General features: G+C 41.7%; 3 protein-coding genes across 3 annotated transcripts; 2 read left to right on the forward strand and 1 right to left on the reverse strand.

The window, feature by feature from the left end:
• Nucleotides 1-43,307: 43,307 nt before the first annotated feature.
• SPATA18 (spermatogenesis associated 18) lies at nucleotides 43,308-78,057 on the reverse strand. Its single transcript, XM_028100712.2, has 13 exons — nucleotides 77,876-78,057; nucleotides 65,562-65,667; nucleotides 65,346-65,461; nucleotides 63,867-63,979; nucleotides 58,919-59,014; nucleotides 55,766-56,017; nucleotides 54,022-54,292; nucleotides 52,152-52,310; nucleotides 51,149-51,324; nucleotides 48,035-48,158; nucleotides 46,163-46,246; nucleotides 43,614-43,659; nucleotides 43,308-43,315 (listed from the first exon to the last, which is right to left on the reverse strand). Exons 1-13 carry the CDS (start codon nucleotides 77,960-77,962, stop codon nucleotides 43,308-43,310), a joined length of 1,638 nt encoding a protein of 545 aa, XP_027956513.1. The 5' UTR covers nucleotides 77,963-78,057.
• An 11,493-nt stretch (nucleotides 78,058-89,550) lies between these two features.
• Nucleotides 89,551-106,812, forward strand: SGCB (sarcoglycan beta). Its single transcript, XM_028100502.2, has 6 exons — nucleotides 89,551-89,609; nucleotides 94,794-95,003; nucleotides 98,847-99,032; nucleotides 99,684-99,875; nucleotides 100,186-100,317; nucleotides 103,384-106,812. The coding sequence occupies exons 1-6, from the start codon at nucleotides 89,574-89,576 to the stop codon at nucleotides 103,585-103,587; spliced, it is 960 nt and encodes a 319-aa protein (XP_027956303.1). The 5' UTR covers nucleotides 89,551-89,573; the 3' UTR covers nucleotides 103,588-106,812.
• Nucleotides 106,813-109,396: 2,584 nt separating this feature from the next.
• LRRC66 (leucine rich repeat containing 66) lies at nucleotides 109,397-131,062 on the forward strand. The gene is made up of 4 exons (XM_028100510.2): nucleotides 109,397-109,889; nucleotides 121,275-121,444; nucleotides 126,631-126,820; nucleotides 128,871-131,062. Exons 1-4 carry the CDS (start codon nucleotides 109,397-109,399, stop codon nucleotides 131,060-131,062), a joined length of 3,045 nt encoding a protein of 1,014 aa, XP_027956311.2.
• The last annotated feature ends 13,117 nt before the right edge of the window (nucleotides 131,063-144,179 follow it).

Genomic DNA, 144,179 nt, shown 5'->3' on the forward strand with positions numbered 1-144,179 from the left:
TCCCAGAGGCTGAACACACCACTTGCACTTATAATCCATTGGCCGGATATCGATCACATAGCCACACTCCGCTTCCAGGGAGATCTGGAAATGTAGTCACTATACTGGGCCGCTGCACTCACCTAAACACTGAGAGATTCAACTGCATAAAAGAAGGTGAGAATGGGTTTTGAAGGACCACTAGCCATGTTTAACACATCATTTGCCTTCTAGACATTAAAGAGCTACAACTATTCAAGTATATTCATACCTACTGTAGAATAAAGCAACAGAGAAGTGGATCAGAATATAAAGCACAAGAGTAGGTAAGAATCTAGTACATGACAAAAAGGGACGGCTGAAATTATAATCTTGGATTGGAGAAAGACTTTAAAGTACATCAGTATCAGAAACAATGAAATACTGCTAGATTTGACTGTATAAAAGCTAATGCAAGATTTCAGTATGCAAAAAAGGGCCATAAAATAAAACAAAACAAAACAGAGAGGGGGAAAAAAAAAACAACATACGAGCTGGAAAAAAAAGGGTAACTACTTCTAATATTTAAAGAGCCCTTTAAAATTAGTGATGCCAGACCTCCACTTCCAGCTAGGATGAAGTAACAAAAAATAGGTTTATTCACCTACATGAAACAACTAAAGACCTGACAGATCTATGACACAACAGTTTTCCATTGTACATTTGTGCATCACGTAACAAAGGACAGTGATCCTTGGGGGACAAGAAACATACAAGGGAAGCCTGAAGTTTGCCTCAGATCACTCCCTTGGTAGAGTTTCCAGACCGCAGCAGGATCAGGGGAAAACCAAGGGGAGCCCAGCAGGTTCCTGGGTGAAGGAGACAGTGATAAGGGACAGGGAAGACCAAGGAACCTAGAGTTCACAAGGCAGAGGACCTGAGAATAGAGAGGTACACAAAGAAGTCTGGAGATATGTAGAAGATCCCCTCAAGGATTTGACAGAGTACTGACCGGTGGACGGCTTTGAGGAAACTACCTGAGTCTGAGGAACGAACCACCCAAAAGAATTCAAGGGAATAGTATTCAGAGCCCACAGAAGCAGTTATGTCCATTCTTTCCAACTACACTGAGAAACCCTATAATTCATGCAGCAAATGAGCCCTACAACAAATGATGCCCTGATCCCTCCTAACAAATCCCAAAAGCAAGACCGCAAGGTTCAAACTGTTTCCAATTAACTGCATTTCAAAACAAAGCTCAAGAATGTTCATAAGAGTATTAAAGTATTCAGCACCCAGTGAGTTAGAATACAAAATGTCTAGCATCTATAAAAATTACCAGGCAGACAAAGCAGCAGAGAAATATAACCCATGGTGAAGAAAAAAAAAATCAATCAAAACTGACCCAAAACTGATACAGATGAATGAATTAACAGACAAATACACTAAAACAGTTATTGTAACCATACTCCATATGTTCAAATAGCCGGAGGAAAGACAGAATATGTGAAGTGGAGACATGGAAGATAATTTTAGAAAGTCAAAATTTGACAAGGGAAGACTAAAAGGTCTGAGATGGAAAATAGACTAGATGGGATTAATAGCATATTATACATTTTTCCTTCCCTTCCCCTATGTTCATCTGTTTTGTTTCTTAAATTCCACATATGAGTGAGATCATATGATAATTGTCTTTCTCTGACTGACTTAGCATAATACCCTCTAGCTCCATCCACATCATTGCAAATGGCAAGATTTCATTCTTTTTGATGGCTGAGTAATATTCCATTGTGTGGGCGTGTGTGTGTGTGTGTGTGTGTGTACCACAGGACACAAACCATAAGAGACTCTTAACTCTAGGACACAAACTGAGGGTTGCTGGAGAGGAGGTGGGTGGAGGAGGGGGTAGCTGGGGGATGGGCATGAAGGAGGGCACTTGATGGAATGAGCACTGGGTGTTGTATGCAACTGATGAATCACTAAATTCTACCTCAGAAACTAATAATACACTATATGTTAATTAAATTGAATTTATATAAAATAAAAATAAATAAATTACTGACACTTTAAAATAAGACTTGATATCCATTAGTAAGTTCTCCAACTTTCTTCTTCTTCAAAAAATAGCAGATTAGACATTGTAGAAGAAAATACTAATAACCATCAAGGCACTATCCAAAATGAAAACAATAAACCCACCAATCTGAAGCTCAATGAACCTCCTACACAAGAAGGAATACTGCACCAAGACACATCATGATAAAATTACTTAAAGCCGGGGATAAAGAGAAAATCTTAAAAGCAGACCTGACCCAAAGGAGTCTGGCTTGCAGCCTGCCGGGCTCAAAGTGTGATTCTGCTGTGCCCCACATGTGATAGGAACCAGAGAGCATGAATGACATTAGCCAAGCTTCCGGCTAATGTCCTTCAAACAAACTACGTGCTCAGAGCAGAGCATCTTATGCAGTGCACTCGAGTAAGCATTGATGGATACATGCTCAGTAAATACCAAGTCTTTGATGTGGGCCGATCTTGAATTTCCATTTTGTCATAATGTTAGATCCAGGGTTGTACTTCGATAAACGAATGCTTTGATCAGTTTTTGGATAATATTTTTTCATTCGCAGTTTGTGAAAAGCCATTCAGACTTTCCAGTGGCAAGAATAGTCAACACAGACCTGATAGAGTGTAACGCGCTTCCTTGTCCCTTTGTTGTAAGCCCCCTCAAAGCACAAAAGAATTTTCCTCTTTTCTCCTTTAAGAAGGAGGGATATTGGGTTTGGCAATATCTAGAGTGGGAGGGTTTTCTTTTCTTGTGGTGATGCCAAAAGAAATAGATGGCAAATGCCCTCAAAGACTCAGGTATTGCAATTAAAAACCCTTTCCATGCCCAAGGCAGCAGCTGGATTGACTTTGGCCTGGCCTTGGCCTCCGGACTTGGTTCAGGGATCCAGGATAGAAGCCACACCCTCTGTCTGCAAGCAACCCCACGCGGCCCAGAAGAGGCAACACTGCCAACTCTCTCCTATTAGAGGGCGACAGGGTCCTCCTACTGGCTGCCACAGCTCCCATTCCTCAACCTCCCAGCAAGGTGAAGGAAAGGAAAGAGCCACAGAGGAGCTTCCCCAGGAGTAAAAGCCACACCTCCTCCCCTTCACATGAGTTGGAAAGGAAGCTGCTTTCTTCCCTGATTAACTGCAGAGTCCAAAAACAACCTGTAGACACTTTCATGAGTACTTTCCCTTGGCCTCAGTCTCTCACAGGCCACACTGATTTCTGGTTGAGAACAGAGCCCCAAGTCAAAACCCTAGTTGCTTTATCTTGATTTTTCATTCATTTATTCTTTCAACAAATATGTATTGAGCACTTAGTATGAGACAAAAACTCTACTGGGAATTCAATGTGTGCAAAATCAGATACGCTCTCTCCCCTCAGGGGGCTTATAATCCAATGCAAGAGAAACACATGAATTGGAGCGCCTGGGTGGCTCAGTCAGTTAAGCATCTGCCTTCAGCTCAGGTCATGATCCTGGTATCCTGGGATCAAGCTCCGCATCGGGCTCCCTGCTTGGTGGGGAGCCTGCTTCTCCCTCTGCCCCTCACTCTGCTCGTGCTCTCTCTCTCTCTCTCAAATAAATAAATAAAATCCTTTAAAAAAGAGAGACAAATACATGAATCAAACTATTGCACAAAATGATGCAAAATGGCAATCATGATGGGCCCAGGTGAAATGTGCAGGTGGTGTGAGAGGGGTTGAACAAGTGTGAGAGGGAAAAGGACCGATATCGGTGGTAGGCACTTATGGCACGTGACTTACTTTATAATACGTGTTTATTATATTTATGTGGAAATAGGGGCACATGTGGTTCATCTGAAACCTTGCGATTTTTGGTTGTGTGTTAACGGGACAGTATAACAAGAGATTTGTAGTCAGGAGACCTGAGCTTGTGTTCTAGCTCTGCCATTTGTCAGATACGTACTCACAGATAAGCTTTGTGCTCCTCTTCCTTTGTGTGCAAAATACAAATAATGGTACTACCTGTTCTTCTTAAATTACAGATTTGTTGAAGAAATAAAAATGTAAACCCGTCTATAAACTCTGTATGGTTGTAGAAAGATTCTTTTTTATGAACAAACGTATTTTTAATAATATAGGATCGAATGGAACATACCACTTTGCAATTTATGTTTCACTTAATATAGGGTGAACATAATACGTATCTAAAACTCTATCAGTAATATATTTTGGTCAGTCCTTTACACTTTTGTGTCTTGTTGAAAGGTTTATTTTTATATTCATCAGTGATGCTTATATCCACTGGCTTTGTCATTATCTAAGTACACGAAGGACAACATGTTGAGGGGATAAATTAGGGGTTTTTCCCTCCAGAATGAAGGATATCAGTACCAACCCAGTCTCCTTTAAAATGAATTTGCTTTTCCTTTATTTGACCCATAAAATCTGCATCCTTGGGGAAGGCCTGACTTAACCACGTAGAAAGAAACCAAAGGAGGGGGGAAATTGAGCCAAGGAGATTTTGAGACTTGGTGTCTGAGAAAGGCAGCATGGGGACCCACCCCCACACCCACCCAGGGCCCTGGGGATCAGCCTAAGGCTCTGGGAGAGGAGGTGCAGGAGCGGAGAGAACATGAACCCCAAGCAGGCCCTAGATGGGAAATAAAATAGGTCAAACCAAGAGCTCAGCTCACTCACAAATCAAAGGAAACTTCTCAGCAGGGATGTCATCAGGAACAACCTGGATGCCAGCCAAAGGAAAAACAGAGAGGATTATAGACTTCCAATAAAATAAATCCACACAAGTAAGCAGATCTATTTTCCCTAATGAGAACAAGGGGGTAGCAGTGCTGCCTGGGCTCATTCAGGAACATCTCACTCATTCTAGCACACTTTACAGGGCAAGGGGGTCTCATCACATACGCCTTGCAGCACCAAGCATAACTACACACATTTGTTGTGTGAATGTAATCAAATCGAACAACTCAGGTGGACAAAAAGAAATCACAATTGCCTGAGCATATACCACGCACGATGAACTTGGCAAGGGGTGTATAAGGTGTGACTATAAAGCAAAGTGGCCAGCCTTCCTTGTGCAGTCAGTGGGAGCAGACCAGTTTCCTTACAGTTCCATTTCATGCTTAATCCACACCAAGCCCAGTTTTGTTGCAAGAGTTGGGGGACTCATTTGACGGCAAGTTGCCAAAGAACATCAAGAACCCTCCTCAGCCACCTTGGGCTTAAAGATCAGCCTTATTTCCCTTTTCAGGCTAAAGAGCATCCTGTTTGACAAATGAGGAAACTGGGCCATGCAGTCCACATGATGGAACTAGGATTCAAACTCAAGTGTGTTACATCCCAGGGTTATACTGACCACCAGGGAGCCTCCAGCATGGAGCAGAGGACCGAGGAAGGAGGACCACTGAGTCATGTCCTTTGACCTGAGAACACCACCCACATAGATCTGAGCACTCTGGCCATCAGAAAGTGAAACCCAGGGACCTTGGCTCTGACATAGTGATGAAGCTGAGGAACATGCCCATGCATGTTCTGGGTTCCTGGGAGGGTCTTCTAATGACCCACCTCTCATGACCCACTGCTTCCATCCAAAAGTTCCTCCTTCCTGAATATCTCTTTCTTAAATATCTGCAGGTTAGGAATGGCTATAGCTCTTCTCCAGAAGGTATTCTAACATCTGGGAACCAGGAGTATGTGATCTTCTGGTTGCTCAGACTAATGGGTCGCATGCCACTCCTTGGAACCAGGAGTTGGCCAACAACACCCAAACCAACTAGAAGCTGTTGCCAGAAGAGCGGATGTTATGGAACAGAGGAAGAGGAAATGGATGTTGGAAGGATGAAAGCAACAAGTATCTACTACACCAACTGGTGAGTGAGATGCATACAGTCTCACTCCTCAGCCTGTGGGAAGGTAGCACAGGCCCCAAAATAGAAATAAAATGAACAGGAACAACAAACGTCCTCACTGGCTTCTGGTGGAAGATAATGCTAGGCTTCCTTTCTTTTTTGGCTACCTTCAACCCTGAAGGTATTTTTTTATATTTACATTTTTTTATATTTATATTTTTTTTTCTCAAATACTTGTGCAGATTCTAGATGGAGGGCTTGGAGTAGAACATGTTTAAAAGTGGCTCATTCCATCTGGGCGTAGTGGACATTTGCCATTTTGGACCAGCTTCTGTTTTCTCTTGCTCCCTACCTCCACCCCATGACCAGGGGCTATTGGCTGGGTGTATAATCTCTGCTCAGCCATTAATACATTCCTGCTGGGGCACCAGAGCATTGAGAGAGGTGACTCTGTGCTGTTGTTCGTGGGTCACCGTATCCAGTTCACAGAGCAGCAGTAGCTTTGGGCACTACTGTCCTCAGATTCAAGCAAACGGAACTCTCTCCCCTAGGCCTCAGTTTAGGGGACCCCATGCTGGCCCTCTTCTTGCTGTGCCTCACAAGGAACCTACAAGTCCAACAGGACAAACCTACTCAGAGCCTAAACTCCATTCCTGATTCTAGACTGCACTCTAAACACACAGGTCCCCGGAATTCTCTGCCTAAATGACTCCAAGGTTATTTCCAGAACCTGTGTGCTCCTCTTCCCTGTATCCATCCCCCTGAAAGGAGACCACTCACACTTCTAGACCCCGAGAGTGGTCAAGAGAGGACTTTTGCAGCAGATGTGCATGGTGCTTGTATATTCAGGCTGAAGTAGGGAAACAAGGAAGGATGGGCTATGGTGGGGGCACAGGAGTCAAGGGCTGGATTTCAACCCATGGAATTCTAAGGAGTCAGAATTTTAAGTTTGAGCTTGACCTTTCAGTTGACTATGAATGTATTTGTTGAGGAAGGACGATTTAGCGTATTTTATTTAATAGATTGTTCATTTGATTTGTAACTTATTTTTAATTTTTAAATATTTACACATATATGGTACTGGACCTCCATCCATACTTTTGCCACAGGTCCCACAGTTGTTAAAGAAAAGGCTTGGCCTTTGTCACCAGAGGTAGCGTGGCTGGCCAGTCAGAGGCACCAGATTGTTCCTAGGGCATGTTTTTGCTAACATTCTCTACCTACCTTCCTTTGCTGCCTATCTTCTAAGTCTCATTCTCTCACCTTGCCAGCAATTGTCTTTCAGTAATGTTCTTTTATGTCAGTAATTTTTTTTGGGGGGGGGCTTAAATCCGTCAGTCAATTTCTTTTTTTTTTAAGATTTTATTTATTTGTTGGAGAGAGAGAGGGAACACAAGCAGGGCGAGTGGCGGGCAGAGGGAGAAGCAGGCTCCCCACTGAGCAGAGAGCCTGATGTGGGGCTCCATCCCAGGACCCTGGAATCATGACCTGAGCCGAAGGCAGACGCTTAACCAACTGAGTCACCCAAGTGCCCCCAGTCAGTCAATTTCTGTTGAATACAACTAAGAACACCAAATGAAGAAAAGAAAATTTCAGTGGGCTGCAAGTTAGCTGAATGGCATGGAACCATCTAAAGTAGACCCTACTAACAAATAATACAATTTTAAAATGAGCAGAGGACGCAAATAGTCATTTTTCCAAAGGAGACATACAGATGGCCAACAGACAAATGAAAAGAGGCTCAACATCACTCATCAACAGGGGAATACAAATCAAAACCATAATGAGATATCACCTCACACCTGTCAGAGTGGTTAGGACCAAAAAAGACAAGAAATACTAAGCATTGGCAAAGATGTGGAGAAAAAGGAACCCTTGTGCACTGCTGGTGGGAATGTAAATTGGTGCAGCCACTGTGAAAAACAGTGTGGAGTTTCCTCAAAAAAATTAAAAATAGAAATGCCATACAATACGTCCGAAGGAAATGAAAACAGTAATTTGAAAAGATATATGCACCCCTATGTTTATTGCAGTATTATTTGTAATAGCCAAGTAATGGAAGCAACTTAAGTGTCTGTCCATAGATGAACGGATAAAGAAGATATGGGTTTTTTTTAATATTATTCAACCATAAAAAAGAATTAGATCTTGCATTTGTGACAACATGGATGGAGCTAGTCGGTATCACGCCAAGTGAAAAGAAGTCAGAGAAAGACAAATGCCACAAGATTTCACTTATATGTGGAAAACAAAACAAGTGAACAAGTGAACAAACAAGGAGAATCATAAATACAGAGAACAAACTGGTGGTTGCCAAAGGCGCGGTGTCGTAGGAATGCGTGAAATAGGTAAAGGGGATTAAAAGGTACAAACTTCTAATTTTTAAAACAAATAAATGATGGGGATGAAAAGTACCACATAGGGAATACGGTCAATAGTATTGTAGTAACTCTATACGGTGACTACACTTACTGCAGAGAGGATAGCGTAAGATGTAGAATGTCAGATCACTATGTTGCACACCTGAAATTAATATAACATTGTATGTTAACTAGACTTCAGTAAAAAAAAGTGGACCCTCCTCTTCTGTTAGCTGCCTCTCCCTAGGATCCTTACTCTCAAACTATGAAAAATCTGGCCTTCCTAGCGCTCACATGTTCCAGGGAGATCGAACTGTTCTTAGCAATCACAGCCACAGTTAGAGGGCCTCTGGGGATTGTAACCCACACAGCTGTGGGTCTGGGAAATATTGTTCTGACTGTTTCCAGCCCAGGCCTTAAGCCTGAGTCACCTTTGGGACTATTATGCAAAGGATCACTCTCCAATCACAGGTCCAGGCATCTGGTCTCTTAGGGCTGTCGCAAAGGTGAAAAGTTGGAGAGACTTAGGCCCAGAAGAAAAAATCAATTTATAAGAGCATACCACATCTTGGCAGGGCTCCTCCAACCCAGACTCAACAAAGTTATTAGGGTTTCCCCAACTTATGCCATGATGGCAGATAGGAATCTCTTCTTATGGCATTATAAACTATTCTAGAATTATACATCACACACACACACACACCACATCATCCACACACAAACACAAATCACAGCATACACATGCAAATGTACATACATACTTGATTTACATAGGGAGGAGGCAAAGGCCATGAGGATAGTCATCCATATGTTCACTGTGATTATTTTTTTTCATTGTGATTATTGATTGGGTTACTTATACTTCCTACTTTTTCAACAATAAACAGATTTTATTTGTGTAATTAAAACCCAACAAGCATGAAAAAGAAAAAAGAAAACTGCAAGGAAAATGTTCAAATTCTAAAACTGAGAGCTTCAGTTTCATACATAAGTACGAGGTTAAGGCTCATGAGTCTCCACTCCTGAGAAAACTCAGTCAAAATCTTAGGAGTTTCCTTTGATGAGAACGTCAGAATTATAACAGACTCAACATTTCCCTGGAATTGCCCCCTTAATTATGTGTTAATACTGCCCTTAAACAGGTATTTAATAAGTTTGTTTCTATTTTTGTGTCCATTGTGTTGGCTTGAGTGTCTTTCCATTCTGTGGTGTTTTGTTGAGGGTTCCTGGAACAACTACAAACACACATCAGTAGATCTCCCAGTTAGAGAAGCCTTCTTGCCAGCTTTCACATAAAGGCTGGAAGCAGACTTGAAGTTTGGACCTCATTTCTCCTTCCATTCAAACTTTAGAGACATCCTCACATTGTTCTCAAAGAGAGCTAATTTTCTCTTTGTCTTCTTCTTATTTCAAAGAATTTGCCATCATTTGGCCAAAGCTCATATGTTTATGATGGAAATGTATTATTTTATGAATTCTCAACCTAAATTTGCTTCTTTGTATGCAGGGAAAAAGTCAAGATCCCAAATAAACAGCTATTCTGTACAAAAGGAAAATCTGGTCAGTCTCTAATATTATGGAGCCTGGAGAGTTCTCCATGTGGTACTCGTTAGAGGGAGAATGAAAAGTCCAGAAGAGTAAGTATCTGCAGAGAGTGGGCATAAGGCAAAGCAAGTCGGCTTTCAGTTTCCTTCAAGAAGCAAGAGTTAGTTGTAAGAGATCCAGGAAGAGACTGGTTAAGAGCTTGCTTTGGGCAATCAAACAGATCTGGATGCAAATCCCAATCCCACCATGTATATTAGCTTTATGATCTTGAAGAAACTACTTAATGTCTCTGTGTCCTGATTTTCTCATCTGTAAAAAAGGAGTTCTAGTAGTATCTACTTCATAGTTCCTTTTTTCTTTGTGTGCCTTTTACATTTTTGTTTTGTTCTGTTTTGTTTTGGGGGATTAACTAAGATTTAGCCTGTAAAGTACCAAGCACCATATCCGGAACAGGTTCCTAATAAAGACTGGCCTTTCAAAGTCTGTCTGGGGGATACTTCCAGCCAACATGGAGTAACAGAACGAGATTTACCATCCTGCCTGGACAATTTAAAAACCAGACAAAGTATATGAAGAAAATTTTTCGAGATATTGGACATCAGGCAATGAAGGACAATGATCCCCAAGAGATGAGAAACAAATGAACCGAGTTTTTTAATTTCCCCAGCTTCCTAGCTAGAAGGAGCTTCCAAACCGCAGAGCACAGACAGGAGCCCAGGTACAACTTGGCAATCTCTCTGTGTTAAGGAGACAGAGTTGAAAGTCTGAGGAGGACAAGGAATCTAGAGTTTCAGGGCAAAGGACTACAGAGGAGAAAGCTGCACATAGTGAGAAATCTGGAGGTCAGCAGAGGGTCCCCCGGAATCTCCAGGTGAACGCCAATCAGTGCATGCATGTGAGGAAGCTGCCCGTGACCAGGAAAAGAACCATTTGGGAGGATTAAAGTGAACAGACCCCAAAGATCACACCAGGCCAACCATAGCTCTTCTTATCAGCCGGAGGAGCAAAACCTCATAATTCGTGGGCATTAGGTAGAGTACACAGAAGGGCTTTGTCTCAATAATGTGACAAAATTATCCCTACACTAAATGCTGCTTTGATATCACCTAGCAAAGCTTAAAAGCAAGCCCCAGAAGGATCAAACTGTTTATCAGGTAACTTAATTAACATTTTAGTTTCTATTGCTGCCTTAAAAATTACCCTAAAATGTAGTGGCTTAAAACAAAAATGAATATTATTATCTCACACAATTTCTGTGGACCAGAAATCTAGGAAAGACATGAATGATGTAGAGATATGTAAGCCAGGATTACCTTCTGGCAATCAGCAACCAGAAGTGAATACTAATTGAGGTTTTTGATGCTTAAAGAGCCTAAATGTAAAGCCTAAAAATGTAAATTTCTAGGAGAATATAGAGGAGAAACTATTTGTGACCATGGGTTAGACTAGGATCTTAGGTAACATCAAAGGCATAAGCCTTAAAAGAACAAAAATTTATAATTTGATCTGTGTCAAAGTTGGGGACCTCTGTCTTTTGAAAGATATTATGTTTTTAAAGATTTTATTTATTTATTTATTTATTTGATAGAGAGAGAGAGTGAGACAGCACAAACAGGTGGAGTAGCAGGCAGAGGGAGAGGGAGGGGCAGGCTCCATGCTGAGCCAGAAGCCCAATGTGGGTCTTGATCCCAGGACCCTGGGATCATGACCTGAGCTGAAGGCAGTTGCTTAACCAACAGAGCCACCCAGAGAATGAAAAGAAAATTCACAGATTGAGAGAAAATATTTTCAAATTATATATATGATAAGGAACTTGCATCCATAATTTATAAAGAATCCTTGAAACTAAACAATAAGAATGCAAACAAATGGAAACAGCAAAAAATTTGAACAGACACCATCAAAGAAGATATATGGATGACCAAAAAAAAAAAAAAAAGAAGAAGAAGAAGAAGAAAAAAGAAAGAAAAGCATATTCTCGGCTTCATTTGTCATTAGTGAAATGCAAATTAAAATCACAATGTGATACTTCAACTACACAAAAGAGACTGACGATACCAAGTGTTGACAAGAACATGGCACAACTGGAACTCTCCATTGCCCAGGAGAATGTCAGATGGCATTCACTTTGGAAAATAGTTTGCTAGTTTCTTAAAATTTTTACTATTCAGCTACTGTATGACCCAGACGTTCCACTCCTAAGTATTTACCGAAGAGAAATGAAATCATATGTTCATACAAAGACTTGTACACAAATGTTCATAGCAGCTTTATTTGTAACAGCCCCAAACTGGAAACAATCAAAATGTGAGTCAACAAACAAATTATGCTATATGCACACAATGAAATACTGGTCAGCAATAAAAAGGAATGTACTATTGATACACACAATGGATGATCTCAAAATAATTATACTGAGTAAAAGAAGCTTGACCAAAAAAAAAGTACATACTGCATGATTCCATCTATATAAAATTCTGAGAATGCAAATGAATTTATAACAGAAAGCAGATAAGTGTTGTCTGGATGTGTGGGGAGAAGTGTGACAGAGGCGTCATAAGGGGCACAAGGAAACCTTGGGGGTTAATGGATATGTTCATTATCTTGATTGTGCTGATAGTCTCATGGGAGTGTCAAAACTGAGTCAAAACCTCATCGAATTGTACACTGTAAATACCTGCACTTTATTGTTAATTATATCTCCATGAAGATGTCTTTTTTTTAAGTAAAGTGTATTAATGTACAGTGGTATATTAGTTTCAGGTGTACAACACAGTGACTCAACAATTCTATACGTTACTCAGTGCTCGTCAGGTGTCGTCACCAAACATTATTACGGTATTGTTGACTATATTCCCCGTGCTGTCCTTTACAGCCCTGTGACTTATTTATTTCGTAACTGGAAGTTTGTACGTCTTAATCCCCTTTATCTCCTTCAGCCTTCTCCCCACCCACCTCTCCTGTGGCAACCAGCAGTTTGTTTGTCTGTATTGAAGAGCCTGGTTTGTTTTGTCTGTCTCTTTTTTATTTGTTTGTCTGTTTTGTTTTTTAACTTCCACATATGACTGAAATCATATGGTATTTGTCTTTATACGACTCATTTCACTTAGCATGGTATCCTCCAGGTCCGCCCGTGTTGTTGCAAATGGCAGGATCTCATAAAGATAGTCTTGAAAACTCAAGTCTAGGGGCGCCTGGGTGGCTCAGTCAGTTAAGCGTCTGCCTTCGGCTCCGGTCATGATCCCAGGGTCCTGGGGTGGAGTCCATAACTGGGCTCCTTGCTCAGCAGGGGCCTGCTTCTCCCTCTGCCTGCTACTCCCCCCTGCTTGTGCTCTCTCTCTCTGACAAATAAATAAATAAAATCTTAAAAAAAAAAAAAAACCTCAAGTCTAATCTTAAAAAAAGGCTTGTGTGGGAAATAAAACCTATGCAATTTATTCACTGTAGCATTATTTTTATTTATTTTTATTTTTTGTAGCATTATTTTTAATACCAGAAAATTGAAATAAGCCATACCATTAATAAAGATCTGGATAAATATGCATGGTGCATTCATACAATAAAATATATGCCATTGTAAATAAAAAAAGAATGAAGAATATCTCTATGTATTGATACGGAAAGATCTCCAAGAGACTCTGATAAGGAAAAACAGAACAAAACAAAACATGGTGCAGAATACTCTCCTAGAGCCCTCATCTTGAGTAGACAATCTCATTCCCTTCCATAGATGCCCACTGGGGAGGTCTGGAGGTTCTAGAATACTGGGAAACTGTATCCAAGTGTCTGCTTAGAAATGTCACTTGATTTTGGATCCCGACATTTGCCCCCTGCAATTTAAACTAGAATTTCTGCTGATGACTCTGAAAAGGCTTATTTATTCAGGAATCCAGAACCAAGGCTTCACATCTTCTTCAACCAAGAATGAAAAAGTAAGTGAAATAACTAAGCTTTAAAGATACAGACTCTCTTTAAGACCTTTTCCCCTAGTTTCTGAGACCTCTTGCTGAATTTCACAAAGCTTATTTCAGTTCCCAGTTTTCTGATGTATCTTGCTGAATATTTAGTCTTATAATAACTTCATAATAAGGATTAAAACTGTTAATTTCATAATATATATTAGAAATGTTTTGTCAGGGGCGCCTGGGTGGCTCAGTTGGTTAAGCGTCTGCCTTCGGCTCAGGTCATGATCCCGGGGCCCTGGGATCGAGCCCCACCCCACGTCAGGCTCTCTGCTCAGCGCGGAGTCTGCTTCTCTCTCTCCCTGCTGCTCCCCCTGCCTGTGCTCTCTCTGTCTGTCAAATAAATAAATAAAATTTTTATTAAAAAAATGTTTTGTCAGGCATTTTTAACAAATAATAATCAACTACTCAAGACATTTGCAAGACATTTAGCTTTTCTCTTTCTCTCACGGCCCCATCCTCTCTTCTTTTAGGTCAAATATTAAATAGTGAATGTCGAAAGTCACTGGTGGGTAAACAAGGAAACAAGATAATTGTTATTTTTTTCAGACAACAATTATTTAGTGCTTGAATCCACGTGAAGATAAATGGTTAGCTGTGTTTGATCTTATTAAGTGAAAAAAGAAGGGCTATTGAAAGCATTATGCACACAAAAATAAAGGAATTATTAAATCTCATTTGTAATAAAATGAAATCTGCACAACCCAGCTGAGAAATGTTTGCCCACGAATGGCTGCCTCATTGTGAGCAGATTGTTGCCTTCAGAGAATTTTAGACAACAATGGGTGAAGAGCTTTCTAAATATAATTTAAATATATATCTTTACATATATTTTTTACATATATGTCTTTATATTTATAGTTATATGTTACCCAGTGGTACAGTAGCATAGACCCATTTTTTTATCTGTGATTCAATTTCCTCTTGGTTGACTTGATCTGTCTAATAAGTTTGAAGTAATTGTGATCTTCACCATATCCCGAAACTGAACGAATTTGGCAAGAAATAAATAGAACTTTGATTTTCTCTTCATCCATTCATCAAGATTATTATTTGCTATTTGTTTGCTTCTTTATTCCTCTAGCTCAAAATCTGTTTTATTGGAAAGACATGTATGATGTAGAGAAATTTAAGCCAGGATTATCTTCTGGCAATCAGCAACTAAAAGTGAACACTAGTTAGTTAGGTTTTTGATGCTTAAAGAGCATTTGAGGAAAAGAATATTGCTTTGCCTTATTTCATTTGTAGAAAATTAAAAAGTCGAGCCTGGAAGATCATCTCCTGTGACACTTACCTTTTTCTTTCTCCGTGAATCTGGTGGAGGTGGCAACGTTTCAGCTGAGATGGCCCATACACAGTTTTGTAAAGGGACAATTCTGAGTTTCTTAAATGGATTTCTTCTTCATAAATAGCCCCTCTTTTTCTTTTAAGGAAACAAATTTCACTGGCTCTTCCAGATGTAAGAAACTATTTGTTTTGTACATGTATTCTTCCTAAAATCTTGTTGCTTCTATAATTTGGTTCCAGAGCCTGCTTCATGGGTGTGAGATCGGGGCCACGGCACAACCCTGCCCCCAACTCAGAGGGGCCCAATGCTTGCTTTAATACTCTACTGTCACCATATTGAAATTTTTAATAATTATTGAACAAGAGAACCCATGTTTTCATTTTGTACAAGGCCCCCAAATTATGTAGCAGGTCCTGCTCAGTTCAAGTAATCAATCATCAAAATTCAACTGGAAGAGGATCGTGGGCCTTATAGAGTATAATAATAATAGAGAATATTTGTTGAGCATTACGTGCTGTTCTAAGAACTTTATGGGTACTAACTCATTTGAGCCTTGAGAAAACCACTGCAAGGTAAATGTTATCATTTGCCTCGTTTTGCAGATGGGGAAATTGAAACACAGAGGTTAATGAAATTAATCACTCACTCCATTAATGGAGGGACTAGAATTAGATCCTAGACAGCCTGACTCCTGGGTCTGCTATATTAAAGTAGTGAGAGCAGTTAAATAAAACTTCAGAATCACCTGGCTTCCATAACACAGCCCCTACCCCCAGAAACTTGTAAAGCCAGTCTTATTTTGTGTTTCTACTTCCCCTGCTCCCCCACCAGTTTCAGACTTTATCTGGGTAACCATTGTACTGTGGATGTTTTATTTAGCAGAATTTATAGGATGCCCCCATTTCTTTGATCCATGAAGTATCCCATCTGCAGTATACCCATGTACCAAAGAATCACATTTTAATTCTTCTGGGGGGATCCATGTGACCTTCAATGCATCTGGGAGGTTTAAGGTTGTTTTCTGAACTCATATATTTGCTAACACAGGAGATACTCTTACTTTTTTTTACTTAAGATGGGCTCAGTTCCTTGGCTGAACTAAAACTGCATTTTGCCCCATAAAACTTGCTCCAACAGACTTCTAATTAGTTTGCCTTCTGTCAGCAATGAGGAAACCAGCTTCTGGACACTAATATTTTTCAGGCAGGGAAGGTCATAAAATCTGGCAGTTAGCATCTATGAATAAAAACAAAGAAAGCAGAAAGGAATTCCCGTTTTGTGAGACATGTCCATAACTCACAGCCAAAACATCGATGCAATAAGTGATTTATTTAAAAATATTTTTAAACAAAGAAAAAAAGTGTAGCATAAAGACCTCATTGGAAGGAACATGACTGAAGATGATTGCCAACATACACCCGGGAAAGACACTGAGAAGAGTTAAGCCTGGTGGCTATGAGCTCTGTAGCCTGAAGACCTGGCTTTAAATCCTGGCTCTACCACAGAGTGATCTGCCCTGGGATGTCCATCTGGTTTCTGAGACCTTACTCCCAATGACAGATAGAGCTCACTTTTCACTTAGGCAATTCTCAGGAAGGGAGTCTTTGTTTCTTGCTAGTATGTCCTGTAAGATATTTACTGTGGGTTTATGATACTGGAATTGGTTGTGCCTCTAACCTGAGCGTTACTGTGTCTGGGCTCCCTGTGCAGGGAGCAATTCGGGCCACCTGCAGAAACGGGAAGTTATAGTTAATTCCTTTGTTGACAAGAGTCACTTTCCACTGAGAGTCTAAGCCGAAAACAATGCTGCATTGTGAAATCATGCATCACTTCTGGTCAATGTTAGGAAATATCCCCCCATATATACACACTGCCCCTTAGCAGCCATATATTTGATATCCACTACCAGGTAGACTCATATTTCCAAGGAATTTAAGGTGTACCATGAACACATGAAGCCTCAGGAAGCCATCCCCCTGACGCATCAATTCACTCAAAGACCTAGGAAGGAAACATACATTTGGCATTTTTATATTCTCATACATAGGAATCTGAATGATCAAAATCTGACATCGATAGAGTAAAGAAACCACCAAATGTGCAGGGTTGGTTCTCTTCCATTCAATCCGATTCCCCAAATTTATAGACTTAATATATCTCATCCCTTGACCAGCAGAACAATTAGGAATTGTTTAGGGGTTCTGAAGATAAAGTTGCAGCTCTCAAAGTTTCACACTTGTAAAAGATACTTTTGGCTACCTTTTCAGACCAGGCAGGCATGATATGATAGGATTGCATGTTAATTCTTTCTTATGTTATTAGACATTTCCATGAAAAATGTGAGAAAAACACGGATCTGGTTTATCCTATGTACTGTGGGTACTCTTGAGTCTCACAACACCAAAGAAGGTAAACACTAGAATTTTCAATCTATAGGAAACCTTAGAAACTATCTCAGCTATGGGTTCTTCCAGCTGTACCTAGGGGCCACAATAGAGGATGAGGTGAGGCCAAGAGGGAACAGCTCACCCTCCCCCGAATCAATCTCTCTGCCATTGCCCCTTGCCCCCATCAATCACATCGAGAGGCTCCACTTTGATCTGATTTTTATTTGTCTAAGATTTCCAAGTAAGATATGATTTAAGAGAGCTTCTCAGGAAAAAAAAAAAGAGAGAGAGAGAGTTGAAAGTAGCCAATGTGACCCTAATTTTTTATTTATTTTTTAATATTACTAAAGTCACATTATGCCCAGCTCAGTCCTGCCCATCCCAACCTGAAGCCAGTAAGCATTCTGCTTTAAGGCTAGGCAAGAATCTTCGGTTTCATTTATGTTGTTATCACCAGGATTCTTTGACAAAGCATTATGGTCAATTAGCAAGTTGAGTGAATTTAAGAAAGTATTGCTTCCTGCTCATTTATTTCAGTTGGTGTATGATTGTCCATCATTAGGAAAATGTAGGTGTGGCCCTTCCTTCCTTTGAGAAACAGCCATCACCCTTCTGCCCTCCCCCAGGCTCTGCCCCACTTCAGAGCCTAGACTCGGACAGCATGTGATCAATGGAGTGTTTCCCTAAACTCCAGTCAGACATATGCCATTTTTATGCTTTTCATTATAGCTACATGTCCATTGCTGTTTCATTTATTTAACATTTTCTTTAAATCAGTGCACATCTTAATGTTGCCCATGCCCTAAACAATAATATCCATTAAATCATGGGGGAAAAATGTGTCTTTTTACTGACACCTTAAAATAAATACAGAATCATGAAAATAAAAAAAACTCTGCCAATTTTCTGGGCCAGATCATCTTGTGGAGCATGTTTTGGGAAACACTGATTGAATTCAGTCAGTCAGCAGAGTCACCGAATCCCTGTTCTCCACCAGACAGTGTACCAGGCGTTAGACACACAAAACTTAGTGAGGGGCCATGGCGAGTGTGTTTTTTCTGCTTAGGTGATTCAAATAGTACTGGGGTCCCAGGTGCCTAAAAGAGTTTCTTTGTCCCCATTTTTTTGCCCAATGAAAACACGTGCCTTTAAGAGAATCAATTTCAGTGTTGTGGCTGTGTTGCTTTGCGGGTTTTTCATTTGTTTGTTTTTGACCCAGGCATGTTACCATTATTCACAGCAAAGAGACACTGGCATTGGAGACTCCTGTCTGAAATGAGAAGGGGTTGCATGCTCTGAAAGCACTTTTGGGAAGAAAGAGAATGCCCAAACCGCCATGAGCGAGGAGCGTAAGTGGTTGTTACGGATTGAATGCGTGTGTCCCCCAAAATTCATATATTGAAATCGTAACCCTGAATGTGATGGCATTAGGAGGTGGGGCCTCTGGGAGGTGAATAGGTCATCTGAATGGAATTAGTGTCCTTATAAAAAAAGACCCCAGAGAGCTCCCTCACCCCTCCTCCTTGTGAGGTTATAGCAAGATGGCCGTCTATGAACCGGGACGAAGGCCCCCACCAAACATGGAATCTTGTGGCATCTTGATCTTGGACTTCTGTGAGAAATAAACGTTTGTTGTTCAAGTGATCTGGTCTATGATATTTCTGTTATAGTCGCCAAATGGACTAGGACAGTAGCCCAAACCGCCCCCCCACACTAGCTCCAATTTGATGCACGACAGCATTTGCCAAACTGTTCAAAGTATTAAGCAAAATGATAATAACTATTATATCATTATAATTATTCTTAAAACGATTCCCTGGGTAAACAAGTGGGAAACACTGGATTAGTAAAAAATTAAATGCATTTCTTTACTGGGAAACTGCTCAGAGCTTTTATTTGCTAATCGCATTCAGCTTTCCAAGAGAGGAATATGGTTTGCATTGTTTCTCACTAATTATCTGGCCGTGGAGCACGTTCTTGAGCATCATTTGATGGGAACTGTGTTACATGGAATACACTTTGGACAGTATTATTCTGGAAACATCCGAAGCAGTATTGGAGAAATGGAACTTCATTGAGAGTTCACACCTCCTGGCTGAATTTAAGAAGTGGGATAAGGAGAGAAATGCTGGATTATGCAGCACACCCAGAGGCCCTCGGGAGATAGAAAGAGCTTCGCCTCACTCAGCGGACTCTCCCACACCTGGGGTCAAGAGAAGATAGACAAGGGACGTCAGCTACACAACACTTAGCTTCAACAGCTGATGGTGTTTGGGCTTCTTCCCTTGGAATATTTGAAGTACTGTGTCAATGAAAATGATTCTAAATATTTTCTTAGGGCTAAGACTGTAAACTCAGCTACAAAACTGGAAAATTTTCAAACCTATTTCTCCGTAACGTGGGTGTTTGGGATTTTTAAAAATACTTTTCTAGTAAATTGTGCACTGCTTGTCCACAGAAGTAAACAGCAGCGTAAGACCCTTGGTGCGTGCGATGTAAGACCGTTTCCCTTCAAACGTCACTGAACGTCTGCAGCCAAGTACAGCACAGCATGTGTGCCCTGTTTATTCCCAGGGCAGCCGCTATCCTTATTATCGCCAGCAAAGATTATGAGTCATGTTTGGGTGTCTTGGGGCTTTGTAAATGGTGGTAAATTGAGTCCAATTTTCTTTTTCCAGTAGAATTGAGCAACAAAAATCATTGCTCTTGAAAACAAGAAGTTAGAGCTTTTCAACGTGCTCACGGGGCATGTGACAAGTTTATAGGTTCCTTTCACAAGATCTTCCATATTTTAAGGTCCATGTTTTCCCAGTGCAGACTTGGCTGCCAACTTGAGTGATTCCTGTATTCTTTTAGTCTCTCTGGATTAAAATCATGGGCTCTGGTCAAGTTCAACTTTCCAATTCAAATCTCCAACTAAATGAAAGAAAATGTGCCAGTGATATGGTCAGCTAAACCTGGGAAAAGGGCCAAAAGGTCATGGATGAGGAGTGACCTCATAGGGGTAGGTAAGAAGCCAACTCCCATTATCATCAGTTTGGTAGATCGTCTGGGAAGAGGGGCTGAAATGGTTCCAATGATTCCTCTCTCTATATCCATGCCTTTTGCAATGTGATGGCAGTGCAGTATTGCAGCTCCTATCATCAAAAGATGCAGCCTGTTTCCCCAGTCCTTGGATCTGGGCTGGCCTTGTAACCGGCTTTGGCCAATGGGATGTGGAAGAAGTGTCAGTGTATGAGTCCTTGCATATTTCCCTTCACTTTGACCCTGACTTCACCGTGTGAACAAGCCTGAGTTAGCCTGATGGAGAATGAGAGGACACATGGCCTGTGGTCAGTCAGCCCAGTCGGACCAGTTGTGACCCCAGCTGGCATCTGTCATACTTGGTTCAAGAGCCCCCATGTGACAAAGTCTAGCCCAGATGAGCTTGTTGATCTGCAGCTGACTGTAGATGCATGAACGAGCCAGCCAGGTCAGCCAGCCCTGGCCCAAATCATCAGAACCTCCCAGCTACCCCATCAACATGTGAGCAACAGTATATAGTTAATGAATTAAACCACTAAGGTTTTGGGATGCGGGGCTTGGTATGCAGCAGTAACTAACTGATACAAACATAATCACCATAATCTCTTCATCATCAATAATCATCATTCATTTTAACATTTTTTTCCATATAGTCTTTCACCCTACCCCCAGTTTCTGCTATTATTAACATTCTGCATTAGTATGGTACCTTGTTACAATTGAGGAGCTAATATCACTACATTATTATCATCTAAACTCTGTTGTTATATTAGAGTTCACTGTGTTGCACATTCGACCTGTTTGACAAAGGTATGATGACTTGTATCTGCCATTACAGTAGCATACAGAATAGTTTGGTTGCCCTAAAAATCCCCTATGTTCTACCTATTCGTCCCTCCTCCCGCCCCCACCCAGCCTGAACCCCTGGAAACCAATGTTTCGGTTTTGATGACCTTTTTACCATCTCCATGGTTTCATCTTTTCCAGAATGTCCTGTAGTTGGAATCATAAAATGCATATCCTTTTCTGATTGGCTTATTTTAACATTTTCTATGTCTAGCACGGTGCTGTTTTTCCTAAATTAACTCACTTAACACTGCAGGGTGCTGTTTCTTGCTCAGTTTACAGCTAAAAGAACCAAACTCATAGATGCTAAATTAGCTGGCCCACAGACACACAGCTAATGAGCGCTAGAGTTTGAAAAACTCAGGTCTTCCTTACTGTAGAGCCAGAATCCTTTCTTACCCCAGGAAAAGTGGTGAAGTGGTGACGTGAGGCCACAGTCTGCCTACAGCTTTGTCTCATTTGACTCACCTACTGTTTTAAATACCAGAAAAATTTTAACTTTTCTTTTAAAAATGGTAGGGTATGGCAGTTGTAGGCCTGGCTTCTCAGTCAGTCAGTCGTCTTAGTCAGTTTGGGCTGCTATAACAAAATACCATCGACTGGATAGTTTAAACAAGACTATTATTTCTCGCATTCTGGAGGCTGGAAGTCCAAGATCATTGGGGCATGAGATCATACTTCTCTAGAGTCTTCACCTCTCCCTATTGTATTGGATCTAGTCCTATTCACTTATTTACATGATCTCTCTTTTCACTGTTCTCTCCACAAGCAATGCTATTGACCCCCGCTAGGAGTCTTGCAGGGTCTCAGGTCTTAGGTCTTAGAATAAAATGGTAAGTTAGATATCTTGCTGCCTCTGGACAGTGCTGAACACATGGGAAGTCCTGATGTTGAGTAGGAAGAACTTTAAATATTTGATAGGCTGGACTTCCTTAAAAACTTCTGCTCTGAAGAAGACAGTATCAAGAGAATGAGAAGACAGCCACAGACTGGGAGAAAACATTTGCAAAAGACACACCTGATAAAGGACTACTATCCAAAATACACAATAAATGCTTAACACTCAACAACAAGAAAACAAACAACCTGATTTCAAAAATGGGGCGAAGACCTTAACAGAAACCTTCCCAAAGAAAATATACAGATGGCAAATAAGCCCATGAAAAGATGGTCCTCATCACATGTCATCAGGGAAATGAAAACTAAAACAACAATGAGATATCACCAGACACTTATTAGTCAAAATCCAGAACACTGACAAAAGCAAATCCTGGTGAGGATATGAAGCTACAGGAGCTGTCATTCACTGCTGGGGGGAATGCAAAATGCTACAGACACTTGGGCAGTGTCTTATAACACTAAACACACTCTTACCATAAAACCCATCAATCACACTCCTTGGTTGGTATTTACCCAAACAAGTTGAAAACTTATGTCTACACAAAAACCTGCACACAGATGTTTATAGCAGCTTTATTCATAACTGCTAAACCTTGGGAGCAACCAAGATGTCCTTCAAGGTGAGTGGATAAACTGAGGTACCTCCAGGCATGGAGTATTATTCAGTGCTAAAAGGGAAAGAGCTAGGGCCCGACAGGCTCCCTGCTCAGAGGGGAGTCTGCTTCTCCCTCTCCTTCTGCCCCTCCCCCCGCTTGTGCGTGCTCTCTCTCTCTTTCAAATAAATAAATCAAATCTTTAAAAAATAAAAATAAAAAAATAACAGGAAATGAGCTATCAAACCATGAAAAGGCATGGAAAAACCTTAAATGCATATTACTAAGTGAAAGAAGCTAATATGAAAAGGATGTACCTACTGTATGTTTCCAAATATCTGACATTCTGGAAAAGACAAAACTATGGAGACGGTAAAAAGACCAGTAGTTGCCAAGGGTAGGGGATAGGGAGATGAATAGACAGAGCACAGAAGATTTTTAGGACAGTGAACATACTCTGGATGATATTATTGTGATGAATACATGTCATTATACATTTGTCCAAATCTATAGAATGTACAACTCCAAGAGTGAACCCTAAGGAAAACTATGGACTTTAGGTGATTGTGCTATTTCATTATAGTTTCATCCTTGGTTAAAAAAAAAAAAAATGTACTGATATTGATAACGGGCAAGGACACAGGAAATCAGAGCCGGAGATGATGGTGAATTGCAGAACCTTGGAAGGATATTGAACTTTATTTGAGGTCTTTTGGGGGGAGTCTAGGCCACTCTCATCCAGATCATAAGGGTCCAGGAGACCCCAGATAATATCCAAGCCTTTGTGTTTAGTCAAGAATTTCCCACTGAAATCTCCCATCTGGTTCCATTTGCCTGTCCCAGGCAAATGCAAACCACAGGTATTTGACCCTAATTGAGGGACAGGGTGTCCAGACAAAATGAATGTGTAAGTCATGGTATGTATATTTTCCCAGGAGTCTCTGCAATTAGAGAGCTTTGTAATTCAAAATTGGCATAAGTAGTTGTATGAGAGAAAAAGGAATTTGTTTGAGGTTTCTAGATGAGGTATGAATAACATAAATCCTTAACTTGCACTGAGCTTTTACTGAGTTTTACTTTTAAAAATAATGTCTTCAGAATGCAAGACATTTTGTCATTTTGACCCGGTGGAAATTTTTATCTCAAGCTCTTGACACCGAGGACTCTTTCTACAGATGTTTTAATTAGAATGAAATCAATATTGATGAATTTTCATAAACCATTTTTCAGAGCGAATACAATTAAGCCATTATATTAGTTAGGAATTATATTCAGCTGTGAGTAAACTGAAACCTGAAAAAAATAGTATATTGGTCACACAAGAGTTTATGCTGTCGTGGAAAAGAAGTCTGGAGATAGGTTCTCCAAGGATGAGACTGTGATTCCATGAAGTCATCAGGACACCCACCTCTCCCATTGTCCTCCTCCTCCATCCTCAGCCTGTGGTTCTCATCTTTAAGGACACATTCTAGCGAAGGCTGCTGGGAATCCAGCTATGACAGCAGGATAAAGGAAGAGGAAGGGCTAGTTACCTCTTCTTAATGAACCTCTTCAGAAATCCCATCTCCCGGCTCTACTTAATACATCATTGGGCGGATCACAGACACAGGGCTACGCTAGCAGCAAGGTAAACTGGGAGATGTAGTTTCTCAGCAGGGTACCTCACCCAGCATTCCCCTGAGAAAGTGGGGAAAACAGATATGGAAGGCCACCTTTAATCTAACCACACCAGTTTCATTTTTGATTAATTTTCTATTCGGCACCATTCAAAAGTTCCATTTTTTTCCGTATTTCATTTTACTAAAATTATTTAGTCAGCATTAATTCCTTTTTATTTGAAATTTACAATGGAAATTTCATTCACTCCTGTGTTTTAGTCCATAACTAATTTTACCAGATACAATTTATGCCATTGTGAGATTTCTTCTGTGTATATTATTTCTACCAAAGTAAAACTTTCCAATATCAAATACTGCACTTTTAAATTATCGCAAGAAAATTTTATTCTACTCCTAGTGATATTGGGGAGAGTACAAATAATATTCCCCATGACTTTTTAAATCTCAGAATGTTTAAAATTACAATTCCTACCCCCGTCATTTTCCTCAAAGGTAACCACTATTAAACACTTCTTGTGTATCCTTCCACAAAAAGCTAAATGTATATTATATTTATTTCTTAGCGAATCTGGGAGAAAATAGAGACTATTTTGGTAAGAGAGAACATTAGAAAAGTAAAGAGGAGAAGGCTAGAGGAGAGACCCACAGAAGGAGTTTGACACAAAGAAGCCCAAGCAGACAGCAAGGGCAAATAAAGGAAAAGCCTGCTCCATCAGTCCAGAGGGTTGCAAGGTGAGGACGGTGAGGCAGGGCTTGGGGAGACAGAAGGTCAGAAATGTGCCCATCTCCCTGCCCCTGTTTAGGGAGAAAGTATAGTAGGGAAGTCCGGAGGACCTCTTGCTTTACAGGCCATTTGGACCTAGCTAGAGACTGCGAGCAAGGTAACCCTGTATGTACTTTTGGTGGCCTCCAAGACAACACACAGAATGCTCAGGCAGAGAGGGGATTCACTTTGCCCTCCTGAGCCCCCCTTGTTTTCTGTTTCATGAATGCTAGATTGACCAGCTGGTCTGCCATGTGCCTACCTTCTTGGGACAAACAGATACACCCACTGCCCCTACTACAGGCTAGACAACTGGACCAAGAACTGGATGGGCCCATGGCAGGGACTCCCAAAGGAGGACGGGGAAGAGGGAAGACAGGGATGCTCTAGATCCTCTAGATCCTGAACTGTCTGAGCAAGACTAGGGACGACATACGTAAAACTCGCAAACATCAACAGAGATGCCAGCAGAACATTCAAGGACAGGACCAGGCCATCCATACCTCAGGGAACACAAGCTGTACATGCCAAAAGTCTAGCACAAGGTCACAAGACCCCTTTCCTATAAGACCATGAGGTTGTGGAAGCCTGTCTTCCACACACTCGGGTGCCATCCTGGAGAAGAGTAGAGGGAAGAAGGAAGAGATCTGAAATACTAGGAAGTTATTCCCTGAGACACTGGATTGACCGTGAATAATTTTAAATCATGGAATCAGGCCAAGTTTTAAATTGGACTAAATCAGTTCCCATTCCCCAAAGGAGCTAGAGATGAGAGGAGTTCTAGAGGCAGAACTTACCAGTTGTATTTAACTCCATAAACTTTCTTTGTGTGTAGGATTAAGGAGAGACCATTTGTGACTTCACCAGAACTGGTAAATTCTTTAATAATCTGTTGGCCAAAATGTTCTGTTTCCTTCCGTAACTGTTGTCTCATGTGAGTCTCACTTGAGGTAGGCCTGGGGACATTGCTACCTCCGTTGACAAATAAAGACTAAGTGGCTCATAAAATAGGAAGTAGCGGAACTGGAGGAAAGAGCCCAACTTCTCCAGCTAGTTCTCTTTTCACTGGGCAAGTGAACGTGAGGCTCCAGATTCTCCACCAAAGACCAAAAAAAGACAGTTTTTCAGGGATAACAGACACATTCTGGGCACTGCTCTCTAGATAGGCTGAAGTTTCTCTACTCCAGCCAAAGAGTAAGTTTTTGGACAGAGAGGGCCCCAGACACCAAGGCCTGGGAGAAACAAACAAGCTGCCCCCTATCTCGGTGTTCTGTTCTTCCCAGGCATCCACAAATTCTGTTAAAGCTCCAGACCGTGTTCCTCATTTCATTTTGTGCCAAGGACAATTTATTTGCGGCTTCCCCAACTCCCATGAGACCTCACTGTACCTCCGCTGATCTGATTTAATTAAAATCAAATCTTGAAAAAGCTCACACACAGTCCTTGCCTTACAACAATGTTCACTGTTCTTCCTTGCTAATTTACTGGAAAACCATACTGAAGCCCCGTTGAACCCACTGACTGAAGACGCAACCATATGATCATCCAAACACTCATTTCTCACTTCCTACACTAGTTAAATAGCCAGGTTCAGGTTCACAGGAAGCTCCAAGATCTCATGAAACTTTTCCAGGGTCCAAAGATGTGAGCTGAGTTTCCTTTAAGATGCACTGGAAACCTAGCATTGAAATGATGTGTCTAAATCACACTCTCTCACTCTGCAGGCTCCAGCTGCTCCAGTTTCATGAGGATGACTTCTCAGGGCCTTCAGATCTTATTTCACATGAAGCGAAGTCTGGTCTTGATTAAAGTTGCAGCGAGGGAAGCATATGGCAGTCAGAGAGGCAGAGGCTGGGTAATGAGCCCCTGCAGGTCCACACTGAGGAAAGTAAGAGCCCATATACTGTCTGCCGTTCATTGAAGTTGGGCTCCAAATGAAACACGAGCTTGCACATTCCCTGTGTTTATATATTTGAGTTAATTGAGTTCTTAATTATTAAAAGTGATCCCAGCCAGGCAAGGGATTTAGTGAACTAAGTATTAAAATAACACATCATTGAGACAAATTTTCTCCGAAGTTCCCCTGATACAATAAGTCTGGAGAGTCGTTGCTGTCATATATTTTTATAGGAAGGGAGGGCTAGAGCTGAGCGCATTCTAATTTCACTAAGCTTTTGCATCTGCGGAGTGGAAGGGATAATGCCTTTAGCTTTTGAATTCTGTTAGGACCAGACAAAACATTTCTTTTCAGAAACACTTCCATTTGCTGCGAGAACCAGCCATACAAAGAGGAAATGGAGCCTCTCTTCCTGTCATCAAAGCTCCAGGCCAGACCAGACCAGAGATTGCACCGGTCACTTCTATAGACATAGCATGGGGAGAGTCTTTGCACAGGGATCTCGTGACAGAAGGGAGAGGGACAGGGGTTTTGTCCTAAATGCTGAGGAGCTCTTTATGCTGTGGGAGAAAAGACCTAGAGGTAAAGTTCCCCTGTTTCATAAATGTTTTGCTTTTTTTGGTATAATAGTGTAGAATATTCTAAAATAGAAGGATAGTACCGCAGCAGGGCACTCCTGTTTTTTAAGATGTCTGCTTCCTTTCCTGTTAAAACAATGTGCTATTCAGTCATTTTTCCTCTGCACAATTTTGAACCGCTGCTTTTCAAAAATGCTCCTTCTAGAGAAAGAGCAGTGATGTGTTTTCACCGCAGCCCATAGGAGAAACAGGTTTGGCCTGGTACCCTGGACAATCTACAGTGGGTTTTCCTTGGCTAACCGTGCCCTGCCTTCATGGCAGCTTTTCCCAAGTAAAACCCCAGGATTCCTAGAAGTGCCCACAGTGACAAATGCCGGGGAACTGAAGGCCAGGAAACTGAAAGCCTGGGAACCAGAGAAAGGAGCCCCATCACTATGGGAGGAAGGAACAGGGCTGGAGGGGCGCATGCAGGGAAGTGAGGTGCTCAGCATCTTCAGCGAGAGAGACAGCTGCAACTTTGATGTTCTAAGGCGATTTGGGTCCTCAACACATTAATTTAGCACCTGCTCTACATGATTTCAAACTTAGTTCTCATGTAAACATCCCATTTTATTCCATCAAGAAAGTGAGTCTCTGGGAACTTAACAGACTTGCCCAAGTTCACAAAGGAACCACAGGGACAGTCGGGATTCCCATCCCTTTGTCCAGAAGCCCAAGACCTGGACACTCGTTCTACAGACCAAACAGCCTGATAATGCTGCCCAGAGCGTCAAGAGTTGGCTCTCCTTGAGCGATGGAGTTACTCAGGCTCTGCAAGTCTGGGTGCTGGGCTGGGGGAAAGAGACAAGGGGAGCTGGACAGTTTGGTTGCCACCTCAGAGGTACCGGTTATTTGATAGTTATTACCCACCCCTCTTATCTACCTATTTTCACTCCTACCAAGGCTTCCCCTTCCCTCTCTCTCCATCACCGTCCCCCCATTCAAATACATCACTCTCACTCACCCAATCACCTCTCTCCTTCCTCCCAGTCCCCAAAGGGAGCTCCCACCTGCTGGCAAGATAGCCTAGTTTGCAACAAGGGATTCTTCCTGGTTAGGGTCAAATCCCAAAAGAGAGAGAGAGGAAGGGAGAAGAAAGAGAAGATAAGGAACCCAAACTGACGCCATAGTGTCTTCAAGATGATGCCTCAATAGGAGTCAGCAGGGGCCAGGCGGTCACTTTAGGTCCTCCTTCTGTACCTTCTTGTTCTTGACACATCTCCCTACAAGGCCCTGTGTGTCTCTGCAGAAACCAGGCTGTGCAGAGCCCTGGCTAGTGGCATTCCTCTACCCCCAACGCAGATGGAGGAATAGCCCTGCAGATGAGGCTGTTCCTCTAACGTGAAGAACACTCCCTGTGGGGCAATGGTGGGAGCTCTCACCACCTTAAAGTCTTTGGGGTGGGGATTCAGGAGATTGGGTGAAGTCTCCCGCCCCCTGAGACGTGGGGCCGCCCTGAGACCTGTCCGAAACCTCCCAAGCTCTGTACCAGACTGCCTGAGCACAAAACGGCCCCTGAGCAAGTTTGTGCTGACACGGGTGTGAGGGCCAGTCTCTCTTCTGTCTGTCTGGCAGGAAGGGAGCCCTCAAATCACCTCTCAGAAAGCCAGGACCACCCCCTCCCAACACTTGGTCTGACATCAAGGGGGTGAACCTCTGGGGAGATTTTTTTCTCTCACAGGAATCACTGCATCCTCCTTCTAAAGTTTCTGGCCTGAGGGTTATTTTTAAACTGACATCAACTCAACAAGAAGGCTACTTTTCTAAGGAGCAAATGTTTCACTTCATGAGGCATGAGTGATTTCTGTCAAAGACTCATGGCCTGGGTAGAGTCTCTCTGGACCCTCCTTCTCTGAAGCAGGTTTCCAGCTTCAAGGCAAACTTCAAATGTTCAAAGTCAAATTGCCCACAGCCCAGTCTCCAGCCTTTATCAACACACCCTTGTATGTGGTAGACATGCGTTCACGTGCTTAACGTGGCATGGACAGAATCTCTCCCTCGGGCTGCTTCTGGAAGGTCTGTCTGCTGATCAGAAGGCAGAAGAGGAAGGAGCCCAGTGGAAAAAGCCGTGTTCTCGTGTCTGTCAGCTCTGCTTCCCTCCTTTACTGTAGCCCCTCCACTTTGCTCAGAGCCTCAGCAGTCCACTGCTCTCAAAGCTTAGCCAGAGGAAAAGTGATGAAGTAAGTAACCCAGCTCTCTTCTCTCAATAAAACCTCAGGAGATATTCTATTTATGGAGGCAGCACCATACTGTCCCCCGTTCCATTTCCACATTCTTTGGCATGGCTCGCTGGTAGCTCTGAGACATGGCACACAAAGCTGCCTTCGTGGCTAGAATTCCCCCAACAGACAAATGTGGTAGAGTTGGGGCTGGCACCGAACTTAGGACCGTCTGCCTGGGATGCTGGGAGCGGAACTGTGGAGAGCACTTCCTTCGTCAGTCGAGATTATCGCTGAACATGGGCAAGAAGAACAGGAGGCTGTGGGGCCCATGCAGGCTGACCACGCCCTCTAAAGGTCTTGGTTGATAGACAAGCTTCATATTTTCCTTCCCTACATGTGATTTTGCTCAAAGACTTGAGCCGCACCCACACTTATTTATAACTCAATTTTTTTCACTGTCTAAAAGCCTAAGGGAGTCTAACAAAATGCTGATTTTTCCTAAAGCTACTTACAGTACTTTTTAAAAATAGCAGACATTAAATTGTCTTATTTTGGGGGTGACCTTGCTTTGCTGATACCCTAGTTCGTGTGAAGTCTGACCAGTGGCAGCCCAGGATTGATCCTGGTCTTCTTTCCAATTGCAAAACTCAAAAGAGAACGTCGCTGCTCTGGGTTACAAGCATACACAGATCTGCAGGTTCATGGGAAGAAGGAAAAAATAAGCCTTCTTTTGTTTTCAGTAACTCTATTACCATGATTAAGAATATTTAGAAATAAACAACCTCACTTAAATGTATTTACTGCTCTTGGGAAAGCAGTGTTCCAACAGAGGAGGCTCACTGGGACCTTGGGATTATCTCCAAGTGGAATGTCTTTTTGAAGTTTCTTCATAAAATTCTCATTGTTTTTCAAAGCAGAGAGCGCTCAAGTGCTAGTGTATGTTGCACCATCCTGCAATTGCTAGAATATTAACTCCTAAGGCAACTCTCCAGTGTATAAAGTCTAAAGCCAAACAAGACACATATTTCAGAAAGCTCCATCCAAGAAGGCACAATGGAATCGCGTCCAGTAATTAACAAACCTCTATTATCTTAGACTTTCCCAAGGAAGTATCTATCTTAAGATGTTCTCTTTCAGTGTGAGTGTGATTCTGTTTTGCTGAAATAAAACGGTTGCTTTGTTGAATCTCTTTAAATTATTATCCACTGTCCACTTGATTAGAAATGCCTTTTAGGTCCACCAGCATGATTGGCATATACCGGACTGGCAGTTCCATCCCTCAGCCTATATTGGTCTGAAGCACGTCTGGGAGTAAAAAGGAAGTAATATTGATTAGATCCATGTAACACAATTCATGTGAATAGAAACTGAAATTGGGCAAGTCCTCATTATTTCTTTTTTTCTTAAGATTTTATTTATTTATCTGAGAGAGAGAAAGCGCACAAGCAGGGGGAGTGGCAGAGAGAGAGGGAGAAGCAGGCCCCCTGCTGAGCAGGGAGCCCTACGCAGGGCTCAACCCCAGGACCCAGGGATCATGTCCAGAGCCAAAGGCAGACGCTTAACCAACTGAGCCACACAGGCACCCCCTCATTATTTCTTAGATCCCACATTTTTCACTTTTGTGGCTTACAGAGAAAAGGTGCTGATGAGTGCAACTTCATCTGATACAGAATACTTTCTACCTTGGGTTTGGTTTTGTTTCTAATCTGATTTACTGAAAAAGTATTGATCACAATGAGACTCTTTCATCGAAGCCCAGTGATACTAGCCATACTGAGCTTGTTTGCAGACAATACATAGCATGCATTCAGAACCCAGGAGACTGTACTATCAGCATCATCCTGTCTTTACTTAAAATGCTGACAGTTTGTTCATCATAGATTTTTTTTCATTAACTTTGATTTTTTTAAATATTGCGTTAAAATATTTTATTGCTGAGGTTTTTTGGTACCCAATGCAACCGCATTACTCACATCACCCTAGTCCAGATCCTGGTGCATACTTCTCTTCCTAAGGAATCTCAGAAGAAATGCAGAAGTCCCATTTAGAGAATACAGTTTATATTCCCTCAGCAGGGGAAAGCAAAAATGGTTCTGACAATCTCTTCTTATATGAGGCTTTCCAAGAACTTTGAAGATGCCATTGAACCAATGCTAAAGCCTCCCCCTTTCACCCAGCTCCACTGTGTACTCTTGGACAATGCACAATTCTAGGGGACACTGCTCTCATCAGAGTCTAATCAGTGCTCCCCAGTGTTACTGTCAGTCCACAAGCTGTTGGTCATAGGTCCACCATTAAATAAAGAGCTTGCATCAGAATCTAAATCAACTGTGTCCCTAAGCACACTGGTTAATCCAATTAATTTAAATAGCAAGACTTTGTCAATGAAGGAGTCGGTACACTGATTTACAAGTTCTTTGGAGTTCTTTGAAGACAGGCACTTTGAGTAGCGGCAATCCCAATGGGAGGGCCTCCCTCAGATTATGGAAAGCATAGCCGAACGTGGACATTCTGTTTTCCTCTCCTACCTTCTTGATAGATGCATCTCCAATAGCAAAACCAACAGAAAGATCTATTCAACCTCTCCTTTAATCCTCACCCCCTTTTCCTTACATCTTCAACATTTGCAACTTTCCCTTTCCTGGATTGGCTGTGAGGTAAAGGTTCTATGACACGGTTCTGGTTAAGAGAGAAAGGTACCTTACCCAGGAGGACTTCTGCAATCCTGATACCCATACACAATATTGATTTGTTAAAATTAAATACAAATAATGTGGATGCTCTACCACACCAAGGAAGAGTTTCCTTTCCTTCAGCCACCCAGTCACAATATCTTAAAACGGTTATATCTCTGAGGATGCCAGAAAAATAGGGGATTGAGGCCCTTTTCCAAAAGTCTGGCCCAGATGGTGTAGAGCCTAAAGAGCTGGGTGAAAGCCTCCGTGAGAAAGGCGGAAATAGGAAGTCCTTTGTAAATTTTGGTCTGGAGACTAGTATTTTAACTTAAACTTAGGTGCATGGCCATTGGCAGAAGGGATATTTAACTTACCAATTCACTGACTATAAGGATAGAAAGATCAACATTCTCTGAAAAATCTTCTTGTTAAAAAAGAAAAAAGAAAAAAAAAGTAATCAAAGCAGGCTTAGAGAAGTCAAAATGGCAATCTTCATTTTTGACAGGAAACAACTCTGCTTCTCAGAGGTGATTTTAAAGGAAAGAAAATAGCTATTAATGTTATAAATTTTTCTTCCTCTCATGTGGAATTGTGGCTTTTTGAAACACTCTAGCAATATTATTCCGATGAGTCCCTGCAATTTTTTAAGAGAGTTTCTTAGCAATATTATTCCATCTCCCAGGTGAAAATTAAAATAGTTGCTTGGAATAACCCTAAGGATTTCTCATGAGCCATGAGAAATGCCAATTATTTGAAAAATCTTGGACATCTTAGAAGATCATTAAAGAAACCATCAAGTTCTCCTCTTCCATGTTTAAGAGCAAAGAGCTTTGTCTAAAATGCTTATTAACAAACTGAATTATGTCTCACTAAGAACTCTTAAGTTGACCAAGATGATGGTGTTAGGTTGCATAAGAGAATTTTAAAATTAACCCACAAAAAGAAAATTTTTCTCTCAGAGGAATTGCTTTCCGAGCCTTGGGTATTAAATGCCATCCCCTTTATTAGGTATAATGTTATAGTTATTTAACACTCACATTTTCTATCATAGTCTTTGCATTTTATGCCTGGCAATTCTCCGTTAATTTAAGTTATTCTCCAAATTTATGGAGAGCAGTAAAACCAGTAAAGCTATAGATTCTATCAAAGGAATTGCTGTTTCTTTCCCAGCTTGTCTTAGTACTACTGGCATCCTCTCACTTCTTAAGCAACATTGCCATCTCGTGGCTAAATCCATAACATTTCCCAGGAAAAAAACACCAACCCTAAATGGACTGAAGAGATGCAGAAAGCACCAAAGATTAGAACTGAATTATGTCCCTAGAATTTCCTCCAATTGTAGATCAACTTGGTTAGGAAGGGAGAAATCATCTCAAAAAACTTTACAACTTTAGTTTTCCAATAATCAATGTGGTTTTGTCTTATGTTACCACCTCTGGCTAATCAATGAAGAAACGCTGAATTCAGGCAAGGAAAACATTAAGGAAAAAAAATCTATTGTTTCGGGCACCTGGGTGGCTCAGTCGGTTAAGCGTCTGCCTTCGGCTCAGGTCATGATCCCGGAGTCCCGGGATCGAGTCCCACATCAGGCTCCTTGCTGAGCAGGGAGCCTGCTTCTCCCTCTGACCCTCCCCCCTCTCATGTACTCTCTCTCTCTCATTCTCGCTCTCTCAAGTAAATAAATAAATCTTTAAAAAAAAATCTATTGTTTCCACCAAAGCACCTCTATTAGACCTATTAGCCCACACATTTCAAATCGTGACACATTCAAATTGGGGTTACGTTTGGCCCATCTAAATCAGTATTTCTTTTCTGGAGCTAGTTTAAAACCTGCTTTTCAACTTAGGCACTGCCTCGATGAGAGATTCCATCAGGCTCTAAAAAGAAAAGAAGAAGAAGTGCTTCAGTTTTCATGAATGGAAGTTGAAACAGGTTCACTTCCAATCTTCTCTTTGGGTCATTTGGGACTTTGCAAAGTAAACAGAAAGAGCCACATTTCTCTCCTCTATTCAATGTTTGGGAAAATCCCAGTGGAGGTAGGCCATCTGTGAGGTCTAATATTTGGATATCAGTTGCACTCTGTTTTAGATTTTTCTCTGAAGACTCATATGAATAATCATAAAGATGTTCCTAAGTCTGAATCATCCAGGTGACTAGCTCCATTTGGCAGACAACCATGACTAGGCAAACTATGGCCGATGGGGACTCATTACTCTAACTCTGACTCTCTCAGTTACACACAGTGAACATATCTACAGGGTTGAAGGGGATCACTTAGGAGTTTAGTAAGAAATATGTATTCTCACAACTCAACAAAGATACTTTCCAAACATGAAACACAAAAGAGGACAATTTTAACCTCTAGGAAAGAAAAATTGGTATCCTTTTTCATTCTTTTCTTTTATTGAAAATCTAACTGTATAGCCCATAATTGGCCATATTTTTATGTGTGCAGAAAAAAGAATGAATATGCTAAATTTCCATAGCTTACCTATTACTAGAGTGTAGCAAATAATTTAAAATTTTCAGAGGCTTTTAAATTAATACATTATTTTCCATTTAGAAAGCTAAGGATGACATAATATATGCAATAAATTATTTCTGCAAAATTTCACTTATGGATCATTAAAGCCAGATACAGGCCAGTGTTTTTCAAACTTGTCTGCTGATATTAAAAATACAGAGGCCCCTGGAGATTCTGATTCAGATACTTGGAGTGGAGCTCAAGAATCTGTCTTTGATAAACATGCCAAGTGACTTTCATCATCAAACAAATTTGGGAAATACTAGTCAACATTTTTTATTGAAGTGACTTAAGACATAAATATGATGACAGCTCCAACTTATTGAAAGTTTAAGTATAATTTAAAGAATTGTCATTTTTGGTGATCCAAATATTTAAAATTTTAGAAATAATTATTTGAAATTTTCATAGAGTTAATGCATTATATGAATCAGGATATGTGCATCTTTATATGGAATGCCATTCAGTGTTTTAATTTTGAATAATATCCATTTGTCTCTTTCATTGATTCATAATGACACTAAAATTTAGGTGCCTGTTTTTAAGAAGTATACCTGAATATGCATTAGGGATATTAACTAGGAAACTGAAACTCTGAAAAAGAGAGAAAGTAGAAGGGAATGAGAGAGAAAGTAGAAACAGCAGGAAAGGTGTGACATGGTCAGAGATTTAAGGAAAAACACAAATGCTAGAAAAATCACCCTGACATAGATATGGGGCTCGAGGGAATTCTATTTCATGATACAATTAATAGAAGTGTGAAGAAAATAAGACAAAAGGAAAAGATAAGCAGAGGTATAAAGAATAAAGATGGGGCACCTGGGTGGCTCAGTCGGTTAAGCGTCTGATTCTTGATTTCAGCTCAGGTCATGATCTCAGGGCCGTGAGATTGAGCCCCGCGTTGGGCTCCATGCTTGGTGTGGGGCCTGGTTGAAATTCTCTCTCTCTCTCTCTCTCTCTCTCTCTGCCCCTCCCCACCCCTCTTGAGCTTTCTCTCTCTCTCTCTCTCTCAAAAAAAAAAGTAGAGAGAGATAAAAAGAGATTTTCCATTTTAGGCTTCTTATTTAGGAACTTATTTGTTGGGGCAAAGTCTTTTTTTTTTTTAAAGATTTTATTTATTTATTTATTTGAGAGAGAAAGAATGAGAGAGAGAGAAAGCACATGAGATGGGAGGAGGGTCAGAGGGAGAAACAGACTTCCTGCCGAGCAGGGAGCCCGAGGCAGACTCGATCCAGGGACTCCAGGATCATGACCTGAGCTGAAGGCAGGTCATGCTTAACCAACTGAGCCACCCAGGCGCCCTGTTGGGGCAAAATCTTAACAGATGATAAAATCAAGATTCTTCCTCCACATGTAAAAGTTGAGAGAGCTTAACTCCCAGTGGTCAGCAGTATCTGTAATTCTAAAACCCAATACATAGGTCCTAAAGAGGCATTTCCTGAAATGGGTCTTCTAGAACAATGCCTTTACAAGAATGCCATGAGACAAGGGTTCCATAGTGAAATAAATTTGCAGAGTGCTGCATATGACATTCTCCCTGAAGTTTCCCATGAACGGCAGATGATGAATGACTCTTCAGGGTCTGGCAGAAAAGATGGGTTCAACTCACCTTTTAACTTCTTTTTTCAAATGGATAGGGCCACAAGATACTTTTTTCACCCCACATCTTAACATCCTACAGACTCAGTGAAAAGATGATGGGCTCAACATGAAAAAACATGGGTTTGAACTTTTGCTCCAACGTTTACTAACTTCATGACTTGGGATTAGGTTACTTAGTAATAACCTAGAGCCTTCACTTCTCTTTCTGTACAATAGGTTTAATGACACGGAGAGCTTGGCACAATGGCATGTAGGAAATGCCAGATTAAATACTTGTTACTAGTATTCCACAGAGGATTTTCTGGGAAATGTTAGGTCTTCTTAAGTTTTCCGTCAAATTATCAATATAAAGTATAAATATTGAATGACACTATCACTCTTAAAAATTCCAGGAGAAATTTGTTTTTCTAATCAAAGAAAACCCGAAACTTTTCTTTTATTTTTCCACCCCACCCACCCCCGTCCCTTTTATTTTCAGCTGGGCAATTTCAAATAAAACTAAGAAAGGTCAAAAGTCATTGATAGCACATCAAGGCCAGTGATTTGTAGCAACAGGCTAGAGTATGCATACAAATGGGTCTTCGAACAAAAGTAACCACTGTCTATGTCTGTTCAGGATGCTATAACAAAAATACCATAGAGTGGGTACCTTAGACAACAAACATTTATTTCTTGCAGTTCTGGAGGCTGGGAAGTCCAAGATTAAGGTGCCAGCAGATCTGGTGCCTGGTGAGGACCCACTTTGTCCTTCATGGACAGCCGTCTTCTTGCTGACATGGCGGGAGGGATGAGGGAGCTCTCCAGGATCTCTTTTATAAGAGCACCAGTCCTACTCATGAAGGCTCCACCCAAATGACCTCATCACGTCCCAAAGGCCCCACCTCCAAATGCCATCATTTTGGGGATTAGGTTTCAACATATGAATTTGGGGGGAGACACAAATGTCCAGGCTATAGCAACCATTTCCGAGATGAAACTGCCTTCAGCTTCAAAGAGAGAACTCTGGCTGGCCAGTAAGACTGCTCACACCAAACACAGCAGTAGAAGAGGAGAAAGCTGGTTTTCCTGCCTTCGACTACCCCATTCAAAGGGGAAAAAACTTTCCCATTACATAACCCAATAACGCTAGTCGCCTACTCAGGGCCCCCATGGTCCCTCTGTCCCTTGTCTCTCCCTCTATCCCTATCACTTTCAGGAAAGAATCCAAAACCCCACTTGTACTCTGGGATTACTGCTCCAAGTTATTTGCATTTGCATTCTAACATCCTCAGAGTCTTCAGTCTGAGTAAATCTCTAAAACTGAAATGCCAAGAATCTGCCAGTAAAGTGCAAGTGAGTAGAGAGGCCTTCCTGTCAGGGTTCCTAAAATTGCTTCTGTGGAAAGTAGATTCTTCAACCTTGACAACGTATCTTCTCTGGTTCTGCTTCATGCCTCCTTTCTAAGGGTGAATACAATGTCCTTTATGCCCTCTGTGCCACTTCCAGCGTGTTATTTTAAGCTACACATGTATCTCCTCAGATCATTCTCACCATAGGTTACATTAAGCTGGGACACTTCCCTCAATAATTTATTACTGGGTGATAAGTCTAGGCTTCTTGATGGCAGTGCCATGGAAGACTGATTCAACCCACTACCAACATAAAGGACTTAAGATGATCTCCCAAAGAAGAGGTCATCCCCAGTCCCTGCACCATTGTTCAGAGAGATCACAGACCCATCCCATAGGTACACACTGCCAAGGACTACTGAGCACGTTCTCTTCACAGCTGAAAGTCTTGTTCACCATTGTATCCCCAGGGCCTGACACAGTGCCAGGCACACCTTTTACAAGCATCAGCAAGTGCTTTTTAAGTGAAGGATTGATGAAGGAACAACTAACGTTTCCATTCTTGCTTCCACTTATGACTCTTGCTGAGCCAATCCTAAATTATCTTATTCTGAAGACATGGCTCTGAAACTTGTTCCCTGGTCTAAGATGATAGAACTGAGTAGAAGAGAAATATAATGCCCCACCCCAGCATCCCAAGAATCAATTGCTAAAAAGTCTGATTCATTAAATGGTACTCAAGATCTTCTGACAACTGTCCAATTACTAAAGACCTTTTCTAAAATATATTTCACATCACATTTCAATACATTATTTTGGTTGTATCACTAAAATCCTGGCTTAAACTCCATTGAATAAAACAATAACATACCCATTTGTCATATTCTTTTGTTGCTCACCCAATAGAAACTAGAGTTAGCTGCCCAATTTTGATATACTAATTGCCAGTGATACTATGGAAAGTATATTTATGCTGGCACCCAGTGGGCAATTTTTTAAGCATAAAATTGTCCCATTACATTTCATTTTAAAATAAGAAAATTAGTTCCTGCTTTATTTTCAAGGCCCTTGTTCACTCACTGTATTAAAGCCAAAACACTTCACTGCTTGGGTATTTAAATGGCATACACCGAATGTCACTTACCCATATGGCGCCTGGGCTCACATTTCAATGACCTAATGCAGTTTGTAATACTAGTTTCTTAAAAGCTCCATAACACTTTGCCTTTAATTATAGGTGTGATATTATCCAAAGTTATACTACTAAGAAATCTCTCACTCAACCCAAACTTTATAGAACACTGTTGGCAGCAGTCCGCCTCATGAAGGATGTGGGGTGCCTAGAAATGAATTAGAATGGTCTGCAAATCGCCCTGGAGCTTAGGAATGTAGCAGGTAGAGCACACAGCTGTGGTAATGGGAAGTGTTAGAACTGATCTTAGGAGTTCCTCCTTCCCACACTCATTTTATTATTAATGATCCTGGGATCATGGGTTTAGTAGGTATTTTTAAAAGATTGTGTAATTCACCTGTGAATGACAACTGAGTTACACTGAGTTACATTCTCTTATGAAGTTCACCACATTTCTCCTATTGCCTTGCATAACTTTCTTCTATATGGGTATTTGCCCTCCCAATTAATGTATTTAAATTCAATTGATATGCAGTCCTGATCCCATTTTCTTTTCTGTCTTCCGTCATTATCTGCTCCCGATGACAGGAAAATCATCAAAGAATGCAACTGGACATGACATTAAGCTCCCTGAGGGCCAGAACCCTGTCCACCACTCCATCCCTAGGAGTAGGTACTGAATCTAGCACACCAGAGCTACGCACTGAATAAGTATTCATAAGTGCATGAATGAATGAACAGGAAACAAAAGAACCGATGCTATGGGCCATGACAGAAAAAGAAAAAATAGGCTAGAATGTGATTCTGAAAGAAAAGACCTTGGAAGAAGATTGCATGATGTTTTGGAGGAACAGCTTCCTTACCTATAAGTCGAAGACATGCCTGAATTTGCTGTAGGAGCAACTAAAATAATGTAAGTGCAAGCTCCATAAAAATGGTAAAGCACCACTCAGAGACAGTATCTTGAATATGATGACAATGGATTGTGAAGAAAATTAACTAAAGCTGGCAGTTAAGCTACAGCATAAAATTGTAACAGTCACAGGGTCAACCCCAGAGAAGGGGTGCGGTCCAGACTTACGGAATGAATTCGTGGCCCTGGTTCAGACCTTACAGAATGGAGATGGGCAAAGGCTATTGCTGAAGTTGGGGATCTGGAAAGAAAGCATCTCATTGCAAAGAACCTGCAGATATAGAAGCACTCTTTTTCTTGATTTTATTATTAGATGTTGAGCCAATAATATAGAATTGACATTTACCAGTTTACAAAGTAGGAGCTTTTCATACTTCAAAGTTACTAAGGTTAAGGTGCATGCCCAGATGAGATGAGTCTAGGTCAGCCTCCTTTGCTTTTGCGGATGCTTTCCAAAAATTATTCGAGACACTTCGCCATTATTCCCTATGTGGTTACAGTTCAAATCAGAGACTTGAGAGATGACAACTGACCAGACAGGGTACAGAGAAAATAAACTGAGCAACTGAGCTATGTGTGAACATTTTCCAAATCAGGGCATGTGTTCCCCCATCCAACTCCTAAAAATGAATTATCATTGCTTAGATTTTAGAAAATGTTTTTTAACATAGAACACAAAGTAATAGTTGCATGGGTTCAACGCACACCAACTTTTCCAGAGATGCGCTTACTATGTAAATCAAGGCATGACTAAGATTTTGTTCAAAACTTTATCAGGAATTGTCCATCATTTCAGAATATCATATCCAACACTGTTTGTGATATTGCCAATACAATGCACATTGGCCTGCATTTGTAGCTCATGACTACCTACAGGTGTAAGCATCTGACGACTTGATCTTATCACCTAGGATGGCAACACCGAAGCCTTCTTACTGAAATACATGTTATTAAAAACTGTTTTTCCTTTTTTCTGCTTTGTATTAAAGTTAGGATACTATACTCATTGTTTAAAAGTATGTATGCATTTGGGTCTTATAACATTGAATTTTATGTCACAATAATCAGAATATTTGTCATAAAGGGGCACTGAATCTGGGAGGGTTGAGAGAACAACTAATCTCCTCCAACCTATGCACTCTAAAATAAAACTGAGACTCAGAGCGGTGGAGTAACTTTTGCTCTAGGCCGCAAAGCAAACTGATGACCAAGTCAGAACTGGAACTACCTAAACACTGAGTCCTCCTTCCAGCAGCTGCGTTGCCTCAATGTGATGACTATGTAAAAATACACAGGGGTAGAAAAATCAACCTCACACTTCAGAATAAAGTTGGTGACCATTAGACCCAAGGGACAGGGATGGAGGAGGTCTCTCCTCGTGTCTAGCTACCAGCACAAGGGATAAGATGGTTTATTTTTTTTTATTTTATTTTATTATGTTATGTTAGTCACCATACAATACATTATTAGTTTTTGATGTAGTGATCCACGATTCATTGTTTGCATATAACACCCAGTGCTCCATGCAGTACGTGCCCTCCTTAATACCCATCACCGGGCTAACCCATCCCCCCACCCCCTCCCCTCTAGAACCCTCAGTTTGTTTCTCAGAGTCCACAGTCTCTCATGGTTCGTCTCTCACTCCGATTCTCCCCCTTCATTTTTCCCTTCCTTCTCCTAATGTCCTCCCTGCTATTCCTTATGTTCCACAAATAAGTGAAACCATACGATAATTGACTTTCTCTGCTTGACTTATTTCACTTAGCATAATCTCCTCCAGTCCCATCCATGTTGATGTAAAAGTTGGGTATTCATCCTTTCTGATGGCTGAGTCATATTCCATTGTAGATATGGACCACATCTTCTTTATCCATTCATCTGCTGAAGAGCATCTCGGCAAATTCTTTCCACAGTTTGGCTATTACGGACATTGCTGCTATGAACATTGGGGTGCATATGGCCCTTCTTTTCACTACATCTGTGTCTTTGGGGTAAATACCCTGTAGTGCAATTGCGAGTTGGTACAACCACTTTGGAAAACACTGTGGAGGTGTCTCAAAAAAAAAAAAAATAGAGCTACCCAATGACCCAGCAATTGCACTACTGGGATAAGATGGTTTAGAGAAGTTTTTGCTTTGGGTTTGTTTGGTTGGTTGGTTTTTTGTTTTTTGTTTTTTGTTTTTTCACCTACAAGGCACTAGGTGCTAGTTTGGGCACTGAGTGCAGACAAAGCTGTGGCCAATTCAGAGTTTCTCTCCAAAAGGCACACAGAGAGAGCAGTCATTTGTAAGGCTTGTGTTTAAGACCATATTAAAGTGGTGAGGGGGAGGGGGGGAACAGACAAAACATTACATATCTTGGGAAAGATACATTCCATTATTACGTTGAACTTGAACTTTTTCAACAGTCCTTCACAGTCAAGAAATCAAGGTATTTTCGCTCAATTTAAAATCAATAAATGGTACCCCTAATTTTAAGCCCCACACTTAGGTATTTTTAGTCAGATGCAGTTCTTAGGAGGTCTGAGTTTGCAAACAACTAGGTGGAATAGATAAAGCACATGTCCAGGTTGCTTCTATATGTAACATGTACATTAAAACTGTATGAAACATCCCCACAAGATAAACACAAGGTAATTACCATTTCTCTCAAAGCTGGCTTCTAGCCAAATCACTTCTGTGCATTTATGAAGCAAGAACATTCTGTCAGGTAAGTAGCTTTGGCATTGGTACCCAACTAAACCGAACAGGGCATTCTCAAAGCAGGAAAAGAGAAGCAAGCCAGGGAACTCTATTCTCTGAAATCAACACCAACTACGTGTAGCCTGAAGTACTGCTACCAGGACAAGTTCCCCCGCCTGGGATTAGGGCTGTCTTCCAAACAAGAAAATTATAACACTCAATATTGTATTCAAGCTTTAAGCTAATACCAGCAATTATAATATTTATGATCCATCTGTAAGCTAAACTGACTCTGTCTTTTGAACTCCACGTGGTAAAGATTTTCCACTTAAGTTTCTACAGTTGCCATAAAAGAGCCTAGTATTTGAGGATGAAAACCCTGAGGGACTTTGCTTCAAATGAATATGATCCTAAACACCTATGCAGTTGTTTTTAACAAAGTAATGGAATTTGTATCTATAAAATAAAATGCAATATATCTGAGGTTACAAACACGCTAAGCCGAAACATTTAACTCTCCAGGTGGAGTGATACACAGAATTGCGTTTTCACATTATCTTAAGTGAGTTCTGAGGCAAGCACAGGAGACAGGCACTGGGGAAGTTAGCTGGTGCAGATGTACTGTAGCAAAAGGACATGTCTGCTGGCTTTAAAACCCTAGGGAGAAAAACAAACAGTTCATGATTATGGTCACTTTCTTAGACTTTCTTTTCGAAGGACGTAAATGAAACTGGGGTGGTCAATCTGGGTTTACATCGAAAAAAAACCTCTCAATCAGAGAGGCTCCTCCCATGTCACCCATGGGACCCGCTTGGGCACCATCAACAGGAGGGCCCAGAAATGAAGGTGTGAGGTGGAGGTCAGAGATGTTCCCTGGGAGGTGAAACATTCATTTTGCTGCACAGGGCTGAGTGTTAAAAGAGCATTAAAAAGCCATCTAAACCATCCCACTTACTCGGCAATCCACATCTTATTGGAGAAGGGCTCCGGCTTCGAGATATCTGGAAAATACAAAGGAGTAATGCGAATGACACAGTAGATGGACCTCAAAGAATGACTCCCTTTGACGTTTGATTCCTAAAACCAGCTAAATGGTAGTTGTTCTGAGGCACTTTACAGCTATGATGCCAACCCTGAGGTTGAGCAATGCGGTTCCTCCTATACGTCCTGAAGTAAATGGGCGATCAATTTGGTTTAAATCATGTCATTCATTAAAATCTGGGCTCAGTGGCTTAAGTTTGTTTGCTTGTTTGTTTTGATAGTTGCTGAAGACTTTGAGATTGGATGTTCAGTGGCCATACTGAATTCAATGCTTTCCAGAAAATAATTAGTAGTAGTAGTACAATTAACCAATTAAAGCTAAAATGATCAAATACTCTCTATCAGATTCTTATATGAATGATGTCATGTGTCCAAAACGCTGTCCTACGAAGGAGTGTCCCTGGGGAGCCAGAAAAGAATCATTTTCCAAATCTCACCTTTGCTTTCACTAAGCAAAAGCCACCACCCTATACCTACAAACCTGTTATGTTTCAGAAATAACTGACTACAAGCAACATTCTTGCTCTGAGCTTTCAAAAACTTTAGATAAATAGACACTAACAAAGATGAAAGCTGTTCTGGATGCATCAAGACCTCAAATAAGCCAAAAAAAAACCAGACTAAAAATATTTGTATTTTATTTTGCAGGTGTACCCAATCACTGTAAGGAGAGCACGGTGGAAAGGGACAGAGAGTGGGCAGCGGTTTCACCGTCAATAATATATTTTAGGGGCGCCTGGCTGGCTCAGTCAGTAGAGCATGCAACCCTCGATCTCAGGTTCATGAGTTCAAGCTCCACACTGGGCGTGGAGCCTACTTAAAAAAAAAAAAAGAAAAAGAAAAAAAGAATGTATTTTATTCCCTCTAATGTTTGAATTTTTTGGTTCTCCTTGGGCACAAAGCAGGAAAGAGAAAGAAGGGGTGTGAAACATGCATAAGGGCTTTATTAGAGGGACACTGCCCACCAATAAGCCTTCCAGTGAGAGTTCAGAGGAAAAATTTGCCATGTCTGTGAGCACTATAGGTGTCTAATATTGCTCTTTGATAAGCCATGTCCTCTTAGAATAAGGAGATTGTGACTTTTCCAGGATAAAATTCTCAAGATTTCTTTTTTATTTTTCAGTCCACTAAATGCACTATCCTTTTACTTTTACCCACTGTAAATGCTTATTCATGAACACGGATAAGTAAGTTATATTAAAATCTCTAAGAGCAAAAGATCTGTGTCAGATTTATGTTTTCCATTCTAGGGCTATTTCCTTTTTCTGGATATTCCTCCTTAATTTCCCAGCTCATTGAAATTCCATCCATTCTAAAAAGCCAAATCAAGTACCAACTCGCCCATGAACCCCTTCCTCACTACCAAGTCCAGAAAAAGTGCCTACCTCCTTTCATGGCTCTAGTCCTTCATGCCTCTTGTATGGACGGTGGCATATACCATACTCAGTTACTTTGTTTAAATCATATTGATCTTCCTGTATTGAAACCCATTCAGGGAAGAAACCGTGTTTTCATCATACTTGTGTCCCCCCCCTCCTCTGCAAATTGAGCATCCATTAGCAAAGGAAGGAATATTTGATAAAGAGCACGCTGAAGTAATAGATGCTCACTAAACTCAGAAAAGTAGACCTTATTAGCGGGGGGCGGGGGGGCAGTTGTTTTTTATTTTGTTTTACAGAGGGAGTTTTAGAAGTTTATAGCTAGAGTTGCATTACTGGAGATAATTTCAGAGAAGTGGAGCCCTAGCTGTTGTTCTCCTCCACTACTCTCCCTAAAACAAGACTGAGCAAATATTTCAAGAATTTTTATTCAAAGGAACAGCAAATTGTTATCCTATCTGGTGTCCAGATGTCTTGGACCAGTCCTGTATTCAAAAGGCATGGACTAAATATTATTTGTTGAATAAATCAACAGTGGTGACTCTTAATAATGTTTTTGGTTTTCAGAAATGTTTTTGCTGTTATTTTCTTTTTTTTTTTGACAGAGGTACTAGTCCTCCCAAGAACTAATACACAAGGAGACCAGTGTTATTCTTCCTACTTTGAAGCATGGAGGAAAAATTAATGCCTGCAATGCCCTTTATACAGTATTGAAATCCAGACCATTTGAGCAATTTCTCTAAACTCATGCAATACGTTGAAGAGTAACCAAGGACCTGTGTTTAGGTCACTCCCATCCTCTGTTCGGAAGACTATATCTGTTGCCCATTTTCATTCTAAAACAAAAATAAAACTATGAAATATGTCAAGTCTATTGTTCTTCAAAGTAATTAAGAAAAACACAACCTCTACTTCTTTCTAGAACAACAAGTTCCTTAGCAAGGGAGCATAAAAATCAGTTTAGGGTTATTGCAACAGGTTCTCTTTCTACCTACAGGCTTATAATCACCTCTTGCATAGGTGACTATTGGAGATAAGAGTGTCAACTAGAAGATGCTTTGTGTAAAAATTATTAGATATATACCGTGCTTAAACCAATACGGCTACGGGGGCAGATGGGACTTAAACTCCTGCTTCGACATCGACTTACAGATCGCACTGAATTCCACTAAAAGAAGAGAGAGAAATAGCAGTTTGTGAAAGTTCACATGACTTAAAACAATATGCATATCCTAAAGAATGAGAGGTTTTGCTGATACGATTACACTTGGCCCATTACTGGGCATTAATCAGCGTGAGACACACTTTTCACATCTTACAGCTGCCCAATATTTGACAATAACTTTAGGGTATTTCTCAGATAAAATCCCATGACAGTGAACATTGGAATATTCAAAATCTTGGTGCTAGAATTTTGTTTTGATGTGTAAATTGTTAGAAATTAAATTCCAGCTTGCAAGTGTCAGAAAATGTAAGCCCCATGTGGGCAGGGATTTGGGTCTCTTTTGTTCATTGCTGAATCCCCAGCACCTAAACACAGTGCTTGGGTCATAAAAATATTGTTGAATGAAATGAATTAATGAATGAGGGAGGGAGGGAGGGGGTCACCATTGTTGCCCATCTATTAACTAAATTAATGACTAAGAAAACGATATTCACTATAATGAGATTTTACCAGCAAAATCCTTCTTACAAATTTCCCTTCATTCAACTTTTTCCTTTATTCCAAGTACTTCCTTTTAGGATTTTCACATTTTGTTTTAGGAGTTTAAGCTGGGGTAAATGTTGGTGATATGCTTGAGGAGAGGAAGAAGGAAGTTTAAATGCCTTATTTGATGTAGAATATACGAATAGTGGCCATTTCCTCTCCCTCCCTTCCGAATTGCACTACAGAGAGTCTACAATTAGAGTTTCTTAGCAAAAAGTGAGAGTTGCAGGAGCAAGAAGCATGTTTTATGAGCTCATTCATCATAGAACATGTGTGGCTGTCAGATCAACCCAATCCAATTTCTGTAGGTTCAACTTTCATAGCACAAAATATTTTATTGAGATACTATTCACTCTAGTGGAATGTTTCAGCTGCAAAAACCCTTAAGTTCTTTTAAAATACTCTACTCCTGTTCTTCCTTATATTATGAAAAACTGCCATTGAAGCACTTTCCTATTCTCTTGTTCAAAGAGAACAGGAACTGAGCCCACCCAGATGGTGGCTTTGCGCTGGACTGAATAGCCTCCATTTAGAATTCACTTAATTCTTCCTAGGAGGGGCAGGATAAAAACTCCATTGTGTGAACTACACAGAATATCCAAGCCCCCGTGGCCACCCAACCCCCCCCACCACACACATTAATAAACTTTCATAGTTACGACGCCATTTTGAAGGCTGCCCAATTATTTACCATGTCCAAAACATTCTACAACCAATGCATATAGGAAGCAGCCCTCCAAAACTGATAAGCTACTCTCTCCCCACCTCTTCTGCCTTCTTTTTTTTCATCCCTCCCCCCTCCCTACGCATCATACCAAGGAGAGAAAAACAGTACATTCATCATTTCCAACATGGATAATGGTCAGTAAAAATTTGGCCAACTGTTTCCCGAAAGTTAATTGATCCCTTCCCAATGCTTAGAATTATAGAGGGCCTTCAATAAGATGAGCTCAAAGAGCTTTGCCCATATGATAGCATATTTCTAAGATGGAGGAACCAAATATGGCTATTCCATCTTATAAATAAAGCAACAGACAAAGAAGTTACTGCCAGGAAATTATGAAGAATTGTGGAGGAATCAAAGAAAAGAATCTCTTGTTTCCCAGCCAGTCTGTTTCCCCTCCTTTGTATGAAGCCTTATCAAGCAACTCTTTAGACTTCCTCTATAGAACCTCTGGGTTTAGAAATGTTCTCGAACTTGTGAATCAAACACTTGGGATGAATTGTCACTATGCAAGGCCACCGTACAAAAGCCCCTCTCTTGGTGACAGCTTCTCCCTTCATAATGACACAGTCATTCTCCATGAGAGCAGGCCACACGTGATAGAGGACCAAAGGAGCAGTGAAATCAGAGTCATAGCTGCGACGGTACCTATTTTAAACACACAAAAGAACAAAAAAGAGAAGTTAAGCAAGGATGTAGTGTGACTGGAGGACATCACTGTAAATTCTCGTTTTCTATTATGCTCAGTCTAGATGAATATGGATCCTGATTCTGGTACTAAAGAGATGGTTGTGAGCTCTTAGAACGGGAATCAGTGATAACAAGGACCCAACATGGACTCACACAGAACAAGTTTTGTCAGACTAAACTCATTCCTTCCCTTCTCAGAATTACAAGTTACAGGTCAGGGAAACACTAGAGATGGAGACCATCTGAAATCCTGGAGGCACCCTGAAAGATTTCTCATGCTATCTTTGTGGGCAAAATAAGAGAAATAGAGGTGGATGATTGACCTAAGTAGATGGATTAGAAACTGGTTCAATGATCATACCCAAAGTGAAATAATTAATGAGTCAATTAGACCTTGAATTCAGCTTTCTCTCAATCGTTCGATAAGTAACATGTTCATCAATGACCTGCATGAACTATAGATAAACCACTCAAAGGCTAGGGATGGGTAGGAAAAGAGAAATAAAGGACAGTATCAAAAAATAGCTCAACAAACAGGAACAATAAGCTGAATCTAATAAGACACAATGTAGTGCGGGTATGTATGAGGTTCTATAATTGAGTCCAAAAAGCATATAATTGCACAGATAGAGGCAATAAAAGGCTTAATCACAGTACAAGTAAGAATAATAGGTTTCAGTTGAACTCAGAATGATCAACAACAGTGTTATATAACCAAAAAACAAAAACAGAAAACACTAGTACAGATTAGCGGGATTAATAGAGAATAAGAACGGAAAGGGTATTAGTCTCTCTAAGCTGCTCCGTTCAAAGCAGGGGACTACTTCTACTGTGGACACTTAAAAAGGAATACTCAGAAGAGCATGGAACACAGACCAAAGAAACTGATCTATCAGGAAGTCTCAAATCCCCTTTATGTGGAAAAACCCAAAGCCATGAGGCCAGAAGTAGGAAGATTTGAATAATTGCTTCAAATATGTGAAAGGCTGTCGGGTTTTTTTGGTTTGGGTTTTTTGTGGGTTTGTTTGTTTGTTTGTTTGTTTTTTAAGGATTAAACTTGTTCTATGGGGCACCTGGGTGGCTCAGTCGTTAAGCATCTGCCTTTGGCTCAGGTCATGATCCCAGGGTCCTGGGATCAAGCCCCGCATCAGGCTCCCTGCTCCGCAGGAAGCCTGCTTCTCCCTCTCCCACTCCCCATGTTTGTGTTCCTGCTCTTGCTATCTCTCTCTGTCAAATAAATATATAAAGTCTTAAAAAAAAAACTTGTTCTATGAAGTCCTCGAAGTAGAACCAAATAGTCATTATTAGGAGCTCTAGTTTCGGCTCTACAGCCTTTCAGAGATACAGGCTACAGAGTGCACCAAGAGGCAACAACTTCCGTCTGATGGAAGGCATGGAAGCAGGAGGACCCCAGAGGTCTGTGAAGTGTGCAGATTCCATAAAGTAAATTAAGTGAACATTTCTGAGTGGTTCTATGCATTCTCCAAAGGAGAAAGGAATAAAGGAAGGGGGATGAAGAGACTATGTTCTGTAAGGAAATCAAAAAGCTCGACTGCAGTGTAATGTTCTAACTGCAGCTCTTCCATGAGTGGACGCATGTTAGGAGCGATGATCTGAAAGAAACTAGAAACAGGACAACGGCAGGAAAATACGGCAAGCTAGAAGGCAATTGGAAACACCATCATTGTGATTTGGATAAGCAAAAGAAATGTATGTAGCTTCTGTCATCAATAGCTTGTAGGGATATTGGGCCACCACCACCCCACAACTCTATAGACTGAACAGAGACCAAGAGCTAACATTTCCTGAGTGTGCAATGCATGCCAAGCAGTGTCCTTTAAAAAAAAAAAGATTTTATTTATTTATTTGAGAGAGAGAGAGAGAGAAAGTGCACGAGCAGGGGGGAGGAGTAGAGGGAGAGGAAGAAGCAGACTCCCCGATGAGCAGGGAGCCTGATGTTGCGGCCCAATCCCAGGACCCCAAGATCTTGACCTGAGCCGAAGGCAGCCACTTAACCAACTGAGCCACCCAGGCGCCCCCATGCCAAGCAGTGTCCTAAGTACTTTATCTGAATGAGTTCGACTACCTTCTCCAGCCCTAGGAAATAGGTATTATTATTTCCCCCATATGACAGAGAGGGAACTAAGGAACAGAAAAATTAAGTAGCATACCCCAGATTATAGAGCTAATTGGTGGTAGAGCTGGGATTTGAACCTGAGCAGCTTGATGCCAGATCCTCAAGCCTCAGAATGTTCTTAACCACTAGCTTGGCCTCCTCCCAATAATTTCCAGCTGTACCATAAGAGCCCATAAAATTTCAGTAAAATGTTTTAAATTAATTTAATTCCTGCTAATTTATATAGGAAACATTTACCATGTAAAAGTTGATAGAAATCTAATGGTCCTAGACAGTCTCAAATGCTAGTGTGCACAAGGAACACTTAAGTGTTTGTTAAATGGCAGATTCTTGAGCCCCACTCCGAACCTACTGCATAAAATATCAGGGGGTGTGATCCAGGAACCTGCCTCTTTAACAAGACTTGAGTAATTCTGACACAAGTGATGTCTCTATGCCATACTTTGAGAAACCCGGCCTAAATACTGCAGTAGAAACCAGTAAAAAGTAATACACATTTGTATGTATGTAGCACGTTTTTTTAGTGTTCCAGACAGGCTCCAGGTACTCATTATTTTTCCCCAAGACCAATGCATTCAATGGAAATGATTACATCACCTCTGAATCACGTTTGACTGAGAAAGAAAACTACCCCAGGAGAGGGGTCGGCCCTGTGGCACAGAAAAGTATATGGCAGGGCCTGGAGGTCAGGTCATGTCTGTTGATTTCCCCACCCAGAGTTCTTTTCCATAAATTGTTTCCAGGAAATAGAGAAAAGGTTATTTATTATTTAAAAAAAAAATCCCTTAGCTTCTGCTCTAATGTCTCTTACTTGCAATCATTAAAAATTTCTCCATCCGCCCCAAATGCAATATCTAGGGGTGGGTCTAAAGCCTGCATGGCAAAGGCAATGCAACATATCTCCTGGATGAAGTCACTGAGGAGGCAAAAGTCAACTTCAGGAGGAAATGAAATCTTGGGATTGACATTCATGGCTCGCATCACATCCTGAAAAACAAAAAGATGGCATCACCTTGTTACCAAACTGTGACAAGAAGCTCTGACATCCAAAGGGGGTTATGTCAGGTGGGGGGCGGAGAAAGAGTACATGGGTAAAGATGTTGTAAACCAGGAAAACTGCACATGTGCTGGAGGAGAAAGACTCACTAATGGGGAAGGAGGAAAGATGATGCAGAGGACAGACGGCATGCCAAAGGCCAAGAGAATCCCCCCCAAAAACCAAAGCAAATATCCTTAGTGGGTTTTATTTATTATTTCCTCAATTCTCTATTCTGGGCAATTATAGGAAGTGCCAACTCATTCATAGTGTAGAATAATAGCAATTATAACAGCTTGCCCTTATTGGGTGTTTGTTACACGTGCCAAGTCTTGTGCTAAGCAAATTACTTGCTTGTTTTTCCTCTCAAGAACTCTGCAGGGGTCATGGCCATTGTTGCTCCCATTTTAAGGCTGGAAAACTAAAGCACAAACAGGTGAAGTAAATGTGCAAGGTCTAGTAAGTGGCACAGCCAGGATGCAAATCTATACCTACCTTCCCCAAAGCCGTTGCTCTTAAGCACTATGGTATTCTATCTCCAATCTTAAGAACCCATCGAAAGAATAGAACTATAAAGGTCAGACTATTTTTTCCCCATAAAAATGTCTAAGAAACAGCCAATAATGACTGGTTCTACAAAGTCAACTGGATGCTGCTCTTTTCTGCTATTCCGTTACATAAAAGCAACCCTGAGCACTGGGTGGATTTCTGAGGTGTTAGTATTCCATGTAAAGTGCAGCAGTAGCACACCAGTCCCACTAAGAGACCCAACACTTACGTTAACACTGCTTTGGGAATCATATAGATCGAGATGACAAATGATATAATCCAAGACGGCATCCTCAAAGTTATTCGACCCCGCGAGAGATGGTGTCAACGATTTCCTCACGCGGATCTTGAAATGTCTGAATGCCATTTTAGCTACATGGAACGCCTCCTGCATGTAAAAATGCAGCAAATTTATTAGGTGGAGGAAGGGGAGTAAAGAAATCCAAAGCAAGGAATGAAGAAAGAATACCCACCAAAAATTCAACATCGTATGTGTCTTCTGATCACTAAACACAGTTGTTCGAAACTAATTTTAATCTGGGAGAAAATACATACCTCAATTTTGAAAAAATACATAAACACATCTATGACTATGTACGTTCACTAATTTCAAGACAGTTGATCATTGTTCTGGGAATCCTGACTGCAAGAGGCAGCACAATGCAGAGGTTCAAGGAAACAGATCATCTGTGGTTACATAAACACTTAAAAAGTGCTGGTTAGGGGTGCCTGGGTGGCTCAGTTGGTTAAGCGTCAGACTCTTGATTTCGGCTCAGATCATGGTCTCAGGGTCATGGGATTGAGCCCCGTGTAGGGCTCTGTGCTTAGCAGAGTCTGCTTCTCTCCCTGGGCTCTTTCTCTTTCTCTCTCGGATAAATAAATAAATCTTTTTTTTAAAAGTGCTGGTTGATGCTATGATCCCACCACAATGTCATATTACTGGTCCAGAAATGAAATTATCAATCTGTGTTTATGTTATACAAAGACACATATCAAGTATCTGGCATGTTTCCTGGCATATATTAATTCAACAAATATTTATTAAATGCCTGTTATGTGGCAGGCACCGAGGAAACTCAGTTATGCATGAAAGGCATGGCTTCAGAACCTTAACCAACTTCTTAATGAAATGAATCATGGCTGGTAAACTTTTTTCTGCAAAAAGTCAGAGAGTAAATGTTTTAGGCTTGCCTAAAATACAGACAGTCTCTTGTCATATTTTTTTTTTACAATCATTTAAAAATGTAAAACCATTCTTATATTCTTAGCTCTCAGGTGGTATTTTCCTTAGAAATAAGGAAATAACAGACCAGGACAAGATACATCCTATAGGTCATAGTTTGCTGAGTCCTGAAATAAATTAGTAATTCAGGATAATGTTCAGTAGACTCTGATAATTCTGGTCTCATACCAGTGTTTCCTTTTCTTTTTAAATATTAACTGTTCTCATTTCTCAAAATGGACCCTTAGTATCTCAGTATGGTATCCACAGAACAAATACCTTTGCTTTGAGAATTAAGGATTATATATGAGCACTTTTAATCTGCCATCCTCAAGTAGCTCACATACTAGCAGTTTTAGTAACTACTCTTAGCTCAATAAACAGAAGAGTTAACACAAAACAGCCTTCTGATTTATTTTGAGAAGGAAAGGAAATCAACTGGAAGACTGAGTGAAAATCAACATAGTATATATTCATTTGAGATAATCCTCTATTTATGGGTACTTCTTCAACAAATGCCTGATCAATATAAATATTGATATATAGGAATAGTTCTTGACTGCAAAAAATTAGCCATACCAAATATTTGTGAAGGAAAGAAGGAAGGAAGGAAGGAAGGAAATAAGGGAGAAAGGAAAGAAGGAAGGAGGGAAAGAAGGAAGGAAGGAAAGAAGGAAGGAAGGGAGGGATGGAGGAAGGAAGGGAGGAAGGAAGGAAAGAAGGAAGGAAGGAGGGAGGGAGGGAAGGAAGGAAGGAAGAAAGGGGAAATCCCACCCTCCCTCTGTGACCTCAGGACCAACCAGTCCCCTAGGCTGTCCTGTTCGGCTGACGCACGTGCTGTCCCCCCGCGGGGCTCAGCCGCACGAGTGTCACCCACCACTGTGGCGATGTAGATGATGCGCTGCACGGTCTCAGCTTTGTCGATGCAGCGCCGCAACAGGCACTGCGCATCCAGCCGGGCCTGGGAGTAGGCGTCGCTGAACCGGGACAGAAGGGCAGCCTTGCGCGCCACGTTGGACATTTTGGCACGATTCGGGGACGGGCTCCTGATCTTCACGACCGTGGTGGAGGGGCTGGTGGAGCGGCTGCGGCTGCGGCTGTGGCTGTGGCTGCGAGGGCCAGGGCTGGGAGTCCGGCTCCGGGCGGACCTGTTGGTAAGCAAGAACCAGCCAGAGAAGCGCTCTGATTCACTTCTCTCTCATTCCCGGCCCCATGACCCGCAAGTGATTGCCAGGAGCCGTGCGCCCTGCACCTCGTTTTATCCTTTAAGCAGCCCTTCGAGCTCAACATCGATTGTTGGCCATTTTAAGGCCAAGGAACTAGAGGCTCAGAAAAGGAAAGTAACACTGCTGGCAAAAGCCAGAGGGAAAGAGATCAGCTTCTCAGTATTTCTTACCCCAGCCTTGGGGTACTCAGGTATCACAGAGGCTTTATGGTATAATATGGGATGAACACTCAACCGTGAGAAAGAAGATCTGCGTTCTCGTTCTATAGCAGTGGGACCGTTCGCGCTCATTTCTCCCCTCCAGAGTCTGAGTTCTTACCTACAACATGCTCGCCCTATTTCTGGGTGGGAGGGAGGGTCTGAAAGATCCAGTGGGCTAATAGAGGTGGAAGTGCTTGGTGAATTGTAAAGCAGAGCATCAATGAACGGTATTGCCATCAAGTACAAAGTAAATTATCAAAGGAAATGGGCCCCCAAGGAGGGAAGTGTAGAAGATACTAGGAAGCAAACGGTTCTCCTACAAAGCCCACTCTGAAGGTGGAGCGGAGCAAAAGCCCTCAACAGTAGTCTGACAATTTCCATGGTGCGAGAAACACTGCCACCACAACCCAGTTCGAGCTATGAATGTGACATCACACTGAACTTGAAATGAGGCAGATGTGCACAGAATCAGTTCTAGGGAGCCAGTACAAGCTGGTACCAGCACAACATGGCAGAGTGACTCCCTGGAATGAAAGGCTAAGGTGGCATTTGGGGGAATGGGGACCAGGGGTGGGAGTGGCTTTGATAGCTTGGATCCGGGCATGCTGTGGGGCTGAGGGAGGTGGTGGGTGTTAAAAAGAACAAGGAAGATGCTCCAAGAGAAACATCCCGCTCTGTCCTCACGTAACTCCGAATGTCCCGCCTTAACATTCTGTCCATCAGTAGAGAGGGATGTCACAAGAACACTCACCTACACACTTCATCAAACAAAATGAGCTACAGAAAGTAAAATGACAGGTAGTCATCCCAGAGAGGACACTGGCAGGCCTCAGAGAACAGGATCCTCCTATTATGGGACACTCTTCCCGCATGGGTACCATGCATGTATGACAGGCCCACCCAAATCGGCTTTCAAGCCAAAGAACTATCCTCTCATCTCACATATCTCTCAGTTTCATTCCTTGGGCTTCCATGTCAGCCCCAAATTAATTAGTGCCCAAGCACTGACAATCCAGGAGGTATTTTCTCTCCCTGGAAGGGGGCAGTTAGAGAAAACAATCCCTCTACAATTCAAAGCTTCCCATATTGTGGGGGCTTGGGTGCAAGATAGTCATTGCATTTTTTTTTTCCAAGCCACATTTTTACCACTACCGAAAGGAACTTAAATGAAAAGATCTGTGAGAATGTGTCAGACCTTCCTTGAAGCACAGATTTTTCAGCAGACAAAACAGCTATCTCGTCCTTCAGCGTTCGGAGCTGTTTCTCATAATCAGAAACCACTTCGGTCCGCTGCTCTGCGCCCCGCTTGTCAATGCCCCACTGGTCCAACCGCCTCTGCTCAGAGGTCCTCGGCTCTGAGGTTCTAGGCTCCGCACACCGATGCTCCACGCTTCTGTGTTCTACGTTTCGGTGGCGGGATTCCTCCTGGACTTGAAGAGATTTAAGCCTGAACAGAAAACAAAAATTAAGGAGGAAAGAAAAGAGAAGGAGGGAAGGATGGAGGAAAGGTAATAGTAACATCCACAATACTAGGTGGAAGGGTGAATTTATACAAATAATGTATTCTAGAGACAAAGCTTCTGAAATAAACTTGGCATCCTTATAAAGATGCAGAGAGGCGTGACTACCTAAAACAGGAGCAAACCCACACAAAGAGAACGTGCTGTGATGAAAAGGACAATGATATAAGATGAAAAGGTAAGGGCTAAGATTAAGAAGGACACAGAGAAGCTAAAAATGCAATAGCAGAATTAAAAGCTGCACTGGAAACGGTAAAGAACAGAATCGCTGCTACAGGAAATCACTCAATTATAGGGTCAAAGAATCTGAGAAGGTCTATCAAGTAGGAAATAAGAGATGAAAATGATGGTGAGAATTCTTCCTTCCCCTAAGCGGCCTGAGGTGACCTCTGAAAATGGCCCGCTATTCGCTTGACCCAGAAAACCCTACAAAATCATGCAAATCAGGAGGTTCAAATCTTCGTGTTCACTTTAAGAACACACGTGAAACTGCCCAGGCCATCAAGGGTATGCAGATCCCAAAAGCCACCAAGTATCTGAAGGACATCACTTTGCAGAAGCCATGTGTGCTATTCGGTCGCTACACTGGTGGAGCTGGTAGGTGTGCCCGGGCCAAACAGGAGGGCTACACACAGGGTCGGTGGCCTAGGAAGAGTGCTGAGTTTTTACTGCATGTGCTTAAAAATGCAGAGAGTCATGCTGAACTTAAGGGTTTTGATGTCGATTCTCTGGTCATTGAGCACATCCAGGTGGACAAAGCCCTCGAGATGCAGCAAAGAATTTACAAGGCTCGTAGTTGGATTAACCCCTACATGAGCTCTCCCTGCCACATGGAGATGGTCCTTACTGAAAAAGAGCAGACTGTCCCTAAACCAGAAAAGGAGGTTGCACAGAAGAAAAAGATACCCCAGAAGAAACTGAAGAAATAAAAACTTATGACCCAGAAGTAAATTCTGCATAGAATAAATGCAAATAAAAATAAAAAGAGAGAGAGAGAGAAAAGAAAATGATGGTGAGGGAGAGATAGAAGTGGAAAACAGAGCAGTGCTCCCAGCTACAATGGTGAGGGTGTTCCCAAAGAAATCAGAACAATGGAACATGGGTGAAGGCAGCAAAAAGGTATTTGTGTGTGTGTGCGTGTGTGTCTGTGTGCGTGCATGCATGTGTTTTAATACAACCCCCACTTGCTTTTTGGGGGAAAAATCAAAATTAAGATCAATGAAGGTATACCCCCTTACCCCTGTCAGAATAGCTGGAACGAAAAAGACAAGAAGTTGTTAATAACAAGTGTTGGTGAGGATGTGGAAAAGGGAGCCCTCGTGCACTGTTGGTGGGAAGGCAAGCTGGTGCAGCCACTCTGGAAAACAGTATGGAGTTTCCTCAAAAAGTTAAATATTGAAATCTAATAATTCCACTACTGGATATTTACCCAAAGAAAACAAGAATACAATTTGAAAAGACATATGTGCCTCTATATTTATTGCAACATTATTTACAGTAGCCAAGATATGGAAGCAACCCATGTCCACTGAGAGAAGAATGGATAAGGAAAGGATGTGATATATGTATATGTGATATGATGTGATATGATATATATATTTATATATGTATACACACACTATATATATATATACATATACATACAATGGAATATTACTCAGCCATAAAAAAGAACTAGATCTTGCCATCTGTGACAACATGGATGGACCTAGGGTGTATTATTCTAAGTGAAATAAGTCAGAAAGAGATAAACAAATACCACAAGATTTCACTTATATGTGAAATTTAAAAAAAAATGAATCAACAAACAAAAAGTAGAAACAGACCCATAAATACAGAGTAAAAACTGGTGGTTGTCAGAAGGGAGAATATTGGGGGATGAGCAAAGGGGGTGAAGGGGAGTGGCAGGTATAGGCTTCCGCATATGGAAGAAATAAGTCACAGGAATAAAAGGCACAGCATAGGGAATATAGTCACTGATACCGTAATGGCATTGTAAGGTGACAGATGGGAGCTGCACTTGTGAACGTAGCATAAGGTACAGAGTTGCTGAATCACTATGTTGTACATCTGAAACTAATAGAACACTGTGTGTCAACTACACTTTGATTTTAACAATTCAAGAAAGATATAACCTTAAAGTATGCGTTTATGCTCTCCTTCTAGAAATTGATATTTAGAGAATAATCTGAAATTTAAACTAACATTTGCTGCAATCATTATCACAATGTTGTTTCCAATGTTTAAAATCAGTATCAAAGTAAATGTTCAATATTAGGGAAATATCTAAATAATGGAACATGATGCCTCTATTTAAAACTAAGTCTTGCAGTATTTTTTCTTAGTAATAGAGAAAAACAATGTTAAGTGAAAAGATGGGGTCCAAAATTGTATACTTATGCTGATTTTGTAGTAACAACTCTATTTTTTTAATGTATCAATTGGAAGACATCGCAAAATGGTAACAATAACTGGCTCTGGAATTTTTTTTTATTTTATTATGTTATGTTAGTCACCATACAATATATCATCAGTTTTTGATGTGGTGATCCACGATCCATTGTTTTTGGCTCTGGAATTTTGAGAGGGTTTTTCGGTTCCTCATACTCTGTTGTACTTTGAAATTTTTCCATAGTAGGTAGTTAGAGTTTTTGTAGTAAGAAAAAAATTATACAAAACATTAATAAAAATATTGCTGCCTTTCCTCTTTGTGAACAGCTTCTTTCATATTGTAATGGAGTACCAAAAAGCTAAATTCAAAGATCAATCAGCAGACTGCAATAATCCTGTCTTTTTTTTTTTTTTTTTTTTTTTTTTTTTTTGCTTACTGCTTTCTTAGCTGATTTATTTCCTCCTCTGCAGCCAAAAGGGATATGGCTGATCTGTTCTTGGTTTCTTCAAGAGTCTTTTCAGTTTCAGCCAGACTGTAAGAGAAATCAGTAACTAAAGACAGATTTTCCAAAATTGGCAGAATTTCCAAATCAAGGCATAGGTTCTCCCAGGAACTTTTGGCATATATAGAAGTTCAACAAAAACAAGATCAAATTATGAGACATCTGCATCCAATCAGATGCTATTGCAAATATTATGGTGTGCTTGTATGCAAAAGCATGCTAGCATTCTTTCTCAATGTCAAACGTGAAGACATTATAGAGTGGCTACCACTAAAGAGCTATGTAATAATTATTAACATTAGAATGTAAAGGGCAAAGAAACTTGTTCACGTCCTCCTTCTCACCCTCCTAATTCATCTGCTCAGCACACCAAATCTTCAGGCTGCCTCTCCCTATAAAATCTCCATTTTCTGCAATATCCCAATACCCTTTTCTGCAGTATTCTCATTACTTTGCACCGTAGAGTTGCATTTGACCTAATTTTCCCAGACTTCCTAAATATAAAGAAAAAATTATTTGCCCACCTACAAAGAAAGTCTTCCACAATCACATCTGACTACCAAGTATTTCATGCCTATGACTTCCACCACTTATTGAGCATGATTTTCCTGAGTTTTCAACATAGCTAGGTCATTGTGAGTTTCAAGGACTCTCTTCATTATAGGCAAATCATAACAAATCATATTATTTCTTTAGGTCTATCTAAAATTTAAAAAGAAATGAATGTGGATGGATGACATTGGATGGAGACCCGTGGTTCTCAAATAAGTCGCCCTAGTCCAGCAAGAGATCATAGGTTGGCAAAGGTTTCTTGACTTCTTGGACCCTACCTCCTGGTACTATCCAGGCTCTCATCTGAGGCTGAGAGGGTGCAGTTGCTATCTAAACTCACACCTGTCTTCTTCCTTCCTTTTAGATGGAAGAATGGAAGGTCAAACACTGGGGTCCTCCCCTAGACAGTGAAGCAGATAGAGAAATGATAGGCTAGCAGGATTCCTACTAAGTCCCCACAGATCCCAGCCAATCAGGCAATGCAAGAGGTGGTGTGATTACCCAGTGTTCCTTCCCATCTCCTTCTCCTCCTCCTCCCCTAACAAGTGCCCACGCAACCTGTGAGTGCTCATGCAAATGTCACCCCTGACTCTCTCAAGCCAAGTGTGTCTCCCCTTCTCCGGAGCACCTCCAACACTTGGTTCACACTAACAGTCTCATTACAAATACCCTGTGAGCTACTTAAGGGCAAGAATTATTTCTTTATCTTTTTATCCCCAACACCTAAAATAGTGCCTGTAACACAGTGGAGATTTTTTTAGCTGAAAAATGAATGGACACAATGTCTAAAGTCTTTTAAGAAATGCCAAAGTAGCAATAACTTCATAATAGGGCTACTGGCAATTAAGAGGAAGTTGCTGTGATTTAATTCAGAGGTGACTATGTTACAGGATTTTTAAAGTGTACGTGGAGAAAAAAATGAACATTTTTGTCAGGAGAAAACCGTAGAAAATTAAAAGAAGGAAATAGGCCAAGAAAGGAAGGAGAGTATGAACAGGAATAAAGTAGTTATGTTTTTCTCTTAAGACATGGCACACCTGTGTGAACACATGTACATATAACCAAACGTACATGCTAATTTGGCACCCTTGAATGATAGAGAGAAGAAAGGGAGGTACATTCATGTGCCAAGCATTATTTTAAGCAAGTTAATGTATTTTACTTATTTTTTATTAGGGATTTATTCATTCATTGAGGATATACCATGTGGCAGGCATGATGTTGGGTGCTGGGGATACAACAGTGTCAGAATGACAGATACAAGACAGTAACCCTTTGGGGCTTCTAGTCCAGTGGATCAGAAACTTGTGAACCAATATTTTAAAGTTCCAAATTGTGGTAAGGGCTATTCTCAGATCACTGTGAAAGAGAACTACAGAGTGGGGGAAGGAAAGACCTTTCGATGTACATGGTCACAGAAAGACTCTGAGAAAGTCACCTTTCAGCTGAGACCTGAAAGATAATAAAGAACCAGCCATGCAAAGACCCAGAGAGAGACTGCCATGTTTCTGAGAGAGCACAGGCAAAGGCTGCAAGGTGAGGAAGGGGACCACAGACGAGTTGAGGAGAGCCTGGCATGAGGTGGGGGTGGAGAGAGAGGCAGGGCCAGATCACACAGGGCTACGAGAGTCCTGGTAAGGAGTTTAGAATTTTTTCCTAAGTGTAAAAGGAGGCTACTAACAGCTTTTAAGCCAGGGTCTGACTTTATAAATTTCTATGTGTGAAATGGATTATAGTAGAGCAAGAATGAAAGCAGGGTAGCCGGTTGGAAGGCAACTGGTTGAGGCAACAAGAATCAGGGCCTTGAACTGGGCGATGGTGGTAGAATAGTAAGAAAGGGACAAGAGTGGGAGATGTTTAGAAGGTAGATTCAACCAGATTTGCCAATAGATTGGAGATAGGAAATGAAGACACAGAGACTCATAACCAGATCCCGAGTATAAAATCTAGACATCCTCCTTTTCGAGGATTCATCAAACTTGGGCAGACCTGTCCCCGTTCAGCACTGTATTAGAATTTGCCCATTTGTAACTGAGTCAAAACCAATCTGGTCCCCACAAGGTTAGACATGGGGAATCTCCTTGGTGGGCCACTCATTCCATAGCAGGTAGCAGGTAGAGTAAGAGAGAAAGGAGAGACCTAGCTACCATAGAATGCGAGGGACAGACAGCATCATTTCTGACGCCTTAAAAGAATAACCACAGGTGGGTTAAACACCAAACAAAACTAGGAAATCCAAGGTAAAGGAGCAAACACCTTCATTCTGTGCCACTGTCAAATGAGATGCACAGGGTTTGGTGGGGGGAGGGGAGGAGATATATAGATATATAGACATATATAGTATACACACAAATGATAAAGCAAATAGTGTGAAAGGTACATGACAGTGTATGTGGGTGTTCTTAGCACTATTCTTACAGATTTTCTGCATTGGAAATTATCTCCAAATAATTTTCTTTACAAAAATATGCAGTCATAGTTCCTTGACCCCTGATGCTCCTGATGGGTATTTACAGAGCCATAATGATGAGAGAGGGAGGTAGGAAGGAATTCCTGGCTCCTCTTGGTGCTGACAGAAGTCAAGAACCAGCAAAGTCTTGAAGCCCTGCCTCACAGTTAGTGGCAAATGGAAGGGCCTGGCTAGCCACAGTTGCCAGCAAATGCTCCAGAAGATTTAACCAGACAAGCCACAGATCAGCACCCCTTGGCACAAGACTCTACTGCCCAACTGGAAACGAGGCAGCAAGAACCCATACAGCAGCACAAGACCCAAAGTCTCTCCTCTCCAGCTTGAGTCACCCCTCATAAGCACGCAAGCATCCCTCTACTTCTAGATGGCCAGTCTAAGGAAGGGGGAGGACCGAGGAGACTCCTGGAGAGGGGGGAAAAAGCCCCTAGCAGAAGTTTGAACTTGAAACTAACTGAATCTCTACAGGAAAAGGACTATATAGTAAACCAGAAAAGAAGTGGTAAGTTTAATCATCCTCACCTCACTCCAAATCAGCTGATATTAGTTGAAATAAGTAGCAAAAATTCAGAGGAATTGTGCTTTTTTGCTCATTACATTTGTAAATGTTGACTGTTGCAGCCACAAAACTGTTCATTGACAATGATTCCAATTGGAAATGAATGGGGGGTGTGGAGGTAACTCTGTGTGTGTGTGTGTGTGTGTGTGTGCGCGCACACACACACACACATACACACACATGCAAACACACACAAAGAAAAATGTCTGGAGCAAAATAAACCAAAATGTTAACAGGGATGAGATAAACAGGTGATTTTCACCTTTACACTTGTATTTGTTGTATGCATTTTGAATTAGCAATAATCGTGCCTCTGATAAATCTTCTTGGCTATGATACTGCCACTTTCGTATGTTGTATGCGTTTTGAGAAGGAAATTTTTATTACTTTTATAATCAAGCAAAACTAAATCAGTAGAGATGCTTTCCTTAAAAGGAAATCTCATCAGAGAACAAGGCAGCATGCCACAGCTTATTCCATCACAAGCCCTAACTAAAGAGTTCCTTGCTGCCCCATACATGTCCGCAGTGGAGCAAGGCTCCAATTGAGAAACATCCGATTGATGGGTTTTGGCTAGGTGGGCTGAATGCAGTTTTGTACACATTTGTCTGTCTTCCTCAAGTGCAAATCCAAGGCTTGCAATTTTCTTTGCTGTGATTCCTTGAGCTCGCTACCTTGGCTTTGCTTCTGACACTTGTTGCTGCCTGGCATTGCTTAACTTCTTTAAAATACTTTTTATATCTACTAATTATTCCAAAATCTTGAAATGCTCGTTCTTTGAAGAGTCTGACTTCTCAGCCAGGCATTATACCTTCTAAATGAGCACATCTGACAGACGGATGCAGCCTCTTCATCTTACTTTTGCTCTCTTTCCTTAATTTTACTCTTTGTCTGACTTCTTTAACCCTCCCCTTTTTGCATCTTATTTTTCTTTCAAAAGATAGATTATCATATAACAATCTTCCCCTGTTTACATATATAGGCTCATAACAGGCCTCTGGAGAAGAAGGAGCTCCAGGGATGGAGCCAAGGGGAACAGGGTCTTAGGTAGCCTATTATAATATAGAAATCTTACCCCCAGATTCAAAGACACTGGCTCCTTACTCTCTGGACTCTCTCTCTCTCAGTCTCTCTCTCTCTCTCTCTCTCTCTCTCTCATACACACACACACACACACACACACACACACACACACAGTTATTTGCAGATGTCTGTATTTTACATGAGCCATTGTTCTCCTTTCAAACTTAAAAATTAAGAACAAACAATTCTTTTTGGAAAAAGATAACTTGCATTCCTCTTACTCGTCTTGAACCTGGTTGAGTTGATTACGAGTCAAAGGCAACTCGGAGTCTAATTGTTGCATGTCCCGATCCCGAACAGCAGCCTCTTTATGTCTCTCTTTATCAAATGTGTCCTGGAATGATACACAAATCAAAAATAGTCTTGAATACATGAAACAAGATGATGGGTTGCAACACATTATGCTGAGAAAAAGAAATCAGGCACAAAAGGACACAAATGCATAGTTCCATATATATGCAGTTCTAGGGCAAGCAAAATTAATCAGAATGATAAAAATCAGAAGAGTGGTTGCCTGGTTGGGGGGTGGGGGTAGGTGACTGGGAAATGGCACAAGGTAATGCTCTGGAGAGATGGAAATGTTTTATAACTTAATAGGGTGTGAGTTACACGGATATATGCATTTATTGACCTATGGATCTCACTGCAGGTAAATTATAGCTCAATTTTTTATTATACATCAATTTTTTAAAAAGCCATTGAAATATCATCCCATATCTTTACACTCAGAAGAACACCCACGGGGTAAAAATCTCAGCAGCATGTGAAAAATCCCCAGGGGAGAAAAATTTGCTTAAAACCAACTGATGTCTACGGAATACTTAGCCTATGTTAGTTGTTTCTGCATGTTTATCACATTTAATTCTCAAAATGGCCCAAGTGGGTCAGCAAAAGCATTGTTTCCTTTCCAGCAAGTGACACATGAAAGGTTAGTCAACAGACCTAGGACCATAGAAAAGAGACCAGAATTCTGCCCAGTGACCCCCAAGCAGGAACCCTTCCACACCTGCACCCCTAAGGCCACTAAGAAAAGACCACTCTACGTGCTTTAATTTTAGAAAAGAATTTATGGAAATCCATATAAACGTCCAAAACCAAGGTTACTAATGCTTAATGATGTTAATGCCTTAAGCAAGGTGTAGGTCCTCTTTCCAGTCTGGGCTTCAACTGTCTAAAACCTGACCCTAACCCACAGAAATCACCCCATAGCAACAGCAAATGACAATACTCTTTGTCAGTCTCTGAGAACTAAGTTTTCAACTCATTTCATTTCACTCTTTCAGATTATGGTGCTTTCCCCCATCTAATGGTCTCTTCTGAGGCTCCATGTACCCTGTCTGTGTGACTAATCTGTCATTCCAAAGTTCCCATTTACTGCCGAGTGTGGGCAATGTCCCAGATGTAGAACATCACCAGTCCTTTCTTACAGCTGAGGAAGCAGAGGCTTGTTGATTTGTCTGAGGTCACACCACTGGGAAGTAGGCAAAGCTGAGAGTTGCACACAGGTCTGTTTGAAGAGAAAGCTCAACGCATTACGCCACTTACTACTGTAAACAGAAACTCACCTTTTGGACCTGTGTCCCCATTCCTTAAGTAGCGCTGAGTCCCTCACTAGGTAAAAGCCATCTCTTATATATGTCTGAGTTCCCAGAGCCTGATCGGGGTGTTGAAAGTCAAGGGGGATCCTTTAGCATCCCTACCTGTAGAGAGGGGACCTTGCTGTCAACAGGTTTTCCCAGGGAAGCAGCAGTAAAGGAGGCCTCCAGCCAAGGCAGAAGGCGCGATTTGATTATTTCCACACCATCATAATGTCCACCTAAAAGAACCCACAAATCAGGTCAGGGAAAGAAATTCAGCGACACAGTGAGAGAGTACCAAGGACCGAAGCCAGATGGGGAAACACGGGCCATTCTCACCTTCTTGGGCTGCCGTAGTGAGGATCTTAAAGAGCTGTCCTTGAACTTTGGAAATTTGTTCGATGAGCTCAAGGCAATGATTAAGATTTTGATCACATGTGTTTGTCTACAAAACCAAAACAGAAAGTCAGTGCAATTCCTTTCCTCAGGGACCCATTGCAGGTTGACAGGACCTGACTTTACCCAGGGGCCGCGGGGCTCTGGTATGCTCCCAGGCGCAGAGAATGCCCTGTGTTCACCAAAACATCGTTCCCGTTCCTCCTGGATGCACAGCGAGACCGCTTTTCCCAGCTTCCCTAGCAGTCAGGCAGCCGTGTAACGGAGTTCCAGTGAATGGGACAGGAAGTGCTATGTGCCACTTGCAGGTATGACCCAGAAGAAAACCCCTTGAGTGATTCTCTTCTCTCCTTCCCCATCGGGCAGCCAGATGCAGAGGACCCAGCAGAGGGCCCAGCAGAGGCATAAAGGATGGTGGAGCTACAAGATTTGAAATTTGAAAGGCTATTCATTGGACACTTGCAATGACTATCACATCATCAAGAAAGTGTGTGTGTGTGTGTGTGTGTGTGTGTGTGTGTGTGGCACGCGTGTGTGTGTGTGTGTGAAGCCACTGAGATCTGGGGGTTATTTTAATAGCAATACCCCTGACTTGCTACTCAATGGAACCCTGCAAAAACTCCTTTTATAAAGTGAATAGACCTTTTGTAATCCAATACAAACCACAGCTTCCTAATTTACCTGCTTTATTGGTTCGTGTCCTCCAAGTTCATTATGTACGTAAAGAACACTATTTGTTAACGGTAGGATGGTACTGGGGGGTTGAGGATCCCATGGTGAATAAGACAAAAGACATGGCCCCAGCCTTATAGCACATGCAGACTGGTAAGGGAGAGAGGGGTGGAGACAGTCCCATGCGGTGAAATCTGTGCGCACGAGGTCTACTCCAGAGCCCGTGGCCTTGGGAAGACTTCCGAGAGGAAGTGAAGTCTAGGCAAGGAGAAAGCAGGCAGATTTGGGGGGATGGGAAGTTCCAGGGGTTGCAAAACATCCACAGAACACGAAGAAAGCCAAGAGGTGGGCCTTTAGCTATTATTCTGCTTTTTTGCACCTCCTTGATGAGATTTTACCATTTCCACACCAGTCAAACCTCTAATGAAGTCTGCCACTAAAGGAAGGAACACAACCACAAGCAACAAACAAATCACGTGGTTGCACAGACCGATGTGTCCTCTCAAGTGGTGAATCCCAGGCAGGAAGCAGGGGGTGAGGAGGATAGAAAGGAGAACAAAGAGGAAGAGTGAGTTCCAGGCGAAAGGCTACAGGGCAAATGCATGTTGAGGGGGGGCGGGGGGATTCAGGCAGGAAGCAAGCTCCCTGTGGACGGAGGCTATGCCAGCCTGGTCGCTGTCGCACTCCCAGACTGTGTTCTGTAGTCTCTGTAGTCAGATCCAGTAAGTACTGGACAGACATCGATGAGAAGATTCACACACTTTATGTTTATCACATACCTTCTATGCGCCAGGCACTACTGATGCTGTACATATATAAGCTTAGTGAAGCCCCACAGCAGTGCCCTGGGAGGTGGGGGCGTCATTGTTAACACCCCCATTTTCAGAGGACAAAACTGAGAGGCCAAGAGGTTAAATAACTTGTCCAAGCTTACCTAGCCGGTAATATGACAGAACTGAGATTGGAACCCATGCTCTTAAGATCGTGGTTAGAGCTGGGAGCAGAGGGAGGACGGGATGATGGGAGAGGAGTGAATGGGGAGGGCCATGTGGAAAGGCACCCCCCGAAGGGGAGACACTGAGCAAAGGGGATAGTACACTGAGACACTGAGCAAAGTATTCGAGAGAGACCGTGATGCACAGTGGGAACAGTAGGGGCAAAGGCCCTGTGGCAGGGGAAGCGAGTTTAGTCACCTTGAGAACCATAAGTAAGCGTATGTGGCAGAAGCACAGAAGGTGAGAGAGGTTGGCAGAACAGATCCTGGAGGGCCTTGCAGGCCCGGGGAGGAGTTTGGATGGGGTGGATTCGTGGTGCCCTTGGTGGAGCTTCTGGCTTACATCCACACCTGGTGGACAACACCTGGCGACAAGCTCTGTTATGGCACCTATGTCTCATACAGCCATTTGTTTCTGGGTCTCATCCTTCTAGCCCCTTCCCCTAAAAAGACCAGGACCTCTTTTTAAAAGTTCCTTTATCTTTCCTATGTTTATATCAGTTGCCACTGGTATACATAACAAATTGAAGGGCCCACAAATATTTGACAAATGAATGAATGAATGAATAACTTAACAGTGTAATATTGACATCATCAGAACATTTGGAATCCCCATCTGAGCAGGTGTGCCCATCCCTCCTCTGTTGAAGCAGCAGCTCCTGGGCCTTGCTCTCCCCCCGGCACTTACCATGGTGAACCTGTTCCTCAAGAACAGCTTTGCCCTCTGGCTAGACCATGCCATAGGCTAAGTGGACAGGGAATGGGGCCTGAGGGTCTAGCAGACCTGAGTGATTATCTCTGCTCTACCACTTGCCACCCTTCTCTGCAATCCTACGCAGATTGCTTAACCTTTCTGAGCCCATTTCCTCTCCAGGAAAATGGGGATCATGCCTTGCAGAGTGTTAGAGGAGAATTAAATCCAAGAATGCATATCTAGCACCTCAGAGACAGAAGGCATTCAACAATTGGTACCTATGAGGTATTGTGTGTTATTGAAAGGAGCAATGGGTATAGGAATAAAGGCAGATCTTGGTTCAAATATGGTTTCCTACTTGGTTGCTATATTCTCTTAGAAAAGATATTTTAAATATGAGCCTCTGTTTACTCATATTCAGGAGGTGGCTGATCTCATGAGCCAACTTAGGTACAGAATAGAGGAGGGACAGAATAATTAGAAGCATTATTGTAGTATTATTACCATTTGCTTCTATGCCTTGCCCAGGGTCTGGTACAAAGGAGGTACCGAAAGGAATGTTTGCTAAGTGGGTTTGTACACACAACTTAAACAACAGAAGACAATACACAGTGTAAGACAGTTCCTGTTCCCAAGACCTGTTACAACATGCTGCAACTTCTAACACAAAGCATCACACAAGATGCTCAAGTTGCAATAGAGTCATGTTCTTCTACCAAACAGTCACTCACACAAAATAAATAGAGCAAAGATATGACCTAATTATACTGTCTCCTAATTCCACAGTTCCTTCATTCATAAATCATTGAGTTCCTACTATTCGTAAGGCCTTGGGCTGGTAGCTCAGGAAATAAAACTACATTGAAAAAATTAGTGGTGCCTGGATGGCTCAGTTGGTTAAGTGGCTGCCTTTGGCTCACATCATGATCTTAGGTCCTGGGATCCAGCACCGCATCACATCGGGCTCCCTGCTCAGCAGGGAGTCTACTTCTCCCTCTCCCTCTGTATACTCTCTCTCTCTCTCTCTCTCTCTCTTCCTCTCAAGTAAATAAATAAAGTCTTTTTAAAAAAAGAAAGAAAGAAAAAATTAAAAGTCGCCTACTGTCAATGAGCTCATCAGCTGGGGAAGTGGGTTGGAAAATGGGAGACACACAGAGGATTAATAGTTACCTTAGAGTTTATTAAGTGCTCTCAGTGGGTAGTGAGCTGGGGAAGGAGCAAAGCAGTGAGCAGGGAGGGGTAAGAAATAAGGTATTTCAAGAGAAGGAACAGCAGGTACCAAGGCAAGGAGCAGCAAGGCGTACCATAGGGGCAAGTGGAATACAGGGTCCAGGGACCAAATAATGATAAACTTTATTTGCCACACAAAGGGTTCTGAGCCTTATCCCATCACTGAAAGGTTTAAGGGGGCGGGTAGATGAGAGTGGTGATGTGATCCGATTTACTTTGTGTTTTATGAAAATCACTCTGGCAGAAGCCAACCACATAGGGTTCAGATAAGAGAGGGAGCCTGGTGGGAAGAGGGGTGGTTGTAACCATCTGGCTGAGAGATGCTGAAGGCTGTGGAGATGCCAAGGGTCCCCTGAAGGCCCTTTGCAGCCCTAAATCACATCTGTGTCAGCCACTGCTTCTAGCATTACCTGAGGAGGATGCCCGAAGGTTTGGAAACAGAAAAGAGGTGTCAGAGGGATGGTGCTGTTTTCAGACAATGTAGGGGATCCACAGGACCTTCAGATAGAACTGTCTAGTAATAGTACCTAACAATTACCGAGCACTTAACTTTGTACCAGCCAAACCCTGTGCTGAGAGCTTTAAATACAGTTTCATTTAATCCTCAGAATAACCCTACCAACTGGATTACCATCCGTCATCCCTAATTCACCAATGAGGAAAACCAAGACCTTAAGCAATTTGGGGAAAAGGGAAACTAAGCCTGTTCCTGCAGCCTTTGACATGAGCCAGGCTCTCAACCATGGCCCTATCCCAAGAGCAGAAGAAGACTCTGGATCTCAGCAGAGAGGTGGGGGCTGGGGGCGTGGCTCTGCAAGCCTTCAGCTGATGGAGAGTGCCCCAGCCATATGCATAGACAAGACCCCCAAGGGTGGGAGAAGTCAAAGGGCAGGGCAGAGGGCAGTTTTGCTATTTCAGAAGTGGGCAGAGGAAGAAGGGCCAGTAGATGAAAACAAAACAAGAGCAGTGAGAAATAAGAACACAGCCAGGAAGGAAGGTAAATGGAAGGAAGGCTTCCAGCAGGAAGCCAGAGAAGGAGATGGTTTATGCTCTGCTTCATTTATGCCTTTAGGCTGTCAACACATTTTTATGGAGGAGGCTACTGTGTGCTGCATGCTAGGGGTACCATGATGGGTAAGATATAGCCTCTTGCCCTCAAGGAATTTATAGTCTAAGATAAACATGCACATAAATGCAAAACCAGAACTACTTGCTATAAGAAAAGTAGGTCTAGATCTCCCAGGGGAGGCTCAAAGGAGGAAGCGGTGAGGAGCCAAGATTTAGGAAGGCTTTCACCTGAGGAGCTCTGTGGGCTCCCATTCCTATTTTCTAATTGCTCTAGTGTGGGGCCTGAGCACTGAAAATTTTTTTTAAGTTTTCTAAATGATTCTTATGTGCAACCAAAACTGAGAACCACAGCATTCGTGGGAAGTGAGATCGATTTAATGAATCTCAACCGGTACCCCCCCCTTAAAAAATTTAATGAAAGAGAAAAGGAGTATATCACAATTACTAAAGATAAGAATTACTCAAGAAACCTTTGCTTCAGTAATACGTATAGAAGAATGTAGGTGTGCTATGTTGTGAAGTAAAATGCATAGATTTCTGTGGTAAGTTTTTAAAGCACTATCCTAGAGAACAGTGCTTTGTCCATGTTGAGAATCTCTGCTATGGGCAATGAGAAGCCACAAAAATGATCTTGCAAATGGCTAAGTAAATATTGGCTTAGAGGTGGGCATGGAGGAAGGCAGGAAAATCAATAGGAATATGCCATGTTATAATTGTGGAACTTAAGTAAACTTCAAACTTATTCTTATCCTTCATGCAGATAGGAAAGTGAGAGGTAACAGAAAGGAGTAGAATATTCAGGAATAGAACTACTGGCATTGTTAACAAAATGTGTCCTTTTATAGCCACCAATCCCTGTGCAACAGAGACGGGCTACTAGCCTCCTTTTGTAACCATGATGGTTATAAAAATACTGTGAGTTCGGTCCAGGGCAGAGTTCTCTGGACAGAATGAAGCTCCTATGCCTGTGAGTCTTGCAAGTATTTCTGCAACAACGTTTGCTTGGGATCCGCCCTAATTCACCCTAGATTTTCCCACACATGTAAGAAATGATAGGAGCTTGAATAAGAGCAATGGTAGCTAGAGGGGGAAAGTGGGAGATATTTGACAGATATTTAAAGGTAGAATCCTGACGCGATGAACCCATTTGTAAGGCATGATGGAGACAGGGGGCAGCCCTTCACATGGCTCAGTTTCCAAAATCAACCCTCTGTTCTACAGCATGGCTGACTTTGCCACAACACCGTCACCTCCACAACAATGTTTTTAAAACCAAAATACTGAATTTTAGATTTAAGAAAAGTAGGCTTATATACATGCCAACATCTTAGCAAAAGCTTCTATTTAGATCTCTCCACTGGATTTTAGCATCTTGACCTGAGGTTAATATTTCTATCAGGTTTCTTTCATTAATGACTTTTCCTTAAATATTAAACAACGATGATGTTTCCATTAGCAAGTTTGTCTAAGATGAAACTAAGAAGGAAAATTTAAAAGTTGATAGCCCCTCTGTTAAAAATAGAATAATCTGCCTTAATCACTTGTCAACTTCTTTCCTAGCCATGAATCCATCATTAGTAGTTGTGGCAGAAACAGTAGCACTAATTAAATATTCCACGTGCTTTCCATGTCTCAGGCTCCTTTACAAGTAGATGGGAGCCACGTAACAATCCCTAGGGAAGATGAGTGAAAGTGATGTGTATAATTTTAGTGCTCTCCCTCTCTTCCCCAGTGGACCTCTGAGGTCGATGATGAGATGACTGTGCCACCAGGCGGGGTCCACCTGAACCTGAAGCCAATGATGGAGGAGAGTTGCCATCACTTTGCATTAATGAGAAATCTCTTTCGTGTAAGTTTAGACAGTAAGATTTGGAGGTGTATTCATTACTGCAGCTTAGCATACTATAAGGAGATAAAGGGAAGAAAAAATGTTTTTTATGAATTAACTAGACTGAACCCCCAGGAATGTGGAAGTGTATTGACTATGGGGGAGGGCAAAGGCAGCCGGAGAGTCTGTCTAAAGACACCACAGCAACTACAACCCTTTTGTACTGAGAATCAGGGACATTTTGTCATAGAGGCAACGTCTATTTCAACACAAAGATTATCCTAAAACAAAGGGATACCTCTTTGAGAGCTCCTTTTTATGTACCGATATTGAATATGCTGTTTTCACTTGTTAAGGGCAGATTTCTATAACATAAGAGGGGAGTAATGCAAGAGAAAGTATTATGAGCTCTCCCTAGCATCCCCACTCACATATCAGCTAATCAAAAGTTTCCAGATCGTCATGTCCTGGGGTCTATTATGATACTTCAAGAAATGGAATCCTATCCTATCTTAGGGATGGGGTTATCAAGGGTATGGTAAGTTCTTACCATTTGCTCCTGTAATTACATACAGTACATTTTTAAAAAAGTAATAAATCGCAGAGCATCTGACCAAAGGTAGCTCCCTAGTCCACAAGATTCTGGGTGGAAACAAAAGCATCTCAGGAGGAAGAGAGTTTCAGCCCAGAGCTGACCTTCTCCAGGTACTGCTAACATTGGAAGGAGGTTAATTTCCCATCTTAACATCTCTATGAAGTAATTAGGTCATGAGACTTAATTCTGTTCTGCATAGTTGGTTATTTGACCCTTTTGCAGAGTTGACCGAGAGGACCATACAGATGGTGCATGATCAATTGGAGGCATTTGGGGCAGCATACTCTTACCTGAAGGACCATTCTCAGAGTCTGACCTTGTTTACATGTCTCCTCACTGCATGATGCTTTTAGTCCAACCCCCCATTGCCCCCTGGGGATAATACCCAAACTCCTTAACACACCACCTAAGGCCTCTACCCTCTGGCCCCAACCACCCCACCTCCTCAGCCCCATCTCACTTCCTCTCCTTGCCGAGAACCATTCATAGACCCCCCAAATAGGCCAGCTTCTTCCTGCCTCCCTCCTTTTGACACATGCTCTTTCCTCTACCCTTCATCTGCGTCTCCGACTGGAAGTTTATCACTAAGATGAAGCTGGCATTTCTATTCCCAGCATCTAGCACAGACAGTCATATCATAAACTCTGAAAAAATCTTCTGTTGAATGAATAAGTTCATCAATAAAGGCACACTGCCCAAAGTGTAAATATAGAATGTCTAGGTCAAACCTTCACACACAGCAGAAGCTAAATAACCGTTTATTGAGTGAATAATTAAGCTCTTAATAATTGGCTCCGTTCTTGGTTGAACAAGGAGAGATTTTCTATGGTTCTTTCACCAACAGTCTCAGTAACCACTGAGGAGGAAAAACAATTCTGAAAGTTACAAGTTTGTACCAAGCTGTCCTTGAACAGCCAATGGAATCCAAGTTTTAAAGACCAAGTAATACAATAATTCAGCTTCTCTTTAATAACTGAAAGAAAGTGAACTGGCAATGTTTGCTGTTGTTTTTATTGTGTTTCTCTAGTGAGGTTTTGAAAAATATCCCTTCTTGGAATTGTTTTAAATAAATAAATCTTTAAAAAATTAAGCAAGTAGTGGTTTTGCATAGGGCCCATAAGATTGCTAGATGTTGTAAGATTAAAAGCGAGCCAACAAATAAAAACCAAAGGCTTTGGGGCAGAAAATTACATTTTTAAAAAATGTACTGTGTCTGACCACATACATAGGACCCAATGAAAAGAGTGGTGGTGGACAGATTAAGGCAGAGGAAATGGGAATCCATATGAAGGAAATTATATGAAAGAAGAAAAATTAACTATGATCTAACTGTTCATCCCAATAATGGCTAGTTTGAAGGAAAATGAAATGTTTGCATTGTGTTTTAGAACTAATCTGTTCAAGTCATTGATCTTTTTCACTGAAAATAACTGTTTCCCAAGGGGATAACTTTAATCCCATTCTTAATTCTAGAGTGGTATTTATGGCCTTTTATTTTGCTTGAGTTAATTAGAACTAAATCAATGTGGTCACAGTCAGCAAAATCAATTTTCCATAGCAAACATAATTTAAAGCTTTTAATGAATAAACCTCTACAACCAACATTTTAATAAATGTAGTTTGCTACAATGACTATTCTTCATCTTAAAGCTTCAAGGAAAAAGTCCTCGGAACTAGTAAAACAAACGCTGTATTAAAGGGAAGCTCTTAGCCATTGACCAAAACCCACACTCTAGGTGACAAGATACTGAATAAGTCTAGAGGTAACCTTAATTTTGGTTGGTGGTATATACATATTTTCTTATCCTCTCTCTTTAGCTACACACACACACACACACACACACACACACACATACACACACACACAAAACTATTAAAAACATTTGCATCCTCTCAATTGTGCCCCTCCCTGGAAATCATGGCTTTTTTATTCAATTTTAACAAAGGCTGAATTAAAGATATTTGGGGATCATCTTTAATTCTACACTGGATATGAGGTTTTAAGAAGACAAAGGAGTCCAAGAACCCGGGCGTCTGGGAGAATGATGGTAGCATTCAATCAGTCGGTATTTATTGAGCAACTAGTAGGAGGCAAGCATTATTCTAAGTGCTGGGAATACAGAGATGAGCAGAAAAAGGGAGAAATCTCTGCCCTCTGGAGCTTACATTTTAGTGGGAAGGAGGGAGGAAAGATTGACAATGAAAGAATAAGTAAAAATTAGAAGATGTAGCTATTACAGAAGAAACAAAGCAGAGAAGGGACACAGTGAGTGCCAGGGGCAGGGGTAGGAGATGGCAATTGTAAACAGAATGGTCTTTCCTGGGAAGGTGACATTTAAGCAAAGACTTGAAGGAGGAGAGAAAGCAAAGATGTTGATATCTTACTGAAATATCCACAGGCGAAAGTTTTCCAGGCAGAGAGGAACAGTGAGTGCAAAATGCCCTTAAAGCAGGAGACCAGCTGGTGTGCTCTAGACTCTTCTGCCCAATAGAGTAGCCACTAGCCATATGTGACGATTTAGATTTAAATTAATTAAACTTTAATTAAATTTAATTTTTTTAATTTAAATGAAATTTAAAATTCAGTTTCTCAGTTTGTACTTGCCACAATTCACGTACCAAATAGCCACCATATTGGACAGTGCCTGTAGAGAACATGTCCATCATAGAAAGTTCTATTGAAAGCTTTGCTCTAGAAAGAACCAGACCAGTATTGCTGGAGTAGAGTGAAGAGGGGAGTAACAGATGAGGTCAGAGTTTAAAGGAGCACAGTTGTGTAGGACTTTGATGGCCATTGCAGGAACTTTGGCTTTCATTCTGAATGGGACAGAAAGTCGGAGTATTTTATTAGAGAAGTAACTTGATCTGACTTGACATTTAGAAGAATCACTCTGAGATATTTTTACAATAATCTAGATGAACGATGATGGAAGGCAGACAAGGGTGATTACAGCAGAGGAGGTGAAAGGGTTCTGTGTGAATTTCGAAGTAGGTGCCAACAGATCAAGCTGGCAAAAATGTTGTGGGGTGTGTCATGATGAAGACAGTGAAGTCAAGAAAGAGGCCAGTGTTAGTGGCACCGGAGAAGCTAAGACAGGTTTTAGACTGATTTGACTTTGAGATGATGATAGCACAACTGAAAATGTCTAATAGGCAATCAGAGAAGTGAGCTCAGATGAGAAGAGGCCCTGAATATGGATGTGAGATTCATGGGCATATGTGTAAGAGAGAAGCAAGAATGGAGGCCCAAGAGAAGACTCCTAAAGGCTTAAAGAACTGCCATAGGAGGAAAGTGGGTAAGGAAAGGAGACCAATTTTTAGAGCCTTAGAAGAATGGAGGTGTCAAATGTAACAGAAACACTAGATAGTCCAAAAAAATGATCGCGCGGGGAAATGGCCACAGATTTTTTGGAAGGGCATTGGTCTCCAAGAGTGCAGTCTCTATGAAGGTGGGGGAAGGAGCCTGGCATGGGGGAGAGAATCTAGATTGAAATGATGTCCACGACAATAGAGGAGGGGGGGTACTACTGTTACTGAGAAAGGAGAGTGTAATAAACTTTGGCATTTCTCAGGACTTATGAAAAGTTTCTAAAACAATCATTAAATTTGATCCAGTCAAATGCTAATGTCATTTGTGTTAAAACATTGTCTTGTAGCAAACTGAATATACTTTCTGTAAAAAAACAAAACAAAACAAAACAAAAAAAAACATTTATTTTTTTAAGTAATCTCTACAGCTAATGTGGGGCTCAAACTTACAACCCAGAGATCAAGAGTCCCACGCTCTACCAACTAAGCCAGCCGGGCACCCCCAAACTAAATATACCTTTTAACATTCAGAGTTTATTTAGGCCAAGGGGTAATAATGAAAGAAAGGGGGGGAGGAAGGAAGGAAGGAAGTGGGGAAGGGAAAAAGGAAGAAATAACACGCTGTAAGAGGTAAATTTTAATTTTCCTGCAATCCGGATGGGGAAGGAATAGTCACAGTGCTCATTCTTTAAAAGTGGGCAAAGATGGTAAACACTGAACACTAGAAAGGGGGCAAGGAGAAAGCTGTAGGTGTCCTTTGAGCTCCCCTCCACCACAGGAGCCCTGGTCAAAGGGTGAATGGGAAAGCCCAGAGACTCAGACAGCATCCAGTTGCATTTTTCCTGGTAGGATTTCAGAAACAAGCCGATTTAAATTCAAAAAAAATTGAGATCTGGTTGAGTGAGTCTGTCCTATTTAACAGATGAGGTACTGAGACCCAGAGAGGTGAAATAAATTGCCCCAGATAATTGCTAGTACTATCTAGAGCCAGACCCAGAACTTGGTGTGGGGGAAGGGGGGCTCATTCTGGGTCCACAGATGCCCAGCTCTGTCTGCCTCACTGTTCCACTATACGAGTGGGACCCTCCTATTTAAGACGGACAGATCAAACCCAGCAAATGCAACACTGAGTTGTACTTAATGTGCGGGGGAGGTTAACGCGAGCCGGAGTGGGGGTGGGGATTAATGAGACTTGAAGAGCTCTATGGATTTGATGACAGAATACTGGCTTTCTAAAACTGCCTTGGTAACAGGCCTCCTGAAGTCTGCCTTGGTGTAAAATTGTGCCTTACTTGCCATGCTGACCAGCGCACAAATGAAATCCGCAACGTTGACAAGTGTCCATCTCACGGACATCTGGGTAATAACTCCTGGGAGTATTTTTATAAAAATTCATTGTGATACAACCCCTGAGTATCCTGAGACGTGATGAGAGGCAGGACCAGGGGTGTAGTTAAAAAAAAAAAAAAAAAATAGAGTTAGGCATAGGGAGGTGGATTGCTAACAAGGGGATGGAACGGAAAGCAGCAGGCTGGACCCCTGGCGGACCTCTGGGCCTTCCCGTTTCTAGGGCCGCCAGCGTCCTTGGTTACCGCCGGACGAAGGCGCTCTCTCTGCGCGGACTCCGAGTCTGCGCTCCGCGGGCCGCGCCACCCCAGCGCCCCCTGGCGCCGGGGGGGGGCGGGCGGAAGGGCACAGGCCGACCCGTGCCCTTCCTCCCCCCCCGCCCCCCCCCAAGATCCGGGTCGGAGCCTGGGTCGTGCGGCGAGGAATAACGCCGGCCGGGGCTTTGCTAAGCGACCACCCCGAGCCAGCCCTAAGGGGGCTCTGCCAGGAACTAAAGCGAGGGCGAGCCACCCGGACTCACGTTGTACTCCCTCAGCCAGCACTCTAGCTTGTCGTGCATCAGTCGTAAAGTTTCGCTCGAGACCAGTTTCCTCACGTTTTCTGCCATCGCTCACTTTTCCACTCGGCCCCGCTCTGGGAGATGGAGACGTGGAGGTGACGAGGCGGTGGCCTCCGCAGGACCCCGGGCTGATGTGGCGGGAAGGGTGTTCTTTTCCTGAGGGGCTCAGAGCGCGGCTGGCCCTTCCATCCTCCCCCTCGGGTCAGACGGGGCAGGTTTCGGGAAGCCGGGGGGAGGTGCCCTGGGCCACAGCCGCCGCGCCTCAGCCGCCTCCCCCGCGGCCGCCGGGAGCCCCAGCCAGAAATACCCCGGCGATTATTAAACAAACCTTGACGTGGGCGGGCGGCTGCTAGGGACGCGCACCGCGCGCGCCTTGGCAACGCCTGCCTCTGCGGCCAGCCCCGACCGCTACTCCCACCCAGCGCCCACCCCGCCGCCCTCCCCGCCGCCCCCCGGGCCGGGCACGCGCCCCAGCGCGCCCTGGAGCCGCTCCTGCTCCTGCTCCCGCTGCTCCTGCTCCCGCTGCTCCTGCTGCTCCTGCTAGCCGAAGGCGAGGCCGCCCAAGGCCCCTCACTCCGGATGGGGCCGGGGGTCGGAGGGGCTAAGCCTACAGACGGCCGCTAGCTACTCCGTCCCTTGCTTGATGGAGCGAGACTCGCCCGCCGTGCGGGATGGGGGGCATCCCGAGGCCTCTAGCCTGAAAAAGCCAAGGTTGTTTCTCCACTGACAGTTTGGTTAGGCAGGAGGTAAGCCCTTCTTTGGCGCCCTCCTTTATTCTCTTCACTTCTCCGACCTTCAGTGCTTCGTTTGTAACACCTAGGATTTGGTGGGTGCCCAAGTCAGGAGATCTGAAGCTCCAGGACGTTCACAAACCAAAGTTAATCCTCGGGCTTAGACAAGATTTGGTATAGTTTTAGAATCATTGAGCACTCTAAAGTTTCATTTAATTCTCATTCTCCAACTGAAACTTTGTGGAAGTTCAGACCCGGTTTGGCACTCTTTCAAAAGGGTGCATTAAGCCACAACGGTAGTTTAAACTGCTTAAGAAATGAAACAATTTCAACCATCATTAAGCACTTTAGAAGCCCTTATTTTATATGCATCAAATGATGAGCTGATTGCAAATCATTCTTATCTAGTCATTAAAACAGCAGGAATGGAGCCCGGCCTCAGCGAGCTAGCTAGCTAGTTTAATTCAGTTCCATTTCTTTAGGTACTTGAAAATATATGAACATTGCATGTGTCCAAATATGGTAATATTCAAAATTATACCACCTCTTTTTTTTGTTCTTGTTTCTCTTAATTACAGTGGTTTTCTGTCCTCCAGTAAAAATGAGAGGCTCCTTTCTGGAGCCTGGGTTGCTACTATCTTCTGTAGACTACAAAATAAGAACTATAGAAGTTCTCATCACAAGGAAAAAAATTTGTGACTATGTGTAGTGATGGATGCTAACTAGATTTATTGTGTTGGTCATTTCACAATATATGCAAATACTGAATCATTTCATTGTACACCTGAAACTAATATAATGTTATATGTCACTTATATCTCAATAAAAACAAAAGGAACAACAAGGACCATAAAGGTACATAACACATTTTATCATAGTACAGTAATAATTACTAAAGTAAAAGAAAAAACAAAAAACCCACTAAATATTCATTAGACGCTTTCTTCCTTTAAAAAATATGTAAAGAGGGAGTAAGGGAATGGAGAAAAATCCCACAGATTTCTTAATTTGGAGCCAATTAACTGCATATTTCAATAGGCAGTTGGAATCTTTGAGCAGTCCTATTTACTTATTCATAAAAAACAAGTTGGAATATTTGCTTATGTTAGATTAGGGGTTAAATCCTCTTCCTTGCTGTGGGCTCTTTAACTGCTACTCCTTGTTTACACTATCTATAAACAAGGAACAACAGTTCTTCACAGGATTATTATGAGACTAAATAAAAAAATTTGTGTGATGTGTTTAACACAGTGCTTGGCACAGGGCTTCACAAATGCATGATCATTATTACTACAATGTAGATCACAATACTACATTTAATAGAGATAACTAGGTTGGAAACAATCTAAATCTCCAACAATAAGGTGATGGTTGAGCAAATCCTTCAATGAAAAGTTGCACAATAGAAATCTTGTTACTGAAGAATATCTATTGTCTAGGAATTCTTACTATATTAAGTGAAAAAGCAGGGACACTAAATTATCTATATTGTGTTATACAATATAAACTCAAAGTGTGATTATATGTTATTTTAATTTGCTCCTTTATACTTTTTTGATTTTCCGAATTTCTACCATGAATACTGATTGCTTTTATGAAAACTTATTCAGAAGCAGAGTTACCCAAAGAATTATACCACCTTCAGAAAAATGTTAGCCAAAATAACAATATTAAGCTGATTCAAAACAGAATGTGCTTTGACCAAATGTCCAAATTACTAATTTAATAGTCTTCTAGTCTTAAGAGAGAATGGATCTTTGAAATCACTTTAGAATTTGCCACCTGATATTGTTTATGTCTACATATGCTCTAGCCCCACGGCTGGATTCAAGACCCTTACGGCCTGCAGTGTTTTGGGTACCTCTTAGTTTCCCCAGAACTCCGGAGCATGCGCTGTGTGTAGCAGGAAACTCACGTTTACCACTAGCAAAGCAGCATAGTCATCAATGACTCAAAACAAAGCAAGTGTTTTATGTATTTATTCATTATTTACTCCCCACTACTTCCAAAAGAGGATCTGAGATAACTTACAGTAAGAGACTTGTAGAAAATATCATTGTTAGATTAGAAATACTTTTTTAGTGGAAAAAGCAAATATGCCCCCGTTTTAAGCCTATGTACAAAGATTGAGCTTCATTTAACATTTAATCTGTACCTTGTGGAAGCCAACGCAGAAAGGAAAATGACTTTCATGATTATTATTATTATTTGAGTTTAGAAGTATACATTCCACTTCTTTGAATGGAACACATTTTCCTGGTACCAATCACAAAATATGCTTATGCTTTTCCAAAGAGCCTAGAACAACGCAGATGATGGTGTCTTTAATACGTCCCCCACTTTTTTTAGAAAATATAGAAACAATCTTGACATGATTGTTTCTTGCGGTCACCTTTGATCAATGCCAAAGGGGTAACACTAGAACTCATGTCATCAGAGAGGGCCAAGCAACTGACTCGGCATTTCTTAGCTCTCTGGTGATGCTACCTGATACAAGCTTAGAACTTCCATACCTGTAGGAAGAAGCGGACATCCTTGTAAGTGCCCTTCATAATGATCCCCTCCACAGGGCTTTTGATGAGTGCTGGATAGCAATTAATTTAAGAGAGAGCTGGAGCCTGGAGTGCAAATAGTTTGTGTTGCTGATGAAAGAAGAATCCATATGCTTCATATTACAAGTGTGCAGCCAACAAGGTTGAGATTCAATTTTTAAAGACTACTTTTTTATACATACGGACAAAAACAGATTAGTAAAGGCTCTATTCGGACAGTATTTTAATTTTGTCTCAATTTAATTATTTTAGGATATTATCACTAGGCAATTATTTGGAAAGAAAAGATAAAATCAAATTTTTCTTGCATGGTACACTATCAGGCATGTTGAAGAAGTTGAAAGAACAATAAACTTGGATCATGATGGACACGCGCCCTTTATCTCACCCTCTGCCAATCAGTGGCTTCTTGTGACTTTACATAAGTCTTTAATCACCCTGAGCTTCAATTTTTTCCACCTACATAATGAAAAACATAGACTAGATCAGCTCTAAGATCTCTTGCAGTTCTGACATTCTTTAATGCTATTGTTTCATTTGTTTCTTTTTAACATACTGGTTGTGGTTCAGATTGAGCAAATCTTGCCCTTTATTTCAATTTATTTCTCAACCATCACCTTATTTTCAATTTTTGGTTCACAGTTCAGCTTGTGTCAAGTCTTGATTCTGAGACCATTAGTCAATCACCAAAAGTAGAGCATTTTTCTTGAGTACAATTTATTCTGCAGGCTTGCTGGAATAACTAATACACCTAACCTCCAGGACATAAGCAAGGGGTTTCTCTATAGTTGCACTTTTAATAAATTTAAGCCCAACTGAAACTGACAAAATCTTCCTAACTCCCTCCACCCACCCTGGCTCTCAGAACCCAAACCTGTTCTTCTTTATGCTTTCTCTCTTTCACTTTTGGACACGATCGTATTGTTGCAGTTATCACACTATATTAAACTTATTTGTCTGCCTCCTGTATGAGCTTGTGAGCTTCTTGAAGAAAGGGACAGAGGTTTATTTATCTTTCCTCAGCATAGCAACTGACTCACTCTAGGCCCTCTATAAAAGCTTGTTGAAGGAGCCTGGGTGGCTCAGTTGGTTAAGCGACTGCCTTTGGCTCAGGTCATGATCCTGGAGTCCCGGGATCGAGTCCCGCATTGGGCTCCCTGTTCAGCAGGGAGTCTGCTTCTCCCTCTGACTCCCCCCTCTCATGGTCTCTCTATCTCATTCTCTCTCTCAAATAAATAAATAAAATCTTTAAAAAAAAAAAAGCTTGTTGAACTTGGGGTGCCTGGGAGGCTCAGTCGGTTAAGCATCTGGCTTTGGCTCAGGTCATGATCCCAGGGTCCTGGGAATCGAGTCCTGCATCAGGCTCCCTGCTCTGGCAAATAAAAAAAAAATCTTTAAAAAAAAAGTTTGCTGAGCCAAATTGTTAATAAAAAGTGAAAGAAAAAAGGAAAGATGGGCGCCTGGGTGGCTCAGTTGGTTAAGCAACTGCCCTCGGCTCGGGTCATGATCCTGGGGTCCCAGGATCGAGTCCCACATCGGGCTCCCTGCTCAGCGAGGAGTCTGCTTCTCCCTCTGACCCTCCCCGCTCTCATGTACTCTCTCTCTCTCTCTCATTCTCACTCTCTCAAAAAAATAAATAAATCTTAAAAAAAAAAAAGGAAGGAAGGAAGGGAGGAGATGATTGGCTGCTTTATATCTGATGTCATAATCCTGTTGAGACAAAAGAAAGCAAAAGTTTTAATAGCCAGTTGGTGGTTCTTATGGCATCATAATTCTACCACCCAGCCAGGAGCCACTTGTTCTAGAGAAGTGTCATGTGACAAACATCTGGATGGAATAGGAAAAGTCTTTAATTTTAGAGTCCTTAACTCTAAATTTTACCTGCATTGGTCAACTGGGGAGATTTTAAGAAGCCAACAAAAGATTCACTGAAACCCACTCACTGTAGTGAGAGGTGTGTTTGTATGGAATTCCACGCTGCACTAAATTAAACATAAATACATACAACAAACTGCAAGGATATACAGTGGAATCCTCATCATCATTTTCAGTTCTTCCTCACTAAGGACAGTTGCCCACCCTAAGCCAGCATGGCTGAAAGAATATTCTGTCCAGCTGTGGCTTGGATGTTTTCACAGGCACCCCTGATCCTCTTCTGTGAGCTGTGCTATTCTCGTCCAACAGCTGCCTGTGTTAGGACCTTCTTTAGGGTAGGGCCTAGTGCCATCTGAAGAAAATCTCTTAACCTTTTCTCACCCACTTGCATGAAGCTTCCTTTAAATCCAGTTTTCATTGGTGGTCTTGCTGAGGTGCTTTGTCTCCATTCACAGGTAGCAAAACACTCATTTGTCCACGTACTTCGTGTTCTCTAGTCTGAGGGCTCCCTGTACTCATTTTATCAGCCTCATTAGGTCCTTTTTATTCTCAGCTACATTGCAGGAAAGGAAAAGATTTTAAGAGACAAAAAAAAAAAAAAAAAAAAAACCCACTGCCCATTGGAGAAAGAACCAATTGGTTGGGATCTGAGCTGAAGGCAGGCTCCCCCATCGCACAGAAAGCAGGGATGCTGTTTCCTGTGTCGTGCCAATAAGCCTTTCCTGCTCACAGCAACAGTTCAGAATGTTGCTATAAAATTATTTCATGCCTCTTCTTGGTTACGTGACACAAACAAGAGGAAGATTTTAATCTATCACAACTGTATCACCTTAGCACCTAAATAAACTATGGAGCTTTTGTAGCAAACACAGATTAGAATGGGGGAGCCAATTTATTGTGATTTTTGAGAGCCACAGATACTCCTCCTATCACAACACAGGTTTTCATTACCATTGTGATGGAATATTGAGGCATACTTGCCCTCAATGTTTTCAGCTCTGGAGCTAAATGCAATGGCAAATACTTGGCTCTGAAAATGGCCATTGAAGGGGTGCTCTTAGGATACATTAAGGTGTTGCAAATGTACATTGGGTGTGATCTACACTGTAAGATGTCCTTAAAGATCCCAGGAGAGGACTTGGGACACATGAGGGCAGTCCCTAAAATAAAGGACGTTGAAATAGGTTTTTTCATCACATTTGATAAACATTGACTGAATTTCTAGGTGACAGAAACATCTGCCTTAATCATAAGGCAGGATTAGACTTGGTCTCTGCTCCCTAGCATCTCATAATCTATTCAGAAGAGAGATATGTAACCATAGATCAATGTGACAAGTTACAATAGTAAATATAAAATTCTATGAAATACTGACTGATCCTTCCCTTACTTCCTCATCCAGCTCTCTGAAGAACGGATCAAAGGAAGTTGTAGAAGAGAGTGACATTTAGAGCCAGATCTGGAAGGATGGAGAAGAGTTTCACCAGGAAGAGAAGAGATGATGGAACAAAATGGACAGTAGCAAAGACACATGAAATTGCATGGACAGGCAGAGAATGATGAATGCTAGTCCAGGGTGACTGTAGGGTATTCAGGGAATCAGAGACAAGACTGTGAAGATAGTCCTGGGTTCAACTGTGATAAGTCTTGTATATCAGGGTAAAGAAGTTGATCATGATTTTGTAGGCAGTGGGGAAGCAGCAAAGAGCTGTAAACAGAAAAATGATATGTTTGAGTCTCTTTTTTATATCATATTGGTGCTCCAAGAGGTGAAATTTGGAGCAGTGTTAGACCCAGAAAGAGCTCGTACGAGACACAGATTTGAGAGTTAATGAGGTTCTTCTCTGGAGTAATGCATGGTGAGCATTAGAGTGGACATATGTCAGAGACACTTAGATGTCGGTAATATTTTTTACCCAATAGAAGAAAATTAATCCAATATTCATTCATCAGTTATTAAGTACCTATTATTTACTTGGTTCCCAGTACTTTCAGGAGCACAGAAGTTGTAACACATTCCCCCTGCTTTGTAATGAACTTACAGTCTACTCTGGAGCAAACTATACATGCATGAAAAGTAAAATAACACAAGATAGTGTATTATTAAGTATCAAAGCGTCATCATAGCAAATCAGTGCAATCGCAATTACTGGGGGGCTGCAGAAATCAGAAATTTGTGATAAGGAAAAAAATTAGGAAGGGCTTCCCAGCTAGTATCCAAAATCTATAAAGAACTTATCAAACTCAACACCCAAAGAACAAATAATCCAATCAAAAAATGGGCAGACGACATGAACAGACATTTTTCCAAAGAAGACATCCAAATGGCCAACAGACACATGAAAAAGTGCTCAGCATCGCTCGGCATCAGGGAAATCCAAATCAAAACCTCAATGAGATACCACCTCACACCAGTCAGAATGGCTAGAATTAACAAGTCAGGAAATGACAGATGTTGGCGGGGATGGGGAGAAAGGGGAACCCTCCTACACTGTTGGTGGGAATGCAAGCTGGTGCAACCACTCTGGAAAACAGTATGGAGGTTCCTCAAACAGTTGAAAATAGAGCTACCATATGATCCAGCAATTGCACTACTGGGTATTTACCACAAAGATACAAATGTAGGGATCCAAAGGGGTACATGCACCCCAATGTTTATAGCAGCAATGTCCACAATAGCCAAACTGTGGAAAGAGCCAAGATATCCATCGACAGATGAATGGATAAAGAAGAAGTGGTATATATACACAATGGAATATTACGCAGCCATCAAAAGGAATGAGATCTTGCCATTTGCAACGACATGGATGGAACTGGAGGGTGTTATGCTGAGTGAAATAAGTCAATCAGGGAAAGACATGTATCATATGGCCTCACTGATATGAGGAATTTTTAACCTCAGGAAACAAACTGAGTGTTGCTGGAGTGGTGGGGGGTGGGAGGGATGGGGTGGCTGGGTGATAGACATTGGGGAGGGTATGTGCTATGGTGAGCGCTGTGAATTGTGCAAGACTGTTGAATCACAGATCTGTACTTCTGAAACAAATAATGCAATATATGTTAAGAAAAAAAAAGAAGAAGATAGCAGGAGGGGAAGAATGAAGGGCAGTAAGTCGGAGGGGGAGACGAACCATGAGAGACGATGGACTCTGAAAAACAAACTGAGGTTTCTAGAGGGGAGGGGGATGGGGGCTGGGTTAGCCTGGTGATGGGTGTTAAAGAGGGCACGTTCTGCGTGGAGCACTGGGTGTTATGCACAAACAATGAATCATGGAACACTACATCAAAAACTAATGATGTAATGTATGGTGATTAACATAACAATAAAAAAATAAAAAAATAAAAAGAAGGGCTTCCCAGAAGAGATATCCCTTGAGCTGAGTTTTGGCGGACAAGGAGGAGAATAGCTAGATAAAATAGAGAAATAGCCACATCTGCAAAAGCACAGAGACATTAAGAACTTGATGCATTCAGGCAAACAGATGGGAACTGCAAATACCACACATGGCTGGAGTGTAGGATGAGTTTGTAGAAGGGGCAGGGAATGAGGCTAAAAAAGAGGTAGACAGGGACCAGAAAGTACAGAACTTTATGTGCTAATATAAAGAATTTTCATTGTGAAAGTTATTGGAGGATTTTCAAGTTCAGGATGAAGAGTGTCATGATTGCGTTTGTATTTTTAGAAAGATCACACTACAAAGAGTATAGAATGACTTTGAAGGTTTCGGACTGGATGGTGGTGTCATTCACTAAGGGAACACCCAAAGAGCAGATTGGGGAGGAAAGATTTTAAGTCCAATTTTTTGACGTGTTGGGCTTGAAGTGTGTGTTGGTTTCCTAAGGGCTACTGTAACAAATTTGATGGCTTCAAACAACAGAAATTTATTTTCTCACAGTTCTGGAGGTTAGAATTCAGAAAATCAGCGGGGTTAGTTCCTTCTGGAAGCTCTTAGGGAGAATCTGATCCATGCCTCTCTCCTAGCTTCTGGTGACAAGTTGTAGCATTTCTTGCCTTGTAGAAACATTACTCCAACCTCTGCCTCTGCCTTCACATTGTCTTCTCTTCTGTGTGTGTCTTTGTCCTCTCCTCCTCTTTTAAGGACACCAGTCATGAGATTTAGAGCCCAACCCAAATCCAGGGTGAGCTCTCGTGAGATATTTAACTTATTTATATCTGCAAAGACCCTATTTCCAAATAACATCACATTTGCAGGTACTGGTGATTGGGACTTGGATATATTTTTGCTGGGGGGGACACTATTCAATGCATTTATAAGGTGAATGAAGGGATAACTGTCTTCATAATCTGACTAGTACTCTAGGCTTGGTTTGCACTTCCAAAGGCACAAGGAAATGCAGAATTAAAGACTATGTTATGTTGTAGAAAGAGCAAAAACTAGTCAGAAGGATCTAGGTTCAATCCAGACTCTATATTAGTTGAAAACTTGGTTAGTCTTTTAACCTCTATGAGTCTTGATTTCTTTATTTGTAAAATGGGAATAATATGACCTATTATAAAACTGGCAGGGAAGTTAAAGTCTCATTCCCAGGTATATGGTAGATGCTATTATTTCAAAAAAAAAATAAGCTTGAAGATAACACATTTGGGAATGACCCACATTAAAGATGGGGTTATGTGAGTATACTGAGTGTTTAGACTATAGCAATTGACAACAAGAAGAACTGGGAGGTGTCCTGTCAGAGAGATGGAGATCAGCAATGAGGACTCCAAACCAACACACACTTCAAGCCCAACATGTCAAAAAATTGGACTCTAAGGGGCATTTGGCATCAAGAAAATCAATTATCAGGTATCTCACCACCTAAGTCAAAGAGAAGTTAGCAAAATGAAGGCAGGGCTTCTAGTCTTAAAAACTGGGATATCAGGCAGATTTCTAAGATGTTTATGAAGTTTCTATGCTCTGCCAGGCACTCCCGGTAAAAGGACAAGTAAGACATGAACCTTCCTGACAGAGCTCACCATCTTTCAGGTGACATCAGACAAGTAAACAAGATAAAATATAACACAACATGATGTACTACAAAAAACAGCAGAGTTAAGGGACAGACCAGCTAAAAACTGGCTGTGGGAGCCTGGGAAGGCTTTAGAGAGAATGTGACATTTGGATGGATTCTAGGAGGATGAATAGAGTGTGCTTGCCAGAGAGAAAAAGAGAAGCTCTTTCTAAGCAGAGGAAAAAGAGGCAAAGCATAGGAAGTAAGGACCAGAACTGGAGACAGGAACTGAGGATCAGTCAAAAGCCCAGTTATCTGAGTTAATAAATGAAACCAGAGCCAGAGTATTAACAGACTTACTGCTGACTCCCAACAGTTTGGGCTACAATTTGCAGTTGTCCTGGTTAAGATGCAGATTTGTCCTAGAGATCCTAGCAGCACTGAGCATAGAGATGTGAGTCAGTGGTTCTAGCATTTGGGAAAGAAGATATATAGAGATTGATGACCAGTGAGCTACTGACATTAGCCAAAATCCAGAGAGAAGGGGAAAGTTTATGAGGGATTTCTCATGCAACAGATGATCTAATTTCAACTTCACAGCAATGTTCTGATGGAAAGCAAGCAGAGCCATGAAATAACAGCCCCAGTCATCAAAAAAGCAAAACTGACCTGGTTCCTAGAGAAAGAAAGCTTTTGCCAGCTGGTCTCTTTGCAGTTTCCTGCTGACTTAGGCAGCGCTGGGGCCCAAAGGTGCTTTCTAGAAATAGTTTCAGCTACCTGTGGAACAGTTCTTACACCTCAGTTTCACTGCACTGAAAACAAAAACCAAAAAACTACGAAGAGCGTTGGATTCTATTGACAACAAGGAACAAGGAATGTGTATTCAAGTTACCTGTACATTTGGGCGGCACATTCCCGGTGTGCAGTGGGTATCCGTTAGGTTGGGTTCCCCACGATGTATATCGACAACACTGTCTCCAATACTAAATGGAAAATACACCCCCAATACCACAGAAAAAAGCATCAGACTTCACAGGCCCTCCAAAGTTAAGAAGCCTCCCTAAAGTGCTTTTCTGTCCTCCTTGAGGCCTCTCAGTTTCCAAGATTTTAGCAGGCTAATTGGCAACGTGTTAACTTCCATGCACACTGTCACCACCCCTGTCCCTATATGCTCTCCAGAACGCCCCCTTGCCACCCTGGCCAGGGAGGCCCCGGGCCATGATGCAAGGAGGACGTCCCAGCTCGGGACCGCACTAGCCCTGCGTGATGGGAATGGAGGGCGAAGGGAGAGGCGTCCTCCTTTCGGGAGAATCCAGAAGCGGCCCGAGCTCGCATGAACACCGCTGGACGGGAAGGCACGCCCCGAGGCCACAGCGCTGGATGCAGGAGCGGCTGACCCCCCACCTCACACAGAACCTCCCTTCCCTGGGGCGGGGCTGCGGGGGGGGGGGCGGTGCGGCGAGCGGCGCCCCCCCCACCGGGCCAGGGCGCAGGCGCAGGCGCGCTGGGTGCGGCGGGGAGGGCGGCGGCGCCGGGCGCGGGAAGATGGCGGCAGCGGCGGCGGCGGCGGCGGCTGAGCAGGTCTGGGAGCCCCGCCGCGGCCAGGGACAGGAGGGCCCGGGGAGGCCGGGGTCCCGCCGGTGGGGTACGGCGTGAGGCCGGCCGGCGGAGGCCGGGCCGCGGGGGCCGCGGGCCGGGCTCCGGGGGGGGGGGGGGGCGGAGCGGGCGGGAGGAGCTGTCCGCAGCCCGGGATGCTGGCGAGGGCCGGGCGGCACTGCGGGCAGGGGCTCCGGGTCGATGAGAGGAAGCAGGCGGCGGCTCTCGGCCTGGCCGACTGCCCCTTGATCGGGCTGAGAAGGGGTCGCCGCCTGAGGGGCGGGGAGGCGGCCGTGGCAGCCGGGAGCCTGCGCCAGGACGTGCCAGGGACGTGCCCGCTTCGGTGGCCAGCAAAGATGCTGGTAAAAATAGCCTCAGCCCCTGGGGGAGGCTCCTCTGACACCAGCCAAGAACCAGTCCGCTGTTGCCTGCATGTCAGCTTGGGGCCACTGCTTGTGCCTGCCATCCCCGATATGCAGGCATCAGGTTCTCCTCCCGCTTTGGTTTTGGAAATTTGGTCACCAGTTTAAAACTGCCTCCTGTGCAGTTGGTTTAAAATTATTTTTTTAATGCTTTATCAAGTATTTCCTGATCTGCATTGTAAACTTGTACCTTAGAGTAGTTTAAAAGACCATTTTCCCCCAAAAGCAAGCTATGAATATGCATACACAGGCATGCATGTGTTACATATACATATCTATAGTTGCTAGGGTATTTTGTTGTAATAAAAATAATTTTCATAGTCACTTTTTCCCTTAACTGTTATTTCCCTTTAGAAAACTATGATAGGATAGTTTCCTTTGAGAAAGTCTCATTCTGCAACGTTGTTGAAAAAATAAATGTAAGTCAAGTTGCCAGCATGCTGTTCTCAGAAAAGACTTTCTTAACGCCGTATTTGCTTTATATATCACTGGAACAGTCCTTCTAAAGGACATAAAAAAGACTTGAAATCCACCTTCAAGGAACTTAAAGTCAGACTGCCAAATAATTGCAGAGAAATCAGCGAAGGTGGCAAGCTACAGATCATAACAATAAAATAAAATCTAAAGGAATGAGTGAAAGTAAAAGGAGACAAAACTTGTTGGAGTTGTTGAGATTAAAATTGTTTTTTGGTTTTCCTGATTTTCTACCAGCTCTTGTTTTAGATGGTTCTTTTTTTCATCCGCATCACCTATTGATGCTCTGGAGGCTCCACCAAGGTTCTATTCTTGCTTTACACATAAACTGGGCAATCTGGTCCATTCCTTAGTTTCCACTTCAGAGTTAAACATTTGTGTCTCCAGCCTGAACTGAATTTTCCACAGGTACCCCAAACTCAAAAATGTACAAAACTGGATTGCATCATATTTACCGTTAAAAGGGTTACAACCATCCATTCACTTGGTTAACCTAGCTAGAAACTTGAGAGCCGGACCAGCTTAAGGGAGCTCAGAAGGGACCCACACTTGGTTTCATTTCTGCTGTCCCAGGTGTGATATTTGCAAAGGGCTTCACATTTTCTTTTTCGTCCAGACTCCACACATTTTGTTAGCAGGTCTCTAGCTGGGAGTCATCTTAGATCTCCTCTGGGTCACACTCACAGCCAATCAATCACCAGGTTCTGTAGTTCTTCCTCTTAATGCCTCTCCCCATCTTCTCTTCATCTAAAGCTCAGTCAAGCCCTCCTTCGGACTGTTAGATAAACCTGCTGTTGATATCTTCATCTCTAAACTCTTCTGTTCCAGTTCATCTCATTTTGGTACATGACTTAGATTTTGCTGTAATGCAAATCTGATTGTATCACTAACCCATTTTAAATTATCGGTAGTTCCCCCATCACCTTCGGGATAAAGTCCATTGTTCTTGACAATTCGAGTACTTATGTCTGTTCATTTACTGGCCCCTAACCATATTTCTGACCTTATTTTTTGCCCCATTTCAATATTCATCCTTTTCACCATCCACAGAAACTACCAAAATTGATTTCACACTGAGATGACTTGTACTCAAAGTTTCCATGCTCTTCCCTCTGCCTGGAATGCCTTTCTCTGTGCTTTTGCCTGGCTAACTCCTATTTATCCTCCCAAGATTCAAATGAAATCTCAGCCTTTCTTAAAAACCTTCCCCTGATGCACCTGCTTGCTAGGTAGAGCTACATTCCTCTTCTGTACCCTTTCAGTATTCTGTGCATTTGCTACCACTGCATTTACCATGTTAAACTGCCATTGTTAGTGACCCGGCCTGTCTACTCTCCTGGCCTGTAAGGAAGTTCACTGAGGGTAGGTGCTATGTCTGGCTTGTCTTGGTGATCTGAGGCATTTGGCATATAGTAACTCTTCAATAAGTTATAAATGTATCAAACTGAATAATAATGTACACGAATTGGCAGAGAAAAGAATGTATCCCAGGAGGGATCAATTTTGTCCTGTCTCTCTTTTATGTAGACCTTTATTCAAGCCCTGATTTTTAAATTGCCCATACTGCGTCTGTGAAAATTAGAGGAAAGCGTACCTCCCTTAAGGTATTCTATACCTTCAGCCAAAAAGTATCAAAATGCATATTCCACTCTAGGAACTCAGCAGTATCACTGTACCCTCACAGATGTACCTCATGCAGACACACAACCTACATAACACTCAACAACCTGTTTTGTGAAAAATCTGGTGAGTAGATTGAATTATCTTCTATAGAGCCTTCTTTACTGCTTTGTGGAATTACAAAAATTGTATCTGCTGCATTACTCACAATGATTATTCACGTCTCTTTCTATTTTCCATAAGCCCTTAACCAGCCTGCTACCTCCGCCACCATGATAAGATTCCAGTAGCCTTCTGCACTCTTTCTTGGCAGATGGCCTTGCCTTCCACATCCCAAAGAAAAAGAATGTTTTCTCTCCTGGGTGTGAACTGTTTCATTGAAGTGGGAGCCTTTCCTTAAAGCTTATTCTTTTCTCATTTATTCTGTATCACTTTCTTTCCTGCCTCCTAGAGGGTCTCATTTCGTACATTATCCTGCCCTATTGTGAGATCTTTGGTCTTTGCCCCTCTTGGCATCTTTCCCTCTGCCATCAAACATACAAGTCTTTCCCCAAATTGGGGGGTGGTGATGGTTACTAACAGCAACAACAAAGGCACAGTTTTCCTCTGACAGTACATAATTCTTTAGCTACATTTTTCCTCTTTTCTCTTTCTGGACTGGAAAATAGATGTATACATGTGGCATCTTTTCGGACTGTGTCCGGCTTACCAATTTGCTACTCAGAGTTCATCTTTGAAGGTTATAGAACACTTCTCGGCAAAGCAAGTTCAGCAACACTGCACATTCTTGGTTTTCTTACTATTCTTTGTATTTCTCATTTTCTACTGTAGCTGCACATTTAAATTTTCCCAAGACTGTGTCCTTGGCCCTTTGTTCTCTTTCCTGTATGCTGTTTTTCACAGTAAACTGATGCATTATCATGGATTTAATTTACCTAGAGGCTAGGGACTCTCAAATCTGTATCTCTAGTCCTGACTGATCTAATACCCATTCCATCCTTCCCCTTGCCTTTGAGTCATGTGGTTATTTCTCATTTAGTTTAAGTTCAACATATGTAGAATCTTCTCCCTCCTCCATTCCCCATATTTAGCTAGTCACCATTCAGTAAACATGAGATTCTTTGAAGCTGGCTGCAAATTCAGTCAGCTCCTCTCACGAAGTATGTTTTTAACCTATCCTTTCTCGTCCCCCCTGAGTTGAAGCCCTCGTTACCTCGTTACCTCAAACCTCCATTACAACAACATCCCCAACAGCCTACTCACTGGTAGTCCTGTTTCCTCTCTCTCCTACAAACACCTACACATTTAGCATCCTGAAATGTATGTCATTCCAGGGACTCCCGGTTAAACAGACAGAAAGACTAGAATTTGTACCCGGCAGTCCAAGAATTTTCTCAACCTGCCTTACTTCTCCCTGCGTTGCCGGCTCTGACCCACCTACTTCCTGTTTCCTTGAAAACAAGTGCAAAGCCATCCTGTGTCTCCTCCCGTTGAACTCCACAGCATATGTTGGCCATACTACTGATTCTGGCACCTGAACACACAGAATCCATTATTGCATTGCTAACTATTTTATACCCAAATCACATTTGTAATAGCTAGAGAATAAGGATCCTGTCTTATATTTCTTTAGTATTCCTATTTGTGGTATTAGTGTTTAAGCATAAAATATTTAACAAATGCCTACTCAATAAATAAGTTTTCTCAGAGCTCTAAAATATATGTAAGTTGGGCAGTATCCACTTCTACCCATTTTGTGTTCATGAGGTATTACCAAAAGTGTTTTTCACCCATAGTCTAAGTTAGAGGTTCTCAAACGTTTTGGTCTCAGGTTATTTTTATGCCCTTAAAAGTTAACTGAGGATCCCAAAGAACTTTTATTTATGTGGGTTATATTCATTGATATTTACCATATTAAAAATTAAACCTGAGAAAATTTGAAACACAGGAATACACAAGCACACATTCCGTTAGCTTTAGAACATTGATATCATCACATACAGTCATTTAGCCTCTGGAAAACTCCACTGAACATTCATGAGAGAAGGAGAGTAAGAAAGGTAAATAACATCTTGGTATTAGTTTGAACATAGTTTTTACTCTCTAGGCTCCTGTAAGGGTTCAGGGGGCTTCTCCCGGTCTCCCCTGCCCATACTTTGAAAACTGCTGATCTAGGATAATGTTAGCTTTAGCCAATTGGGGTGATAAATAGCAAAGTGTGTCAGCCTTTCCAAATTCTTTTCTTATAAATGAAAAATATATATACATGATATCTATCTATCTATCTATCTATCTATATATGAAATGAAACAAATCACTGTAAATCATTAGTTAAAAAGATGACCCACTGTGGAATGTATATGTCAACTCTTCCCCCAGAGGAGCTAACTGTACACTTTAAGGACACTGGGACTGTTCAAAGCAAAGGGTGGAAGTGTGTTATCAAAGAGTCACACTAAAAGGTTCTTCTCCACTCCCCCTCTAAGCATACGAATGTCCTGACTTGGAGCCTACAACTCAGCATGACTTAAAGTTTATTCATGGAAAATATGTCACTAATCAGTTCAGCTTTCTTTCATTAGGAATTTGCACTTCATAAATGCATTGAAAAGAGTGGGTATGGCTGTTCCAATGTGTTGTATTTTGTTTTTAGCAAAGTTCCAATGGTCCTGTAAAGAAGTCCATGCGTGAGAAGGCTGTCGAGAGAAGGAACGTCAATAAGGAGCACAACAGTAATTTCAAAGCCGGATACATTCCAATTGATGAAGATCGCCTCCATAAAACAGGATTGAGAGGGAGAAAGGGCAGTCTAGCCATCTGTGTCATTATCCTCTTGTTTATCCTGGCTGTCATCAATTTAATTGTAAGTATGTGGTACAGAATTTTCTTGTTTTTAATTACCATGGGAAATTTTTTAGTGAAATCATGGACTTTGTTTCTGTACTTTCTTTTGAAACCCTCTTACTTTCTGCTTTTCTGTACATGTTTTATCCCTTATTAAGTTTTTTTAGATGCAGTTACCCTTCACAGTGTGTACAAAGAGCCCCTGACTTGCTTACTGTCCAAAATATTGTCTAACAGAATCCTGCTTTCCAAATTTCACACTCAAGAGCGCATTTTATCAGATGTTTCTTCTTCTGATATATACTTTGAAAACAACAAGAGATTCCATCTTTTACACACTTATAGAAAAGACCGCTGGCCTTTTTTTTTTTTACTTATTATTAAGGTGTGGTTAACATACAGTGTTATTATTAGTATCAGGTGTACAACACAAGGGATTTGACGGTTCTGTACATTACTCAGTGCTCACTGTAAGTGTAGTCACCATCTGTCACCATATAGTGTTGTTACAACGTTATTGACTATATTCCCTGTGCCGTACTTTGCATCTCTGTGACTTATTTTATAAGTCTGTGCCTCTTCTTATTGAGTTGTCATAAATGTGTTATATATTTTAAAAACCTAGTATGCTAGTATTACCACATATTAATTTTATTTAGAAGAAAATGTGCATGGAATATTCCCTTTAACTTTTGAAAGGGTAAAGTCAGCTCGGTAGAAGAGACCTTTGCCATCATGACTTTTGAAAGGGTAAAATCAGCTCGGTAGAAGAGACCTTTGCCATCATGACTTTATTGCCTTCACCTCTCCTAGAAAATATAATCCTTTCTGTTTTCAGTCAGCTTTGCCTAAATTTAGTCTCACCTCCTCAACCAGATTTTAAAATTGTAAATCCTTGTTTGACAGCAGAGGGTAATGTTTTGTAGTCTTAAGTCTCTGTTGTCAAAGAAGGAAAGGATCTGGTAGGCCAGTTTACACTAAAGTGCTGAAGACCCGGTATGTTGCCTTTTCCAAAGATACTTGCTTTTCTAAAGAAGAAGACTTACTCCAAGGTTGTAACTATCTGAGGATTAAACTTGCACCCCTGTGGCATGTGTGTAGATGACATATTCAGAGGGTGGCTATTGGTATACTAATGACTGATGAACATGGGCTACAGTGGTTCTGAAGTGATTCCATTTATTTTTATTTTTGACTTCTAATACTTTTAAGCCAGTCCTTTATATTTTATGTACATCCAAAACATTTGTGTCTAATTCTTCCCTTAAGTTGGAAAGAGCTGGTAACTGTAAATAGTTTACTAGGAGCATATGTTCTGAATTTATTTTATTTTATACATTTATTTGTTGTTGTTGGAAACTTCTGATTAAGATGGCAAAATGAAGACATTTTTATACCCTTCCTCTTTAAAAAGCTCATCCAAAGGTGACAGTGTCAGGAAACAGAAATATCTTGAAAGAACGTGAGAGGCAACCAAATCCTAAACCATTATATAAGAAGACAAAAAAGCAGGAAGCGAAATGGCAGCTAACTTACCAGAGAAGAAACTGCTTCTCTGTGTTGGGGATGGGGCTACAGGGTGTGTTGGTGAAAGTGCCATGCAGAATCATCAGGAATTGGAAATACAAGTACCATGAAAAGCAGGAGTGAGGCAGGAACTGAAAACAGCTTTTTGAGAACCCTGTAGAAGGAGCCATGAGATCCCGAGCCTTCCTGTCCCTTCCAGCCAGCAGTTAGGCAACCTCGCCCCCTAACCCCACACGGTACGTTATAGAAGGGAGAGGATTCTTCCTGTCTGAGGATGCTACGCAGAAGAGGGTAGGGATGGGTTTCCATGCTGGAAGTGGGGAAGTCTGAATCCTGAGTGCTGAGACTCCATTTCCCAGATCTCTAGCTCTTTTCTCAGCCTCTGTCTCCAGCTGCCTGGCGCCAGGCTTATGTCCCCCAGGCGAGAGAGAAAATAGCCTGCTCTGGAGAAACGGAAGCATCTGGAGAAAAAACCTGTAGATACTGACACTTGGCAGGTCCCAGTGAAAAAGCCACCTAATCTCTTACTGTTTAGCCTGTCACAAGTCCCACCCCACACATAGAACTTTCTGTGCACTTCTTTAAACCTCACTGATAAATATGAACACTGAGTCACCAGGGATCAATGGATTTTTTGGGAAGCTCCCAGAATTGAAAAATGATGGAGACCAAAAACACACCAACCATGGGGAAAATAGGAATTCAGGGAGATAGAGAAAAAACAATGAATGACAGAAAACTTAAAAAGCTAAAACCAGTATTTTCAGAGAAATGAGAGACTATGACATCCACGAAACAAGAATAACATGCCATTAAAAAGGAGCAATTAAAGAATAAGGAAGAACTTGTAGAAATACATAAGAATGGATGGATAGATGGAGAGAGAAAGAGATTAGAAGATAAAGAAAAAGAACCCTTCCAGAAAGCTCAACAAAATTAAAGAATCAATCCAGGAAGTGTAACATTCTGTTAATAGGAGTTTCAGAAAGAGATAAGAAAGAATACTGGGGAGAAAGTTATCAAATAAATGAACCAAGAAAATTTCCTAGAACAGATTGAAGACTACCGTTCTGGGTCCAGTGGCATGCATAAAAAAAGAATCACACCAAGGCCGTTCCTGTGAAATTTAAGAAAACCGGAGATAAAGAGAAGATCCTAAAATCTCCCAGAGGAAAAATAGAAACAGGTTATGTATGAAGAATACAAAATCAGAGGCGTCGGACCTCTCAAATGCAGCCCTACAAACCAGACAGCAAGACAGCAAGGGCCTTCAAAATTCAGAAAATAACACCAAACCTAGAAATGTCTATCAAGCTAGACTATTAATCAAATGTGAGGGCTTATGTGGACATTTTTTAACCATGCACACTCAAAATTTCCTTCATATAGATTCCTTCTAAGGAGGCCACTGGAGGAGGTGCTCACCGCAAGAAGGCACTAACTCCCAGAAAGCTGAAGGTAGGGATGCAGGAAATTGGGTATCCAACGCAAGAGAAGGACGGAAGGAAGTTCCAGCATGAAAGCGAAGGAAAAGTTCACAGTTAACAGCTGTGTTGCAGACCCAGGAGGAATAGTCCGGATTGGAGCAAGAAGATCAGAGTTCCAACAACCTTTCCTGAGAGAGAAAAACAGAACTCATAGAATAAACTATCTGAGAGGTTTGGATTCGGAGAACCTTTTACTGAGTGTCATTTTATAGAAACATTGGAGGTTTTGAAAAGATTTAGTCGGGTTTTCAAAGAAACTAAGCAAATGTGGTCCAGTGCTGAAGAAGGACAAATATGAAACTCCAAGAGACGCAGAGTACAAGAAAGGAAGTGCTCTCTTAGTTACAGTATTTGGCTTAGCAGTGAACGGTACTTACACGATTGCAATACTAAAAATACTGAACCTGGGTCTTGCCAGCACTTGAGATGGGACCCGGGGGAGAAGAAATATAAATGAGATAAATTCTCATCTGCTAAAGGAGGAAATTAATAGATAAAACCTCCAATTGATGAGTGAAGAAATAATGTATCACTTAAAAATCTGGAATAAATTCTAAATGAAATACCTAAAATTGTTGCAAGTGGCTGTCACCAGATAAGATGTGGAGAGAGCAGAAGAAATAAGAAACTGCTCTTTCAGCACTTTTTGACTTTTAGCTATTTGCCTGTAATACCTTGATAAAAATAAACTGGGTTTTATTTATAAGTGGAAAACCAACTGATGTGTTCGTATCACTGATGAGACATCTTAAGGAAGTTTAATCCTTTGGCAATTACCTTTTCTGTTTGTTTTCTAATTATGTTAAATGTATGCTACCTATTAGCAGGGGTCTTGTTTTCTCTTTTAGATAACACTTGTTATCTGGGCTGTGATTCGCATCGGACCAAATGGCTGTGACAGCATGGAGTTTCATGAAAGTGGCCTGCTTCGGTTTAAGCAAGTGTCTGACATGGGAGTTATACATCCCCTTTATAAGAGCACCGTAGGAGGAAGGCGAAATGAAAACTTGGTTATCACTGGCAACAACCAGCCTGTAAGTTATCGTATCAGTTGAGGGACATTAGAGAAAAATTCTTTGTAAAAACCTAGAGTTGATTATTGGAAATGGGTATTTTCCTTGAGAGAATATTCACAAGCATATTTAATAATGCTGGTCTTATAATCTGTTAATATTACATGCTTTCTTAATATCTTAATATGGTAGTAGCATTTTCTGTAATAGATTAATTATTCTAAGAATAGAGTGTTCTCTTTCTCCTCCATGCAAGGTAACCAGCAAACAAAGCACCTTCCCAGGTTGGAATACCCTGTACTTTCTGGGAGTCTAGAAGGGAATATGCCAATCGGGTCAGTGGCAGCCCATGCCAGGTGGCTGCCGTAACATAGGTTTTCAATGGACTAGAACCTCAAGGAGGTAATCTTACCACCCCCTGTCCATCTTAGGTCCAGGTCTGTCTATGTGTCCTGTTGTGACCCATGGATTTGTGCAGAGCAGTATAAGCAAACAAGCATATAAACCCTCATTTGAAAGAACTCTTTTCCCAAGTAGAGAGGGGACAGACAGATGCAGTTAAAATTATTTGAAGTTAGTCTATTATTACAAAGTGTTTTTGATAATGTTCTTGATGAATTTTGGATGCTGTCTCCTTTGAAAACATATTCATGATAAAGTGTTTTCCTGAAGATTGTTTTTCAGCAAGGAACAACAAAGCTCAGTGTAGAAAAGAACAAAACTTCTATTACAAGTGACATTGGTATGCAATTTTTTGACCCGAGGACTCAGAATATCTTATTCAGCACAGACTATGAAACTCATGAGTTTCATTTGCCAAGTGGAGTGAAAAGTTTGAATGTTCAAAAAGCATCTACTGAAAGGGTATGATTTATTTTGTTTACTTTATTAATGGAAGAGAATTGCAGTCTAAAGTTACAAAGCGGGTGGGGAGTTTTGCTGTTTTATAGTGATGTGAAAGAATAAATTCTGGAATAGTGGGGAGGATTGATTAATTCTAGATTTGTCATCTGATCATTATCAAATCACATCTCTCTATCTCAACACCTATAAAACGTGACTGAAAACACTTGCCTTTCATATTCCATGGCTGAAACTCCTGTTCCTCTGTGTCTGATAATAATTCTCACTTTAATTTAGAAATGCTTTTTATTCCTTTTTTTTTAATTTTCAGATTACCAGCAATGCTACTAGTGACTTAAATATAAAAGTTGACGGGCGTGCCATCGTGCGTGGAAATGAAGGTGTATTCATTATGGGCAAAACCATTGAATTTCACATGGGTGGTAATATGGAGTTAAAGGCAGTGAGTATTTCTTAAGAGTTTTAGAGAATTATTAGATTCTTGGACACATAAATCTATATGTGGAATAGTATACACTTATTAAAAATGGTAATGTAGTTGTATATTTTTTGACATGGAAAGATGTTCAAAATGCACTTTAAAGTGAAAGAAAGTTACAGTTTGTGAAATATCTCATTTTCATTTTTCAATACATATGTACATTTTTAGAAACCTGGAAGGGTATGCCAAAATGTCAACAGTGGTTGGCTATGGGTAGCAGGATAACAGATAATTTTATTTTTCTTTCTGCTTGCCTCTTGTTTTCTAAAACAATTTTTTATAACATGATACCTATATTATTTTAAAAGGCAAAAATAAATAAATTTCCAAAATTCTGGAAGAATTCTCAAAGTAAGAATTATCATAGGAAGTATCCATTCCCTGAAGTTGTTGGAGTTTTTTTTAATTAAAGATTTTTCATGCCTTTTCCTGAGTTTTATATCTAGCTATGTGAAAATCAATTAGCAAATGTACAAAATGTTTTTATTTACCCATCTATTATTAACTGCAAAGGAAAATGATTTTGCCTTTATTATAGCTATTGAAAAGTGAAGCTTTGTCCTTCACAGATTATATCTGAACTTCAGTAGGTAACATATCTCATATAAGGGAGCCAGAAATCCAAAAACGGTTTACCTGCTCACAGTTTTGATCAAAGCATATTTATTCAAAATGTCTTTGGCCACCTGCTATATGCCACTTAACTAAAGCTAATTAAATTTATTTTACCAAGCATCATATATGACAAAAATAAACTTAAACCTAAGGACTTGTAAAATAATTATTTCTTTTATTTAAATTTAATTTAATTTAGAAAAAAGCTTTAAAAAATTAAGCTTTCCATTTTCATAAATAGCTTTCTCCTCTAAAACACGTATTACAATTTCTAAATAATAAAGATAAACATAAATGTGTTTCTTGCCAGAAACTCAATAGCAATACTGAGTATTTTTTGCATGTATTGTAGTAAGAAGCCATTCCTCTGAGAGAATAGTGTTGAAGAACGGTCATAGTGGGGCTGTTCTTCTCAGCACTGGAAACTCAAAGAAGCAAGAGGTGTGATAGATTTGCATATAGCCATTAGCAAGTTACCTAAATCTTTTCTTTCTTTCTACCTGAAAATTCTGTCTGTTGTTGATATGGGAAACATTAAGATACTTTGAAATACACATACATACATATCAGTTTCTCCACATGTTAAAGAAAAACAAGCCCCCAGTACTGAAAAGATAATTAGCTTTATAATCCAGTTAATATCAGTGGCTAGTTTTTAAGTGTATAGCTAATTATTAAAAAAATTTGTTTTAATTTTATCAATTAAACGCATTTAAAGAATAACTGCTCTAGCAATTTAAAGAAAGTTAAATGACCACAAGATGGCAATATTGGAACAAAATTTCAGATTTCATCACTTAAGGATTCTCTTTATTCCATATGCATACTAACACTACATAGTCAATTAGCTATTTCCATTTCTTCAAACCCAACTTTGTCTTATTGCTTTGAATGCCTTCTATAACCTGATGACTCTCAAATTTGGAACTCCTGCTTTAATCTCTCCTCTGAACTAAGACTCACATACCCAGCTGACTTTGTACCTTCTCCACTCCAGTGCATAATAGGCATCTCAAATTCAACAAGTCTAAAATCTTCATACCCTTCCTCTCTCCCCAGATATGCCTTTCTTTCAGTGTTCCCATCTTGTTAAATGGTGCCCATCAGTCCATCAGAAAAGCCTTCTGGCTCTAACTTCTGGCTGCTTCTCATTGCCTCCACCACCACCACCGACGGTATAAACCACCAACCACATCCTGCTGCACTGTTGGAACAGCTTCCTAAATGGTGAATGCTTCCTCATTCGCCCCTGTAGTCAGTCCTCTATACAGCAGCCGGAGTGATCCTTTCTCAGAGATCACATCACTTCCACATTCAGATCCCTCCAAACGGCTTCTCATCTAATTGGGGATAAAACTCAAAGTCCATTCCCTTCCCTAACATGTCTGGCCCTGAGTTATTTCTTTGACTCATCTACCAGTCGACTCCCTTGTGCTCTCTGCTCTAGCCGCACTGGCTTCTATGGGTTCCTCGAACACATAGCACATCTTCACACGGGGGCCTTTGCATGTATTGGGTCCTCTGCCTAAAGGGCCCTTCCCCAGTTGCCCACATGGCTTACTCATAGCAGCCAGTTTCCACTGCACTGTGACCTTATCAGAGAGGCCTTCCCTGACCACCCTCTGTAAATAGAGCCCCTGCCTGGTCACTCTCTCTCCACTTACCTTTTTTCCTCCAGTGATGTTTTATTTATTTTACCTGTTCACGTGTTTATTGTCTGCCCCTCCCCATGATAATGTCAACTGTATGAGAACTCAGACTTAGCTCTCTGTTGATTGCTATATCCTCAGCACCTAAAATAGTATCTAGCACATAGTAGACATTGAATAATTATTTGTTGAATGAGTGAAAAGAAAAGGAAAGAGGGGAGAAAGAAGGGAGAGACAGACTTAGGAGTTCCCCCAAAAAAAGGGCCTACAGTTCAAGAATGTTCCTGAAACAGTGGGCTTGAAGAAGAGAACCTCAAGGTGGTTTTCTTTGAGTGCCTGGTCTTCAGAATTCTCTGGTTTGAATCTTTATTTGTGGTGGTGTAAAAACATTAGAAATTAAAATTAATTTTCTGTTGGAGAAAAACAGTCTTTTTCTTCTTATCATCAGAAACCTACCAGCCACTAACTTTGTAAAAACTCTCTTAGGAAGTAACAAATGAAAATTATCTGTATCAGTCTTATGTACTTAGGAATTTTGATAAATTTTAATAAAATGTGTTATAACTATTGATACACTTTATGAACTAAAGAGGTCACTAGTTGAATCTTGACATTGGTTTTGTTTTCTTTGTTGTGGTTTTGGTCATGACTTTACGGTTTTTTACTACTTATTTTTCTTGTTAATATTCTAAGTTTTGTTTATTAATTTTGTTCTGTCACCACTTGTGGAGGTAAATAAATCATACCATTATTCTCCTAATAGGAAAACAGCATCATCCTAAATGGAACTGTGATGGTTAGCACAAGTCGCCTACCTAGTTCCTCCAGTGGAGACCAGTTTGGGACTGGCGACTGGGTGCGCTACAAGCTCTGTATGTGTGCGGATGGAACGCTCTTCAAAGTACAAGTAACAGGCCAGAACATGGGCTGCCAGATCTCAGACAACCCCTGTGGAAACACTCACTAGAAGAACCCGGGAATTCACCCATGTGTTCATATCTTGACTTGACTTTTTTTAAGAGTGTGCATGCAAGTCATGTTTTTAGAGAGTTTGCAATAATTCTTATTTTATCTACAGAGCACTACTGTATCTATTATATAATCTCCATATTTAAAAGAGCTCTCAGAGAGCCTAAATTTTAATACATTTCATTAAGTTGCACTGATCTTCAAATTACAGTTCTAAAGTAATTATCAGAAGTGAATACAAGCAAAATTAATCTTTAAAGAAGTATTTTTAAAATCCCGCTGTTCCTTGTCTAAAGGATAAAGGGGTGAAGCAACTGTTTAGACTCGATATAAGTAAATTTTGGTGACTAATGGAGAGATACACCCACTTAAGATGTTTGAAAGGTACACCATTAATAAATGTTACATGCTCCATCTTTGGGCTTCTAAGAGAAAAGACAGATTTTTAGTGCATTAATTTTCAGCTGTATTCTCAATGCAAGTGAAGTCATTAAAGAACTTCACATATGTAAGCTGGTAAGAAACTATGGTTTCTTAGTTTTGCGTTAGGATGAAAATACTCTAATAGAATGGAATTTACTCTAAAAGAACAGAATTTGTTAAATATTGATGAGTACGAAGTGTTCACAATGTGGTAGAAATTGAAACACCATCCCAGCTTAAACTGTTAAATCCTGATGACAGCTGAGCATCTGACACACCCTAGGCCCTGTCCCAGGCACTGCATCTGTAATGTCACTGATTCTCACCACAGCTCTGGATGTAGGTGTTATTATCCCAGTTTTTCCCCTTAGGAAACTGAGGATCAGAGAAGTTAAGAAACTTACCGAATGTCACATAGGAAATAGCCGGCCGGATTGGGATTAGAACTTGCTTGTGATTCAAACCTAAATGTACCTGCTTCCAAATACCGTGTTCTTTTTACTATCTGCACTGAAGTCTTAATATTTAAAACTCTAGAAAAATGAACAGAGACTAATTCAAACTTACCTAAGCAGATAAGAATCCAATAAAACAACCATGCTTACTCTAGTTAAAAAAAAACCAGTCAATCTCATGTCAAAAAAAAAAAAAATGGCCAACTGCTGTCAGGTTTTAAACTAGCTTAAGCCAATTCCAAAATATTATACTACAGAGAAGTCAAACTAGCCTAGTTGGAGGTTACTGCAGTGTCATAACTGAAGGGCCTTGGCACCTGGGAATGCCTGAATTGGGTAAAAGGGTCACTAAGTTATTTATACCCTCAGGCTTCAGGGCAACACAGTGAGAAGTGGGAGGCCATGGCCCCAGGCAAGTCCCTGGGCTGGGAATGGCTGGTAGTTCACCCCAGTGAGCCATTCAAATAGCACCCATTGCAGTGTGCACCAGGCCTTGAACAAAGTCGGGCCGCACTGGTGTAACGGATGCTGATACAGAAAATTAATCTTTAAGTAACTTTTGAGTAAGTATGAGAACTGATCTCTGCTCCTCATATCACAATCCCATTGTAGTGATTTACAACCCTCAAGCCAGTTGATTTTTAATGCATTTTATATTTGACTTAAAAGGAACTCTGGTATTATTAATTACACACAGAGCATCAGGGGCTGAGTTTTCAAAATAGTTTGCTGTAAAATAAACAGTAGAGATAAATCATAAGCCCCACTCTGCATTCAAGTAGAACAGCATTCTCTCGTGGTCACTTTGAACTGTGTAGATAAGAAAATCAAGACAAAAAACAATTTGCATTCAATCTAGTCACAGTTCTCTCTGATAGAAGAACCACATGCCTTAGAGATTATGAAGTCATTAAAGTATACTAAAAGATATCGACTTACTATATAATATGGAGTGCAGTTTTTAAATGAAGGAAAAAAGTGAACTTTATTTTTTTATTTAAATTCATTTAGCCAACTTATAGTACATCATTAGTTTCAGTTGTATTGTTTAATAATTTATCAGTTGCATATAACACCCATTGCTCATCACATCACGTGCCCTCCTTAATGCCCATCAGCCAAAAAGTGTACTTTATGACCTCTGAGTGTTATTGTTGTGATATTCAGATCTTATTTGAATATATTCAGTGTCATTTCATATTTGAATGATGTTCAGAAAAATCCATTGGAATTTTCATTCAGATGCTTAGTATATTTTAATTTTACATTCTTTACTTGTCTGCTCTATTTAGATTTGTTTTGAAAGTCTCTTTAAATATTTTTGCAAAAATCACAAAACACTACATTACGAAGTATTATTTATTGAATATAATTCACAAAGCAATCTATTTTTACTCGTCCTTGAAAAATACTTGTGTTTTTGATACATCTCCATTAAGTGCTTTTAACATGAGAGGATATTTTAATGTTTTTATAGAACTGATTGTAAAGGTAACAGGTATGGTATTTTAGGACACTTTGCAGGTAGCCGGTAGCCCTTGCCTTTTCACTGAGATGTAGACCTGGAAAACTCACTGGAAATGAGATCAAGAACAAACCGTCCATTTCACTTGTGATCTGTTTTGCATAATGGTAAAGCTTCAGCTCCTCATTCTCACCACCAGATGGTAATTTTCAAAAACCGAAATGTTAACTTTGCCTCTTTCTTCTGGTGGTTCATCCCCTGCATTGAGCACTGATGGAAAAAGCAGCCGACTCAGGAAAGTAGATAAAGTAAAGACAGGCTCTCAGGAGAGGGGGGTAGATATGCTTGTTTAAATAACCGCAGTACTTCAGAGATAGGTTGCAATGGCAAGGGAGACAAATGAAATAAAAGCAAAGTATTTCAGAAACCGTCCAATGGGCAGCTAGGGAAATGCAAACAACACAAGGTGGGGTCTGCCTATATATAATCTGCAAGATTTAAAAATATCCTTATTTGTATTCTTTTTGCATTATGAAAAAAATAAATTTTGTGTGATACTTCTGTTGATGAAATGTGGAAATTCTACCTAGCTTTGAATGAATTGTTTTCTTAAGAACGTTATGGTGCTAAACTTAACAAAAAAGAGACCGTTGAAATGCTGATAATTTTGGTAGTCTTTTAAAAAGTGTTGAGGACACGAGGCCATATAGCTCGGGGGTTAGAACACTGGTCTTGTAAAAAGTGTTGAGGAGGCAAAGACTACAAATTATGCCCTACAAAAACCTATAACTCTGTTTCGGATTGCTACCCTGAGTTTCAGTTAACTCAGTTTGTAATAACTATTAATGATCTCTGTTTACAATAAAGATTCTGTAAATTGTGTGCTGTTGAATTTTTAATGGTTAAAATTCTAGCAGATTTCTACATAATCATACAAACATGATGAATTTAACTATAGCTTGAGAATACCTAAATGCATTGGTGTTTATGTAATCTGTCTGGAATCCTGGAAGTCCTAGCTCGAAGCTGTACAGTTCCTGTTTGGATAGTCCTACCTTCTGTGCATTGCAGACTCTCTCTAGTGGCTCCTCCCTCCGTGTCCCAGGGGAATGTGCACACTGTCACTGTGGCAAGAGGCCAGAGCCTGGAAGATGAAAATGTGAAGGTTTGCCAAGGGCAGGCAGGCTCCAAGGGTGGATGGGTGGAGCCTCAAAGGCTCAGGTCTAAATCCCCACCTGGCTAGATCCAGAAAGAGACCCATTTGAAAACTGCCTAAGGACCTAAGGTATGCCTTAGAAACTGTTAACTGTTGTGGTGTTCTTCCTACATCTTATCTAACATACCTTCTGCTTTCTTCCTATTGTTTTAACTTCTCTTTTATAGAAGAATGGCCCTTGGTTTCTGCTGTACTTTGTTTTTTCTCCAGCCTTCTCCCTCTCTCTCTCACTCTGACACACACACCTCCGATATCTCTAACTGCTTCCTCATACTTAGGCTTGAATGTGTCCATTTAAAGACTGACATTTTACCTAATTGTTTCCAATTTCCTTAGAAAGTTTTCTGGAGTTCTTAGGGGTTCTTTACCTAGTACATAAAAGTCTGTAGTATACATAATTTTTCTTTACAAATCAATGTATTTCATTTTAAGACAAAATTATCCTTATCTAGCTTTTTTGAACTCATTTATTAATGTATAAATCTCTTAACTTAAAAAGAAGCAGGTCAATGAAAATCTTTAACTTATGCCCCCATAAGTATTTTTCAATCATACGTTTCTCTTCAATACTGCAAAGTAACGTGCCTGTGAATGATGACTATATTTTTTGGTTGTTCATATTGTTACATTAACTTGGTATATACGATTGTATTTACAATGATTGCAGCTTTGCATATAGAAACATATCTTTCTGGCTGTACAAATTAATTCAACTTCCGGTATTTTGTAAGAGGCACACTATAAAAATAAATCACTCCTCCATGCTGCAGGGCACCTCTACAGTTCATGGCCATGTGTACCTGGATTTAGGTGCCCTTCAAAATGTAGGAGAATTGACCTTGTATAAAACCAAAGTTTAAAAGTTACATGTTAAATTTCATTCACTCCATGCATTTATTCATCCAAACAGCATAGACAGACTGCAGACTATTGAAAATATAAAACATGAGGAGAAGGGGGAAGCATTATATATATATATAATAACATATATAATATATATATGATATATAATATATAATATATAGTTCTAGTCATCATTTAAAAAAAGCAAGAGTCTTGTGAATGAACTCTTTATAAATTTTCCATATATATATCTGGAAATATATGAAATATATATATTTGGAAAACATAGCCCTTCTGGGAGCTGACAGTCTTCTGGGGAGTTTACTATCCATTTTCTTTTAAAATTTTCTGTGTATACATTTAGCCATTGTAGATTCTTATTTTAAAATTTTCAACTTCTCAATCTTTGATGAAAAGGATAGTTGATGTTTATATATCTTATTACATCTTCATGGTGCTGATGCAGAACATCCTTTTTATAACCCATTTTGTTTATGTTGTATTTCAACTTAAAGTCACAAAAAATGTAAATTTAATTTTAAAAAATCAAGAGTCTCCTTTTGTGAGTTGAACTTTCCCTTCATATCGTTCACAGTTTAGTGTAACTGGATGGCTGGTCACTCACATAATAAACCACATAGCTGATAACAGGTTGTAGATAAGCATAATAGACTTTGCTCAGTACTAAGGACCAGCAAGAAAACAGAGAAGTCTTTAACCTTGGTAGGTTTCCATCCAAAGCAGATTGCACAGTGAGTGTTCCTGGAATAACAGACACAGAGGTGAGGCCCAAGTGAGTATGTATTCTCTGAAAAATCAGGGGAGTTGTTTCTTTAAAATGTGACATAAATGTAATTGTATACTATAGCTTTACCATTTTTTTTTAAAGACTTTATTTGAGAGAGAGAGAGAAAGCGAGCATGTGGGGCGGGGGTGGAGCAGAGGAAGAGGGAGAAGCAGACTCCCGGCTAGGATGGGGACCTAAGCGTAAGGCAGACACTTAACCAATTGAGCCACTCAGGCGCCCCATAGCTTTACATTTTTTAGCTACATTTTAATGCCCCAAGTTCTAAGAAATCAAACAAGCACTTAAATTGGCAATCAAGGCAAAATAATTTTCCTAAATCTTAAATTGAAAACTGTGGGGCGCCTGGGTGCCTCAGTAGGTTAAGCGTCTGCCTTCAGCTCAGGTCATGATCCCAGGGTTCTGGGACTGAGCCCCATTTCAGGTTCCCTGTTCGTGGGAAGACTGCTTCTCCCTCTCCTCCCCCCACCACCATGCTCTCTCTTGCTCTCTCTCTCTCTCAAATAAAATATTTTTTTAAAAATTGAATTTTCTGCTAATTTGCTGTTAATTTTCATATACGTTATTTTGAATAAGTCCATTTTCCTTTCTCTAGGCATTATGAAAAACCTACATTTCAGAGTCCTAACAATGCTAATAGGCCTTTATTTTACCGGAACAATGACAAACCCACCCAGAAAAAGCAGTCTTTTATTCAGTTCGGAGTGCCAATGGAATGGGTATCTTCTGACAAATTGTTCTTTTACTGGAAAGGATGATATCCATGTGGACAGACCCCAGTCAGCAGCCACAGTGGACACAAGGGCCAGTTTCCTTAGGGCTCTCTTACAGTCACACGTGAGAAAAGACTGGAATACAAAACATCTGGACCTCAGTAACAATCGCATTCCGAACATCACCTTAAGCCCTCTTGCACACTTCCATGCTTTGGAAGTACTAAACCTCAGCAACAGTTCCCTCCGCTCCATCACATTGGATCTACACAGTGCTAAGTCCTCGTGGGGGAAACACTGCAGAAGCAGCTGGAGGCATGGGCTTCCGTTTCTAAAGTTGTTAATTCTTCAAAGAAACAAACTCGCCGACATTCCCAAGGGTAAGTACAATTTTAAAAGACGGACTAGACCAAGAAACAAGGAGATGTTTTATGCCCGTAAGAATTCCATGTTTTCAGTTTTGAGGAAACCACTGAAAGTAAAGCAATTTTATCAGGACAAATGAGTTTCTTAGTGAAATTTCAAGTTATAATATGTGGAATTCATAGCCAATGCAATTTAATCTTCCATTACTATAATCTACATTAATGTAATATAGATTTGTCAGAGACACAAGGAGGTATTTAAGTGCTAAATAATAATGCATGATTTCCAATTACCTACTTTGATTATCAGATATTTGCTACTATATATAGAAAGCACTAAGAAATAACTAGTTCATGTACTTTCAGTGTGTAGCACAATTCAAATTATATTGCCATATTTATAATACTTGTTTTCTTAGAATACATTTTGCATCTGCTTGTCTAGTTGTCCTCCAAATGTAGACTAGAAATATGCTAATGTATGATCAGTATGTAAACTTTCTTATCAAATCAAAATCAGAATTCTTTTTTTTCTTTTTTTTTTTAAGATTTTATTTATTTATTTGACAGAGAGACACAACGGGAGAGGGAACACAAGCAGGGGGAGTGGGAGAGGGAGAAGCAGGCTTCCCGCTGAGCAGGGAGCCCGATGGGGGCTCGATCCCAGGACCCTGGGATCATGACCTGAGCCGAAGGCAGACGCTTAACGACTGAGCCACCCAGGTGCCCCAAAATCAGAATTCTTTATCCTGGTTTCTAATAGGATACTTCACATATTCCTGTTGTTTAATTCTCATCTCTTCCCGCATTCAGTAATCTACATGTTGGAGCTCCTTAACTAATCACCAATACTTTATTAAGAAAATAGATTCATAATCCACAGCTCCCTTCACCTTTTTTAGTATTCAGGAGTGCTAGACAATTTCCTTTCCTTGTTTGTTTTTAATCTTGGCCGCTATTTGCTAAGTACTTACTTTATATAAGACATTCTGCTAAAAAACAAAATGTAAGGATATTGTCTTTTTTTCTCCATCCTAAGTTATACATATTTAGTTTTTCTTATTTTCCATTCTTTCCTTTCATATTTTTATTGTTTTGCTTTTTCTCCAGCTTTTGGTCTTGTGTTAAGCATCATTTTGATAGCCTGCCAGGTGAAGGAATGACTATCCCAGTCATCAAATCAACAGAATTGTGTGAGAAGGGAAGGAGTCTTCTCTCCCTAAGCTTTTCCATAAAAGCAATGTGCAGGATTTTCAGTGTAAAGTATAAACTAATTGCATCATATTTTGTAATTTTTACTGTATTATTCTTATTTTTAAAAACCTGTTATTTGTAGAACATTAGTAATTAAAGAAAAATCTAAAGGAAAAAACATAAGTCCTTCGTGTAATACAGTTGACCATGGTGCAGGTCTACTTATATATGGATTTCTTTTTATAAATATCATAGAGCACTGTAAATATATTTTCTCTTCCTTACGATTTTCTTTTTTTTTTAAGATTTTATTTATTTATTTGAGAGAGAGAGAGAGCACATGAGAGGGGGGAGGGTCAGAGGGAGAAGCAGACTCCCCGCTGAGCAGGGAGCCCGATGTGGGACTCGATCCCGGGACTACAGGATCATGACCTGAGCCGAAGGCGGTTGCTTAACCAACTGACCCACCCAGGCGCCCTTCCTTACGATTTTCTTAATAACATCTTCTTTTCTCTAGTTTACTTTGTTGTAGCAATACAGTATATAATACATATAACATACAACATATTTGTTAATTGACTTTCTGTTACAGGTAAGGCTTCCAGTCAGCAGTAGGCTTTTAGTAGTTAAGTTTTGGGGGAGCTAAAGTTACACATAAATTTTTTACTATGTGGGTGATCAGCACCCCGCAACCCTGTGTTGTTCAAGGATCAACTATATATATTCTTTAAGTCTATTCCTCATGCCTATGTACATATTTTTCTTTCAAATTGGATACTTTCCATAATATTTCCTAATTTATATTTTCATATCACAGTATATTTTGAACATCTTTATATAATTAAGCAGTCTCATAAATAATATTTTAAATAGTTGAATAGCTTTTATATATACATATGTTATAACCAGGTTAATCAAACAACATTTAGACTATTGCCATTTTGTTTGCTATAACTCTTTGATGATCATCATCATAGCTACACATATCCATATGATATAACATATTTCTTAACTAGTATGGTAGATGTGAATTTCAACCCCTAAATTCAGGTGTACTAGAGATATAACCTTCTGTTGTCTATAATTCAACATAACTTCTGATTCTGAGCCCCCGTTCTAGTAGGGTCAGCTGGGGATGGGGTGTAGAGATACTTGTACTTAACATTAGTCTTCCATGAGCTTTCCTCTGCTTTTCCCCAAATTGTATGCCCTAACAAGTGTGTGTGTGTGTGTGTGTGTGTGTGTGTGTCCCTTACCCCTGCCAGCCGCAGAACATTTCTTTTCAGTTTTTTCAGTTTGGAGAAAATTCTTCCCATTTTTTTGTTTCTTCAAAACCCTCTGTCTAGATCCAGAAATTCCTTTCCTCTAAAGTTTTAGGCCTTTGGAAAACAAAAGCCAGAAAGACTTGTAGACTCCTCTGTTTTCTGCCTTGCACTGTGCCTCCCCTGGGGTAATTAACACAGAGCCTACTTTCCGGTTGAATGGGGAGAAATGGAAAGAGAGACATAGAGATAAAAGATTAATATATCAAAATATTATCCCGCCACTTAACATATCTCCTTAAGGCAGATGAATTAATTCCCCAGAGCTAATTGGAGGTCAGAGGGAATACAATTCCATTTAAGGACCAAACACCCCTATAAAATGCACATACAACCCCATCTTTCTTTTCGGAGTTGAACTTCTGCCTCCCGAAAACATCAGGAAAAATGTTACACTTACAAAGGAGAATAAAAAGTGAAATGAGCGAATCATGTATCTGAAATTCTATTAGAACTCTAGCAGATGAAACCATAGAGAGATGAATGAAACCAATTGATGATGGAAGGCCAATGGAAGCCCTGAACCTAATTGGATATAATTCAGAGTTCTTTTATCCATAGAATTTTGTGATTTGAATTATTTTCCTCTAATCATCACATATTTCAGTTGAGCCCCCTGTAACGTCCCTTTGCCATTCTATGATTCTGGGACTGTGGCTCAGTCACTCTGACTTTGAAATCCCATTTTGGAGGGAAAAAGCTGGTAAAGGGGAGGTGCTGCCTGGAGTACCATTCTATTTCTGACCTTCCCTTTGTTCTTTGATTCCTTTGTTCTAAGCCTGTTTAAAGGTAGCATCTGGGGGCGCCTGCCTGGCTCAGTGGGTAGAGCTTGCCGCTCTTGATCTTGGGGTTGTGAGTTTGAGCTCCACATTGGGGGTAGAGTTTACTTAAAAACATTTTTTTAAAAAGGTAACATCTTGGTAATGTAATATTTACTCATAGAATTATGAGGATTAAAGGAAAAATGTATTTCAAGAACCTACTGTAACATGGCATTTGGCATAATAAATGGTAGCTATTAAAATATGTGAAAAGTACTTTGTATACTTGTAAAGTACTTTGCAAATATTAGTTATTTTTACTCTCTTGGCACAAATTCAGGATAGCATTCTATTTAGAAACAAATTATAAATTCGGTTTTGTCTAAATCTCAAGTTATCTTTTAAAATGTTAAATAACTATTGCAGTAGATGGAACTCCTAGCCCACTATAATTCATGAGCAGAGAATCATTTGTGTCTACCTATTTATATAAGTGCTTGCACTCATTTAAAATAATAATAAATCAGAGATTCTCACAAAGTAGCAATCAAGCAACTGGCCTTGTAACACATGTGTACTTTTATAAATCATGTCTCACGTCTTCAAATGCTGACAGCTTATAGAAGCAACTAAAAGTTGCTTTCACTCAGGAAAGCCCACCTTTGTAAGAGTGAAAGCTCACACTAACTAATCCAGAGTCAACTGATCCCATACCTTCAGAGTCAGCTCTGATGTCACCAATAAGCTTCATGTTGGGAAAAACACCCAGAGGAGGTGTCAGCCAATGCAATTTACAAAACAGTTAGCTAGCTATGAATTTAAGCTTACTGATGAGTCCACCTTTCTCCCAGATCTCTGGAGTACAGTGTTAATAACAGAAAAATCAGTTTTAAAACATTTAAAACAATGGGATCAATCTCCAGTTAAACCCAAGAGATAAATGTGTTACAAATGAGATGAAATAATACCCGACTTTTGAAACTGGTGGAGGAAAAAAAAAAAAAGACGAAAAAAACAGTGTATGGTAAAAACAAAAATATGTTATATTCTTACTTATTTTTAGGGAATTAAATATTTCCTCCTGATTGCTATTGGATTATGGAAATACCAATAACCTATGTTCTCAAAACCAGGTCAGGTTCTAAAATAGCAACATGAATGTATGTCAGTAAGCTAAGAGGGCAAAGTCTTTGGCTCACCTATATAAAACTGACCACGTTGAGGGCTGACCTTATGAATAAAATATCTAGGACCATTCCAGACTCTTCCAATTCTTAATACTCTTTGAACTTGAAACCGTAACCCCCTGAATATCATTTTTTTGTGTTATCAGGTTATCGCTTTCGGAGAGTATTTAGGAAGTTCATAGTCCAAAGGAACATTCGTAGGCAATTTAGTGTCTGGGCGTACCCTCTATGGCCTTTCTTCTAATAGACACTGAGACAATTTCTTGGAAATAATAAAATGCCTCTGGCTACCTAAATGCAAAAGCTGATCAGATTCCTGCTTCCCGTGGCTTATGTGATCATCAGAAAGCAGTTCAATAAATAATTCCTTCTCCATAAAAGTGCCTCCATATTTTCCTCCCAGTGTTCAACTCCCCTCTCTTGAAACATGGAACCTACCCTCTGATGTCCATGCCTCGGCCATGAATGCCCCTCCCAACTTCTTTTGTTCACCTGAGTACCCCCCTAAACATTGATTCACCATGCAAAATTTTTAAAAGAACACATTTCCCCCATTGAGAAATGCAGCCAAGTACTGTGGAAGAGTTTACTCAAATCTCCCAACTCTCTCCTGGGAGACCCTAAACAAACAATGTCATTTATAGGACCCCACCAGTTCTCTTAATACAATTAAACCTTAACTCTCTAAAATTGGAAGTAGATGGAAATTTTTCATGTAGGAGTTGTAACTGCACTTAACAGTCTTAATTCCCATCTGCAGAAGTTTACCTTCTTCTTGGGGAATCTTAGCTTGATATTATGAAGGGAGTCGAATAAGGGGTTATCCTTATAACTCTCTGCCTTCAAAGTCCCCACCCCTCCCGCCTCATGCTTAGGGTGTTCTGGTCCCATCCTTCTTATTAACTCTTATACTCTTCTTCTATACTCTTATATTTCTTGTATTACTCTACCTGTTAATTGACCTTAAACAAGACACTTAACCTATAAAAACCTGCCTGGTTCTTATTTTTAACTGAGGATGATGGTGTATACAGGGAGGATATGAGGGTTAGAGATGGTATTTGTAAAAACTTTTTTTTTTTTAATTTTATTTATTTGACAGAGAGAGCACAAGCAGAGGGAGAGAAAGGGAGAAGCAGGCTCCCTGCTGAGCAAGGAGCCCAATGTGGGACTCGATCCCAGAACCCTGGGATCATGACCTGGGCCGCAGGCAGCCGCTTAACCGACTGGGCCACCCAGGCGTCCCGGTATTTGTAAAAACTTTTAACACAGAGAGTGATGATACATGTGAAACATTTCTCACAGCATATGGTACGTAACTGGTGCTCAAAAATGTCAGTTCCCCTCTAGTGCCTTTCACCATCCTGAGTCTCTAATTGTGTTCCCCACCATCCCAGTCTTTGCTGTGATGGTCACGTCTGTGATTTGAGGTACAGTGGGTACCTGTAGGTGATTTCCATTCTCTTTCTTAAGTTCAAAGTGCCCATCAACAATTCTGTTGTTACTGCTCAGACTTCCGTAAGTCTGTACATTGTTGGAGGCCCCTTCTCCTCTGTCTTCTGAGCACTCTTTGATCTGTCCTTTGACTCACTGAACCACACTGACCCATGAGACCATCACTACTATCAAGATAATGAACTATCTGCACCCCCAAAAGTTCCTCATGCCCCTTACAATTTATCTTTCCCACCCATCCTCTCCCTTCTGTCCGAGTAACCACTGATGTCCTTTCTGACACTATAGATTTGTTTGTATTTTCCATAATTTTATATTCATGCAATCATATGATATGTACTTTCATTTTTGGTATAGCTCCTTGCATTCAGCGTAATTATTTTGAGATTCATCCATGGTGTTGTATGTATTAAAAGTTCATTCCTTTTCATTGCCAGAATTCATTGTATGGATATGTGTTTTCCTGTTAGTGGAGGACACTTAGGCTGTCTTTTTTGGCTGTTGTTAAAAAAGCTGCTAGCTAAAGGGATGGAGAAAGATAAACCATTAAGGGCGCCTGGGTGGTTCAGTAAGGGTCTGCCTTCGGCTCAGGTCATGATCCCAGGATCCTGGGATCAAGCCCCGCATCGGGCTCCCTGCTTGGTGAAGAGCCTGCTTCTCCCTCTTCCTCTGCTGCTCTCCCTGCTTGTGTTCTCGCTCTCCCTCTCTATCAAATAAATAAACGAAATCTTAAAAAAAAAGAAAGATAAACCATTTAGATAAACACTAGTCAAAAGAAAAGTGGAGTGACTATATTAATTTCAGACAAAGGAGACTTTAGAACAAGGAAACTATCAGGGATAAATAAAGCACTATATAAAGAGGATAAAGGGACCAATTCTTGAAGAAAACCTAATAATTTTAAATGTGAATGCACCTGACAGTAGAGTGTCAAAACGTGAGGAAAAACTGACAACTGAAAAGAGAATTAGAAAAATCCACTATCATTGGAAACTTCCACCACTCCCCTGTCAATTGATAGATTAAGCAGGCAGGTAATCAACAAAGATGTAGTTGACTTGAATATTACTATCAATCAACTTGATATAATTGGCATGTATGGGATACTCCCTCCAACAACAGTAGAATACACATTTTTTTCAAGCTTACATGAAACATTTACCAAGACAGACCACATTCTGGGCCATAGAACACACCTTAACAAACTTGAGTAACAAACAAATCATGCAAAGTATGTTCTCAGATTACAATGGAATTAAACTGGAAATCAGCAACAGAAAGCAGCAAACCCCTCAAATCTCTGGAAATTAAACAACACATTTCTAGATAACACATGTGTCACAGAAGAAGTCTCAAGAGGGATTTGAAAATATTTTAAGCTAAGTGAAAATGAAAATACAATTTATCAAAATTTGTGGGATGTGGCAAAAGCAGCAGTTCGAGGGAAATGTATAGCATTAAAAGCATCCACTGGAAGAGAAGTCTAAAATCAATAATATAAGTTTCCACCTTGGGAAATTAAAGAAGTAAGAGCAATGTATGCCTAAAGCAAGCAGAAGAAAAGAAATAATAGAAATTGCAGCAGTAATAATTGAAATTTAAAACAGCGAAAACAGTAGATAAAATCAACAAAACCAAAAGGTGTTTCTTTGAAAAAAAAAATAAAACTGATAATCCTCTAGCCAAACCAAGAAAAAAAATAAGAAGACACAAATTGTCAGTATCAGAGATGAAAGAGGGATCATTGCTACTGTTCCTGTCAACATTAAAAGAAGAATGAAACAAAGTCTTTGTGGTGATATATGCTTTCATTTCTCTTGGGTAAAAAACCTAGGCGGAGAATGGCTGAGTTGTATGTCAAGTAGATGTTTAACTTTTGAAGAAATCACCAGTGTTGTGTGCAGTGGTTGTACCATTTTAAATTCCCACCAGCATTGTGTAAGAATTTCAGTTGTCCTACATCCTTACGCATACCAGATATGGGCCATCTTTTTAATTTTAGCCATACCAATAGATGTATAGTGGTATATCATTGTGGTTTTAGTTTGGATTTCCCTAATGACTAATATTGAATTATCTTTCTGTGTGTTTATTTGCCATCTGTATGTCTCTGATGATGTATATAAATCTTTGGCCAATTTCTAATTTTTTTTAATTATTGAGTTTTGAGTGTTCTTTATATCTTCTGGATACAAAACTTTTCACAGATATATGACTTGTAAATATTTTCTCCCAGTCTGTGGCTTGAGTATTTTTTTTTTATTTTAACAATATCTTTCAAAGAGCAGAATTTTAAATTTTTGTTAAGTACAGTTCATCACTTTGTTAGTTTATAAATTGTGTTTTGGTGTCATATCTAAGAAATCTTTGCCTAATCCAAAGTCACAAAGATTTTTCTCCTATGTTTTCTTCTAGAAGTTTTATAACTTTACTTTTTTACATTTTATATTACAGGTTTATGATTTATTTATATTTAGGTTTAAATTTAGGTTTTACATTTAGGTTTATGATAGTTTTAAAATAGTTTGAGTTAATTTTTTGTACATGGTATGCATAACTTATAAAAGTTTTAAAGATATGCAATTATTCCAACACCATTTGTAGAAAAGACTATTTTTTCTATCCTTTTACATGTATCCTACTCATGTTTCTATATTTAAAGTAGGTTTCTTGTAGGAATTATATCGTTGACTCGAATTTTTATCCAAACTTGGAATCTTTGCCTTTTATTCGGTGTTTTTAAACTATTATTTCTACCTATCATCTTGATATTTTTTCTATTTGTTCCTTCTGTTCTTTGTTCCCCCTTTTATCTTTTTCTGCCTTTTTTTGCATTAACTGTGTATCTTTAAAATTAATCCTCTTTATCTCCTTTGTAGGCTTACTAGCCATAATTCTTTGCTGTTGTTGTGTTGTTTTAGTGGTTACTTTGGGATTTCCAGTATACATCCTAACATCTTTATTTGGTGTTATACTACTTGCCCATAATACCTGAAACTTAACAACAATATTCTTCCACCTCTCTTCTCCTGGTGTTTGTGCAAGTTTTGTCATACACTTGACCTCTACATATATATTGTGAGTCCTACAATACATGTTACTATTTTTGCCCTTTTTGTTTGTTTTGTATGAAATGTTCATGGTTAAACAAAATGGTTGAGAGATCCCCAAGTTTCAATCCCAGCTCCACAGCTCCACCTACTCTGACATGGGGCAAGTTCCTAACTTCACTGCGCCTAGGTTTTGTCAATTACAAGATGGTAACAACACCCAGGGCTTTGTGAGGATTAAGAGGAGATGTTTGTGAAGTGCTTAGAGCATAAAGAGAGTATACAATTAAACAGGAGTTTTAAAATGATTTCTTCCCGGGCGCCTGGGTGGCTCCCTTGGTTAAGCGACTGCCTTCGGCTCAGGTCATGATCCTGGAGTCCCGGGATCGGGTCCCGCATCGGGCTCCCCGCACAGCGGGGAGTCTGCTTCTCCCTCTGACCCTCTTCCCTCTTGTGCTCTCTATCTCTCATTCTCTCTCTCTCAAATAAATAAAATCTTAAAAAAAAAATGATTTCTTCCCTCCACTGAACTCCTAGGGTCCGTGTTCCATTCAATTAAGCAGCAAGATATTACAGGAACTATGAGCTCACAGCCATATGTAGGCCAGGCAAGTGCCATGACGATGTTAAGGAAACTATAGCTTCTTCTATATTGTTGTCTTCTGCTGCAGTTTTTTCTCACAGACCCATATGTTTGCATATTAAAATTTATAGGAATAGTCTTCACTCCATGAAGAAACATGTTTTCTCTAGGGGTTATATTCAAAATATTTAACAACTGGCCTATAACCTGGGCTTTCCCACTGGGTTTCTAGGGCCGTGGGGCAGCCCACAAGGGCCCAGCAATGGTTATTTACAAACCAATATGGAAATATTTCTTACTAGCCTATGCCAGCTGAGTATCAGCCTTGGTTCTCTCCCATTTTTTTTTTTTAAACATGCAGCTTCTTGGTCTGTCCCTTGTTTTCCTGTTTTTGATAGAGGCATGAGTACAGAGAAACCATCTTCCTCTGTAAGTGCCTGCCCCAGCTAAAGCACACAGCCCTCATTCAGCTCTCACAAAGCATTATCTTGTGCCACTGGAACTTTAATTTTTCAAGAGAAGCTAGAAATGCGAATTTTTGTGCTGAATCTTTATTGTTAGCTCAATAATTTTTAAATCTCTGTGCGGGTCAAACACTGTGACCTCTGGCTTATTGGATACATATTATATTCCAGGCATTGTAAGAGTTAACAAAAATATGAATTCCTCCCTGAAGGGACTAATCATCTGATGGAGAGGCTGACAGGCAAACAACAGTTAATTTTATAGTAGGATGGTGGGGGTGTAACGTCTTGTATAACTAGTAACTTTTTCTTGTGTGTATGTCTTATCACTCACTCAGACACAAGGATGCTATGCTCTGTCCTCAGCACGAAGTGCCTGGCTCATAATGTTTTGATTGAGTTGTCCTAATGATCTCTTACTTAATCTGTACAGCTGATGGGCACATAAGATAACATTGAGGTACAGCTATTTACATTAAGTCATCATCTCTGCATAATCAGTCTGATAATGAGCATCTTGCAGACAGTAGACAAGGAATAAACCCTTCTGGAATTGAACCAACCTGATCTGCTAAGTAGTAGTTGGTTAAAGACACAAACTACATGTAGGGGGAGCCTGGGTGGCTCAGTCGGTTAAGCATCTGCCTTCAGCTCAAGTCATGATCTCAGGGTCCTGGGATCAAGCCCCACTTCAGGCTCCCTGCTCAGCGGGAGTCTTCCTCTCCCTCTGACCCTCCCCCCTGCTCGTGCTCTCTCTTGCTCTCTTTCAAATAAATAAAATCTTAAAAGAGAGAGAGAGAGACACAAGCTATATGTGAGAACAGAGCAGAAGGGAAATATGAAAATGCAGGGCATCCTTATGAGACTCATATGGGAAATCAGATTTGGAAGTCTGCTATGACTGGCACCTCCTTCCCAGCCTTTATGTTCTGTGCCAAATGGGCCTCCTGGTTACTCTCTGGAATCAAGTGAAATACAAAGCTGGAGACCAAGACCCAATTAGATTCTTTTTGTCAGAAAACAAAACCTCGCTACAACTTATTACCTCTGAAAAATAAGCGAGTGCCTAGAAATGTTACAGGATCAACAAGAACTCTGGAGTGTTACTACTACTGATCGCTCTGTTCAGCTCCCTCCCGGCCTTTTTCCTCCGCTGGCTCAGAACATAGTTATCTGTTTGCATGTGGCTCTTTTTTTTCCCAAGAACGTCTGCAACAGAACCTTTTCCTTCCTGCGCGGTGGGTCGTGCGCAGATCCCCGTAGCCTCCGCCGTTCAGCCTGTCCTGCACGGACAGCCCCGGCAGGGTGCCTCCACTGTTTGACCTTGATAACCAACAGTAAATATCACCCGTGTGTATTTTAACGTGCTTTTTCATTTTAACAGGACTGTGGAAACTGAAGTCATTACAGAGTCTGGATCTGTCCTTCAACAGGATAGCGCAGATCGGTTTGTCTGACCTTAGACACTGCCTGCGGCTGGAAAACCTCTACTTAAAGAGCAACAAGATATTCAGGATTCATCCAGAAGCCTTCAAGGACCTCAAGAAGTTACAGGTTATAAAGTGACTTTTAGAGTATTTAAAATATGCAGACATCCGGGCCATTGCATTAGAAGAATATTTCTATGGAAGAGTTTCTCCACACCCAGGAGTACGGGCTATTAGTCAAAAACTCTATTTTAAGGCTCTGCTAAAATTGAAGTCTCTCTCTTGCCTCAGAACTCAAACGCCTCAGTAATGGACATGAATTTTACTCGAACATAATACTCAACCGCAAGAATTGGCACACTATTTTTCTAAATCAAATTAAACCCAACTCCAAGTTTCCACTTACCAGTTGGCAGGAAATTCAATCTGGGTTATAATTGAGGCTCCCGCCCTGAGCTGCAAGGTGGGTCACAGGTCCCTGGGGTCTTGTGCGATCTGGAGCACTTGAGGAGGCCCCTCTGAGCCACCCCAGGCAATGCTGAGCAGCCTGGGACGATATGGGGCTCTGAAGGCCTGCGACACTGTTGCTTCCAAACCCAAACGGGGCCCTAAATAATAAAAATGATCATAATAACAGCCCATACTTGTAGAGTACTTACCACGTACCATATACTGCTCTGAACAAACATCGGACCCATCTCGGACCCCTGTCTCTCAGGCGCCTTGCAGTTAATCTCACTAATGCTGACAGCTGTGAAGGGAAGGAACCCCCCGCTCCCCGGGCCCCCCAGAGCCCTGCTCCGGGCTTGGCCGCTTCAGCCCCTGCCCCAAGCACTTTCCTCCACCTTCCCCACTCTTCTCTGGGGGATAATTTACAGTCTCCCCGCAGTGCTCCTTTAGAAAGGCCAGGGGGCTTCCCGTGGGGACATCTAGCGGGACATCTGGCTAGGTCTTAGGGACAGATTCAGTCCCATATCCTCCACCACAGTCCCTCACTCTTCAGACAGGCCCGCATCATTCAGTAGAAACCAGCTGCGAGCCACATAGGCGATTTTAGACGCTCTAGTAACTAGATTCAAAAAGTAAAAAAAAAAAGGTGAATTTCGTTTAGTAATGTATTTTTTAACCCAGTATACCCAGATATTATCTTTTACCCAGGTAACCAATATACAAATTATTAATGAGAAATTTTACGTTGTTTTTCATGCTAAGACTTCAAACCCACATCCCAATGGGACGAGTCACATTTAAGGGCCATCATATTAGACAGCATCAACATAGACAGCTGATTTTCCCCAGGTTTAAGAAAAGCGTTCTTCAAGTATAGGTGGGAGATGAATTTCCAACTGCCACCTGTCAGCCAGGGCCCCCAAGGCCCTCCTCTATCGAAGGGAGGAAAGTGAGGCCGTGGTAAGGTGGGTGGGCTCTGGGCTCAGCAGCCTGGGTTGGCTCTGCCACTTTGCGGCCACATGATCTTGGGCAAGTCAGCACATCTCTCTGTGCCTCAGTTTTCTCATCTGACAAATGAAGGTAACTTCATTCCTTTCTCATAGAAGTTTGTGAGAATTAAATGTTTTAATGCATATAAAGTGCTTCGAATAGTACTTGGAATATAGCAAGGTCTTTATTTTTTTTTAAGATTTTATTTATTTATTTGACAGAGAGAGACACAGCGAGAGAGGGAACACAAGCAGGGGGAGCGGGAGAGGGAGAAACAGGCCTCCCGGTGAGCAGGGAGCCCGATGCGGGACTCAATCCCAGGACCCTGGGATCGTGACCTGAGCCGAAGGCAGACGCTTAACCGACTGAGCCACCCAGGCGTCCTGGCAAGGTCTTTATAAATGTAAACTGCATGTAGAAATTCTAAAGTGGCCACAGTATCCCACCCTCTGAACATACATATCTGATTGTGCCACTTCTTGTTAAAAATCCTTCTGAGCTTTCCCAACAAGGGCCTGGCCCCTGCCCAGCTCTCCAGCCTCATGGCAAACCACTCTCCCTTGTTCACTGCACTCCGTTTCTGTCTTCACACCAAGGCTGAAGGATCCCGTGCTGATCCTTTGCCTGGGAAAACTAATTCTTCTGAATCTTTCCAATGTCACTTCCTCAAGCAAACCTTCCTGGGGCCTCCAGATTGAATTCATTGCCCTTTTATATACACTTATAATGTGCTATGTTTTTTCCTCTTTGCATTTATCACAACTGAAATTATTTAGCTTTAGGTATGGTTAATTGTTAATGCCTATATCCCCCCAATCTCTTTGAGGATGTACATCATAATCTATTTTGTTTTCTAGTGCTTAGCATATGTTTAATTCATAACACATACTTAAAAACACTTGCTGAACAAAGGAATGAATAAATGGATGATGATCATGAATAGGTATATCACAAATAACTACTAATTTAGCAGTCTAAAACTACACACATATTATCTCATGATTTGGGGGGTCAGGAAGCCCGGCAAGGCCCTGGGTCCTTTGCTAAGGGTATTTCAAGAGGCTGCAGTTAAGGTGTTGGCCACGGTTGGAGACTCCCCTTAAGGCCCAGCTGGAGATGGACCCACTGCCAAGCGTACGTGGTTGTTGACAAGACTCAGGTCCTTGTGGGCTGTGGGACTGAGGGCTCAGTTCCTTACTGGTTCCTTACTGGCTGTCAGCCTCAGTCCTGTGCCACATGGGCCTCTCCATAGGGCAGTTCACAGCATGGCGGCTTGCTTTAGAGCCTGAAGGAGAGCCTGCTAGCAAGAAAAACATTACAAGCTAATATAATGTCATCAGGGGAGTGACATCACATTGCTTTTGCCATATTTGATTGCTTAGAACCAAGTCATAGGCCCTGCCTGTGCTCCAGGGGAGGACATTCCTCAAGGGCGTGAATACCAGAAGGCAGGACCATTGGGGAGCATCTTTGCCGCAGTAATTATCAGAGCAGATGAGAAAGCCTGCTTAACTTGGCAGTGCTCCCCAGCTCCCCACAAATGAGTTGTTGGATTGCCTGGGAACCTCATTTAGTATACTGTATAGTGATCATAGGTGTATTTGTGTTTGCGATTGCCCTATGTCTGTTATTTCCCTTGTATTTTTACTGTTCTTCGTTAAGTGTTCTGTAGCTCACAGGTAAGAGATGCTACAGGCAAACTAAAAGTGTTTTTAGCATAAAACATTTAGCCTGAAGAATGTTTGAAATCATCTAATTCTCGCTTCACCTGAACTGCCCAGAATCATACAATTTCTCCTCCATTATCCCTTCTACATGTTTGCCAATAACTCTAAAAACTGGTTTTGGAACTTGATGGAACTATTTGGTACCAGAAAGCTGAATATCAAAATAGATGTTGGTTTTTTCTTTTTCGGGAGATGCATCTAGTACTTGCACTATGCTATGTGTCTTCCCATGTGGGAATCTTCAGAAGCCAGATAGAGTTTTCAAAGCATAAATTCATCCTCATGTTTAAATGGAACGAAGTAAGTTTCACTGGCATTTCAAATTAGCATTTCTTTTCTTAATCTTTCCCATTCTTCTTAGATGCGATGACTTGTGTAGCAACATTAGTTGCCTCTTCCAATCTTTCTATAGTGTACACCCCTTTCAAATGATGGTGGATGGCTTTTTCTTTAGGCAAATTAGACTGTTCTGCTTTAATCTTTCCTTGGAAATTATTCCTCCTTAATCATTTTATTAGTTTTCTGTCCTTGATCCAGTTTTGTTTTCAGTTCCGTAATTTGTAATATAATAAGATTCTGGGATGAAGAAAATACAGATGTGCACTAAAAGGAAAATAACTACCCGAAGCACTTCGGAGTATTCCACTATGTTGCTGAGGAGGGGTACATAAGAAAGCTATTGATCACAGGAAAGGCCTGACCAAGCGAAGTGGTTCTTTCTACCCCGAGCCCCCAAGTCTCCTCCTTCCTGTTTTCAGCAACCTTCCTTTGGGAGTCAAGACTGCTTGGTTACTCAGCACTGGAAAGGTCACCCTCACTACCTAAGTTCAGGGAGAATTCTGATTCTACACGTAGTGGTCTTGGTCATGGTGCTATTTGATTGTTTGAATCACTTCTTCTTAGGAATTTATATAACCCAGGATGCCAATGCTGTTTTTTCCCTGATGTTTATAAAACCATTGACCTGGATAACATTCATCGTCTCTGGCTTTCATTCATGGTCCAATTTTCTTTTCCTTTTTTTTTTTCCCCCTTCCAGCAAGGTTTACATTTTCTCTTTTATGATTTTCTGTTCTTCTAACTACCAACCTGCCCCTCCCTAAGCCCCACGACCCCCCACCCCTGCCGCCTCCTGCTGCAGGCCTCCTCCACCCAGCCCTTCCGTCCCGGGCAGTGGGAGCCGAGGCTCCAAGAGAGCCTGTTCCAGTGGAAAGCACACAGCTGTGGAGCTAGATCAGATCTCAACTTGGCCACTCCGTTCATTCATTCCTTTCTCCATTATTTACTGAGGACCCGCTGTGTACCAGGCCCTGGTACTAGGGGCTTTGTGGTATGTACTGTGTGACCTAGCCCAGTTCCCTCCTCTGTGAAAAGGAGGAGAAGGTTGAAGCACCCAGTAGAATGACTGGTACATAGCAGCACTCTGCAAATGGATGGTAGCAAGAGCTACACCCAACTGCCTTTCCTGCTGAATCATGTCACGGCCATATCCAACTTCCACAGATCCTGCTCTATGTTTCTAGAGCCACTGAAGCCTTTTTGGTCCCCAGGTTCGTCTTCGTTTCTGATTAGACTAGAAAAATGAGTCATCTTGTATATACCAGGTGGCCATGGATGCAGGGAAACGTACTACCACCCTTGAGATAATTGTTGATGCAAAAGATCTCTCTTTGCTACTTCTGGTCAACCACAATTCTTCTGTGTTCTATGTTCTCATGGCCCCGTATCTTTGGTCACTTTCAAGATCACAGTGCTTCCAGAAATTCTCAACCTGGTATCTAATTCTAGACCTTGATAACCACCGGGAGTTTCAGTTTTGTCTGAGCACAAATTACAACTCATAGGAAAGAAGGGAGGGGAAAGGACTGGGCATCTAATATAGGCACCATACTTAAAGCTTTCACATACATCTGACCCTTACAACAACCCTAGGAGGGAGCCTCCTAAAAAGTGAACAGTTTGCTGAGGCTCACAGAGTTGTTAGGGGGCAGAGCAGAAATTTAAACCCAGTATTCTCTAACTCTCAAATCAGGGCTAAATTTGTACTGCCTCCCTAGCAATGTAAACAATACCTGTAACTAGTATTTATTTTGTCTCTAAATGTCTTGATTCACAGACTGCCCTCAACTTGTTTCTTCTCAAACAGGTGGTAGACCTCAGCAACAATGTTCTGACCACCATCCTACCCATGATGGTCATTGCTCTGGAGCTTCCCCATCTGGAGGTGGACTTGGCTGATAACCAATGGCAGTGTGATTATAGCGTGGCAGCCTTCCAAAAGGTCATTTCTGAATCCTGGAGGAAAACATGGAATGTCATCTGCAGTAAGTCTGTAGGTAAGTCAGTGGCATCTCATCTCTCTGAAGTGGTTCCAGCTGAACTGAGAAAAACCCATGAAAAATTTAGTCTCATTGGAAACCATGACAGTCCCCTTGAAAGCAAGAGTGTTGATTAGGGATTAAGTCAGCCTCGGGCTGTGTCACAGAATAATCACTGGTACCTGTTTCCCTCAGTTCATGGATGATTTTCTTCACATGGTCAAAGAAACCTAGTTCAAATTGCTCAGAAACAATTGGATTTGGTCAAAAACAGTAATTTCACAGGGAGAGAAAAGCCCCCAAATGTCACATTTTTATCCCAATTCTTTTTTTTTTTTTTAAGATTTTTACTTATTTGAGAGAGAGTGTGAGCAAGGGCACGCATAGGAGCAGGGGGAGGGGCAGATGGAGGGGAAGAAGCAGACTCCCTGCAGAGCCCGGAGCCTGAGGTGGGGGTGGGGCTCGAGCAGATTCCCAGGACCCCAAGATCACAACTTGAGCTGATCCCAGGCCCCCAAGATCATGACCGGAGCTCAAGTCAAACGCTTAACCAGCAGAGCCGCCCAGGCGCCCCAATCCCAATTCTTAACAAATAACTGATCAAAGAAACTTTTAAAACGTAAAACATGATTAAAGTGTTTGCCTCTGAAAATAACACCATATGTTAACTATGCTGGAATTAAAATAAAATAAAATGCTTGCTAACCCTATGAAAGTATAATCCTGTTATATATATTATATGTATGTGTGTATATATATATATGAATGTGTGTATATATATGTTTATATATGTTTATATATGCATATGTTTATGTATATATATACACACAAAAAAAACACATATATTTCAAAAGTATACTTTGATTGGTTCCCTGACATTCTACCAAAATGCTAGACTATGTTACTAGAGTTGAACATTCTGGAAAACTTTTTTTGCCATTAACTATCTTGGCTAAATCTCAAACTCCTCACTGGGTATGGGGGCAGGGGTGGGGGGTGGGGGGGAGGTAAGGTTTTTTGTAATGAGTCCTGGACTCTGTTCTGTTCATGACTGTCACTAAAGTAGAAAATGGCCATGCTTACTAGGTTTAGAAGAAATCTATGAATTTTATTTAATTTTTTAAAAGATTTTATTTATTTATTTGACAGAGAGAAGCACAGCGAGAGAGGGAACGCAAGCAGGGGGAGTGCGGGGGGGGAGAAGCAGGCTTCCCACGGAGCAGGGAGCCCGATACGGGGCTCGATCCCAGGACCCTGGGATCATGACCTGAGCCCAAGGCAGACGCTTAACGACTGAGCCACCCAGGCGCCCTGAAATCTATGAATTTTAAAGATTTATTTATTTATTTGACAGAGAGAGAAAGCGAGTGGGCGGAGGGGCATAAGGGGAGAAACTTCCAGCAGATTCCCCACTGAGTGTGGAGCCCCACTGGGGGCTGGATTTCCCCACCCGTGAGATCATGACCTGAGCCAAACCAAGAGTCGGATGCTCACCGCCTGAGCCACCCAGGCGCCGGGATCACAGAGGTCTTAATGTCAGCCGCCCTGTTTCATTCCTCTGTAAAAACCACAACTGGCATTCTGGGTATGGAAGGCAGGATGTCAGGAGCCAGTGAGAAACCTGAATGTTTCTGTTTGCCAGCCCTGGGGCACAGTGAGAAATTGATATCGTGCACATAGGCAGAGCCAAGGCAGGTTGTGCAGGTGGCTGATGGAATGTTCTCCAAAATGTGCAGTAGGTGGAGGAGTCAGAGGAAGGAGAAGTGGTATAGCTGTCCCCGTCTGTCTTCTTTCCTCCCATGAGCAGCAATCAGGCAAGAAGCCTAAGAAACGGACAGCCTCCCAGGTCTCTAAGTAGCAGGCGGAAGCCTGACCGCCAGGTGTAAAAGGTGTAAAAGCACACGTGGCCGGAGACATACTACTGGTTACAACCAATTGATCAGCCAGGAAAGCTGCTTACTGTCATGCAATGTACACCTGAGACATAGCCAGGTAAGGACTGAGGAGGACCCACAGAGCCTTACTTCCGTGTCCACTCACTGTGTGTTTCCCCCCACCCTGCTTCCAGGGAACGAGAAGGCAGACCAGTGGACCCTCCAAAGCGAAATTTCCAGGGAGACCCACCTTCCTCACCATCCTGCAAAGCCTGTGAAAAGCTTCCCGCCTGGCCAAGCCAAAAGGCCCCAGGCAGGCTGGTTTGAGCACCCTGGCACGGCGCGGAGGAAGGGCCCCGCGGACTCCCCGGCCAGTGAGAGGCCGCGCAGGCTGCCCAGAGGGGCTAGGAGCCCCAGGGATGTGCCCACAGCTGGCAGACAGGGAGACACTTCCCAGGACCTCGCCCTGGCCGTCTGCCTGGCCGTGTTCATCACGTTCTTCGTGGCTTTCTGCCTGGGGGCTTTCGCCAGGCCTTTCATTGACAGACTGTGGCACCAGAGATGCGCACGCAAAAGGCCCAGCTCGGACAACGCAGATAACGCGTACTCAAACAAGGGCTTCTGTGGTGACATTGAAGCTGCAGGGAACGCCCAGCACCCGAGAACAGATCAGCCCCTCCCAGGGCCCGCCAGCCCCTGCGCTGCTGTCATCCCCGACGGCCCTCTAGGAGAGGGCGGAAGGGAGCCTGGCAGGCAGCAGAGCAGGGGACCGTGTGGGGAGAGCAGAGGGCCAGGAGGTGGGAAGGAGTACGTACTTCTGAGTGACAGCGCAGCCCATTCCATTCTCCAAGGACAGCCGAATGCTGGTCATAACCAACAAATTCCAGCAGGGCAGGATCACATCCGCAGGGAAGATGCTCTCGGGGAAGTAAATTATGCAACTCTGGCCCAGGAAGGTTCTCCCAGTGTGCATTCAGCGGGTGCCCCTGTGCGAGCTGGCAGATTGCAGACTGTCTCTGGCTCAATTCACAGTGACTCGAGTGAGTTAAACACACCGCTCTCGGGAGAAATGGCAGCTTCTATCTCTAAAATGCAAATGCATACGAAAGCACAGGGGGCTGGAGAGAATGAGTGGTTACCTTCGGAGTTTTCCAAGGAAACGCAAGTGGGCACTTACCTGAATTTACTGGACACACAGCAGCGAGGGCTCCAGGGGGCCAGTGCTGAGGAAGGGCTTCCCGCCTCCCATGGTGCGGTCCCACTCAGTGACGTGGAACCAGGGCAGAAACATGCTCCTTCTGACCCTCAGTACCCATTGGACAGCAGCTATGATTCTGATTCTGATGAAGGGTCTTTATTTACTCTAAGTTCAGTAAGTTCAGAGGATGCAAGAAATGTGACCGAAGAAGAGGCACATGGTGAGAAGAGCCACAGACCCAGCAAGCCCCCAGAGGATGAGGACTCAGGGGTGAGGAAGGACAATGTTACATCATTAGAGGACCCTGAGGACTATATCCCCTGCCAGAAGATTCTGGAGAAGGGTGAGAATCAGGAGGACTGTTTTGAAAACCCTCTCATTTCTGGTCCAGACTCAGGCTTGTGTGAGACTCATCTGGAAGGTGCCTCTAACACTGACACATCTGAGGGTCCACTGACCCTGCCTGGGTCTCTGGGCAGTAGCAGTCCCTCCAGGGATGAGACCCCAGGCACGGTCGTCTGTGATTATGCCAGAGCTCTCCAATCTGAGGCCGTAGAGTGGCTTCACTCACTTGGAGACTTAGATTTAAATGTAGATGTTGTACCACAAACACCACCATGGTCCGCTGAAGTTCCCTCAGATCCTGACGAGAGCGACTGTCATGAAAGAGATTCAGACATTTGTAAATATGAACCTTGCCTTCAGGAAATAAACACAGCTCAAAATGATGTTCCTCTCAAGATCACTGCCGGTGAAAACTTAGCACCCTCACAACAAAATTCGGAAGGGGGCAACATGAATCCCCACCTAACGGACACTGATGCGAATGAGGGGTTGGTATGCACTCTTGAGGACTCGGATTCCAGAAAGGTTAGAAGCCGCACACAATTGTTACAATCCTGTAGCGATGAAACGGCTCTTCAGTGTGAAAGAGGAGAGGGGGGTTGTGCTGAAAGCCGTTCCAGAAGCCAGGTGCCATTATTACAAGAGCTCCCAAGTGAAACCAGTTCACCAGGAATGCAGGAGCCCTTCAATGGCAGAGATTGGGGTAAATACTCAGAAGAGAACCTGTTGCAGTTAGAAAATATTCAAATGGAGACCCAGGGCCACCTGTTGGGAGCTGGCTTGCTGTATGAGGACCTGCTCTACTACGATGTAGAACTTGAAAATCAAAGGGAATTCAAGTAACATTTTGAGTTCAGATTGAAGCCCTTAGAACCGCTGAACAGATTTTCTTTAAACAAATTCCACACAGGACGGCACAGCTTTCTGGACAGTGACTGTGAAACTACAAGGTTAGGGGATTCACAGCAACTCTAAATATTTGCTCATAAGTGATGTTAAAAGGGGGACCATTTTGTAGACCGAACTGTAAATTAGAAGTCAGTCTTCAAGAAGAGACGTGGTATTGTTTGTAAAAAGGAAAAGCTACCATGCCATTATCCTCAGTTAGCCCTTCCTGGGCGGGACTCTCCAATCTGGGCTGTCAGGAGCTGTGTTCTTCTGTGTATCCTCCTGTTTTTCTGGCATTTTCTCCTTTTCCTTCCTGACACCCCTTGTCCACCTCTGCCTGCCCTCTCAGAGAGCATTCCTCAAAGAGCTGTTCCCGGTCTTTCTTAGGCACCGCTCTCCCTGGGCCCCGCCACTTCACCATCAGCCCCATACAGACCGCACCTGCATCGGCGCCACGAGGCCCAGCCTCCCTCCCAAGCTCCAGACTCACATTCTCAACCCCAATGGCCCAAATCCACATAGATCATCCCGGGACCTAAAATTCATCATTTTCCTTCACAAATGTGATCTTTCTTGATCAACAGTATCATGACATCCACCCAGAAAAGCCAACTGAAATTGCTGTCTTATCTCCAACTCTTTGTCTTGTAGTTCCTGTATCTGAGTAACTTCTAACCTCTGTGCCGTGGAAGTTCGTGTATGTCTATGCAAGGAGACATTTCAGTGTGGCAATCTGGATGGGGCTAGGCAGTTCATGTCAAACCGGCGTTTGCACAGAAAGCACCCTGCTTTTGCTCAGAGTGTATATTTAGGGTGGATTAAGATGGGAGGGGATTGAATTTGGGGAAAGGAACTAACCATCCCCCAATCCACCTGCTGGCATCACCACTAGTCTCATAGGATCTAGCTCCTCAGTGGCTCTTAACTTTGTCATCTCTACTCTCAACCCCCAAATAAGGCACATCCTTATCTAGCTCCTAGATTATTTTAAGGCCTCTTTGTAACCTTTAGTACTTCTCCTTGCCCCCACTCACCCCCCCCCCAAAAGTCTTATGTTCTCTTCATCTCTCCACTAATCAGAAACCTTCAGTGCAGGTGGCTGGCTGGCTCAGTCGGTAGAGCATGCAACTCTTTTTTTTTTTTTTTTTTAAGATTTTATTTATTTATTTGAGAGAGAGAATGAGATAGAGCATGAGAGGGGAGAGGGTCAGAGGGAGAAGCAGACTCCCCACTGAGCGGGGAGCCCGATGTGGGACTCGATCCCGGGACTCCAGGATCATGACCTGAGCCGAAGGCAGTCGCTTAACCAACTGAGCCACCCAGGCGCCCGCATGCAACTCTTGATCTCAGGGCTGTCAGTTCAAGCCCCACGTTAGGTGTAGAGGTTACTAAAAAGACAAACAAATAAGCAAACAAACAAAAACCCAGAAAACTTTCATGCTCCCCATTGCCTATATAAAGACCAAATTCCATAATCTAGATACATCCTACCTTTCCAACTGTATCTCATGACATTATCACTTCACACATGCTGCATTCTGGTTTATATCATTTAGACCAATCATTTATTCATTTATTTTAGCAAACTTTTGAGACCTTCTTTGGTCCCTGATCAGTTTCTCCCATTGTTCACAATTGCAATTTTGAAATTTCCTTGCCCTTGAACTTTCACTGAGAAAATTTAGGCTGTCAGGAAGAAACCCCCTCATTTCCCTACCCCACAGCAGTACACATTTACTGTCCACATCTACACTCACTCCTTGGCTATGAGCTAAGAAGTCGGCATTCTGCTGTGGTCAAGCTTAATCCTTCCGGTCAGCTCCTGCTACAGTCCTGGGCATGGATCCATTCATGTTTCCCATTCCTTCACTTCCAAGCTTTCTCTGTCTAGTGGCTCCTTCCTACTGGCTAAAAGAGTGCCCAAGTCCCTTCAACATTAAAATAAAAGGAAGAGGGGTGCCTGGGTGGCTCAGGTGGTTAACCATCCGACTCTTGATTTCAGCTCAGGTCGTGATCTCAGGGTCCTGGGATGGAGCCCCACATCGGGCTCCACGCTCAGCACAGAGTCTGCTTGTCCCTCTCCCTCTGCCCCTCCCCCCACTCATGCTCTCTGTCTCTAAAATAAATAAATAAAATCTTTTTAAAAATGTTTTAAAAATCAAAGGGAGAAAACACCACCCTACACCTCCCTCAAAATATCACCTTCTGCTCTTTAAATAGCTAGGCTCCTCAAAGGAATGGTCAGCGCCTCTCCATTGACTCCTTGGTGCGCTGCCATCGGGCTCCAGCCCATCATTCCCTTAGCCTGTGCCAGTTGAGGCCACAACACCCTCCAGTTGCTACATACCATGGACTCCTCAGCCTTCATCAAACAAGGTCTCCACAGCATTTGACGCTGGAGACCACCCCCACCTCGAAACTCATTCTGTGGCTTTGTGCTAGAACTCTGTAAAGGTGAGGATCCCAACAGGATGCAGATGGCAAGAAACAGGAATGACTGGACAGAGGTTAATGAAGGAACTGTTTGAAAAGCTCTAGATGGGATTAAGGTGAACCAGCAAAGGAAGATGAGGGACCTAAGGACTTAGCAACAGGAGGACCACCTTTCCCACCCTTAGGTCTGCAGAAACGAAAGAACCTCAGCTATGCATGCACAACAGGAGTGTGGACTTGGGTAGAAGAACAGAGCCACTAACAATCCAGAATCCAGCAGGAGGAATCACCCAGCTTCTCTCTCTCTCTCTTCTGGCCCTCCCTTCTCTGTCAGTGCCTCCCAGCCACTGACCTCTAGAAGCCAGAGAGCGAGAGAGCCAGTGAGCCAGTAGATGCAGTCCACAGGGGTCACAAAGCAGGATGAAGAAGGGAAGAACGCAGAGTTGGAGGGGCAGATGGAGAATATCCAGCATACGCTTTCTTCTGATTCTTCCACCTCTCTGGTCATTCTTCTTCGGGCTCCTTTCTACCTCTTCTTTCTATGCTCACCTATTGAATAGCTATGTTTCCCAGGGTGTGGTCTTGGAAACTCTGGTCTCCTCACTCAGTTCACGTTTCTGGGGTGAGCTCTCAATTCCACCACCACTTAATTGCTGGTATGTTTCATTTCTGTGACTCCAGCTTTGAAATCTTCCTGGAACTTTATGCTCGCATCCAGCTGCCTATGGGACGTTTCTGTAGGCACTTCCAACCAAGCGTGTCCATAATGAAGCTCCTTGGCTCCTCCTAATCCTCCACCACGTCTGATCTCTGTGCTCCATTTCACTATCCACCCAGTTGCTCCATCCAGAAACCCTAGAGTCATTCTTTTGACTTCCTCCTCCCTTCTTTCCAATCTAATTCACTGGTCATTAAGAACAGCCATTTCTGGGGCGCCTGGGTGGCTCAGTCGGTTACCCGTCTGCCTTCGGCTCAAGTCATGACCCCAGGGTCCTGGGATTGAGCCCCGCATCGGGCTTCCTGCTCATCGAGAAGCCTGCTTCTCCCTCTCCCTCTGCTGCTCCCCCTCTGACTCACTCTCACTCTCAAATAAATAAAATGGTTTAAAAAATTTTTAATTAAAAAAGAACAGCCATTTGTAGCCCTTTATCTACCAAATCTATTCCCTCCTCTCTGTCCACACTATTACAGCTTTAGCTCTCACCTTGACCCTCCCACTGGAGCTAGGATAACAGCACACAGCGACACGGGACACGGTCTCTTTACCTCCAGTCCCGTATGCTGTTGCTATATCCCACGTTACCGCCAGGGGAGGGTTTCTTAAATGCAAATACGATCACAAGGCTCCTCTGATTAGAGTCCATCCATAGGCTTCTGGCTTTTCTACAGCCCCACCAAACTCCCTATCCCCAGGCCTTTGCCCCTGTCACATCTGCCCTCAACGTTCTTTCCAACCCCACCCAACAACTCCACCCAAATAAGCCCTCCTCTGACTCAGTAGCCTCTACTCTGTTCTCAGGTTCATGGTCACTTCCTCAGGGAAGCCTTCTGTGATCCTCAGATTAAGTTAGATGTTTCCATTACAAACTCATGACACAAGCATTGTCCTTCACCCACAGGAGCTTATCACAAGTAAAATTAAGTAGTTATATGTGTGATTATTGATTTAATGTCTGTCTCTGCCCTTTTTATACTATAACCTCCACGAGGACAACAACAAAATGTGTCTTATCTCACCAAGGCCTGTTGTTTAGTACGTTTTCAACACACCAATTTATTAAATAAAGGAATGAAAATAAATTCTTGAGCACGACGTACAAGGATGTCCATGAATCTGGCCCTGCTTTCCGGGCACCACCCCATATTTATTTCATTGTGCCTTACCTCCTTCCTGACCTCCAAAGTCACAAGGGGCCCAGACGATGTCACCCCACCACCCCTTAGCCCGCACTGCTCCCACTTCCTGGGTTGTACCGATGACCTTTCCACTAAGCCCTGCGTCACCTGCCTGGCAAATACCTACTCTGCTTTCAAGATACAGTGTAAGGATCACTTCTTTCTCAGCTCATTCTGCCCAAGCAGAGTGGACCACTTCCTTCTTCCCGGGGCCCCCACTGTGCCCCTGCGAATTGTGGAAGAAACAAGGCTTCGCATGGCGTGAGTGAGATCTTCTAGCGGATCTTCTGTTGGCCAACTTGCAACGGTTGGGTGAAATTCAGTTCTGACTTAGAGTCTATGAAGCAGAAAATCATCTCAGGGTGGGCGGTTATTTTATGAGGTGAAAAATTACTTTCTCTTCTGGCAAATACACAGTTTTGACTGTTTTTGTTTGTTTTTCTTCCAAAAAAAAAAAAAAAGGCTTCTGGTAATGTGGCATAAACACCAAAGGGATTGCAGGTAAGTAGCCCCGTTTCTCAGCAAGCGCTTGTAAAAATAAATTTTTACAACCCCTCTCAATGTGCCTGCTGTAAACGTGGCTGACACTGCTCGGTGTGATTGAGATCCGAGGCCTGTGACTTCCAGATTTCCAAAACGGCTCACCTTTGGGGTCTGCCTGCAAACTGCCTCAAACTTGTAACCACCTAAAGTCCCACAGATCTTCTTCACCTCAAGTTTCCCCTCTGTTTTAGCTTCCCTTATGTTGATTAGGTCTCTCGTTCTATGATTGCATAAGTGACCTTTAAAACTTACCTTACTTTTCATTAGGATAAATCTGTTCGCATTTTTCTAGCAAAGTAGCTCCAATTTTTATCAGCCTCACAATTCCATAATAGCATATTTTCATCTAAGAAGCATCTGAAGAGTCCCTTGTATAATCGACCTTTACATGTTTCAAAACCTATTAAATAAGTCTTGGACCAATGACTGTAAACCCAAAATATGAAACATTAAAATCTTAGTCTTCTTAAGTCAAGTCATTATGCTATAGACCTTAAACTTATACAGTGCTGAATGTCAATTAAATCTCAATAAAACGGGGGGGAAAATACCTTATTCTTCTTGAAGAGCAACCAGTGCCATAAATGAATTGTCTTTTTAATGTTCCCTCCTACAAAACCTTCAGGTTCAATGTATATTTTTTTTTAATTGAAAAAGCTGACACGCAATGTTATATTAATATCTGGGTGTCAGTAAACTCATTTTCAACCAAGTTGGTAAAACCTTTTTCTTAGCCCTCTAGAATGGTTCAAGATGTGAGGGCTTGGGCCTTTCTCTCTGCCCTCCAGAAGCCTTTGGTTCTTTGCGGTGGTCATGCAGGGCAGGAGAAAATCAAGGGAGTCATGAGGGGTAACTGCTGGAACCACCAAACAGCAAATATATGCAAGCAAGCAGATGTCTCCTCATTTCCAGTCTATTTAAAAGACAAAATCAAATCCACTCAAGGCTACAATTTCTTTGAAGTGCCTTGAGACCCAAGGGAAATGAAGGTGGGAGGAGGAGAAGGGGTTCTTATAGCCTTTGAATGAAAGGCTTTGATGAATTTCATGAGTGCTTTACACTAGATTGCTATGTCATTAGGCAAATGTGAATGGCAGGCTACCGCCTTACAACAGGAGGTCTCACGAGCCTGTCCACCAATAAGCAAGTGAAGAGGGTGCCTTCTTTCTGTTGCCTGAAAATCACATATTCACGAGAGTTTGAGGACAAGCCCTCTAGCTAACTGAATCTAGTTTCTGCACAAACTTCTGCTAATTTATATTTTTCAATATCCCACTTTAACGTTCTACTACTATCTGAAGATTCTGGGTAATGTGGGCAATGAAAGTGTTACTGAATTTTTAAGTTTTACAGAGTCTTTATAATTTAGCATATAATGAACGCCCCTCGGTCACCGTAATAGACAAGGACATCCCAAACCAGGGCCTACACTTTTTTCCAGTCTTTTTCTCACATATATTTCATCTCCCTTTGGGTGTCTATGTATCTATAGTCCTGAAGCAATTTGTACGATTAAGCATGAGTAACATCTTTGCTCATCTGAATAAATACAATGCAAATATAATATTTGTTATTTGAAAAGAAAATTCTCATTATTTTTCTTTAAATATCTATTGACTCTTGCTTTTCATGACTCAACATATTGAGTTAACCATATTTTTTTGTTTTTGTTTTGATAATCAATTTGTTGTAACCTGGCCAATAGACCCACCTTTAACCCGGTTTCTGTGTCTTTCTCCAGAATTTCTAAAACCTCATCGCTTTCTGGCAATAAAAGTTCCACACCAGGCTAGAACATTACCCCAAGAATGGAACCAGCTTCGCTCCAAAGATTCCTGCTTTCTCTTAGCAGAGAATAAAGAGTTCAGGTTTTTCTGCCATAATATGAAATTTGCATTTCTGAAAAATCTCCCATTCTGTAAAGTCACACATTAAAAGCCATGGGACTTTGGGACAAACAAAGTCGGGGAGACCACTCCAACGTTAGGTGACCTTGGAGCCAGAGCATTAAGGAAAATAAATAGTCATTGGTACCTTGACAGTCACCTTGGGTGCCGCAGGCAGGTAAACATTGGTACAGGCTGACAACGGTTCATGGGGAAAATTCACATAGCCCCTTGAAGGGCAAAACTGGCCAGTCGAGCTAGAGAGAGCTGGGGGTGCTGGGACAATGCAGGCGGAAGGAAATCTAAGCTGGGAGCTTCCCTGGCATGGCAGCCGAGAGCGGCCCCTGACCCAGATGCACCAGCCCGGGCCTGCCTGGAGAGCCTGGGGCAGGTGCTCCCTTTTAATTTTCATAAAACACAGCGAAAGGAATCCTGCTGCCAGTACAGCAGCTTAGTTGTGGGATTTTCTTTTCTTTCCTGCTGAAGGTTCTGATGCTACTCTTGTGTGCTGGCTGCCCCTGGCTGGAAAGAAATCCGAGATGCTCGAACGTGAGTTCTAGGGTAGACCGACATCATTCTCCAGTCGTGTATGAAGGAATTCATGTAGAAACATGCTTCGTGAAACCATCAGTTCCTCCCTCTGTGCACGTGCAGTGCACATGGCAGGGGATGGCCATCCTTCCACGTACCTCCTCGAATCGGAGCTGACTTGTGACTGCTTGAACCAACGGGGACAGCGGAAGTGACATGCAGGACTTCTGAGGCTGCAGAAGGAGCTCTATAGCTTCTGCCTGGGGTGTCCTGGAAGCTTGCTCTGGAGGAAGCAGCTACCACGTAGGAAGTCCAATTACCCTAAGACCATTATAGCATAAGGATGCTGAAGCTAGCCATGTGGAGAAGCCACATGGAGAGAGAGATGCCCAACCAGTTCCCGGATGTCCCAGACATCCTAGCCTGAACGCCAGACACTGAATAAAGACAATGACTTTAGCAACAGCCACCCCCTGATTGCAACCCCATAAGAGCCACAGCACGAGCAACTCAGCTGAACCCATCAGCCCCCAGAACTGTGAGAGAGAATAGTAAATTGCTTTTTTAAGCCACTATGTTGTAGGGTGGTTTGTGTGCGCATAGTTGTATCAGAACATAGAGGAATGCGTGTAAAAATGAGGCCTGGGAATGCAGAATAGGTTATTTGTGTTTAGTGTGAGACAGAGCAGGGACAGGACTGGGGTCCCCTCAGCCCCAACCACAAAATCCAGCGTTCCTGGATAGCTGAAACCCTCTGCCCCTTGAGTAGCATTTCTTGCAGAAACGAGGAAGCAGGATGCGTACCTAAAGGAGGGACTCAACTAAGACTAAAGACCGAACCAAACCTGTCTGCACCAAGGTGGACCCCCAGCACTGACCTTTTACCGACTTTCTCCCTCATTATAAGACTAAAAATGACGCCCGGGGGTGGAGATTTCACATGCTGTGACATGCAGGGCAGGGTCTGTCCACTGCACCTGCGTGCCCAACCTCCTCTCTCCCCGCCCCAAAGGACTTAGAGGTTACTCCTTTCCCACCTCAGCCTCTTTAAAAACTTCCCCAGCCTTTGTATGGGGAGCTAGGCTAAAGGGCCCTTTCCTTTGGGCCCTCTCCCCTGTGCAGGAGGGAGTAAAAGCCTCCCCTGAACTCCCTTTTGGCCTCTGGTCAATTTCTATTGTTTAGAGAACCTGAGGCTCCAAGACCCGTGACAAGTGTAGTGATGGGGTAACTGCAGCCCGGCGATTTATGGGCAGAGCTAGAAAAGATCTCCTTTGTATACAAGAGTTCACATTAATACTCTTAGGTTTCATTTTAGATCTGCTCTGTGACACACCTACTGAAAATTGTAGTTGCTATTCCAAATTTTAACTGCTTTTCTTTCCTAATTTGCCAAGCCAAATAATATATACATCTTTATTCACTCATCAGTCAATGGGCACTTTGGCTGTTGTAGATAATGCTGCTCTAAACATTGGGGTGCATGTATCCCTTTGAATTGGTATTTTTCTATCCTTTGGGTAAATCCCGAGTGGTGCAATTGCTGGGTCACAGGGTAGTTCTATTTTTAACTTTTTGAGGAACCTCCATAGTGTTTTCCAGAGTGGCTGCACCAGTTTGCATTCCCACCAACAGTGCAGAAGGGTTCCCCTTTCTCTACATCCTCATCAACACCTGTAGTTTCTTGTGTTGTTCATTAGAGCCATTCTGACAGGCGTGACCTGATATACACAGCCATAAAAAAGAATGAAATCTTGCCATTTGCAACAACATGGATGGAGCGAGAGTATTATGCTAAGTGAAATAAGTCAGAGAAAGACAAATACCATATGATTTCATTCATATCTGTAATTTAAGAAGCAAAACAAGCAAGGGGGAAAAAAGAGGCAAACCAAGAAACAGATTCTTAACTCTAGAGAACAAATTTCTGGTTACCAGAGGGGAGGTGGGTGGGGGATGGGTGAAACAGGTGAAGGGAATTAAGGAGGGCACTTGTGATGAGCACTGACAGTGTATGGAAGTGTCGATTCATTATATGTACACGTAAAACTAATATAACACTGTATGTTAACTGGAGTTTAAGTAAAAACTTTTTAAAAAGTCAAATAATATAACTACCTGTTTGTTTTATCCTTCCACACAAAATAAGTCCAAAGTAAAAATGTTACTATTAACCCAGATAATAAAACTACTGGATGAATAATAAGATTTCACGCTGCAGGATTTGGCGGCCATATTTGAAACAATCCCATTACCGGTTACTCCTCACATTCCCTTGTTTTGATGGGGTTGAAACATTAACACAGCTTCCTGTTGTGTTTGGGTTTTGAGACTATTACAAGCCTTGTTATTTTGACCACAGCTACTGTTTCAAATACCAGAAATGATCATGTACTTGCTAAAGTACTGATAGCACTGTTGCAGGGTTCTTGTCTCTCCGAGTGGAAGAATGAATCTCGCAGACAAAAGGGTAAAGCGAAGTGAAAATTTATTAACTGAATGGGAGAACAGAAAGGGAAAGCTCTCTAGAGTGAGAGGAGTCCAGAATGGTTACCACTGAGGGCTTTTATGGTCAGTCTTTTATAGAAAACTGACCAGGGAACTTGGTAATTATCATGTCAATAACATATACGACCAACAGGGTAGATTTGTAAATATCATGAGACTATCCTGTCTATATTTAGAACCAACAGGGTGGATTTGTTAGGATCCCTTCTCTCTGGTTATATTTACATACAGTGCCCACTTAAAGACACATTTAGGTGTAAGAGTGTTCATAGTGCCTTTTAATGAAAATCCATTTCTTTTGGGGCGCCTGGGTAGCTCAGTAGGTTAAGCGACTGCCTTCGGCTCCAGTCATGATCCTGGAGTCCTGGGATTGAGTCCCACATCAGGCTCCCAGCTCAGCACGGAGTCTGCTTCTCCCTCTGACCCCCTTCCCTCTCGTGCTCTCCTCTCATTCTCTCTCTAATAAATAAATAAAAATCTTTAAAATAAAAAAAGAAAATTTCTTTCTCCAAGAGACAAATTTATTTTTCTCAAAAAGAGAAAATATTACTTCTATTACTCCGGGTGTGTAATCTATTTGTCTTCTTTATGTGTCTTCACCAGGTCTCTCGTGATTTTTGTCTGTGAGCTCCCATGGCACCCCTTTCCGTGGGCTCCCACGCCAGGGCAGGCCGCCTACACAGGGTGGTGACCAAGGGGCCTCTGCCCAGGCTCCCTAGGATTTGTTGATTCCAGGCCAGTTTTCGCATTAGCTTCACCAATTGTGGAAAGGGTGTGAGACTGGAGGGAGACTGGGGGAGGGGGCCGCGTGCGGCGGGAGGGGGGGGCGCGTGGGGTGTGTGGGACGTGTGGAGGGGCTGCTCAAGATAGAGACCACTGAGGTAATTTGAGTATTAGTTAATGAAGTGGGGAGAAGGGGACAGAAAGGCAAGAACCAACATGAGAGACTTTATAAGGGAAGGACCCACAGAGTTTATTGACTAACCAGCCCAATGCCCGTGACATCGTGAGTGCTGAATAAATGTTTGTTGAATACAGTAATGAAGGACTAAAGGGAGAGAGGGAGGGAGGACAGAGAACTCTGCTATACTGAGGTGCAGTAGGTCTTTTCAAATCTAAATTAACCTTCCCTCCACCACCTCCTCTCTCCCTGCCACTGACTTGCTGAAAAAGACAGGTTTAATTGCCCTGTAGAGTGACCTACATCCTGGATTTGGCCAACTGTTTCCTCCTAGTATCATTTGATTCCAGCAAGTATTTGGAATTATTGCCGTTCCTGTGTCTAGGTATCATGGTTCTCCGTTCTGCCTGTGTACATCCCACCTGCACTTGAGGACCCAGCTCCAAGTCTGCTCCCCTTTTCATGAAGCCTCTCCTGATTGTTCTAGCATCAAACTTCCTCATTGCTCTCTCTCTGCTCCCTAAATGCACACCTTTGTAATTCTGTTTAAACGTTATTTCTTTCTGCTTGAACTACCTTATTTTTCTGACATAGCTGTGTCTTGGAAGAGGTCCCGGGATCATCTCCTTCAGGAGCTTACCCCTTCCTTGAAACACCATGCTTTCTTGAGTCATTTGTCTTCCCAAAGTATTAGACAAAAAAGCTGGCTGATGAAACTTGATTGCTAAATAGCAGTTTAAAATTCAGGCCCCAATATTGTGCCTGAAATGTAAGCATGGGTCTCACTTTCTGCCATTTATTTTTATAGGATTAGTGGGCTATTGTACCAGCACGGCCCGGGCCCTTCAAGCTGGCCTCCCTTGATACAGGCCAGGACTACACCCAACCCCATCAACAGAGAGGGCCCTCTGACTTTTTCTGCAGGGTAGCCCTCTGACTTTTTCTGCAGTGTAGTTAACAGGATGTGCACGGGGAGATGCACTGGGTACAGCGTGGAGACTGTGGGCTATCAGAACAACTGATTCTTCCTTCCCTTCGCTGACCACACTCTGTGCTCTACCCAGAAGGGCTGGAGATGGCACTGAAGCTTACTGGGGTTTTACTCAGACCTCGTGGGGCTGCATAAAGATCCACTCCTAGGGGCGCCTGGGTGAGTCAGTCATTAAGCGTCTGCCTTCAGCTCAGGTCATGATCCCGGGCTCCCACCAGAGTACCCCCTGCTTCTCCCTCTGCCCCTCCCCCTGCTCATGGCACACACACACACTCTCTCTCAAATGAATAAATAAAATCTTAAAAAAAAAATCCACTCCTTTAGAGAAAAAAGAATCTACTTCCAGTTCCATGCCTGGAATCAGAATGTCAGTCCTAAAGCAACCTGTGTCCTGTAGCATCTGGACCATAGGCTCATTGAGCAGGGATCCTGTTTTATACATAAGTCCCACCCTCCCCCCTACATTCCAGTATAAATAGAACAGAACTTAAGGAAAAGTCAAATTTCAAATAATTCCTATTTGGTGAATTATTTCATCAAAATTAACATAAAGTTGACTCTTCAGTTTTAATGAAAAGTAGTTAGGTGTAGCTAATAAACAAGGAGAATTAGCACGGCCTTAAGCAATTCCACTGGAAGGGGTGAAGCCAGGGGCTCCTGTAAATTTTTACCTAGGATCTGGTGCAGAAATGAGAAATGTTTTCAAATCAAATGTAAAGTACCAAAAGGGACAAAAATGAAAAATAACCTCTTGGTGTCCATTTTTGGAAAAGAGAATTTTTTTAATACTAGAGATTTCCCAACAATTCTTTGCACTCAAATAAAGTCAAGTCTTTCTCTATACTTAGTGTCCTTAATATCTAGTGTAAATATTGCAGTCATTTCTTATATCTTCTTGATTTAAAAGCTCATTTTCCACTCAAATGCAGTGCTTGGTTTAAATAGTGGCTACCTGGATACAATTGTGAAAAACTGAGAGTTACATACACTTCCACTATTTTTAGATTCACTAATTATTAACAATTTAGCCATATTTACTTTCTGTCTTGAATGCATACACACTATGTTTTCATATACAGATAGATATTTACATTTATATTTGTATATAAAACCCAGAAACATGAGCGAATATACTTAGGCTCTACCCAGAAGGGCTCTGTCGTCACAAATATCTTCAATGTGAAAAACAGTAAAATGGTATTATCTATGTTTCCAGACTATACCTATCACTCTCTACATCTATCACTTTAGATACATTTGCATTTTGCCTTAGCAACAGTCTACTAATGTTGGTCACATTCTCTAAATGATATCCCCACACCCTTCAGCAACAGGGCTGAACCACTGATTCTGGAGGAAGATGAGAAATAATGTTGATAATTGTGC

This window comes from Eumetopias jubatus, unplaced genomic scaffold, assembly GCF_037043125.1.
Source record: "Eumetopias jubatus isolate StellerSeaLion01/CBP00866 unplaced genomic scaffold, mEumJub1_p1.0 scaffold_2, whole genome shotgun sequence".
NCBI lineage: Eukaryota > Metazoa > Chordata > Mammalia > Carnivora > Otariidae > Eumetopias > Eumetopias jubatus.

Excerpts from the sequence above, each read along its gene's own strand:
- SGCB (XM_028100502.2), top strand. The coding sequence starts at position 89,574 with ATGGCGGCAGCGGCGGCGGCGGCGGCGGCTGAGCAG. Across the intron at positions 89,610-94,793 it reads CGGCGGCGGCGGCTGAGCAG|CAAAGTTCCAATGGTCCTGT; the intron begins GTCTGGGAGCCC and ends TTTTGTTTTTAG. Across the intron at positions 99,876-100,185 it reads AAAAAGCATCTACTGAAAGG|ATTACCAGCAATGCTACTAG; the intron begins GTATGATTTATT and ends TTTAATTTTCAG.
- LRRC66 (XM_028100510.2), top strand. The coding sequence starts at position 109,397 with ATGAAAAACCTACATTTCAGAGTCCTAACAATGCTAATAGGCCTTTAT. Across the intron at positions 109,890-121,274 it reads ACTCGCCGACATTCCCAAGG|GACTGTGGAAACTGAAGTCA; the intron begins GTAAGTACAATT and ends TCATTTTAACAG. Across the intron at positions 121,445-126,630 it reads AGGACCTCAAGAAGTTACAG|GTGGTAGACCTCAGCAACAA; the intron begins GTTATAAAGTGA and ends CTTCTCAAACAG.
- SPATA18 (XM_028100712.2), bottom strand. The coding sequence starts at position 77,962 with ATGGCAGAAAACGTGAGGAAACTGGTCTCGAGCGAAACTTTACGACTG. Across the intron at positions 59,015-63,866 it reads CTCAACCAGGTTCAAGACGA|TCTGGCTGAAACTGAAAAGA; the intron begins GTAAGAGGAATG and ends TTTCTCTTACAG. Across the intron at positions 52,311-54,021 it reads TCATCTACATCGCCACAGTG|GAGGCGTTCCATGTAGCTAA; the intron begins GTGGGTGACACT and ends TTTTACATGCAG.